Here is a 144,179-nt window from a genome sequence, read left to right as displayed (position 1 = left end):
AAAGCATGTAAACCTAGGAAACCCTAATTTAACTAGTCTAACCTCTACAACGCAAGAAATGTGAATGAAACTTCTACCAATGCTGCTGTTACCTCTAATAAGTGCAAATGCATGGATCTAAACTACTTGCATCATGAAAGATATGTTTTTGTGTTTTTCCCTTAAGTGTGTGGAATGATTGTGATTTTGTGCTAACTAGGGTTTGATTGTGCAGATGGGATGGAGAAGGAAGGAAAGCGTGGGACAGGTTGGGGAGGCTAGGAGAGGTTCCTAGGGATCCTTAGCATCCATCCACAGAGGTTCCTCGCATTCAGATGCTCAGCAACCGAGAGAGTGGCCTCCTACAGGATGGCTGCAGGGGATCCTACAGGATACTCTGGTTTCTACAGGATGTCTACAAATGGCTACAGGATGACCTACCGTGAGTGTTTGGAGTGATGGAGGAGTAATGGAATGGTAGGAGGAGATGTGTAAGGTAGGAATAAGGCTGGTGATGGCTTCAGAAGTGGAAGAATAGGATAGGGAGTGAATGTAGGGGGTAGGTTGGTAGATAGAGGGCTAGGTCAATGAAAGGGCTAGAGAATGGAAGTACGTGAGGAGTGAAAGACTTTGGGAGATAACAGAGCGGAGCAGGGGTCGAAGATGTGTGTGCATGCGGGATCAAGATGGAGAATGAAGTAATGGAACGAGAGAGAGCAGTGTAAGTGAAACAAATGCTTATGACTGTCACCAAACCGAAAATGCATCAACCTAACTATCTGTGCTTATAAATTCAATGAACAGCAATCTAAACGCGAAGGAGAATGTGCATGAAGTTGTGGTAAAGGAGTGTGGTGCAGGTGTGAATCATGTGGAAGCATCTAACATAACGTGACTGTATTTGCAGCAATCATGGAACAAAGAAATGCGTATTTTTGGTGGCTAGTCATGGACTGCACTCCAATCCCAGATGAGACGGCAGTGAGCCTTAACAACCTTTTTGTTGGAGCTCCAATCGATTATATCTATCCTCTGCTACACTAGGCAAGTGAAAACAAATTCATCATAAGCAACTCCTATCTAACTCATGAAAAAGACCAACTTAACAACCTGTAATTCGAATTGCATGTACAAATGAAAAGCTCAAAGTGCTGAAATGAAATGGAAACAACACTACAGCAGAGGGGATCTATGGCTCTCAGGTTGGGCCCTAACCTGAGAGCTATAGTCTCCTTAAGAAAACTCAGAACTAGATCAGAATCTGCCTTCTTTATTCATAATCTGATATCATGCCAAATTGGCTTACAAAAAGGAACAAAAACTGAGCTGTGCTCGAAAATTACAATAGCAATACGAGAGTTTCAACAACCTATCCAAGGCTAAGGCCTCTACACTTATACAAAAACGATGATCCAACAAGTGTCCTTGATTTTAGGAGCTCGGCTGTCCAACTAGAGTTTAACTGCTGATCCTGTAGGACGGTCATAACTGTTGTTCCTGTAGAGCAGTTTATAACTGCTGTTCCTGTAGAACAGCTGGCCGCTTCTAAGCTCGGAGGGGAGATGGATTGGAGCTCGGAGTTCTTGGTGGGAATCACGAGGAATGTCCCCAAGACCGTGGACATCCTCTCCTAAAAGTCAGCAGTGCCACCTCATTGTCTCCTTGTCTCCTTTTTCGTTGTCTTTTGCTCCCTTTTAATGCCAAAACCTGGGATCACAATGCATTAGTCACGTAGATAGAGTGCCTACCCTTCTTCCTACAAACAACATGAATAAACTAAGAAATGCATGCATAAGCAATAAAAAATGAATGGTTTGAGCAAGTAGAATAGGCCAAAATGAGCCCAAATTGTACCAAAATTGGGGCTCATCACCCACTCCAAGCCTGGGAACTCCTGTTGGGCAGAGTTTGCATCTAAGGTGTAGGCGAACATGTAAATATCTACATGCATACCTCCGAGTGACTGTCAATCCTTCGTTACTTGTTCCTTCAGCTAATGAGCCAACATGCCTGACTAGTTACATGGTTTTCCTTCTCTGTCTAGTTGGTCCAGCATGACCACCCAACTCTATGGGAAGGTTTTCGTGCTTTCTTGGCCATACAATCGACATGAAAATATGACAAAGTATTGATATGCCTTCCACAGTATCCTTGTCTTGTAGATCCGGTTGGGTGTCAACCTAAATCAAGTTAGCTCCTTTACCTAGTTCTTTAGAATGTCTCTAGAGTTAGCACTGTTGTTGGGTAAGCTAAAGGGAGTCTTCATGATAGTCGTGGGATCTAACATCTTATACATCTCATCATAATCTCATGCCCAGAAGGTTGCAAGCTTTTTCCCACTAACACTGGTCAAGGTCATCGTCTCGGGATTAGTGTGAGAGATGATCCAGTGTATCATGTCCACGCATGGGAACGCAGGGTATCTGCATAGAATCTGGTACAAGTCGGACTTGTGAATGTTCACATACACCTGACCATCTTTGAGGTCTTCCTCAAAAGTGCCTTCAAATGCTTCATTGACCTCTTTCAATTTCAGCTTTATGTCTTGTCTAGAAACAACTTTGTATATTCATAGATCGGTATACATGTGGACACACGTTCAACTGCTGCTCCAGTTTCACTTCCGTCAGTGTCTTTCGATTCCACTCTCTTGGAATCTATTGACCCTATACTGCTAAGAGGCGAGTGAACACCTGAAAGATTTGGAGACAAAGAAACATGCATGGCAAGAAATCTATCAGCGAAAACCAAAGCAAATTTGGGGAATGACATAGCACATATCGGGGGAACTAATAGGAAAGATTACGTAATATTTTCTAGGAGGCTGGGTGAATGGCTGCCACAACTACGCAAAAGGCATTCTAGGATGTCTAGGAGGCAAGACTGGCTACTGAATTTGCGCAATGCACAATTCAGGCTATCTGCTGGCTGCTGGGATTGTGCAATGTACAATTCCAGCTGGGAGTGACTATAGGCTTAGGGACTGCATTGCGCAATTTTTGGGCCAACAGTCACTGTCCCTTAGGAATGTGTAAAACAGTCTTGGAGGATAGTGCTTGGGAAGAATTGTGAATTTCTGGAGAGGAAGGCAGAGCCTTCCTTCCCCAAATTGCGCAATGTTGTCTCAGTGAAGGCAAAGTTCGGGCCAAGGTTGGCCAGAATCGTCGACGGGCAACTAAAAGCGAATATGAAAGTGAATTCATGGCGACACTAAGTGAAAGAAGAAGTGGTTGATAGTGCATGCAAACATGAATGAAAGATTCAGTAAATGGATCAACATGCATGTGGGTGAAGCAAGTCACAGAATCAGCAACTGTTTGTGCAAAACAGTTTCTTGCATGTGACAGTAGTGGGATAGCAACGAAACCTGAAACAGTGCTAGGAAAAGCTAGTTTGCATGTAAACGATAGCAAGAATTCAAAAAAATCAACCAAACAACACTCACACAAGCGAAAACAAAAAAAAAGCGACATAAATGATGAAAAAGAAAAGTTGAGGCCACTTACCCATGAATATTTGAGCTGGATGTGTCGAAGAGTCTTGGATGTGTTGCGGGATGTCAGAGCTCCAATATCAATGTGAAATATTGAGCTCTAATGTGTCGAATAAATAAGTTTTGAGCTCATGACGTGCATGCCACAAATCTAGGAAAAAGCGACACTTGGAGGAAAGTCTCTGAAACAACTTTGCATGTAACCTCCAACTGCTAAAAATAGCTCCCTTAATCATGGGATGCCCTTTGCATGTTGCCTTTTTCTATTCCAAGAAAAAGCAATCCATGCATGCAAGTCAAGTTTCCTTGGTCTCGAGTGGAACTGGTAAACCCAATTGCTCATGCATGAAGCTGCTCAATTGTTGGAAGGAAATGCACATTTATGGCTGGGAGCTGGGCTGGTTTCCCAAGAGATCTGCACAATTTATGGGCAAAGCAGCTCACTACTGCTCAGATTTGCGCAAATTCTAGGCTTAGCAGCCCTCCTGGGGAAAATTGTGAAATTTTCACTTTGAGGCTTGAATGGAAGAATTGCGCAATTCTGGAGCCCAACAGACTGCCAAACAAGATTGCACAATTTATGGAGGGAAAAATGGTTTCCCTCTAGAATTGTGCAATTTCTTGGGGAATCTACTCAACTTGTAGCTGGACCAAGTCCGAATGAAGAACTTGTGAGGGGAATTCATCAAGTTGTGATTGAAAAGCCACCTTTATGCAGGAAAAACATTGAATATTGTGTACTTGACAAAGCAAGACAAGGTGAAGTGGAAGGTTGGTAGGGAGGCTCCAAAACAAAACTAAGGAAAAATTTTGGAGGATGGTTGTAGCCGCTACAATAGAATCATAATCATTAATTATTATGTGCCATATTATGGTTGTAAGAGTTATGGGGATGGTGTGGTTAATTTAGGAATTTTATGCCTTAGTTCATTGATTATGGGGGGGGGCTCAATTTTACATTGAGTTCTATTGAAATCTAGGGTGATAAGGTGAGGGAAGATACTCTTACTATTTTTTTCAAAGGAATATTAGATGCACATGCATTAGTAGATGTAGCACCGGACATTCTGACTCCAGCATGGAAGAATGGAAGGAATGGAGGTGAGAGAATCTCAAAGCATTTAAATAGGTTCCTTATAAGTCAAACATTGTTAACATTTTGGTGGAGGAAGAATCTTGTGTTATCCCATGCTATATATCAGATCATTTGCTGATAAATCTATCATGGAATGGGATGGGCGTGAGGAGCACATACCTTTTTAAATTCAATCCTCAATGGCTGAAGATGGAAAATTACAAAGAAATGGTTAATAAAGCATGGAAACATCCTATGTTTTCACATACTCATTCCCCAATGGCATCAATACATCATCGTTTAAAACTAATGAAATCAGAGAGACATACTTAGATTGGCCGTAAAAAAATGGAAGAGTTGAAATCCTTGTTTGAGATTGAGAATAGTTTGGAGAAAATCAGTGACAATAATGATCCTCAATACTTTTCTATTGGATATAGAGATAAAATTATCGCTTTGGAGGGACAAAGGAGGGACATTTTGAAAGCTCAAGAAGAGGATATCAAACAGAAAAGTAGGGCCATCTAGATAGAGGCAGGAGATAAAAATACCAAATATTTTCATAGACAGTTCAACCTTAGGAAACAACATAACTCTATTTGGCAGATAAGGGATGAAGATGGGAATTTATATAAGACTCAAGACTCTATAGAATAGGCTACTATTACTCATTTTAAAGGGAAATTTTCACCAAATTGTCATGAATATGAGGATCAAGTGTCCTTTATAGGTTTGGTTCCTAATATGTTTTCATAGGAGGATATTGATAAAATAAGTCAATCGATTATTAGTGAGGAACTCTTGGCTACATTCCTAGATTGAGCAATAGAGAAAAGCCCAGACCCTGATGGCTAGGGGGTCAAATTATTTGGTTCTTTTAAGGATGTGATGCTCCCATATTTGTTGGAGGTTTCAGAGGAAATCAGTCACAAGGGATATATCACGGTGGCTATCAATGGCACTTTTGTTGTGTTGATACCAAAAAATAAAATCCTAATGTCTTTTGCATATTATTGACCAATACACTACATAATTCAGTGTATAAGGTTATATCTAAATCGGTTTCAAGAAGTCTTAAGCCGTTTATGTAAAAAAAAATTACTCAGGAACAATTTGGATTTATGGAAGGGAGGAAGATACAATATGCCATCGGAATTGCGCAGGAGCTGATCCATTCCATTAAAGCTAGTGGTCAGAATTCCTGTCTCCTTAAGGTGGATTTGATTAAAGCTTATGATTGTATAGACTGGGAATTATTATTATTGATTATGATAAAAATGGGTAAGAGTCCACAGAACTATAGATGGATAATGGGGTGTATCAGGACCACAAATTTTATAGTGATAATCAATGGATTTCCTTCTAAGTTTTTTTCTTCATATTAGGGGTTGAGACAGGGTTGTGTGTTTTCACCCTTACTCTTTCTTATGGTGATAGATACGATGAGAAGGAAACTTATGGATTCCCGAGACAAAGGACTGATCTATGGGGTTTGAGTATCAAAGCAATAAAGGGTTACTCATGTCATGTCTATTGACAATCTGTTATTTGGAGGATAGATTACTTTGGCTGAGTGGTCCATTTTACATAAAATTATTAAGTCTTTCAGGGATACTACAAGTCTGTTAATGAATGAAGCCAAGTCAAAGTTATTACACAATGAATGTGAAGCAATAGTGTTGAAGGAAATTAAAGAGCTACTAGGGGTGTCATCTAGTCTGTTGACCGATGGATAAACTTATTTGGGCTTGAAATTGAAACCATGTGGCTACAGAATTAAGGATTAGGATTGGCTAATATAGAATTTCAATGATAAACTAGATGTTTGGACACATAAATGGATGTCATTAGGAAGGAGACATATTGTGTTGAAAACAATTTTACAAAACCTTTCAGTTTATTGGATGCATCTTTTTCTTTTGCCAAAGGAAATTATTAGAAGGATAAGATCTATAATGGGACGATTTTTATGGTCAGGTGCTCACATAGGAGAGAATAGGAAATATACATTTAGCTCGATGGTCACTCATAGCAAGAGCTATTGAAAACGAAGGTTGGGGGATTATTGATCTTGATAATTTCAACAAGGCTCTCTTAATTAAAAATACATCGAGAGCATTAGTGAGAGAAGGTATTTGGCTAAGTATTATAAAGGACAAATATATGTATGGTCATACTTTCTCATCATGGATTTGCAATGGGGCCAGGAAGAAAACTCAAACATCATATATTTGGAGAGGTATGCTACATGTTATGCATTTTTTATTGGGATAAGTGTGATGGTCTGTGGGAGACAAATCTAGGATTATGATTGGGTTAGATTCCATCATAGGTATGCATGGAAGTCACACCTTATCAACTCAGATACTCAATCATATTCATAGAGTAGGGATTTTCCATCTTAATCATATTTGTGATCACGATTTTCATCATTTCGACAACTAGGTGTGGTTTAAAGCAAAGGATCTGGGCTTACCTGATGAATGTTATGAGGAGTGGGAGGCATACATCATTGTTCTTAGGAACGCATGGATATCATTACTTAATGATGTGGATCAAATGTCATGGGCAGGTACATTTAAAAAGGGGTCTCTGATGGTAAAAGATATATATTTGAGCCTACCAAAAGAGGATACAGGTAATAACTGTAATCTACAATTTCAGATCATATGGAAATGGAAAGCACCAAATAAAATCAAGTGTTTTAGTTGGTTATCCATACAGAATTAGATACTGACATGGTAGAATATACAAAGGAGAGGTATACATGGACCAATAATTTTCATATTATGTAGGAAGGGGGAGGAAGAGATTAACCATCTATTTATGGAATGTATTTATGCAAAGGCAATTTGGGAAGGGGTGTTGGAGCATCTTAATATTGCAGATAAGGGACCTTTCAACAAGTTGACAACATGCTTCAGAACATGGATTAAAGATGAACATATAGGACACTACCTTTTTACATCGTATGGATTATATGGAGGTAGAGAAATTCTATTATTGTTTACTAGAAAGGACTGGAATAACATGAATATATTATTAAGAAGGTGGATTTCTACAATGAAATTGAGCCGATACATGTTACTAAAGGTCACAAGAAATTTAAAATTACTAAGATATGGAAATCATATCTTGTGGGGTTCTTTGATGGTGCTTGTTCAAGGAGAGTATGTGGTTGTGGAGTAGTGATCTATTTAGAGTTAGAGAAGTTCCATCACTTCTGGTGGGAAGGTGGGAGAGGTACTAATAGCAGAGCTTAAATCATTTCCCTGTGGGGAGTGTTGATAACAACCAAATGGCTTGGCATTGAAAAAATTCATATATATGTGGATGCCAAAGGTATATTTGATTGGTTTCCACATATATTAATCAATTGGATGAATCTTATCAAAACACTGATAAGGACCTTTCATAAAGTGAATTTTGATCACATATATAGAGAACAAAATTGGACAACTGACTTACTTTCAAAAAGAGGCATATCAAGGGATATAGGTAAGTTTTATTTTTCTTCTTTTGATCATAGTGTTATGACCAATGCAGGTACTATTAATTATTCATAAACAAAGACAGGAGATGAAAGGGATTAGTGTTAAATATAATGTCAAAGGAAATCAAAGAAAGAAGGTTTATTGATACAAAATGTAATAAAAGATGAATACTTTTTGGATAGGAAGAAAAAAAAATTGTACTAAGTAATAGTAGTGTATATTTGGTGTTAGAGTCGGTCTTGTCAGTCCTCCATCTGAGATCAAAACTCATTCTACATTTCATTTTTAGGTGTCTCGCTCCATTCACTCAGCTGCATTCCGCTAGGGGCATGCCATAAATCGGATGGAAGGGTCTTTCCAGTCATCACCCTCATGCTTTGTACCTGCTGGCTCAACTCTGTTCATCAAAGTTCATTAAATGACAGTCAATATTGGGTATTTTAATGGGAAAAAAATCATATCAATCATAGGTCTAGGGTTTCATAAGTCGTGTTTTCAGAGTACCCAAACATGCCAGCAGGCTAGAGGGAGGTTCAACAAGTTTCATCTCTAGATTTTCATCATCCACGATGCTCAAGGGTGATTCCTCTTCAAAACTCTGTTTTGAAGAGGAAATCGTCAAATTAATGTTTATGATAAATATGTAAAGTTCTCCAACATGAATCACTTGAAAAGCTGGTTCTGGTCATCCTTAGCTAAATTCCATGTCAGCTACCCCTGCAAAAAATTGCCAAAAATTTCATCATTTTAGTCAAAGAAATCAAAAGGAAGTGTGAAAAGCAGAGTTGTATTAATTATGAAAAAGTGCCAAAATGAAAAACATTACAAAATGGGTTTTGGAGGAAGAAAAAATCAAATACAACTCTTGCAAGATATTTCTCCAAGTTATATAAATCATTTGTGTCAAGTTACATTCATGAAATCTTATAGCAAAGCCGAATTTGGAGGTTGAAGAACAAACCGCAGTTTGAAAGGCCGTGATTGTGTTAAAAGTTGGAGCGCAGCGCACAGGTGGAGTGGAGTGGCGCACTGGGCGTGACCACACAGTGTTAAATAACACGGGCACGACGCACTCAAACAGCGCAGCGCACTGGGTATGCTCCACGACGCATACACATTAAAGCCCGATTTTGCTCAGAATTGCAACAAATTTCCTTTCAATCCCTTGAATTTGCCAGGTGGGGTCGATCTCTCAGTGTTTCATCAATTTTTATGTTAGTATGATGATGGTTTATGGCTGCTTATGGTTGAAACAAAAACTCTTAAACCCTACCACTTAAAGTCATCAAAACAATTGCTGTTAGGGTTGCAAATTCATTGTGTTAGCGCCAAGGTTCCTCCTCCATTTCATTTTTCCCTTCTTTCCATCATTCCCTTCTTCCCTATTCCATTTTTCCCATTTTTCCCTATCCTAAAACATTACTAAACTCCTATTCCCTATCCCCTCCGCTCATTTTTCATATGTAAAACCCCAAACCCTACCCTATATAAAATTTCCTAAACCCCCCTACATGTCCCTAAATAAAATTCCTCCTCATAGTCCCTAATCGCTTCATATTATTCCCCTTCCTAACAGTCCCTTGTTTCTTTTTTCCCCTTGGTGGCAGATTTCAACACATCACAAAAGCAGTCCAAACATAGTTTTATCGCCAGCATCGTTTTCTCTAAGGCAGTGGAAAAACATCAGTCATGGCATTTGAGCAAGTATCGAACTATGAAATGGAAACCCAAAGTGACTCATCCTTGGAAGAACAGGCCCCCCAGAGGCCTCACAAAAGTGGCAGACATGTTAAAGAAGAACCGACCACCCTTACAGAATTGCAAGCCTACCCTCTTGCTATGTTGTGTTTCCAGCGTCAGTCATGCTTTGAGTTCTGTCAAAAGGTGGCTAGTGTTCAATTTCATCATGAGCTGGCTCGTCTATTCGTGCTACACATACATGGAGATCAGGCTACTTTAGCTGGTGTCACCTTCACACTTACACTAGAATCTGTCTCATTAGCAACCAGCATACCGAACATTGGAGAACCATGGAACAAGAAGCAGAAGATTGATCGGCATCATTATGAGCCATATATTAAAACCACTTTCTTGAGGCAGCTCAAAAGAGTCTTTCCATTTCGATATCCGAAAGATGAATATGCTCCACTAATGAGATTGATTATGAAATATTTCAGCTGTGAGGGACAATTCTCTCGTCTTTATGCTTATCACATCAAGTTTCTCATGCATTTCACTAGGGTACGGATGATGAACATCCCGTATTTCATTTGCCAGAACATAGAGAGGATGACCACCTTTATACAACATAAAACCCCTCAGCAGCAACTTAACAGTGTTTATCATTTTTCTCTCATCAAGATTTTGGTGGTGCATCAGCTTGATCTATAGGGTATCACTTGGGATGATTTCATCTCTCGTGACTTCTTCCGAGCTTCACAGGGACCTCCAGAGACTAAATTTGAGACAGGGGAACCTTCTCATCAGTACGAGCACCATGAAACCGCTAGTGTGCCGGTATTCGTCACATATCAGAGGGGTGCTAGACATTTGTTTGCAGCAGCAAAGCGAGTGTTATCTCCACTCGGGGTGGAAGGGGCCTCGCTTCTGACATCAGCACTACAGGCTTAGGACAGAGGTAAGGAGCCAATGCATGATGAGGGGCCATCAGGTGAACGAGAGACCGAATTCTTTCTCCTTCATGATGATGATACAGACACAGATCTGCAAAGTGCACAGCTTAAAGAGATCATCCAGGAGCAGCAAATAGAGATTCAAGCCTTGTCCCTTGACTTGGAAAGAGCGAAATGGAACATGAAATATCTGGAGAAGAGGAACAAACAACTTGAGGATCAGCAAGCTGAGATTGAGTTGCAACTGATCAAGGAAAATTGACAACACATCATGGCAGCACAAGGTAGACCTATGGAGCAAAGAGATGAGGACCGGGAGTATGTTTTAGAGAAAGTGAATGTTCACTTGGAGCAGCTAGTAGAGAAGGCTAATAGGGAAAAAGCGATGCTGAGGCGTATGACTCACCATTACATGGCCCGAAACATGAGCTCCAAAGCAAGAATCAGGAGCCTAAAGGCGAAATTGAGGAAGGTAACAAAAAGACAAAAGAGGAAAAAAGAGCAAGATCGGCTCTGAATCTTGGCCGAGGCTTCGTTGGTCCAACATGACATGAGATAGAGAAGGTACAACCCAAATTTCAAGAAATTTGGGGCACATTTTTGCATTTTGAAATTTTGTGCACAATACACAGGTTTTTTCTCCATGTGCATCGCGCCACCTGGCACGTGCTTTCGCTAGGGAGCTCCAAATGACAAAAAGTTTATATTTTTGGATTTTCCATGGAAAATCATGACTGTTGGTGCATGGCCAAGAATTTTGGGCCAGTTTTGAGTCCTCAGGAGGTCAAAAACACCCAAAAAGTGACCTCTTTGCCCCTATTTTGACACACAGGAAGCAGTCTTGGGAGATTGCAGTTTTGGAGGGGAAAATGGGCACCAAATTCAGAAATTTCACTTGGGTTGGAAAGTAGACAGGCAGGGCTTTCCAACAAGTACACTTGGGCTCAATTTGGCCTTCAGAAAGTGCCTCAAAACCAGCTCCAAAGTGGCACAACTCATACAGTTTTGGGCGCGGCGCACAGAGACCCAAAGGCCAAAATCACTCCCGCTCCGCGAAATTTTGATTCGCAATTTTCTCCAAGTGGACCCACTCATTTAAAATACATTTTTCTTGACATCAAAGGAAAAGTTTAAAAAACATTTTTGGCTTCTATCCAAGTGGCAAAATGAAGGCAAACAGCCACCCAAAAAATCTACGCTCATGTTTGTTTTTTTCTAACTGGTCCTCATAGAAAATTAAATGTAACTGCTGATGGTTGGCTCTTCATTTCCTGGGTTGATCGAATTTCTCATGGAAAAGCTTATTTATTGTATTGAGAGTCATTTTGTAAAGGGTTGGAATTTCTGGGAAACTGTGGGAGAGAAACCCAGTCACTCACTGTACATTTTGACAGAGAATTAATGAAAGATTGCAGCTCTGGTTCATGAGATTCCTGTGGCGTGAGTTTAGCAAATGTATTTTCTTTTTGTTTAATATGCATTTCTTTATGTTTCATAGTCCATTCATATTCATTTCCAGTGAAATCTTCTAAGTAAGAAAAGGTAGAATTCAGTTTTACTGCTCTGCCTTGGGAAAGTTTTCACGTTCTATGTTTTCTTCTGTTGAAAAGGATTCATGTATTTATGCCCTTTTCACCCTCTTAAACAGTCTCTCCATTTCATGTTATTTCAAATTTAATTGCTAGACTTTTGACCTGTCTTGCCTCACGAAGTAATCTGCGTCTTTGAGTTAAATTCTCTGCTCATGCTGTTCCTTGGTCCCATACATCCCAGAAAACTCAGTCATTCATCAAAATACTCCTTTCATATTTATTTACCTAGCCTAAAATCAGTATCCATTTTAAGTCACTCTCAGACCCTGTTCGTCCATTTTTCACTGAGCGTGACCCGGAGAGAGCCCTCTCCCGTCCTCGTAGGGCTAGCTACGAGGCTGAGCGTGGTTTGTGGTTACCCTGAATTTTGCCTTCCTTCAGCCTAAGGCAGATTTAGGTGCTAACATAGTGGCAACTCCACTGGGGACAAAATTCTTTGTTCGTTAGTCTTCTTCGTTGCATAAACGACAAGCTTAACCTACAAACACCCCGTGCTTCTGATAATTCTAAGCTTCCGGATGATAAGTTTAGGATTTGATAGGCTGAGTAAGTTGTTCATGTCCTGTTGATTTTTTGAAAATAGCACGCTAGCTTCAAGAAGATATACCAGAGCCAATCCAGATCCAGATCCTCCTCATATCTACGAAAACCCCAATTTGATTCCAAGACTCCTTCATCAAGAGAGATCTATAACTCCCGTGTTCAAATCCCATTCATGTCCTGACATTTTTGAGTATCTTGAAGAGCTTGAGTTTGATGAGTGGTTTGAAATATCATTGTTCGAGACCAAATCTGAAAGGGTTGTTGACTCTACTATCCCCAATCCACATTTTCTTGTAGACCTAGAAACTGAAAGGGCTAACCAGTCAATTGATAATTATATTGCAACATAGCTTCAAACTCAAATTGTTAATTCCCTACAAACTGCACACACCCATCCAACACCTCCAAGACCAAACCCACCAAGAGTGATGGCTACTCGTTTTGCACCTCTTGTGCTGCCTCAAGTTCTAGATGATATGCCCACAGATTATCAAAGAAAAATCCCTTTGTTTGATGGTGCTACTCACAGCGTTACTGCTCAGCAACATGTGGACAGAATGGCAGATTTCTATGACCTTCATGAGATCGATGAATAAAATGTAGCAATGAGACTCTTTGTACAGACATTTGTAGGTGAAGTTAGGAAATGGTTCAGAGCTTTGTCAGATGCACGTATCGCTACCTTGGCCGACCTGCAAAGGAAATTTTTAGACCACTAGGAACTGAAAAAGAATCCTCTTCAAATTCTTGCTGAGTATGAGCAGATCAAACCAAATGCTGGTGAGTCAGTCCAAGACTACTGCATTAGATTCAATTCCGTTTACAATGAAATTCCTGATCATCTAAGGCCACCTGTGGGACTAGCCATGATGAAATTTCCGGATGGTTTTGACACTGATATGGCTTATCAACTAAGAGAAAGAGAGCCGACCACAATGGAAGACATACAGAAAATCACGGTCAGCGTTGAAGCAAACCTGCTGACCAAGAGGGCTAGAGCAAAAGCGGAAAAGAAGGTCACAGTAAAGGAAGAGTCTTCCTCGATGGATCAATTACTGAAGAAGGTAGAGTAGATGCTTGAAAGGGTGAAATTCGACAAACCGGAGCCACAAGTTAGAAATCCTAACTTCCATGGCCAGCAACAGCCATAATATAGGATAAGGCAGAGAGATCAGCGAGCCCAAGATCAGACAACACAGCAGCTAGTACAGCCACCTCTGCAGCAAAATTTTGTGAATGGACCGGAGTCTGATGAGGAAGGGAAGGTAATAGGGGAAGAGAACCACTTATTTACTCCTGATGATTTGCCTATTTACATTACTGAAGAGGAGGAGTATGCAGAAAGTTCAGCTGCACACAAAGACGCAGATTTCATTCTAGCAAGTGACACAGTTTTGGAAGAAGAATCATATGAGTATCAAAGAGGCTATATGAATGCTCTGTCCGCTCAGCAGCAGCAATATTTACTTAGAAACAGAAATGTGCCAGTTAACCCAATTCAAAAGAGGAAGGAAGTTTCAGCATCAAAGAATGATTCATCAGTTACACAAAAGAAAGGCAAAGAGGCACTCGATCCTGATAGCAGCAAATCACCATCAGCAGAAAAATCAAATCAGCAAATTGTATCGAGAGAAAAGGAAAAGAAAGAAGTCCCAGTCAAAGAGGTAGAAAAGACTTCTGCTTTTAGTTTAGAGAATGAAATCTCTAAATTGAAGGTATCCATTCCTTTGACTGAAATAATGAAGAACAATAGTTATAAAGGGCAAGTTTCTAAAATTTTGAATTGTGATCCAATGTCTGATATGGTGAATGTCGAAGATGATCAACCCGAAATGATTTTTGGGCCAGCATTGAATGGTGAGTCTCCAGATAATGATGTGCCACCTTTCTATATCAGTTTAAGATTGCATGATTTTGTGTTACATAATGCCATGTTTGATTCCGGAGCTTCTCACAATCTCATGCCCAAGGCTATCATGGATAAGTTGGGTTTGGACGTCACCCAGAAATACCATGATCTCTATTTGTTTGATTCCAACAGAGTAAGATGTATTGGGCTCATCAAAGACTTGGTTGTGAGTCTGAATCAAATCCCAGTGAAGAATGTTTTGATGGATATTGTTGTAGCGGATATCCCTCCCAGGTTCGACATGCTTCTTTCCAGGTCTTGGGCAGAAAAATTGAAAGGGACACTACAACTAGATTTCTCCTATGCAACAATTCCGGTGTTTGGCCAGATGAGAAAACTGTATTGGGAACAAAAAATGAAATACATGATTACAAGCAAGGAGAAACCCATTAATCATCCAATTAATTATGTACATACAAATCTAGAATCTTTTGTTTTGTATTCATATAGTTTTAATTATGTTGATAGTCAGTTAGTAGAAGCAGAAAGTATTCCAGAAATAGTAGAAAATTTCAAAGAAGTTTTGAAGAAAGGAGGACGAGAACAGAAAAACACCATTGAGAAATCAGCTGAAGGTAACAGACAGCAAGCAGGAAAAACAGAGCCAGCAAAATTTCAGCACTTGGAAGAAGAAGAAGAAGGTTTGTGGACCATGGATTTCAACGGTGTAGTGGGAAATGATGGTGCTGGAATTGGTATTTGGGTACGCAATCCTTTCTCCGCCCCGAACAAGGTGCCTAGTAATGTGCGGGTATGCTCCTACAAATTAGCTTTTGATTGTTCGAACAATGAGGCTGAGTATGAAGATCTAATTGTTGGCCTAAAAATTCTAAGAAAGCTTAATGCTAAGAGGATTGCAATATATGGCGACTCTGAATTGGTGATTAAGTAGGTCAGAGGCGAATATCAAGCAAAGCATCCTTGGATGCGGGCTTACCAGAATGCAGTCCTATACATCCTGAAATTATTTTCAGAATATACCTTGACATGTGTGCCTCGTGTTCAAAACAGCATTGTTGATGCTCTTGCTAAGGCAGCCAATAGTTTGAAGATTCCAATGAACTCCAGTAATAAATTCGAAATCCATGTCAAGCATCATCCAACTGTCCCTGACAATCAGAGATATTGGCGAGTTTTCTAAGATGATGAGGAGATTGATGTTTTCTGCAAAACAAAGGTAAGTTCAAAGAGACCTCAATTGATGTAGAAAATGATGATGGTAAAGATGAGGTGCAGATCAATCAAATGGAAGTGTTGCAGCTAAAGGATAACATTATTCCCAAAGGCTTGATACCTTTGGAAGAACTCTTTGATCAAGATGACGTGGCCCGTAAACCAACATTGCAGCCAACAGGGGTGTTGAAGGGGTCAATATTGGAACAGCCGCTAATCCTAAAATGGTAAAACTGTCTAAAGCATTGCCACAAAAGATGAAAGCCAAATACATCAGTTTGTTGTCTTCATTTTCTGATGTGTTTGCTTGGGACTATTCTAATTTGAAGACATACGATACCAATATAATTTAGCACACCATACCCATTAAGCCTAATCAGAAACCTTTTAGACAAAAGTTGAGAAGGCTAAATCCAAAACTACTGCCATCAATTGAAAAGGAGATAAACAGGTTGTACAAATCAGGAATCATCGTTCCCATCAGATTTTCGGACTGGATCTCCAATTTGGTGCCCGTGCGGAAGAAGACAGGTGAGATTCACTTGTGCATTGATTTTAAGAATCTCAATAAAGTTTCATTGAAAGATAACTATCCACTGCCCAAAATGGATCATATACTTTAGCGAGTAGTTGGAGCATCTCGTATGTCACTACTTGATGGTTATTCTAGATATAACCAAATTACTGTCCATGAAGATGACTGAGACAAGACAGAGTTCACCACTCCATGGGGAACTTTTCATTACGCTAAAATTCCTTTTGGTTTGAAGAACGCGGGTGCCACCTTTCAGCAGGCAATGGACTTGGCTTTCGCAAATGAGAAGGATGTCTTTTTGGTTGTATACCTTGATGATCTGACGGTGTTTTCCAAATCTGATGAAGAACACATGTATCATCTGAAAACTGTCTTTCAAAAGTGCAGAAAATATGGTCTATCGCTGAATCCGAAAAAGAGCTTGTTTGCCATGGAGGAGGGCAAACTACTTGGGCACATTATCTCAAAAGATGGCATTCGTATCGATCCAGCACGTGTACAAGCTATTCAGCAAATCGATCTTCCTCGGAATAAGAAGGAGATTCAGTCTTTCAATGGTAAAATGAATTTTTTACGCCGCTTTGTACCTAATCTTGCTAGACACCTAAGAGAGATCACGAACATTGTTGAAAAGGACAGCCAAGTGAAGTGGACGGAAGAGGTTGTAAAATCTTTCAATTTAGTCAAATTGGCTCTTTCTTCAACTCTAGTTCTAATCAGCCCGGAATACACTCATGATTTTATATTGTTTTCATTCGCTTCAGAGCATACTATGGCAGCGGTGTTGATGCAGAAAAGAGATGATCACGAAAGACCAATTGATTTCTTCAGCCGAACTATAAGAGATGCAACCTTAAAGTACAACATCATTGAGAAGCAAGCCCTCACACTTGTGAAAGCATTGAAAGATTTTCGGGTATACATTCTGCATTCTCATATTTTGGCTTATGTTCCTAACGTTGTTGTCAAAGATGTTTTAGTGCAGACCGATCTGGAAGGAAGACGAGGAAAGTGGATTGCAGCTTTGTTGGAATATGATGTGGAAATAAAGCCCACAAAGCTTGTTAAAGGACAGGGATTGGCAAAGTTAATGGCCGAATCAAACTTGCACGCCTTAGACATAAATCTGATCACTGCTATGTCTGATGAGAATGAGGAAGGTTTGTCAATTCAGGTATCTGAAATGTTTGCTCTTTGTCCGTGGTATTCAGACATCATATATGTGCTTCAATATTTGTCACCACCACCCGGCATGACTAGAAACAAAGCTAGAACTCTCAAATTAAAGGCTGCCAAGTTTTGCATTCTAAATTCTTCACTTTATTGGAAAGATCCCGGTGGCGTTCTTTTGAATTTTTTGGTGGAAGAAGAAGAAAAGCAGGTCATGGAGGATTTCCACGAAGGAGATTGTGGTCACCTTTTTTGGAAAACAACAGCAAATAAAGTTCTGAAAGTGGGATACTATTGGCCGACATTGTTTGCTGATGTATATAAGGTTGTCAAGAGCTGTCATAAATGCCAGATTTTTGAATGAAGGTAGAAATTACAGCCTTTGCTGCTTAAGCCCATTGAGGTGAGGGCCCCTTTTCAGTAATGGGGGTTGGATTTCATTGGTGAAATTCATCCCGCTTCTTCTGGTCAGCATCAATGGATTCTCATGGAAACAGATTACTTCACGAAATGGATCGAAGAAATTCCCACCAGACAAGATACAGATGCGGTAATTATTTCATTCCTTGAAAATAACATCTTGTCTCATTTTGGTTGCCCAAATAAGTTAATCACTGATAACGCAACAGCTTTCAAATAAAAAAGGATGGTAGATTTATGTCATAAATATCACATCATTTTGGGTCACTCAACTGCCTATCATCCGCAAGGAAATGGATTGGCGGAGTCCTCTAACAAATCTTTGGTCAACATCATTAAGAAGCTGCTAGAAATCAACAAGAAGAGCTCGCATAAGAAGTTGGTCAATGCACTTTGGGCAGATTGGGTCAGTCATAAGAAATCCATTGGTATGTCCCCCTTTGAGCTTGTGTATGGAGTTGATGCCTTGTTTCCTACCTCTCTCGTAGCCCCGGTAGTCAAACTTCTTCAGGAAGCTGGCAATGAAGACGATCCTATGTAGAGAAGATTGAATCAAATGATCCATTTGCAGCAGACCACAGAAGAAGTTTTCCAAAAAACATCCAAGTTGCAGGAGAATATTAAAAAAAATTATGACAGAAAATCGAAGGCGGACAAATTTCAGCTGGACGATGTGGTGCTGAAGTGGGATGCAAGGAATGAGGAAAAGGGTAAGCACGGTAAATTCAAGAATCTCTGGAAAGGTCCCTTCAAGATCGCAGCATATCGGGGTCAGAATGCCTTTCTTCTGAAGGAAATGAATGGAGAAGATTGCCCAGGAGGGCTGATCAATGGTCGGCTGCTCAAGCGGTACCATTTCTGAAAAGTTTTCTGCTGTTTCCATTGTCACTGTAAGTACCATTTTATTTCAGTTTTGGTTTGAGTTTGTCTAGTCAGTCTTTGAGTCATTGTAATTCCAAATTTTAGTCAGTTCGAGACAAGTTTCAGTCAATAAATGAGTCAAGAGTTACGTGTCATTTGTCGAAATATTGACTCCATAGCCCAATGGACGAAGTCACTGTCTGCTCTCCCAAAGATCTATTGTTCTTGGCACCTCCAAGGAGCTATCATCCCCATTGGAGCCAATGTTAGATTCGGTCTTGTCAGTCCCTCATCCGAGATCAAAACTCATTCTGCATTTCATTTTTAGGTGTCTCACTCCATTCACTCAGCTGCATTTCGCTAGGGGCATGCCATAAATCAGATGGAAGGGTCTTGCCAGTCATCACCCCTCATGCTTTGCACCTGCTGGCTCAGCTCTGTTCATTAAATGACAGTCAATATTGGGTATTTTAATGGGCAAAAAATCATATCGGTCATAGGTCTAGGGTTTCATAAGTCATGTTTTCAGAGTACCCAAACATTCCAGCAGGCCAGAAGGAGGTTCAACAAGTTTCATCTCCAGATTTTCATCATCCACGATGCTCAAGGGTGATTCCTCTTCAAAACTCTGTTTTGAAGAGGAAATCGTCAAATTAATGTTTATGATAAATATGTAAAGTTCTCCAACATGAAGCACTTGAAAAGCTGGTTTTGGTCATCCTTAGCTAAATTCCATGTCGGCTATCCCTGCAAAAAATTGCCAAAAATTTCATCATTTTAGTCAAAGAAATCAAAAGGAAGTGTGAAAAGCAGAGTTTTATTAATTATGAAAAAGTGCCAAAATGGAAAACACTAAAAAATGGGTTTTGGAGGAAGAAAAAATCAAATCCAACTCTTGCAAGATATTTCTCCAAGTTCTATAAATCATTTGTGTCAAGTTACATTCATGAAATCTTATAGCAAAGTCGAATTTGGAGGTTGAAGAACAAACCACAATTTGAAAGGCCGTGACTGTGTTAAAAGTTGGAGCGCGGCGCACAAGTGGAGTGGCGCGGCGCACTGAGGGAGCACGGCGCACTAGGTGCGACCACACAGTGTTAAATAACACGGACGCAGCGCACTAGGTATGCTACGCGGCACATACACATAAAAGCCTGATTTTGCTCAGAATTGCAACAAATTGCCTTTCAATCCCTTGAATTTTCCAGGTGGGGTCGATCTCTCAGTGTTTCATCTATTTTTATGTTAGTATGATGATGGTTTATGACTACTTATGGTTGAAACAAAAACTCTTAAACCCTACCACTTAAAGTCATCAAAACAATTGATGTTAGGGTTGCAAATTCATTGTGTTGGCGCCAAGGTTCCTCCTCCGTTTCATTTTTCCCTTCTTTCCATCATTCCCTTCTTCCCTATTCCATTTTTCCCATTTTTCCCTATCCTAAAACGTTACTAAAGTCCTATTCCCTATCCCCTTCGCTCATTTGTCATATGTAAAACCCCAAACCCTACCCTATATAAAATTTCCTAAACCCCCCTACATGTCCCTAAATAAAATTCCTCCTCATAGTCCCTAATCCCTTCATATTATTCCCCTTCCTAACAGTCCCTTGTTTCTTTTTTCCCCTTGGTGGCAGATTTCAACACATCACAAAAGCAATCCAAACACAGTTTTATCACCAGCATCTTTTTCTCTAAGGCAGTGGAAAAACAACAGTCATGGCATCTGAGCATGCATCGGACTATGAAATGGAAACCCAAAGCGACTCATCCTCGGAAGAACAGGCTCCCCGGAGGCCTCACAAAAGTGGCAGACATATTAGAGAAGAACCGACCACCCTTAAAGAATTACAAGCATGCCCTCTTTCTATGTCGTGTTTCCAGCGTCAGTCATGCTTCGAGTTCTGTCAAAAGGTGGCTAGTGTTCAATTTCATCATGAGCTGGCTCGTCTATTCATGCTGCACTTACATGGAGATCAGGCTACTTTAGCTAGTGTCACCTTCACACTTACACCAGAATCTGTCTCATTAGCAACTGGCATACCGAACATTGGAACAAGAAGCAGAAGATTGATCGACATCATTATGAGCCATATATTAAAACCACTTTCTTGAGGCAGCTCAAAAGAGTCTTTCCATTCCGATATCTGAAAGATGAATATGCTCCACTAATGAGATTGATTATGAAATATTTCAGCTGTGAGGGACAATTCTCTCATCTTTATGCTTATCACAACAGGTTACTCATTCATTTCACCAAGTTACGGATGATGAACATCCCGTATTTCATTTGCCGGAACATAGAGAGGATGACCACCTTTATACAGTATAAAACCCCTTAGCAGCAACTTAACAATGTTTATCATTTTGCTCTCATCAAGATTTTGGTGGTGCATCAACTTGATCTACAGGGTATTACTTAGGATGATTTCATCTCCCGTGACTTCTTCCGAGCTTCACAGGGACCTCCAGAGACTAAATTTGAGACAGGGGAACCTTCTCATCAGTACGAGCACCATGAGACCGCCAGTGTGCTGGTATTCATCACATATCAGAGGGGTGCTAGACATTTGTTTGCAGCAGCAAAGCGAGTGTTATCTCCACCCAGGGTGGAAGGGGCCTCGCTTCCGACATCAGCAATACAGGCACAGGACATAGGTAAGGATCCAATGCATGATGAGGGGCCATCAGGTGAACGAGAGACTGAATTCGTTCTCCTTCATGATGATGATACAGACACAGATCCGCAAAGTGCACAGCTTAAAGAGATCATCCAGGAGCAACAAACAGAGATTCAAGCCTTGTCTCTTGACTTGGAAAGAGCCAAATGGAACATGAAATATCTGGAGCAGAGGAACAAACAACTTGAGGATCAACAAGTTGAGATTGAGTTGCAACTGATCAAGGAAAACTGGCAACACATCATGGCAGTACAAGGTAGACCTATGGAGCAAAGAGATGAGGATCGGGAGTATGTTTTAGAGAAAGTGAATGTTCACTTGGAGCAGCTGGTGAAGAAGGATAATAGGGAAAAATCGATGCTGAGGCATATGACTCACCATTACATGGCCCGAAACATGAGCTCCAAAGCAAGAATCAGGAGCCTGAAGGCGAAATTGAGGAAGGTAACAAAAAGACAAAAGAGGAAAAAAGAGCAAGATCAGCTCCGAATCTTGGCTGAGGCTTCATTGGTCTAGCATGACATGTGATAGAGAAGGTACAGCCCAAATTTCAAGAAATTTGGGGCACAATTTTGCATTTTGAAATTTTGTGCACAATACACAGGTTTTTTCTCCATGTGCGCCGCGCCACCTGGCGCGCGCTTTCTCTTGGGAGCTCCAAATGACAAAAATTTTACATTTTTGGATTTTCCATGGAAAATCATGACTATTTGTGCATTTCCAAGAAGTTTGGGCCAGCTTTGAGTCCTCAGGAGGTCAAAAACACCCAAAAAGTGACCTCTCTGCCCCTATTTTGACACACAGGAAGCAATCTTGGGAGATTGCAGTTTTGGAGGGGCAAATGGGTACCAAATTTAGAAATTTCACTTGGGTTGGAAAGTAGACAGGGAGGGCTTTCCAACAAGTACACTTGGGCTCAATTTGGCCTTCAGAAAGTGCCTCAAAACCAGCTCCAAAGTGGCATGACGCATACAGTTTTGGGTGCGGCACACAGAGACCCAAAGGCCAAAATCACTCCCGCTCCGCGAAATTTCGATTCGCAATTTTCTCCAAGTGGGCCCGCTCATTTACAATACATTTTTCTTGACATCAAAGGAAAAGTTTAAAAAACATTTTTGGCTTCTATCCAAGTGGCAAAATCAAGGCGAACAACCACCCAAAAAATCTACGCTCATTTTGTAAAGGGTTGGAATTTTTGGGAAACTGTGGGAGAGAAACCCAGTCACTCACTGTATATTTTGACAGAGAATTAATGAAATATTGCAGCTCTGGTTCATGAGATTCCTGTGGCATGAGTTTAGCAAATGTATTTTCTTTTTGTTTCATATGTATTTCGTTATGTTTCATAGTCCATTCATATTCATTTCCAGTGAAAGCTTCTAAGTAAGAAAAGGTAGAATTCAGTTTTACTACTCTACCTTGGGAAAGTTTTCACGTTCTATGTTTTCTTCTGTTGAAAAGGATTCTTGTATTTATGCCCTTTTCACCCTCTTAAACAGTCTCTCCATTTCATGTTATTTCAAATTTAATTGCTAGACTTTCGACCTATCTTGCCTCACAAAGTAATCTACCTCTTTGAGTTAAATTATCTGCTCATGCTATTCCTTGGTCCCATACATCCCAGAAAACTCAGTCATTCATCAAAATACTCCTTTCATATTTATTTACCTAGCCTAAAATCAGTATCCATTTTATGTCACTCTCAGACCCTATTCTTCCATTTTTCACTGAGCGTGACTTGGAGAGAGCCCTCTCCCATCCTCGTAGGGCTAGCTATGAGGCTGAGCGTGGTTTGTGGTTACCCTGAATTTTTCCTTCCTTCAGCCTAAGGCAAATTTAGGTTCTAACATTTGGGACAAAAAAATTCTATGCAGTTAAGCAGTGTTCAAAAGATACTTGATGTTTTTATTTTTAAGTTTTATGTTATGGATAGATTCTGATGAAATTTGTAAGTCAAAAAAGAAAGAAATTTACAGGAGATATGTATTGATTTTTATATTAATATAAATAGTAGTGTTTTTGTCCATGAAAAAAAAAGGAACTTTGATTTGGTTAAGAAAGTAGATAGACATTCATCCCAACAATCTCGTAGCAAAAAAAGTAATAATTTTCTATTATTTTTAGCACGTGCTAACGAGGGTATTTTGAGTTCATTCCTCTTCTATTGAGTCCTAAAAAAATTATATTTAACAAAAAAAGTTACCCCATATCATTTTCACTTGATCATGTTAGGAATTTGGTAGGTTAACTAGCTCGCTAGTTCTAGAATTTCTGGTTTTTAGAGTAGTAATTTTATGTTATTTTTTATCACATCTTAACAAAGGTATTTTTGAATGACTCGACCTGGATTGGTTTCCTAGGAAATCCTAATTAATAAAAAAAATTATTCCATCTCTTTTTCATTTGATTTTCTTGGGCATTTGGCAAGTTAACATGAGCAACAGATGCCCTGTAACAATTCTATAGAAATCCTGTAGCAGTTTGTTTTCGAGATTTTCCTTGCCTAGATTCACTCCGAATTCATGGTAGAAGTAGATGTATAACCTATGAATGCTCTGAGACCACTTTGGTTGAGTTGAGGCGTAGTTAGGTCGTCATTTATCTCTTACATTTCTTGTTTCTGGATTGTTGATTTCTGCAACTAGTCTAGATTTCCTTTTAGTAATTTTCTTTATGAAAAGTGTGATTTCCTTCTTGCAAGAGTAATATAGGACATTTCCTTTCCTACAAAATAGAATAGTTTTCATTTGATGCAATTTCCTTTATAGAAAAATAGATTAGATTTTCTTAGTTGTCATTATGCTTTACATTTTTGCAAAGACAATATATTTTCTTTCCTTTCTAGAAAAAGTACAATAGGTGTGCTTATTGTTATTAGTGGCTTACGTAGATATTTAATCATTTGAAGTTGTTTCATTTCCTTCTTTCACTTGCATCAAAGGGAGTCTGATTGAGAAGAGGAAGGTGTCTCCTTCAAATACAGTGTTGGCCCCTCTGAAGTTTGTACAAACCTTGGGTTGATAATTTAAGTCGATAGCCTTAGGAGTTGTAACATTATTGTTCCAATATTGCAGCCCATCAATGTCAACCATGGGGGATGATTCACCATTTTTGGAGTAAGGGGTAAAAATAATTTAAAAAAATACTTTTTCAACTTATCTCCCTAAGATTTTGCTTAATCTTGATCGATAGCACTTGTTGGATGCATAATTTAATTCCTCATCCGATGAGTACCCATGTTGCATACTTTTGATGGACCTTGCTACACAAAAAATGATAAATACATGAAAAAATGTGATTGCAATCACATTTGTTCATGTATTTCTCATTTTTCATGTAGCAGGGTCCATAAAAAGTATGCAATCTGGGTAATCATTGGATGTGGAAATAAATTTTACATATAAGGATTCCTTTCGATCGAAATTTGAGTAAAATTGTAGGGAGATAAGTTGAAAATATGAGTTTAAAAAAGTAGTTTTTTCTTTTTTCCCTCTAAAATTTGATGATGTAATCTAATTTTATTTTATTATTTCCAATGTTATTTTATAATATTCCTTAGGAGACCCATTTTAGACTTCAAAATTTCTCTATTGATTACACTATCGACATTAAAACTATCCACATATATAGTCTTTTTGGTAAGTTGGTGGGATTCTTGTTGTATTGTTGGGCAGAATTTCCATTGAACATAACCACCTGTATTATATGCCTCCAACCATATCTTATATTTGTGGAAAATGGTGCCAATGACCCACCAAAATTTATCCATGTGATCATTGTCAGTTTTTATTATAACCAAAATATTTAATATATAATACATGGCATCTTATTTCATAGCAAATTTCACAGTTTCACAACATCTGATTTCATAAAAAATTTCACAATTTCGCAACATCTGCCTAGTTGCCTACCCTATGCCACATGTCAATGCCATATGTTTCCATGTCATTACCACATCAATGGTCATATTTTTTCCACGTTATCTGCCATGTGTCATGTTTCCATGTTGACTTTGACTTTTTGTTGAATAGTCAAAATTCTTCAAATTGTTATATCTTCCTCATACGGACTCAATTTGACGCGATTCAAATTGCATTGGAATCATCTCATTGAGCTATTTTACTTGACACTACTTCCATCGAACTTTGGGGACTTTGAATTTTAGGCCATCTTGGATCCTCCTAGATCAATCCTCCCCACTAAGAAGCTTTTGGACCACTAAAAGGTAAACTACTCAAAAAATAGGTGAGGATATTGCTCCCTCACTTTCTGGATCTCATTCCATTGTGCCTTGCTCAGATTCATTCCCTTAAGACATGAAGTCCTCGTCTTCCTGTCTAGAATGACATCTTCTTGCAACTTATCCAGATATTCAGGAGAAAAATCATCAATGGAAGGAACTTGAACACTCTCATCCTGATCTATGATCATCAGTGGCTCATACAATTTCAAATTATCCACATTCACAACTGAATAAATCTGCATATATGATGGTAGATCTAACTGGAAAGCATTACTGCCAATCTTCTCCAAAATAGAAAATGGGCCATACTGGATTTTCTTGAGCTTCTTACATTTCCATGTTAAACTATCCTTACTTATGTGTAGCAAAACTCAATCACCAACTTGGAAATGATCATCCATCCTATGTTTATCATGCCTCACCTTATACTAGACTTATCTCTTCTCCAACTATTCCTGCACTACTTTATGTACTATATGGATCTTTTGTGTGAATTTTAGAACCTTATATTCATCTCTTTGTTCATCATAATCAATGTTTTTCCCAGAAACAAAATACAATGGAGACTTTTGGAAGGTAACCAAAACAAACTTCAAATGGAGACCTTTGAATCGACAAATGCAATTCTCAATTATAGGCATGTTGCACATTTGTCTCTATCTCAAATCGTTGTTCCAAGTTTGGCAATTCTAACACCGATGTAGTACTAATACTTTATTTCAATGTATCAAAGGCTTCATATTGCTTGCCTCCCCACTGAAAGACTTGTTTCACACTAGTCAACGCGTGTAAAGGAGATGTAATAAATGAAAATTTAGCAATAAATTTCCTTCAATACTGGACTTCTCCTAGGAAATTTCTAACTTTCTTTGTTTTCATAGGCTTGGAGAAATTCAAAATCACTTCAAACTTTGAGGGATGAATTTTCAATTCACCACACCCTAAGACAAAACCCAAGTACAGTAATGATGTCTTGCCAAAATCACACTTCGACAATTTCACATACTTCTCCCTTTTCAAGGCATCAAGTAATTTCTTGACATGCTTGACATGTTCATCCCAATTTTTGCTAAACACCAAAATATCATCTATATAGACAATCACAAAGCTGTAAATGAATGGCTAAAAAAGATCATTCATCAAATGCATAAAAAATTTCGGGCGTTGCAAAGCCCAAAAGGCATCACTAAACATTCAAACAAACCTATTTTATTTTTAAAAGTGGTTTTATAAACATCACCTTTTGCAATATAAATATGATGATAACCACTTCACAAGTCTATCTTAGTAAAGTACATTTCATCTTTAAACTGATCTAACAAATCATCGAAATGAGGAAGAGGGTATCAATTCTTTACTGTGATCTTATTTAACACTTGAAAGTCAACACACATTCTCCACGTACCATCCTTCTTTGGTACCTTCACAATAGGTGATCCACATGGAGAGGTACTTGGTTTGATAACAAGCTTCTCACAAACTCTTGAACTTGCTTTTTAATCTCTACAATTTCAATCATGGAAATCCTGTACATTCCAATATTAGGAAGAGGGGCACCTTCTTGTAACTGAATTTCATGTTGTATCTCCTTCTTAGGAGGCAATCCTTCAGGATCCTGAAAAATATCATCATAGTCGGAAATAAGCTTAATCAATTCATCCTTATGAGACAGATCATAACCCTTAAAAGCATCAGATTAACCAATATCATTTTATTCACAACTGGAAGTACTAAATTCTTACTAACATTAATGAGTCGCTTCATCAACCCTGTACTAACAAGTGATAAATTAGTCTTCATGTTGTGTGCTCTTACAATATACTTAACCCAATCCTTAGTGAGGTGATATTTCTTCTCCTGCCTAAAAAATGCAGCTTTCTTGTCATACAAATATCAAGAGGAACCACATCTAACTCAACCTCATCAACGAATTTCGAAGTGATGGAAAATCTCAATTTACACTATTTCATGACTTGCAACTTTGCATTATCACAAACCCAACCAAGAGGATAAGGTTTCTCATGAGGTGTTGTTTATAATCCCAACTTCTTGAGAATTGGCTTAGAAATCAAATTAAATTGGGAACCAAAATAAAAAAGAGTAACTACTTTTGTATTCTTAACAATCACCCTTGCATGAAAAAACTCTATTTTTTTACTTTCATCACTGGGAGATGGAATAGAAGAACTAGAACTAGCATAAGCAAGTCCTTTACCTTGTACTCCAAAAATTGTGACTTGAATTTCATCTATTAAATTGTAGCAAGAAAGCACTTCATTTGACTTGTGCCTTATTCAAATGGAGAAATTTGAATTTCCACGTCAGCAAGATGACTTGAGTTGCAATTAGCAGGAGTGAAATGGCCAAGTCACTTAGTTAAGTTAGTCAATTCAATTTTTTGCGAAGGAATTAGAGTTGTGCATGAATTTATTGCTAATATCTAACAATCTAGTGGAGTTATAGTTAGTGAAACTCGTTTATCTAAGCTCTAGTCACGAATAAAGTCAGTATGAGTTCATTTGAGTAGTTGTAATTATTGTTAACTCATTGATCTCTCAGTTGTAACCACCCCCCTCCCACATTTACCAAATTTAACTGATCTTCTAGGGTAAACATGTGATGAGAGGCTACTATGATGTAATTCAACTCCTAATGCACAGCTAAGGAAGTGGAACCGACAAAACAAAACCAATTTGACCTTCCACACATGCTACAGAACCTCAAGGAGCCCACCAACCTTTCCAAGTGATCAACCTTTGAGAAAACTTGACATTTCATTGATCTGGACCCCCAACCACTCCCATGACAATCCATGCATGTGACTGAGGCCTTCTAATCACTCCCACAACAAGGCATGCCAACGACTATGGACTTTTTCACCTAGTTCTAAACTAGTGACCCCATATTATGTGCCACTTTTTCAAGTCTAGGACTTAGGCCACTGCCCAGAACTTCATAAAAATTTCAGAAATGATAAATAACAATGGAATAAGGCTAGTAATGAAAACATTTTATCAATGAATTGACTATACCTCTACTATCCATGGCAGGCATTTCGTCAAACATGTCACAATTATGCAATCTACGGTCATAACAAAATATTTGAGCATAGGGGTCTCATACTTATCTCATATTCATAAGGAAGCATTGATGCCTTATCACAATAGATGAATTATCATCTATTAGGTAATATATTCATTTTTCATTCATTTTCTAATCAATGCATGATGAGATCCATATAACCAACATATATTTCAACAAAAATAGCAAGGATATAGCAGCCATAATAACCACATATGAACAATTATATTTACCCATAAAATACAAGAGGAAATAATATCTTATTAACATATGAAAAATGAAACCAAGTTTGGGACTTCCACTTACCACTCGACCATAGATTGGTTGAACCAAATATTTCTTTCATCCAATCACCCCTACGCAATATTCGAAGCATGAATGTGGGATCTCATGAAACAACCCAATCAAAACCAAACTAGGGCTTCCATAGGCCAAACCACCTCAACCCTCAACCAATAATTCCACCTCATGGTCAAACATCACTAACCACCACCATATTGATCTCTACCCAAGTTTTCCAAGGCTCTAGAGTGTTTGTTCCAACCAGGGCTTCTAGGACTAGTAACTCAAACCACAACTATTGTCGGGTTTCCAGAGAAATTGTCCAACTGAGGATTCCAAAACTAGTAATTAACCCACCAAGGGCTTCAAGATCATTTTTGCAGCCAGGGCTTCCAGGACTAGTAACTCAACCCAGGTTGTTATAGGGCTTTCAGAGTGTTTTTCCAACCAAGGCTTCCAGCAACTAGTAACTCAACCCACAGCCATAAGGAACATGAGAATCAACCAAAAAGCAAAAGGAAGACACCCACAACACCATGGATATATAGGAAATGGAAAGGCTAGTCAAATCCACCATCAATCTAGGCATTCCTCCATGCCAATGACAGATCATAACCAAGAAACCATTTCCATGTGCCATGCATGCCAAAAGTAGCAAGGAAATCATACATGTAAGTTAGTACTTGCAAGAAAAAGCCATTGTAGTTGTTGATCTTGATGTCCTCTTTCTCTTTCCCACTCTTGGTTTTCCTTCTTGCTCCAAATCCAAATTATGCCACGCTCCTCCAAGAGTGCTCCAAGAAAACTCTAAGTGTCCAAGAGTATGAGAGAGAGAATAGAAAATCAGAGCTCCAAAACTAAACTAACTAAAAGCTACAAACTGATCCTCAGAAGCCTTTTTATTGATGAGGCCTCTATTTTCTTAATTTTCCATTATTTTACTTCATTTTCCTCGTCACATGCAACATATGACCTTTCACCTTCCTTTTCTGTTAATTTCCATTATTTTCATAAATAAAATGCAAATAAATTCCTCATGCCTTTCCAAAGCCTTTTCCATTTCCTTTTCCAATTTCCATAGCCATTAATTAATCAAACGTGACCCCCATTAGTATTTTTTTACCCAACATTCATCTTGGAATAGGTGTCCCATGACCATGGTTATTATTTTTCCTTTATTAACTTTATTACATGGATTTTTAATTTTTTACCAGTTTTGCTACATCGATTAACTAGTCAATTTACTAAAAATAGCCCTAGTCATTCATGCAATTCAAATTTCCTAGTTGATTTGGGGAAAATGGAATCAATGTAATTATTATTGTATAATAGTGAGTGTACAGATTTTTCATGTAGCAGGTGAGCTAATTTCCTCAGGAATTGTGCAAGAAATAGGAGCCTCATATTCTTTAGGAGCAAGAATTGTGCAAGGAAATAGGAGAAAGTTGGAGGCCTATTTTTGCTAAGTGTTGGTCAGAGTAGGCAGAGCAGGAGATCAATATTGCAGTGTAGGTTGATCTTCAATGATTGAAGTCATCGTTGTAATTGATCATTGTCTCATCTGATATAATACAAACATAGGAGTGATTTTTCCCAGTTGGGTTTCCTAGTAAAAATATTGTGTTTATTGTGATTGAATGATCACGTGTTTCTAATGTATGTTTTCCTTCGCATATTAAGTAGAATAAATTTTTGTCTATTTATTTCATTCTAACTTAAATAGTATCTACAAATTTTGAGTTATTTCTACATGGGATTAGATAAATTGGAAACTAAATATAAACCAAGTTCCTAATCAATCTCTCAAGAAATTTCAAATAACAGATTTTTGGTTCAAGTATTCTTTAGTGCACGAAGAATCTCACTCAATGGATTGAAGCTTGAGTGTGCATTATATGGCATATCAAATTTATATGCTTGGAAAGACAGGATGGAAGTTCTGTTAGATGACAATGTAATATGTGAGTACACAAAAAATAATATTCCAAAACCAACAGCATCAATTACACAACAATTGGCTCAGTGGAAGAAAGACATAAAAAAGATAAGAGGATTATCTTAGAGTGAGTCATAGATCACATGGTTTCAAATTTTCATGGCAAGGAGACTCCATTTGTAATGTGGAAAACTCTCACAGATTTATTCAAAAGCAACAGTGATTCCAAGAAGATGGCATTGAAATATAATCTTAGAAACATTCGAATAGGAAAAAATGAAACTATTGTTCAATACCTATGTTGATTCACTCAGGTGAGATATGAACTTGGAGGATTTGCAAAGAATGTGCCATCATCTAAACTTGTGAGCTTAGCACTTCTTGGTCTACCAAAGTCCTGGCACAACTATCAAGATTCGGTTAATGGAAGGGACAAGCTCCCGGATTAGGAGAGACTTTGGTATGACTTGGTGCAGGAGGATATTAGAAGAAACACTAGAGATGGTTTCACATTTAGAGCCGACGAGGAAGGAAAAAAATTTGGTAGGCAAAGGAAATAAATCCAAGGGAAACATGGACCAAGGAAATGCAGAATCCATCCAGAACCATGGAAAGAAGAAATACCTCATTAAAATTAAATGATTTCACTACCATGAGTGTGGACACTAAGAAACCAAGTGTCCACACAAGAAATCTAGTAAGAATCTGCACGAGGAGGAGCAGGAGATGCTCTCACATCACAATTCGAGTTGGATTTCACCTTCATTGGATGCATGGAAAGTACTATATGAGGTAGTGTATTGTACTTAGATTCTGGTGCTTCATTTCATATGACATGAAATAAGGAGTTCTTCAATAGCTTAGAGGAGAAGGATCTACAATTACACATAGAAATTGGAGATGATGGGAGGTATAGTACCAAAGGGATTGGCATTGTCCCCTTTAAGAGGGCGTCTTACTCCAATATTCACCCAAAAATGTAATGCATGTTCATGGTCTAAATAAAAAATTAATCTTTGCAGTTTTACATGAAGATAGATGTGGTGTTCAGTGGGTAGAAGCCATATTTGAAGCATGTTGCTACTAGACAAGTAAAATAAATTGGTGTTTGGGTTAAAAATCCCTATAAGATAGAGGTGGATGCATGCACCACAATGAGTAGCAAGGTAGAAGATGTTAAAGTTTGAGATGTCGGAGAGCTTTAGCATATGTGCATCAGACACCTACAACATGGAGCTTTGAAAATAATGTAGCATATCACCATTGGACTTCCCAAATGCACCCTTGACCAACATGATGTTTGAAATGGATGCACTCTTCGAAAATATGTCAAATCATCCTTCCATTGCAGAGATAGCAGAGTTGGAGCCATCTTGGAGCGAGTTCACTTGAGTGTGTATGAACCATTTTCTATAGTCTCAACTACAAAGCAAGGGTATTATATGATCTTCATTGATGATTTTTCTCGCAAGTGTTGGATCTATTTCATGAAGAAGAAATATGAGGTTTATTCAAAGTTTGTTGAATTTAAAGGCTTAGTTTAAAATGAGACTAGAAATAAAATTAAATCCCTAAGAAGTGATAATGGAGGAGATTATGTGTCTAATGCCTTCAAATAATTATGTGTCGAGGAGGGTATTAGAAGGGAGTTGACTGCACCCCACAACCCACAACAAAATGTGGTTTTAGAGAGGAAAAATAGAATTATTGTAGGAGTTTCTATAGAAATGTTTCATGAAAAGGGATGGCCACTATCCTTGTGGGTAGGAGCTTGCAATACAATTGTTTAATTGCATAACAAGAGCTTTCATAAAATTCTTGGAATGAATAGACCTGAAGAGGCTTTCACAAGGAGGAAGTTATATGTCTCCCACTTTCGCATTTTTGGATCCATAGTGTATTATCATGTCTCCAAAGATAACGGGACAAAGTTGGAGCCCACTGTAGAGATGGGGATATTTGTATGCTATACTATGCCACCTCATATTTATTGAGTTTACACGCCCTCAGTAAGGATGACTATTATGAGGAGGGATGTGAGATTTGATAAGGAGAAATCCATGAGGAGTTTTACAAAGGAAGAGATGAGCATACCATCATAGGAGTAGCTACTAGCTCAAAAGGAGGAGCCTGAGTTAGATCCACAATATGTTGTGGAGTAGAAAAAAGTGGAGGAGCAAAGAGCAGGCTGAGTGGAGGCACCCACCCACATAGAGCCTTCCAAAAAATGAAGGAAGAGAACCAGGGAGGTAGACAGGTTGGTGCAGGAAGTTCAAGAGTAGGTTCAAGCTCTTAGCTCCCTATGTAGGCAGGGGAGATCACTGGATAGATATACAAGATATATGGAGCTCATGTCATATTTTATTGATTATGATCCATCTTCTTTTTAAGAGGAAATTTCCCAGCAAATGTGGGTAGATGCCATGGTGGAGGAGTATGACTCCATCATTAATAATGATGCTTGGAAGGTTGTGCCTAGACCTAAGGACAGATCTATTATTGGCTCCAGGTGGGTCTATAAGGTGAAACATGTAGTTGATGGCAGTGTGAAGTAGAAGGTCATATGTATGCCAAAGGCTTCCCACATGTGGAGGGGATTGATTATGAGGAGACATTTTCTCGTGTGGCAAGATACTCACCTATTAGGACCATACTTACATTTCCAGCACAAATGGGGTGGAGTAACCACCAAATGGATGTTAACATTTCCTTCCTCAATGGGGTGGTTGAGGAAGAGATCTACATTGATTAGCCTGAGGGGTTCAAAACCTTTAGCAATGATACACTTGTGTGTAGGCTCAAGAGAGCCCTCTATGATCTCAAGTAGGCACCTTGTTCTTGGTACACTCACATAGATTCCTATCTCAGTGTATTGGGCTCCAAAAAGAGTGAAGTAGATGCGAATATCTACTCTTTTATGGTAGATGGCTATTTTCTCATATTATTTCTTTATTTGGAAGATTTAATACTGACAAGAGGTGAGATGTTTATCTAGTCTTGCAAGGAGGTCTTTGCAAGAGAGTTCAAGAGGAAGGATATGGATTTGATGCACTACTTCCATGGCTTGGAGGTGTGGCAGGGAGATGGAGATATATTTGTTGGATAGGGGAAGTACACCTCTGAAATCCTTTAGAGATTCCACATGCAGGATTGCAAACCCATGTATACTCCTCTAGGTACTAACTGGAAGAAAGAGGATGCTTCTATAGGAGAGGAAGTATATGCCATTGTCAATAGACAATTGGTAGGGTCATTTATGTACTTGATGAAAACAAGGCTTAGTATTTTTTTTGTAGTTAATTAGCTTAGTTTGTTCATGGTGGACCATTCCAAGCTTCATTAGAAAGCATCAAAACATGTCATTAGATACCTCAGAGACACAACAGGTTTTGGTTTATGGTACAAGAAAACTGATGGACTAAAGCTCCAAGGCTTCACAGATGCAGATTGGGCAGGGAGCCCCTCAAATAGGAAGAGGACATCAGGAGCAATCTTCAGTGTTAGGTCAAAAAACGTTTCTTAGTACAACAAGAAAAATATATCTGTAGCACTCAACTCAGCAGTGGTCAAGTGTATAGCTACTAATCAAGAAATATGCGAGGCTATTTGGATGAGGAAAATCCTTGTTTGTCTATTCAGTCAGGGGATGGAGCCTACATTAACCCACTATGAAAATCATAGTTATATAAAACTTTAAGAAAATCCATTGTTTCATGATAGGTCCAAGCATATAGACATCATGTACCATCACCCAAGAGATTGTGTGCAAAGGAGGATTGTTATGTTACAATACATTCCTACAGAGGAGAAGGATGTAGACATCTTGACAAAGGCTTTGTCAAGAGGCAAGTTCAAGTTCGAAAGAAGTAGGATTGGGGTTGTTCAGAACCCTTTTCTTGCTAAGAGGGAGTGTTAAATTGTCTCAAGAAAAGGCTTCATTTGACTTGTTCCTTTGTCAAATGGATAAATTTAAATTTCCACATCGACAGGATGACTTGAGTTGCATTTAGTAGGAGTGATATGGCCAAGTCACTTAGTTAAGTTAGTTAATTTGAGTTTATGGGAAAGAAGTAGAGTTGTGCATGAGTTTATTGTTATGATTTAGCAATATAATGGAGTTATAGTTAGTGAACTTCAGTTATCTGAGCTCTAGTCATTAAAAGATTCATTATGAGTTTATTTGAGTAGTTGTAACTATTGTTAACTCACTAATCTCTCAGTTAACTAGTAAATTTACTAAAAATTGCCCTAGTCATGCATGCAATTCAATTTCCTAGTTGAGTGGAGGTACAAGGCATCAATGAAATTAGTATTGTATATTAGTGAGTGTACAAGTTAGGATGTAGAAGGTGAGCTAATTTCATTAGGAATTGTGTAAGGAGATAGGAGCATCTTATTCTTTAGGAGTAGTAATTGCGCAAGGAAATAGGAGGAGGTTGGAGGCCTATCTTGGCCAAGTGTTAGTTAGAGAAAGAGATCAACATTGCAGTACAGGTTGAGCTTCAAGGAGTGAAGTTGTCATTGTAATTGATCATTTTCTCATCTGATATAATACAAAAAGAGGAGAGGTTTTTCCCAGTTGGGTTCTCTAGTAAAAATACTACATTCATTATGATTGAATGATTGCATGTATTTCTATTGTATGTTTTTCTTCTCATAGACTGAGTATAAGAAATTATGTCTTTTGATTTCAGTCTAATTCCATTATCAGCTGCTATGTTTGAGTTATTTCTACATCATCACTTGATTTTGATCCCAAATCTTGTTTTATTATCACAATAGTCTTTTGTTTCCCTTTACATATAAATATCTTAGACCTTTGATCAAGATGCAGCTTCCAATAGTGAGCATCATCATGCCCTTCCTTCTTACAATGTGAGCATGTTGGCTTTGCCTCTTCTTTCTTCATTATCATGGTTTTCTTACTTTTCTTATTTTCTTTAGACTTTCCTTCAACAAACTTGGATGGTTGCTTCTTCACGAAATCATTCTACATACCCTTTCCCCTGGACTGAAGATGATTATCTTGGACACATACTTCATCCAAATTAGTGGGATTAAACATCAAAAGTGTATGGAAAAGATAACTATGCTGTGCAACAACATATTTCAAGAGCATCTATGGAGAATATAATGGAATCTTCAAGGCCAATTATTTCTTCCTAAATTCTTCAGTGAAACTTTACATGCTTTGTATTTTTCCTTGTTGCAATTTTTTCCATTCCATAATTTTTTTATGAGTATAAGATAACAAATAAAATTTCTTCTTTAATGCATTAGTGAATTCTATCCATAAAGAAAGGAGCTTTGCATTCTTTTTGTTTCCTTCTTGAAGTTTAGTCTCCCACCATACCAATGTTGGGCCTTCAATCCAAAGAGAGGCCAATGATATCTTTATCTCTTCTTCATCAATCTGCTAAATATGACAGTAAAATTCTATTTGTTGAATCCAATTATCCAATACCACTGCATTAAGCTCTCCATTATACAGTGGCAAGTCAAACTTAACATCCAACTTCAACAACAGTTTCTTTGAAGCAATCTTCTTATGAGGAGATGATGGTGGCAACAAAGAAGAAGGAGGTGACCAATGAGGAGGAGATAAAGGTCTTTAAGGAGGAGGAGAAGAAGGAGGGAGAGAGACTTGATCACCCTCTTTCTTTACTTAACTAGTACCTTCTCCTTTCTGAAGCTCTTTCTCTTTATATAGGTCTTCCACCTTTGACTGCAACATAGCAAACACCTCAAGAAAATCCACCTTTAAATTCAATATAGAAAACACATCAAGAAAATCCAACTTAGACTTAAAATAAGTCTCTCGTCTTGGTGAATACATCTCTCCTCTTTGAGTGAATCTCCTTGAATCAATTTCAGGATTGTAAGCTTCAAGTTCATGTTCTCCCCTTTTAAGCGTAAATCTAGCACTACAAGGAAAAAGGAAATTGGTGAGGATCAAAAAATGTCACCATGAGCTCATTGGTGATGGTCAAAATATCCTCTATCACCAATAACTGAACATCACCAAAGGTGGCATTGCCAAAAGTATAGGTGTTGTGGTTACATTCAAGTTACATCACCAATAATGATTTATAATTATGGATAGTGACCATCACCATTTGATATGAGAAATGGTGGCAGACCTTAGCATATGTCACCAAAACATTGAACGTCACCGAAGGTGGCGCCACCAAAAGCACAGGTATTATGGTGACATTCAAGGTCCTTCATGGATAATGATTATAATGACGGATAGTGATCATCACCATTTCATATGAAAAAAATTAATTTATCGTGATGGACCATTCATGGCTTTCACTATTGATGCATATATATATATATATATATATATATATATATATATGGTGACGTTCATTAACCATAACCCTTCCATATTTTGGCGATGGTCGAAAAATGTCACCATCAGCTCATTGGTGATAGTTAAAAGAGTCTTCGTCATAAAAAATTGAATGTCAGCAAAGGATGCATCACCAAAAGTAAAAGTGTTGTGGTGACATTCAAGGTCCATCATGAATAATGATTATAAAAAGATATAATGACCGTCACCATTTTGATATGAAAACAATGATTTATGGTAATGGACCTTTCATGGTCATCACTATTGATGCATATATATGGTGGTGTTCATTGAATGTCACCATTTCATATTTTGCTAGGGGTTGAAAATGTCACCATAAGCTCATTGGTGATGGTCAAACAAGCCTTTATCACTAAAAATTGATCGTCGTCATTCCATATGAATATCAGGGCACAAAGGAATCAAACCACCAACCTCCTTCTTGTAAAGAAAGTTCTCTTCCATTTAGATAACACCCTTTAAAGAATTTTACTTAAAAATTAGAACTTGAAACTTTATAAATTCTAAACTCTACAACATTCAATAAATCATAAAACTTTTTAAAGTCTTGGAAAATCTTTTACTAAACAAGAAAAATAGCATCAAAGTTGCAGGACCCTACCTAACAGTTATGGAAGTCATGAAAGGTGGATGGAGGGAAAAATAGTTATGTATAAGATATTCAATATGTGCAGGTTAATACTCAATTAAAAGTGAAACTTTGAAGAAATTTATAGCCTATAAATGACCTATAATTATCAATCCTAAAACCTAAAATTACACCAAATATTGATTTCTCACCTTGTGAATCATGTAAATTCTTGTGACAACATAAATATCTACCAGTAAAAGACTAAGTTGCATGTCAAAAAGTAAAAAACGGTGAGCATATATGATGCAATTGTGAATAATGAGCTACATGTTTTAATTCTACTAGTGATGGGGTCTAGAAAACTAATTCTGAGTGCTTCTCATTATCAATTAATTCAAGATGTCAAAATACAACGACCAATCACAATGATCCTAAAATGTAACTGCTAAACAACATATGTTAAAATTGTAAGCACAAAGTTTGGCTAATATCCACTACACCAACAAAATATCCAAGGGGCATTCAAAAACTCCCAAATCCACATCAAGTGCGAGTATCCAAAGATGCAATTTCATGGATACAAGGAAAGAACTCTCTACCTCTCAATGATAATTATGTCCTCCCACAAGTACTTCAACTAGCAAAGGTGTGTGAAGGCAAGAACCTCAAAGCAAAAAGAATTACATTGTACAAAACTACACTTCGTCCTCCCTTTACCTATATATAATAAATCTAGGGGAATAACAAAAAGATCCATAGAGAATAGGAATAGAGTGGGAAAAATAAAGATGACAAGCAAAAAATAACAAGCAACGAAATCTACTAATTTGAACCACATGTACTGAAAGATTAGCGGAAACAAAAGAACCAAGCATGATTGATTATTCACTTGATAAAATGGCATTTACTTCTTTAGTAAAAAGGAAGAAAATCCCAACCTCTTTTTTATTGTCCTCTGGAATAAATCCTCTATGTATGGCATTGGGGTTTTGTGCTACACTCTATGCTTACTCTCCAACATTAAAATAAGAGTTTCCAAAGTTGTTTCTAAATGTTTGATTTGTTTTAGTTTGGGCCAAACCTAGTCAAATCTTGTCAAGTTTGTCCAAGATGCAATGAGATTAATTATGTTCACCTAAGTTAGCCAACAAGATTGACCCAATATTTCCAAAAGCAATTTTGATAGAGATGACTACCTAACATATTTTGACAAATTTTCCCATTTTTTATGCCTCGAAGGGAGAATATGAACTATTCTCCCCTTACCACAATGTGGCTAGATAAGTGAGATAAATCAGAACCAATAATATCCACTAAGAGATTACAATTGACGGGCATTTTTGATGCCAAGATATGCTCAAAAATCACATCTAAATCCAACCATTGTTTTTTGTGTTGTTGCATCCATAAGCACAAACACAATTTTTTCATCAAAGAGGCTTGAACACTGATATTGGAAACTTCAATGCCTCACTTTTACTAACTAGGCAAGCCAATATTTTGGAATTTATTTTAATTGTGGAGTTTTATGCCAATTTTCTATTGGGGAATCCAAATTAGTCTTGTTTTTTAGAATTTGTCCAATGTTTACTGGGTCCATAACTTGTGACTGTGCTCTCCACTGGGATATAAAATTTTGAAAATTCATCTCTTTGAATCAAAAGCTTACACCATAATATAAAGAGGCAACTCATGTCTTCCAATTTAGAGGTTACCCTAATTGAATATTCCTCTCCACATGCTGGCCCGGATATGAATTCATACATGTTAACTAGGATTGGACGTAGAGTTTACAACAACTAAGAAACATTTTAAAGGGTGGTCCCATTTTGAATCCATAGGAAAGAAATTTCCATTCATTCAACACTGAAAGATAATGTTTCTAGCATGTAAATCAAGCAATGCTAAATAAATTTTTAAAATTTGGCATATGTTCAAGAAAGTAGTAACTTATGTAAATACCAAATAGCAAATAAAGTATTGTATTCTATCAAGGTTCATTTATGTTGCATCAAGCAATTAAATTATAGGAACTGTACTCAAGAATTCTAATTTAGCATAAGGGTGAGCAAATATGTACCATGGAAAATTTGGTGGTTGCTTTACAAATTCAAATGGGCTTCTTTGTCTATATTCAAGGTGTTTTTGTAGTTAGAGAACACAAGAGAACATGATTTGGTCCTGCATCACATTTTGGGAGGCACTATAATTTTTTTTGGTGGGATTCTTTCTTCTTCATTGAAGACTATGTCATGACAATACTAAGTTGACATGGATGTTAAAGTGATTTGACTAGAGGTTGGGAAGGTATGGGAGACTATGGAAGTGAAAATACACTTTTGATTGATACCTCAAATTTGACCAATTTTAAAAATAAAGATGGTTTTGGTGCAGAAGGAAAAAGAAACAACAACAAAAGAAGCAACAACAAAACTTTGAGACCTCGTGCACATCTATTGTAGCTGCAAAACTCTCATATATGCTTGAACATGGGAGGAACGTGATCACAACATTATTTTATTTATTCTCTTCCCCTATGAATTTCATGACAAGTAAATTTATCACTTTATTCTTTTATTTGAGCATTTTATGGAAGGCTTCATGTAGTTGTTTCACAAGGTGCCATAATTTCTTTTCAAGAGACAATTCTTCAACAAACCCTGATTAGTGAGTCCTACTAGATCCTGTTACAAATAATACTTGAATATATCATTCCAAAGATTCTCCTCCTTCCATATTGTAAATTCATCATATCTTTTCCTAGGACAAGAACCAGTGAGTGATTCCGTAAGAAAGGTATTTGAGATGCTAGATGGAGTTTCTAGAAATTGTCAAGTATTGGAAAGGTGCTTCCACAATTGAAACACGGTGGAAAAGGATGCTTGATATACTGGAAGAATACTTGAACTTCTTAGAATTTACGTATCGTTGAATGGATGGGAGCACTTCACCCTTAGAAAAGAAACATTGGATAAAGAAATTCAATAGCCCAGATAACGAAATCTTTATTTTTATTATATCATTTCAGGCGGGGCAGTTTGGAATCAATTTTTCAAGTGAAGATATAATTATTATATATGATCTATATTTCAATCCTTTTTTTATTTATGAGCTCAATCATGATCTAACGAGATAGGCCAAGATAAGCTAGTGATTGTATATTAGTTGATAATAAAGTGTTATGTTGAGGAGAGAATATTGTAGCGGTAAGGAACAAAGTTGGATTGGAGAATCTGGTGATAAATGGTTGTAAAAATTAAAGTTTAAACAGTTATCTAGATCACAAAGAGCCTTTTTGTTTGTGGATACTAACACAATACCACCAATTTCATCTCCATAATTCTCAAGTGAAAATTTATTGTGAGGGATTATGTCCTTGTGCAATTACTAATAATGGTAGACCATGTAGAAATGTTTATGTTGTGAGTAGAGGTCATTATACAAAGATCAATGGTTCAATATTTTTGGTAATACAAAACCCTAACTAGGTTTCATTAGTTTACTCCATTAACCAAACCATGTTTCATCACTCTATGAAGTACATATGACATTCTAATAGCTCACTATGGGTGTTTGTACTACCTATTTCTTCTACTCAGGGAAAAATGTCTAGCAAATATAAATATGATAATAGATCAACGAAGTAGGTGGAGGTCCCTTTATAAGTGGGGATACTTTGGGAATAGACACTCATTTACAATAGAAAAGCTCCAAGAGTCCATTTCCAAAAATGGGAAATAATTCTATGGCAGGTGCATTGGTCAAAATGTTTGTAAGTATTCCTACATCATTTATTTATACTCCTGATGAGTGTGTTAAATAACATATGCAAATTGGTTTATAGTATTGCAAAAAATGGCATGTTTATTGGAATTATAGTTTCCATTGCCAAAAATATATCTCCAACAACAAGAAAGTAACACCAAGACAACATATACCACCTGAGTAGACTATGTTGGACCAGAAATGAATAAATTTCAATGCTAAGTTCTAGAAATTGTTAAGTGGTAAGAAATAGAATATGAAGGAATGCTTTTATCTACTTGAAATCATCATGTTGTGTTAGATTATGACTTCCATTACATGATCAACTGAGAAAGAGTTGGCATAGGTATCAAATTTTGTTAGAAGGATATTGTTGAGAGGCTGACCTATTGGAAAACTGTCAAAAAGTTACAATGCTTGAACTTAGTAATCATAGAGGTGCCAAAATTGTGGACTCCAATCAATTTGTATCAATGAATTGTCCTAGTTGGCCAACCATTCAAATAAAATATGTTATTGGCTCTATTGACAGTTTTTCTCAGATGTACATGTACAGGAGAAAAATTCTATTTTTCATAATATAGATTTTGTTCATCTAGCCATAAATGAATAATGTTGGAATTGAACTAACCTTATGTGGATGTACATGGTGAGTGTCATTAAAAGATGTATGTGGATGGTGCTGAATAATTAATAAATTTCATATGGATACATAGGAAGTATGGAATGTATAGTCTCATAGCATTCTACTGCTACTCAACAAAAGTTTTACCTCGCCACTAGTGTTTCCTAAAGGTAGGATGAAGGTAGCAATGATTTTGAAGAGGCTACATATGAATTTGACCTAGTTGAATGCATATGAATAGGCTCAACATAGATCAAATAGTTGTGGTTAAATACAATCTTGACATTGATGGACATACTTCTATGCTTGAAAGTCATGAATGTTAACAAGGGTGTTCTACCCTGAGTGTTGTTTAGGGGTTGTTAGTTTTAAAATTCAGAATGCACATCAACCTCTCAATGTGCAAAAATCACAGTCAATACTTATTTTTACCAGTCTACCTAAAGGGTGGCCACAAATGAATATAGAACTTACTAACTTGTTTCATCTACCTGAGATGCCAAGTGTTATTACATCTTATAATTTGTTGAAATGATCAACCACCCACAACAACTTGTACCATGAATAGTGGTTCATCAAACAGGTTACACATAAGGCACATTCATGGAAGGGGTTATGCCTTGGTGTGAAGCTTGTTGAATATTTTGAAGAGGTGGGTAATAACACCACTAACAACAAAAATTTTGAGCATAAGAAATAACATATACAAACAAAAAAAAAATGAAAACTATTCCTACTTAACAACTGCATTCATATACTTTGGCTCTCTCTAAGACGTCGCGGAAATCAACACACCCTCAGGCTTATAATCTAAGAAGGTTATATATATGCCAAGGAATGGTAGTAGAAATATATGGTGCAGGTGACTAGTAAGGAAGAATTTCTCAAGACCATCAACCTCATAGATAACATGGGACGAAAGAAGGCAATATTAATCGCCCGAGGTCCTCGAAGGTGGCATCTCATAGATAACATGGGACGAAAGAAGGCAATATTAATCGCCCGAGGTCCTCGAAGGTACCTGGACGCCCCGGAAGAGAAGCAAGAACTCCTCAAGCCATAGACCCTGGGAATGTCCCTGTTTGGTAATAAGTTGTCCTCGATGTGGTGGCACAAGGCCCAAGGGATTGTTGAGTGCAAATAAGGGGTGAACCATATGGACATAGGCTAATGGGGGGTGTGAGTCTGTAGGTTAGAGGCTATTAGGGTTGGTGCCTTGGTCGATTGAGGGTACTAGGAAAAAGAAGAATACTTATACAGACAAGTATTTGGTTTCCTTCTCTTGTGTTATGAATATATGTGCTTCAATTATGAATTGAAATTTTTATGGATACAATACTTGTTGTATATACATGAATATAATATACATGTTTATTTGTTGAATGTTGTAGGTGTATGCTGAACAACTAAAACCTTGGATGAAGCTCAAGGCAGTTGAAGGAAAATTATGGAACATGAAGAGAATTAAACTATGGACACAGTGAAGACTAGTGACCTGCTAGTATGTGCATATTTCTAAAGATAAAGGAACACAGGGGATAATGTTATTCTAAGGGGGAGGGAAATGTAACACTCCTAGTTCCACCCCTGAATGACTAATGTAATGACCATGTATAATATGTGTTATCTACTGAGCCCAAGACTTATTGAGGCTTGTATGTCTCTATATGTATATACATGTTACGTCAGTGGGGCCAAGTTATGAATATGTTTAAGGTCGTTGTGCCTATGTAATGGGTTTGAGGACCCTGATTTTTAGGTTGGTGAGCTCAAATTTTATTCTGGGTCAATATACCCATGTGTATGTGTGCCTATGTGTTAGGGTCATGTGCCCATGTGGTTAGATCTTATATGTTATTAGATCGGGAGGTCTAGTGTGGTAAATATGTTTAATCCATATATATTAATAAAAACATAATGGATGTTGGCAGACTAAGACAAAACGAGTACGAGGGGTCCATGACTCCACAGCTGGAAAATGCGTCTTGATGGAAAGGTAACATCATGATATTATAATATAATACTATAATATTAAACAAAAGGATAAATATATTTATAGAAGGGGGAAGTTGGTTACTTGAGAGGGAATTCAGATTTTGTGACTGAGGAGTCAGTGAGTCCTAGGTGTTGGACTCTAAAACTGAATAGTTGGGAGGCATCTAAATTTTTGTGGGCCTTGGTGGCCCCAGGAGCTTGGTGGATTTGTTTATGGCTTGGTGGCCATGAAGTTATGGGAACTTGGTTTTGTGATAGTGTTTGGTAAATTAATTTTGCTATAATTTACTTCATTAATTGTCAACCAGGATTCGTGTTCTTGTGAAGTGTATGTGCACTATATATGCTAGGATTTATTTTGAAAATTAAGTGATCTAAAAATGAAACTAATTTTATGGCCTTATTTAGGCTTGAAAGGCTTTCACTGGGTTGGTCCTAAAGGTAAACCCTCCCTTTTCAAGTAAGGTCCTCTCCCTCTCCCTCTCCTTAACAGCCGAGCACCTAAAGGTCCTCTCCTTAACAATCGAGCCTGCTTACGCATCCTTATGGTCGAGCCTAGATGAATGAAATGATTTTTATACAAATTGGAGAGAGTCAATGCACATGTTCTTCCTATATAGAATCCTATCTAAGCTGATCTTTTTGAAAATAAAGAATCTTGTATATATTAAAGAAATCCACAATTAATTCTAGCTATAAAAAAGGAAATTCTTGAAGATTAAACATGAAAGAAAATGATCTAACTTTACTACTACGGAATTGAACTCATTCTACACTAATTTCTAAAAAGAAATCTTTATGCTAATTGACAAATATGAAAGATCTGATAACGAAATTTAAATTGTAAAAAGATAAAGTTTTCTTCAAAAATGGAATGATAATGAAATCCAAAATGTGAAACTTTAACTCAAGACTGATTACTAATGTGCACATCCACCCCTAAAATCTGTTATGTTCAACATATCATAAGTTAAGTGTAAATGAAGAAATAACTCAGAGAAACTGAAATTGAATGCTGAAACAACTAAGTAACGATGTCAAAAATGCATAGCATAAATAAACTCTTTTTGGTATTTTTAATTTTATGAGTACTCTGTAAAAATGACTGAAACAAAATAATTGTAATGAAAAGCGTTAATGCAAAACTAAAACAAAACCTCACATCTCACAGGGGGCCCTCCCGGAGTGCAGGGTTAATTTAATAATCAACGATTCTTCACGCACACATTTGGAGAATAACAAGAACTTGTATTAAGAAAACATAGTATCAATTTTTCCACAAAAGGATTATAAACTTAATAACAATGATCTCCACTACTACCGTGTTCTTTACCTCACTTATTGCTATTTATACAAATGATAAAAACAACTTGGAAAAGTTTTAAGCCGATAATCTATAAGCAAATCTGACACTTATGAGATCGATATCTAAGAGTCCCATCTCTTTATGACTTGCTATTTAAAAATCAAGTCATAGGATATTTTTTGTTTTAACAACTAAGTGCCTCTCTTACTTGATTATCTTCTTCCTGTGTTTATCTGCAATACGCAGTTTCCAAGTTTGACTCAACCTTTGAATTCAAGATCTCTGATTTTTCTTAGCTTACCAAGCAATGTCAGTAGGTGGTTATCCATTTGGGAGCCAAATGTCATCTTTTGACAGTATTATTTCTTCTTCTGGAATGCTACAACCTATCTAACCATGGATTCTACTACAAAAATGGATATTAGTTGCAGAATATACACAATTTTATAATTGCAAGATACTTTTGTCATAATTTCACTAAAAACATAGAATTTAAATATGGATGATTATTATCTTGTAGGTATTGATATTGACCTTAATATGTTGAGGAATTTGTAGAAAAATAACAAAAAGGTGAAATGTGATGGCAAAAAGGGTAGTTAAAAAGAGACATTTCTAGACTTCAACAAATAGTCATTGAGTCTTATGCTTGGACTCTGCAACTAATTGACCAGTCGGTGAGCCCTATGCCTGGACTCTGTTACCAATTGAGGCATGGTTATTCAGGTAACCATTCCATAGAGTATTCATTCTGATGTGAGAGCCTTGGTGGTTCTATTAAAATTCTGGTGTTCTATGCTGAAACAATTACTTATTCCAAAAACTTCTTTCTCACACAATATTAGTTAAGATATCATAGATAGAACAGAAAACAAATGAACAATAGAAGATAGCCAAGAACAAAATTAGACGCAAAGAGTTTAGGTCCAATGACTAGGGAAAAACCCAACTAGATTCTTATTTTGTTAGATATCAATTGTTCAACAAAGATACAAAGTACAATGAGATATCAAGAGAATGAGTAAGTTCACCCCAATATGAACAAGTTATAGCATAAATATCGTTGGTAGCAACAAAAAATGAAAAAACTCAATCAAAATTCCCTTCAACTAAATCAACCTTGGCTCACCAATTTCTGCTCTTACTCTCCAAGTCTCTCTCTCTCACACACCATCTGCGTTAAGTCTCTCCAACTCTCTCTCTCTCTCTATCAAGTTTGAATTCTTCTTTCACAATGCATAAGTAGTAGTACTTAGGTGAGAAGACATGAAACACATATATAGGAGGAGCAGTGAATTCTTGTCATGAAGGAGGAGAAATACACATGCCTTGAGGAAGGGTAACATATATCATTTAGGAGAGTGTAACTCATGCCATTAAGGAGAGAAACACATGCCTTAGTAACTTATTCCTTTAAGAGAGGTATGCATGCCTTAGTTAAGGAGAGTGTAACATATGCATTAAAGAGAGTGTAAGAGGAATATTTTATGACATGCCTTTAATAAGTGTAAGAGGAATATGCCATGTCTTTAATGAGAGCATAAGAGAGAGTGTAATGTATCATTAAGAGAGAGATAGAGTTAGGTAGTGCCATGAGAGTCATCAAGGAGAGAGGTGATTGAGGTGATGAAGGTAAGGAGACTTGTAATTCCTTTTAATAATAATATCGTAGTATCATAAGGATAATAATAATATTAATATTAATATTAATATTAATAGCATTGATGATTAAGTCATGATTGAACTATTACGAATGATTAATGATAAGTTAAGTGATTTTCTTTCAACTATACTTGATTACCAATAGACGTGAGGTGATTTACTATTTTCGGAAAGTCATACTTGAGATGCTAGACATGACTTTATAAATTTAGAAAGTCACTCCAGAATTGTCAGAAATGATATTTTATTTAAGGTAATTCATCCATGAGTTGTCAATTTTCAATAGGTTCTGGTTATGTCCAAGTAGCCATGGAGTCGAGACCCTAACTTGGGGGTGACTGATTGTTGAAAGATAATGAATAGTGTGGTCTATCACTGGCTGGAATGGCAGAGGTCCATATAATCCAGTCGACAATATTCACAAATAAGTATTTCATAGCTTGTTGTTGTTCATTTCGCTACATTTACATATGGTTTTGCAATCTTTTGGTTGGATGTGCTCAATATCATATATTATGGTTAAGCTAAGAATACATTTCTGGTTATACTTAGGAACAATGTAATCAGTTAAATGAATCTAGTCAATTCACATAAATGTATATTTCCAGTTTAATTTTCCCTACTTGTTAATTTTAGATAACAATGGTATGTTCTATGGTTTAACACAATTTACTTCAATGTTCCTTTAGCAACCCAATGAAATTTTCCAATTATTTCTAGTAGAAATCACATTAACTTAATCACATTGACAGACAATGTGGATATAACATAAAAAACATGTATAGAAGACAAGCCAAGACAAGAGGACACAAGATTTGGTGGATGCCAAGGAAAAACCCCAATGTGGGGAAAACCCCTTGATAAAATCTTCTTATTATTATTCAATAGTTTATCAAAGAGAGAGAGTACATAGATCAAATTCACTTTCCCAATACATAGTCAAAACAACCCTTTCAAAATCAGCAGTCATCTGCAACCCTAACTAGAAATTCAACGTTAGTCAAAACATCACCAAAAAATCCTCCAAGCAACTCAATCAACAACAGTCCAATTCGGCTTCAAGGAGAGTCAAATTCAACTCAAAATAGTTCAGTTAAAGGATAGGGAAACATTGTTTTAATTCCTACGGTCAAATATGAAGTCACCATTGAGGTAAACATTGGTCAACCTACCTAAAACACCTATGTTTCTATGCTCAACAACTTGGCCTAGGAAAATCAAAATTTTTCCCTGAAAATCAAAGTCAAACTTGGTCAAATCAACCTTGGTCAATGCAGGTCTAATTCTCTAAAATTTCAGCATGTTCTGTCCCTAAAATTTTTGACCTCCTGCTACATATGCGAAGAAGAGAGAGAGGTTAACCAAGCTGTACGAACCAATCAAGAGAAGAGAGAGAGGTTGCCAAAGATGTACAAACCAATCAAGAGAAGAGAGAGAGATGAATGATGTGATTTGTGATTATCAAATTAGGGGAGAGGTCACTCCTATTTATGAAATTTGTTGAGAGTGAGGAGACACATCCATTGGGCTTCTTAAGCCTACATTTAACTGAGGCTGACCTTGACAATTTGTGCATGAGAGAGAATAAATTCAAAATTCCACTTCTGCTTGTCAGAATGAGATGATATTTATATCAAAATTGGACCTCTTGAAAAAAGGAATCCAATGCAATAATCATCTCCATAATATGAGTTGTCCCAAGGTGGAATTTGAACCTAGTTTCCAATTTTAACACTCCCTCTCAACAAGGGAGAATTCCACCTGCCTATCCATTTGTCATCATCATGCCATCGTGTCATTATGTACCATATATGTCATCACTACTCTGTTGAACCATGAAGTAATAATGAAGAAGAAGTGAACAAGAGTCATAAGACTTTACCATTCTCCACTGAAAAAGTCAGTCTTTGATCCCAGATCAAGTTGTTTAACACCATGCATCTTATCCATAGGGAGCACAACAATATACTATGCGTCCATTGATAGTGCTATGGTTCCTAACCACTTTTCCCAACTCATTGGCCAGATGAGAGGTACTTCCCACGAGTCCTAGAATCCATGGGTAAGATGTGTGTTGGGGCATCGACGGGAGAAGGTGAAACACTCATCCTACTCATATGCCATTGGAGAAGGTGAATCACTCATCCTATGCATATGACAATCATAGAGGAAGGTGAACCACTCACACTACATACATGTGTCTGCAATTGTAGGGGAAGGTGAACCACTCACCCTACACACATGTCAACCATCATGGGGTATCCTAGGGGAAGGTGAACCACTCACCCTATATCTAGCGCACCACTAGGGGAAGGTGAAACACTCACCCTATGGTCATTCATAGTGCCAATAAGTACCCCAAGTCCCTAGGAGGTCCTAAAGTGTAGTGTCCAACTCATACAGGACCCTCATAGGAGGGTATTTCCACGACTCCAAGTCTCTCTTAGAAGATTAAGAATTTGACCTTCACCAAAGGCTTCATGAGAATGTTTGCGACCTACTCATCCATCATGATGTGATGGAACCATATTGCTCCCTGTTGTACCATATCCTAGATAAACTGGTATGTGGTATTGATGTGCTTGGAGTGGTTGTGGAGCACAAGATTCTTTGAAAGGATAATCCCACTCTGGTTGTCGCAGAAGATCACGGTGGTATCTAGCATGTGCTCACATAGCTCACTGAAGAGATTTCTCAACCAAACAGCTTCACAATAGGCCATACTCACAACAATGTATTCAACCTTGTTGAAGCTCAAAGAAACTGATTCCTGCTTCCTTCTCATCCAAGATATTGAAGCAGACTCTAAAGAGAAGAAACACCTAGATGTGCTCTTTTGATCCACCACACTTCCAGCCCAATCAACATCTGAATATCCATGTATCCTCAAGTTCCTGATAGTGTATCTCATTCCATAATGGATTGTGCCCTGGAGATATCTCAAGATATTCTTAGCAGCAATCCAATGAATGTGATGAGGCTCGACCATAAATTGACTCAATGTTTTCACAACAAAGCATATGTCAAGACAGAGTTGACCAAGAACATTGTTTGGTAAATTAATTGTCTTTAATTTACTTCATTAAATGTCAACGAGGGTTCATACTGTTATGAAGTGTATGTGCACTATATATGCTAGGATTTATTTTGTGAATTAAGTGATCTAAAAATAAAACTAATTTTAAAGATGAATGAAATGCTTTTTCATACAAATTGGAGAGAGTTAATGAATCCTATATAAGATGATCTTTTTGAAAATAAAAAATCTTATCTAGATTGCAGATATCCAAAATCAGATCTAGTTTATCAAAAAGGAAATGCTTGAAGATTAAACATGAAAGAAAATTATCTAACTTACTGCTACGGAATTGAACTCATTCTGCACTAATTTCTAAAAAGAAATCTTTATACTAATTGACAAATATGAAAGGTCTGATAACGAAATGTAAATTGCAAAAAGATAAAGTGGCTTCAAAAAGGGAATGATAATGAAATCCAAAAAATGTGAAAATTTAAACCCAATACTAATTACTAATTTGTGTGTCCACCTCTAAACTTTATTATGTTAATCATATAAGAAGTTAGGTGCGAATGAAGAAATAACTCAAAGAAACTGAAATTGAATGCTAAAACAACTAAGTAACGATGTAAAAAATGCATAGCATAAATAAACTATTTTTGGTATTTTTGGTTTATGATTACTCTGTAAAAATGATTGAAATGAAATAACTATAATGAAAAGTGTTAATGCAAAACTAAAATGAAACCTTACAACTCACAAGGGGGCCTCCTAGAGTGCAGGGTTGATTTAATACTCAATGATTCTTCACGCACACATTTGGAGAATAACAGGAACTTGTATTAAGAAAACATGGTATCAATTTGTTCACAAAAGGATTATAAACTTAATAACAATAAATTCCACTTCTACTTTTTTTCTTAGTCTCTCTTATTGCTATTTATAAAAATAACAGAAATAACTTGGAATAGTTTTAAGCTGAGAATCTATAAGTAAATCAGACACCTATGAGATCGATATTTAAGGGTCCAATCTCTTTATGATTTTCTATTGAAAAAGCAAGTCATAGGAGATTTCATATTTTAACAGCTAAGTGCCTCGCTCGCTTGATTATCTGCTTAAATTCCTCGCTCACTTGATTATCTACTTCCTATGTTTATCTTCAATACACAACTTCCAAGTTTGACTGAACCTTTGACTTCAAGATATCTAATTTCACTTAGCTTTCCAAATAATGTCAATAGGTCATTGTCCATCTCGGAGCTAAATGTCATTTTTTAATAGTCTTCTTTCTTATTTTAGAGCATTGCAACCTATCTAACAATGGATTCTATTGTAGAAACATATATCAATTGCAGAATATACAAAATTTGGTAATTGCAAGATACTTTTGTCATAATTTCACTAAAAACATAGAATTTAAATATGGATGATTATTACCTTGTAGGTATTGATCTTGACCTTAATATGCTAAGGCTTTTGTAAAAAAATAACAGAAAGGTAAAATGTGATGGAAAAAGTGGTAAAAAAGAGTCATTTCTAGACTTCAACATTCCCCTACACCAAAGGTTTTGCATGTCCTCATGCACCAAAATTTCAAAAATGGGTTCTTCTTTCCTCTATTAGTGGATAATATCTGAGGCTTGTACAAGTACATCCAAGATAATATTCTTCGTCTTCCTTTTTAATTCCAAACATGGTCGTTGGTTTCTTCATTAAAATTCTTCTTTGCAATCCTTTGACCCTATTTTTAAGAAACTTATTTTGAACTTCAAGTTTCCTATTTTTTTTGTACAAGTGATAGAGGTGTAGAATTATGTTGTCATTATGAGTTCTAAATATGTCATTCTGAACCTTAGATTCTTCCCTTTCCTGAATTATATTGTTTATTAAGAACCTTCAATTCATAAATATCTTGCTTCAAATTCACTTCAATGTTATATCCTTGTTTTTCTCTTGGTTTTGTTGCTAAAGTCTCAACTATTTCAAATTGAGACAACTTTTCTTTTTTTCTATGCCTTTTGCTCTAGATATTCTACATAATCATAGATCCTTGTCGAAATGGATCACCTTTTGGGGTATGCCTTATTATGCTTCCTGTTGGACTCACTATTGGACTCACTATTGGACTAACTATATGAGGAGGTGTGTGAAATTCTTCATATTCAAGATTTTTTTTCTAGTGATTGAGTGTTTGACAATTTCGAAATTCTCTTATTCCTTCTGAAACTTATTCTTGAGCTTCCAATGTTCTTATTTTCTATTCCGTTGTCCTCTATTTTCTTCTTTTTTTCAAGTACTATCTGACTTGGGCTAGCTTTCTTCCTTCTAAGGTCTTGATTGCTACTTTTTTCTTTATACTTTTCAAGGTACTGACACAGTATTGTCTTCAATTGGGTCCTCTGGAATTGCAGTCATATTTGGCTCTTGGATTTATTCTTCAATTCATTTATTTTCAGGGTTAGGGTTTCTTCTATTTTGTTTTACCCTATTGTTTGGTTCTTTTTCTAGAGCTTATATGAAATGATTTCTTACTAATAAATCCTGCCAATTATCCCTGTTTTCTTGTAAATGTGTTTCAATCATAATTTTAACAAATCCATGATGATACAAAGAGTTATCTATGGACCTAGATTCTCTTTGGATACTAAGGGCCATTTTATTTAAACTCTGAAGAATAAAGTAAGGAAAATTTATTTCAAACACATCAACAAAGTACAACATAAGGCTAGCATGATAGAAAAACATCGTTCTGAATCTTCCTTCACATGTTATAAATTTTTGAATGACAAGAAAAAAATTTCGCCATTTTCCTTTTAATGTTGTCACTAGGATACCTTTCTTGAAAATAGACAAGTCCATACCTGGTTCTCTTAAGAAGTGAACCCACTCATTTTATTTAATTCTTCTATTTTTAGACCATCTTTCCCCATTCCTCGGTAAACATGTTGCTTCAGCTACAATTGACTCTGTAAGGATGAGTTTAACATCTCCTATTTCAGCCTCCACTCCATCAAATGCTCAGGTGAAGGATTTAGTAATATTTATTTCATGCCCATCAAATTTTTCAAAAAACTGAAACCAACCCACCTATTGTAGTTGCTCCTTAACCCTTGGATAAGCCTGGAGGAATTTCACACCATTGAGTTCATAACACACAAGCGTACCCATAGCATGTGGAGAAGTCTTCGGTCTTAGAATGCTCTTTTCGACTGAGAAATAGAAGGGAATGGAGAGAATGAACAGATTTGGAATGATTACAATGAATATAGAGTGGGGTTGAAATGTTAACAAGGGTAAAATACTAATGAAGGAATTCTTGTTGCATCTGAATTGTACTTGCACAACTTCCTAGATCTGATTTCAAAGGACTAGTGTTATATGCTTGATCTTATTAATCTGACTTTGATGTGACAAGTGGTGCAATGATGAGGGGTTAAGGTTATAACGATTAACACATTTTATAAGATTCTCGATCTTTTGATGTTTCATCCATAATTAAAATCTAAGTTCTTACATGAAAATATAACTCAAATATTCTTGCATACCTTAATGTTTCTTTTGATATCCTCCTTGTTGTTGAAATTGATATCCTTCTTGCTGTCGAATTTGATTTTGATTGCAGAACTGTAAATTGGCTACAAAATGATAAAAATTTTGTCTCTGATCTTTATTCTTGGACTTCCTTCATTGATTAGAAGAAGTATTCCTTATGGTTGTTGCTATTGATAATGATCAATAAAAATGCTTGATCATAAATGCAGTTTTGGCACCTAAAAAGAAAGAGAAGGACAAAATAAATAAGGACAAGAAAAAGGGTTTTTGAAAATCTAAACTACCAAGAAATATTGGTTTTCAGTTAAGACTTTCTTCATAAATATGCCAACATAGTTGGTTTCATATTTAAACTTTTATTTTTATTTTTTTATTTTTTTATTTTTTTTAATTATTATTTTTTATTGTTTTATTGTTTTTTTTATTCTTTTTTTTTTCAAAAATTACAATGAAGTTGGAAGGCAAGGAGAAGAATCCTCTTCCTTAACCAAATTAAATTCAGAATTATCTTGCAAATATTTGGTAAATTCTTCCCTTGTTAGTGGTTTATGATACAATTTTAATCTATGACCATTAATAAGGAAAGTAATTTGTTCATCATCAATAGTTTTGATCTTGACTACTCCATTATCAAAAATAGTGTCAATCTCATAAGGACCAAGCCAATGAGTTTGAAATTTTCCTTGAAAATATTTAAACTTGGAATCAAAGAGAAGAGCCCAATCACCTTGCTTGAACTTTTTAGCTTTTATAAACTTGTCATGCCACTTAAATCTTTGTTGTTGAACTATGCTAGTTCTTTGAATAGCCTCTTGTCGGATTTCATCCATCTCATTCAATTCAGCCTACCTTTGTTTTGAGCTTCTGAGATATCAATGCCCAATTTGACTATTGTTCTTGATGTCTCCACTTGGAATTCAATTTGAATCAATACATGCTTCCCATAGACAAGTTCATAAGGAGTATTCCCAGTTATGTTTCTCCATGTGGTTCGATATGCCCATAATGCTCTAGGAAGCTTTTCTACCCAATCCTTTCTATGCAAATGAACAGTTTTGATAAGAATTTATTCAAGAACTTTGTTGGTATATTCCACTTTCCCACTGACTTGTGGATTATATGGGGTAGATTTATGATGCTTGATTTTGTATTTTTCCATGATCTTTTGCACCAACATTGATGTGAATTGAGTACCTTCATCTGTTACAATTTCTCTTGGAACAACAAAATGAGTGAAGATACCCTCAAAAATAAATGTAACTACAACATTTTCAATTGCAAATAAAAGAGGTTTAGCTTCTACCCATTTTGTAACATAATACGTGCAAAAAATTATATACCTTTTCTATTTAGATGGAGGATTTATTGGTCCAACAAAATCTAGAGCCTATTTTTCAAAGGGTTCTATAAGTACCTGAGTTTGTAGAGGTATATCATCCAATGGAATGGGTTTCCCCATTCTTTGACAACTATAACATCTTTTAACATATTATTTGGCATTCTTAAAAATAGATGGCCAATAATATCCCGAAAGAAGGATTGTGTAAGTAGGTCTTTTACCAGAAAAATGTCCTCCACATTGTTAATCATGACAAGCTTTTAGGATTTTAGGTACTTCATCTTCTCAAACACATCTTCAAATAATCAAATCAGGGCTAGTTTTGTACAAGTCCCCATCTATCCAGGAATAAGGTGCATTGTTTTTTATCACCTTTTTCTTTTCTCTAGATGATAGTTGTGGAGGTAACTTTCCTATAGCCAAATAATTAGCAATATCTGCAAACCAAAGTGTTTTAATAGATACTGCAAAAAGATATTCACCAGGAAAGGTATCTTTTACATGAACACCCTCATTATTATTCTACAATCTAGAAAGAAAATCAACAACTGTATTTTCTTTTCCTGGTCTATCAAGAATAGTAATGTTGAATTCTTGTAGTAATAACAACCATATTGTAACTCTACCATTAGTAATTGGTTTGTTAATTAGATATCTAATGGCAAAATGATCTGTATGAATAAAATTTTCATAACCAATAATGTAATGACAAAATTTATTAATGGCATGAACAACAACTAAAAACTCCTTTTCTGTTACAGTGTAATTTAACTCTACAAGAGTCAAATTTTTACTTGTATAGTAAATGGCATAAGGAATTAAATCTTTTTGTCCCAATATAGCTCCTAGAGTTGTATCTAAACCATCAATAGAAATATGAAAAGGGAGAGCCCAATCAGGTCCGCTTAAAATTGCTACCTCGGTAATCTTTTGTTTCAATGTCTCAAATGCTTTCCGACAGCTAGGATTCCAAACAAATTCACAATATTTTGTAAGAAGTTTGAAACGTGGAGAGGCTATTTTTGTGAAATTTTCTATCAATCGCCTATAATATCCAGTAAATCCTAGAAAAAACATTACATCTCTTTGGAAAAGAACCATTGAAATTTTATAAATTACTTCTACCTTAGATGTGTCCACTTTAATTCCATCACTTGAAATATGGTGGCCTAAAACAATCCCTTCATTGAACATCATAAAACATTTCTCATGGCTTAATGAAATGTTTGCTTCTTTACATATAATAAGAACTTTTTCCTAATTTTCCATTTCTTTTTCAAAAGTATCACTATATACAGTAAAATCATCCATGTAAAATGGATTTCTTAGCAAAATTGAACTCTGCAAGAGTGTGTTCTCCAAGCCCCATCAAGTTTCTTCTTATAATCTCTCATTGAGACATCAACAACTACGATTAAAACTTAATCAGTGGCTAAGATTAACTAGAACTTGATCCAAGTCTTTTTCTAGAAGATTATCACCATGACTTAATTAATACCCTTTAATTAATCATATTCCCTAAGTTTAGACTTAGGAAAAATTAAAAATTTATTAATTATTTTAATTAAGTCATTTCTAGGTGGAATTTCCAGAAATGATTTATCAGTTTTGGAGAATACTTGTATTCTAGCCTCTTCACCAATATTGTGTCTAGAACACATCTGATGCCTAAAATGTACGTAAAATTTCTCTTTGAAATGTGGTAGGTGCATTACATAATCTGAAGGGAAGCACCCTATAGGCATATGTTCCCCATGGACATGTAAAAGTAGTTTTATCTTGATCTTCTAGTGCTAGTTGGATTTGATTATATCTGTTAAAACTATCTAAGAATGAAAAATATGTTTTCCCTGCCAAGGTATCTAATACTTGATCTATAAAAGGTAGTGGAAAATGATCTTTTAAGGTAGCTTTATTTAATTATCTATAATCAATGCACACTCTCCATTTTCCATTTTTCTTAGGAACAATCACTAAAGGTGACACCCATTGACTACCTGAAATTGGATAATGAAATTCACATTAAGTGATTTTTTTTAATTCCTCCCTAACAATTACTCTTAGATTAGGATCCATCCTTCTTTGAGGTTGTCTAACTGGTTTGGTATTTTCTTCAATTTAAATATGATGCATACAATTTTTAGGATCAATCCCTTTCATGTCGGTATATTCCCATGCATAAACAAAATGTCTTTGTACCATTTGAATAAATTTTCTCTTTTGAAATTCTTCCAAATTATTTTTAATACTCATTGTTTTATAAAGAAAAATTTCTACTTGAGAATTGCCAAATTTATCCATAGAATGTAAATCCATTTGGTGAGATGATAAATATTCAATATTGCACTGTTCATGAGAACTTTGATCTTTCTCACGTCATGAAGAAGGATCATTATTATTCATTAAATTTATCAATTTATATTCCTCATGTAATTGTGAAAAAAGTATAAACTCATTTAAAATCATTAAAGTCTTCATTATCATTTTCTAACCAAATTTCACTTTCTATTTCAGTTATTGTTTTTGCAGGAGGATACAAAGTAAACTTCTTAGCGGAATTTCCATCAGGGATATACATATCACCATATATACAACTTATAAATACATCAACTATACCTAGCCAAGTCTACCAAGGATCAATGGATGGTCTCCTAAATTATTCTTGGGAGTCAAAATAATGAAATCTATAGGATATTCCCAAGAATATAGATAAACAAGCACATCTTATAATACTCCATCCGGTTTGATAACAGATCGATCTACTAATTTTAATAATGTAGGATTATATTGAAGATTAGGAAGCTTCAATTGTTCCATTATTTGTTTACTCATGATATGATCTAGGTGGATCCAAAGACACACAGGGCTTATGAATGCGTGAAAATCAAAGTGTTCATAATGATGTCGACCTAGGACCAGAGCGTAGATCTCGTTGTCTTGATTGCAGTGGTGTGAACGGTTCGTCAATCCGAGTACGGATGAAGGAGATAGAGGCAGTCAAAGTTGGGTTGACTTTTTGCTGACTAGGCAGGCTTAAGGAGGCAGCAATTTTGACCTTTTCCAGCAGACGGAATTTGGCCAACTCTAGCCAGATTCAGAGCGAAATCTTTGCCTATTTAAAATGACTCCTTCGGCCAAATTTCAAAATTTTCAAAATTTGCCTTATTACATTAAACAATTAAATATATATATATATATATATATAAGAAAAGGGGAGGTGGTGAGCCACCACCCCCACCACCCCATGCCTCTCCATAACACTATACACATAATAGTTGAAGGTGAGGCTGGCAGGGATTGAACCCACCCAGCCCACGTGGGTTGGCCCCCACTGGGCAGCCCCATGTGATACAGTCCAACAAACCAAACAACGTACCAAACTTTAATGCCATTAACCATACAACATGCGCCAAGTTTGAAGTTGCGAGAGTTATGGGGTGGGCCGCCCGATGCAGACCCGATCCCCAATAAAGCATACATATAGTTTGTTTAAAAAAAACAACGTGTATTTTTACTGAGGTCAGGATTTGATCCCCTATCCTCTATGTTACCAATTTGAATTCCTAACCAACGTGCCACAATGAACTTGTTGGTTAATCTGCCCTCCAAACCTTAAATGAAACCTCATTTTCACATAGTTTGGGGATAGATGGAGGAACCAAGAGTGGGCACGAATTTCGAGACAAGAGGAGGTTGTGCACGCAGTTCGAGGTAGCATTTCGCAGGAGGGTTGAGTTTTCACTTTGTCAGATTTTGACAAATTTTATATGGTTTCAGCACTTCTTGACACCACGAACACAACGGCGTTATCTATGTCTCCAATAGAGTTTTGCATTTTTCAGCCATTTTTCAATATGCGGGTGGAACCATGATTGTTGCAGAAGCAGGGAGTGGAACCATGATCCTTGAAATTTTCCCGAGGAGGTAATTTTTCTCCATGTCGAAATATAGTCAAGTTTATAGTCATTTTTCAAGGTTTTTCATAGGGATTGCAATGGAAAGGTCAGATTCGACTTTGGAGTTGCAGATTTCTAGTCCACCTGTGGAGCAAAATCTTTGAGGAATCTAGGGAGAATCTAAAGATTCCTTGAGCCCCAAATTCTCAATTTCTCAGAATTCAGAAATTGAACAGTCGATTTTGCACTATTCGACGCCAAAAATTTGATGACGCGTTCAGATTTCTCATTTTCTCATTCTATTATTCAACCACTTTTCTAAGTGGAATGCAAGTGCCAGCGTTCATGTGCGAGCAGACGTTTCCATGCAATTGAGGCTATGAGATCGATGGCACGAAAAGCTTCAGTAGTTTGACATCCGCTTCTTCAGATGGCCCTTGGTTGTGAGGTATATGCAGATTATTGATGTACTTCTTTTGATATGCATCATGCTGCACAGATCCATATTTGATGTTTGATGTGGGATATTGTTTTCTTCCTTGCTTCATGATTCCTGCTTGATGTGATGTTGAATCGTCTATGTGATGTAATTGTTGCCATGATTTGTCATGTTGTGTTTTGAGATCCCTTTTTTGTATGTTGATGAGATCCTCATATCATTGTCATGCATGTTTGCATTGAGATCCTTGTTATGCCATGTTGGTAGGATGCTCATCATGCATGAGTTCGTGCCATACTGATAGGAGCCATTTTTTATTGAGAGTTCATGCAATGGAACATCTCTTGGAGCCACTCATATGTGATGGAATTTTCCTTATATGATAGCGACATCATCTTTTATGTACATCATCACTATTGACAGCACTTAATGCAGCGGTCTACACCATCTTGACACCGGGGCACGGAGACGTAGTCCCTCCTGGATGAACTCCGTTATCAACAGCTTATGTTTTCATGTTGCTGATGATTGCCTTGTTCCTCTTCTTTACAGCATGCAGATGTATTAATTTATGTTCTCGTAAAAAGTGCAATTTAACACATCATGAAAGTAAAAGGTCTTGGAAGGGTCCTTCGTCATACCCGAACCTAGATTAAGTGGTATCGGAGCGATCTTTGCATGGATGTGAATTGCAGTGTGAACAATGGAACATGCAGTGATAGAGGATGAAAAAGCGATGTATGAGACCATGCTCGACATTTCCAAAATGGTAGAGATAATGTATGAAACTCTACAGAAAGAGATAGAGGAAAAGGAGCGATTGTAGCTTCAGTTGCAAGCCACAGAAGAGGCCATGGAAGAACTAAAGCATAACAAACATAATCTTCAAACAGAGAACGTTGAATTGAAGATGCGTCTACATGAAGAGAAAGAGGAAAAACAAAGTTTGCTACGATATTTGCAAGCAAAGGACAAGGGCTTGGAAAAGCTGCAGCATTACCCATGTGAGGTAAAATGTAATTATCTAAATTCATGTATGTTTCCTGATGATGATTTTGTTGTTTTTGAAAATCATACCTTAGGAATTGGCTCCAAACTGTTGAAGGGAAAGGGGTATGAAGGGAAAGGCTTGGGTGTCAATGGCCAAGGCATTTTCAACCCCATCAAGGTAGAGGAATTACCATGTCAAATAGGACTTGGGTATGTTAGAAAGGAAGTTGGGGAATGCGGTGAGACAACTAGTGAACCACCAACAACAGATGATGGGAAGCCCTCATTAGTTCTTTCCAAATTGATAGAAGAGGTAAAGGATGTTGATTTCCTTTCGGTTTCATCTTCACATAGTATGATTTCTATTGGAGATGTGGAGACCCCAATTACAGGGACAAACATGAGGCTCCTTACTAGGATGAAGCACGAGAAGGAAGAAGAACTTGGTGTTAAAAACCAAGGCATAACTCAACCATTGGAGGTTGTGCAGAGACCTCAATTTACAAGCTCAAGATACACTAAAGGAGAATGCTCGAAGGTGTCAGATTCTTCCGAGACATCGTCGAAATCGTCAAGGAAAAAGAATGATGGGAACACATCCCCATCATCCCATGGTAGCACCCATTGTAGGGAAAGAGCTGAGGCGAGATCTCATCGCCATACTTACACCAGAGATAGCAAGGAAAGGTATAACCAGTTTCGATCTTCGAATGTTCATTTCGATTATAATCATGTTGTTAAATATGAACGTAAAACATGGCATTGAAAAACATGTACCTTTTGTGGATTACATAGCCATACATTTTCTAAGTGTTGGAAAAGAATGGCAACACACAAAAGGATGAGGCATGAAAGACCCTGTCAACAACAGGTAAAGAAGATCTGGAGGAAGAATATCTATTGCAGTCATTGCAACAGAAATGTCTATCAAAGAGCCACTTGTTGGAGGCTCCATCCAAAGCAATGCCTTAAAGACAAAGCGTTGGTGCATGAACCAAGTGAAGCAGTTGTTCAACAAGCAAAATCAACACAAGGAGGTGACCCATTCACCTTGATAAGTGAAAAATGGTTTCTAGATATGTTGTCTTGGCATGGTTGTGCTTTTGTAAATCATTTGTTTCATTTTAAATGTAAAAGTGATGATGTGTTTCCATCAGCAACAATGATCTCTAGTCTTATTTTGAGTTGCATGTTGAACTGTGAAAGTGATGTCATGTTTCCATCACTTGTCGAAACAAAATAGTGTTTGGTCTGATCTTTGTAAATCATGTGTTGCAGTGATGATGTGTTTTTCCATCACTTGTTGAAGCAATAATGATATGTTGGTCTTTATTTCATAGCTGGGGTATAGCGTCCATCTTGTTGTAAACTTGACCACCGAGTATGTGTTATAAACTCGTGGCAAGTGTGGGACACTTGGGTCATTAGTTAGTCATGAAATTCAAACATGTAATTTACAAAACAATGTACTATAGTTGCAAAGGTTGCAGGTGTTGGCTCACCGCTAAAGGCTCTGAAGAACAAAGGTGAAGGAGATGGAAGCGAGGCCCTTTTAGGAAACTTGTGATGCAGACAAGGTATAAAGAAGTTGAAAATTATTTTTCATGCTTGTGGAGGACCAAAAGCTCCTCAGTGGGGAGGATTAATCCAAGTGGCTCTAGAGACACACAAGGCTTATGAATGCTCAAAAATCAAAGTGTTTAGAATGATGTTGACTGAGGACCAAAGTGTAGATCTCGTCATCTTGATCGCGACAGTGCGAATGGTTCGTCAATCCGAGTCTGGATGAAAGAGATAGAGGCAGTCAAAATTGGGTTGACTTTTTGCCGACTAGGCAGACTTAAGGAGGTCGCAATTTTGAACTTTTCCAACGAATGGAATCCAGCCGACTCCGTTCAGATTCTGAGAAAAATTGTTGCCTATTTCAAATGACTCCTTGGACCAAATTTCAAAATTTTCAAAATTTTCCTTATTACATTAAAAAATTAAAAAAATATATAAGAAAAGGGGAGGTGGTGGGCCACCACCCCCACCACCCCATGCCTCTCCATAACACTATACACATAATCGTTGAAGGTGAAGCCAGCGAGGATTGAACCCACCCAGCCCACGTGGGTCGGCCCCCACCAGACAACCCCATCTGATATGGTCCAGCAAACCAAACAAGTACCAAACTTTAATGCCATTAACCATACAACATGCACCAAGTTTGAAGTTGTGGGAGTTATGGGGCAGGTCGCCCAATGCGGACCCGACCCCCAACAAAGCATACATATAGTTTGTTAAGAAAAAAAAACAACATGTATTTTTAGTGAGGTCGAGATTTGATCCCCCAACCTCCGCGTTACCAATTTGAATTCCTAACCAACGTGCCATAATGACCTTGTTGGTTAATCTACCCTCCAAACCCTAAATGAAACCTCATTTGCATGTAGTTCAGGGACAGATGGAGGAACCAGGAGCAGGCATGAATTTCGAGACAGGATGAGGCTATGAACGCAGTTCGAGGCAACATTTTGCAGGATGGCTGAATTTTCACTTTGTAGATTTTGACAAATTTTATATGGTTTCAGCACTTCTCGACGCCACGAATGCAATGGAGTTGTCCATGTCTCCATCAAATTTCTACATTTTTGGCCATTTTTGAGTATGTAGGTGGAACCATGACTGCTGCAGAAACAGTGAGGGGAACCATGATCCTTGAAATTTCCCGAAGAGGTAGTTTTTCTCCATGTCAGAATATAGTCAAGTTTATAGTTGTTTTTCATGGTTTTTCGCAAGGATTGGGATGGCGAGGTTAGATTTGCCTTTGGAGTTGCAGATTTCTAGTCCACCTATGGAGCAAAATCTTTGAGGAATCTAAGGGGAATCTAAAATATTCCTTGAGCCCCAGATTCTCAATTTCTCAGAATTCAAAAATTGAACAGTCGATTTTGCACTATTCGACACCACAAATCTGATGGTACGTTCAGATTTCTCATTTCCTCATTCTATTCTTCAACCACTTTTATAAGTGGAATGCAGGTGTTAGCATTCATGTGCGAGCAGACATTTCCATGCGATTAATGCTGTGAGATCGATGGCACGAAAAGATTCAGTAATTTGACATTTGCTTCTTTAGATGGCCCTTGGTTGTGAGGTATATCCAGTTTATTCATGTACTTCTTTTGCTATGCATCGTGTTGCACAGATCCCTGTTTGATGTTTGATGTGGGATCTTGTTTTCTTCCTTTATTCATGATTCCTACTCGATGTGATGCAGAATCGTCTATGTGATGTACTTGTTGCCATGATTTGTCATGTTGTGTTTTGAGATCCCTTTGTTGTATGTTGATGGGATCCTCATATTGTCATCATGCATGTTTGCATTGAGATCCCTGTTATGCCATGTTGGCAGGATGCTCATCATGCATGAGTTTGTGTCATACTGATAGGAGTCCTTTTTGATTGAGAGTTCCTGCAGTGGAACATCTCCTGGAGCCACTCCTACATGAGGGAATTTTCCTTGTATGATAGAGACATAAACTTTTATGTACATCATCACTATTGACAGCACTTAATGCAGCGTCCTACACCATCTTGACACCAGGGCCCGTAGACGTAGTCCCTCTTGGACGAACTCTGTTATCAATGGATTATGTTTTTATGTTGCTGATGATTTTCTTGTTCCTCTTCTTTACAACATGCAGATGTATTCATTTATGTTCTCTTAAAAATGCAATTTAACACATCACGAATGTAAAAGGTCTTAGAAGGGTCCTTCATCATACCCGGACTTGGATCATGATATTAATGGTTGCTCCTAGATCAATTAAAGTATTTGTAATCTCAACGCCATTGATATGAATTTTCACAATAGGACTACCTGGATCTAGATACTTTTTAACAATAAGTTTTCACATCATGATGTCGGAAATTTTTCCCACCAATTGGATATTTTTGATATCTTTTCTTTGTCTTCCTGATTTTCTAAGGATTAACTCCTTGATAGTTTTTGCAAATATGGTATTTCTTTTATAGCTTGTAATAAATGAATTTTAATGCAAATATTCTTAAGTTCATCTATCATATCATAATCTGGTAAAATAATTTCCTCTCTATTCCTTTATCAATCTTAGGTATTTCAAGAAAAAGTGGATCTTGCAAAGAAACAAAAGGTTTTTCTACTAGAGGAATTGTTGGAGCTTTCTTCATTTGGTCATCCTCTGATAAGATAGGAACATATTCCTTTAGAGGAATGTTTTCTTGATCAAGATTTGAATCTTTCTCCAGAACTTCATTCTTTTTAGATTTTTTTATGACAATTATTGTGACTTCTTTGGTAAAACCCTACCAAATCTAAGTTGAACACAATTTAGACCTAATGGGGTAATCATACAAGCTTGAAAATTTTGTCCTTCTACATTATAAATAGTTTGTTGATTTTTATTGTTTGGATTCCGAAGTGGTTGGGCGGGTAGTTGATTGGGTTTTTGAGGAAATGGTAATGAAAGTTGTTGATTTGAATTTTGGAATTGAGGAAGTTGATTTGATTGAGGAGGATAAAATAGTGGTGGAAAAGAAGGACATGGTTGCTATAACTAAGGAAATTGAGGATATTTTCCCTAAGCATTTTACTAACCTTGAGCCCAAGATGGATTTTGAGATTGTGGGGGAAAAGGTTGCCATGGCATGGGGGTAGTCCAATTATTCCGTGATTATGCATATGATTGAGTATTGAATCCAACATTGCGCAGTTCATTAAGTGAGCTGCGAAACCAACATTACTTGAAAATTGCAAAGAGGCGATCGATGTGGAAAAAGACCTGTGTGCAATTGGAGTCATCAAGGATGATGAACCAAAAAAAGAATCCAAAGAAGTGAGAAAGAGGCCCCAAGCTACCGTAAGTAAGTTGAAAGACAAGGAAGCAACTGACATTGAAACCCTTACTCGTTTCATCAAGACCTTGACAATAGAAGTGTTTGAACTAAAGCAATGAATAGTCAAGACATCTGCCAGCAGTCGGCCTCCCAGAAACCTGAACAGGAGTCTGTCATCAGGCAACAACATCTACACGGCTAAAACTGGACAGAGCTCCAACTCAGTGTTCCATACGGAAATGTGCATGAACACTGATTTTTTCTCATTACATAATGACAAGCGCTCAGAAAGGAATTTTACGGATTGGAACTGAGTTGCGAACTCGATATGTGACGAAGTGAACAACATGGGAAACACTGCGCAGTGTTAGTCAGAAGATGAGGATGATGAAGAATATGTTGCATATGATGACGCACCAAGTGTTCATTAGGTGATCAACATGTATCAATGCTTGCACGTGCAACACAGAAAAAAAAAACATCGAGAAGCAACCCCAAAGCAATATAATCGATACAATCTCAAAATTCAAGGGGCTCCACTTACTGTTGGGTAGATGAAAGAAAATCTTAAACTGATGTGGAAGGTTGATCCACTAGCCATCCCAAAGTAGAAAACACAAAGCAAGCCCGGGAAGATAGCTGCAAACAAGAGTATATCCATGAGCTGTAAACTTCAGAACACTCTGTCGAACAGTATAGACATAAGTCTAACCCGAGAAACCTCAGTGAGTTTACCTGCTCTTGACTACAATATTGTTGAAGATATGAAGAAAACTCATGCAAACATTTCTTTGTCTGAGTTACCTAATATCAAGGGTCAACAGGATATTCTACTACGTGCATTGGGGAAAACCTCCACAAACAGCACAGCCTCTACCAGCATGGGAGAAAACACATCTCCTGATCTACATACAATTGTTCTCAACGCACTCTGATGGAAGAAGCAAACTCTCTTTGCCCTCCATTCTTTCTCTAATTTGAAATATTTAACTACCATGTTCACAACTTCTTGGCTGAATCTGGCACATCAACTAACATCCGGCGCATCAACTAACGTCATGCCACTCTCCATTGCCAAGAGGATCAATGAGAAATGGAGAAAGACATCTGCGCAGATCCTCCAACTAAATCAAACATGCATACCAGCCAATGGTGAACCGTGGGGTGTGATCAACTGATTATCTCATGACATCAGAGTTCACTAGTGCATCAACATTGTCATTGTGGACATACTAGAAGAATACAACTTACTACTTAGCAGGGACTGGTCTAGAAAGTTGAATGGATACTTTGCCATGGACTAGTCACACTTATGGCTTCGGTACAAGGGAAAAAGAAATTATATCTAGGTGTTATCTAAGAGATACATGAAACATAATTTCACTCCCATAAATGGTGAGAATGAACCGTTGGCTTTTGTGGAACTCATGTTCGGCAACTACCTCCTGGAAACACAATTGGGGTTATATCTCACACAACCAGCCCCAACCCCATCAGACGCACAGTTGGTTCTCCTTCTTTTCCTAACCGGTGGAAATGGAACATGTACAACACAATGTAACACTAGTAGCATTAGCAGTAGTAGTACTAGCATAACAAGTGGTCCGTGTACAGTTGAGTTTTGGACCATGTATTTTGACGAATCAAAGACACAAAGATGGCTCTAGAGCTAGGTGTGTCTTGATAGACCCAATGCACAGAAAACACTTTATCTCAATATGCTTGGAGTTCGAGTGCATGAAAAACATTGTTGAATATGAAGCACTGGTATTGGGCTTGCAAAAATCCAATAGCCTCAATGTTTCTGCGCTCAAAGTGGTAGGTGATTCAAAAATCATGGTATAGCAAGTATGTAACACCATACATTGTTTTTCTACTCATCTCAAAAGTTATCAACAAGAGGTATGGCGACCGATCTCTAACTTCCAAGCTTTCAATATCATTGTTGTGCCAAGAATGTGTAATCCATTTGTCAATGCCTTAGCTAATGCACCTACTAGGATGACACCCCTTAGGGATAGGTTTACTGTTGAAATTTTTTATAATCCTTCTATCCCTGAAAACATAACTAACTTACGCATTTTTTACGATGATCAACAAATACTGATCTTCATGGCCAACATTGATGTATTCAATGACACAATGATTGATGAATATGAGCACGAGCAGTCTTTGCAGGACAAAGCTGATGAAAAGAAAGGCAGCCTCATCCCCAAGGGTGTGGTATCTCTCGAAAATATCTACGACTTACAAAACCATTTCCAAGGGCCAAGGAACAAAAAAACCCACAGTTCCACGATGATGCACGAACATATCAACTTAGGAACAAAACAAAATCTGAATTTTGTCAATCTCGGTACGTGTTACACACCGCAGCAGTGGCAAGCCTTTGTCCACTTGTTCAAATAATATCAGGATATGTTTGCGTGGACATATGATGATTTGAAAACATATGACACATGAATAATCCAACATGTTATCCCGATCAAAGAAGGGATCAAACCATTTTAGCAGAAGCTGAGAAAAGTATATCCGTTACTTGAAACCCTCATACAGAAAGAACTCACGAAGTTGTTGGATGCTCAGATCATTTACAAAGTTCATAATTCTACATGGGTTTCTAAGTTAGTTCCTCTACGCAAGAAGTCCGAGGAGATTTTCTTATGCATTCATTTCTAAAATCTGAACCATGCCTCGGACAAAGACAACTACCCTGTGTCGTCAATGGAACATATTCTACAGATAGCATCGAGAGTAGAAATGTTTTATCTGCTCGATGGCTTTTCAGGATACAACTAGGTTTTGGTAGCGGAACTTGATAGACTGAAAACTACCTTCCATACCAAGGTGGGTACATTCTCTTACAGAAGAATGCCATTTGGACTTGTGAACGTAGGCGCAACCTTTCAACGTACCATGGACATCGCCTTTCATGGACTTATTGGACAGAGCATAGTGTTTTGCCTTGACAACATGACAGTATTTTCCAGAATCATACCACATCATTTGAAGAAGATATTCAAGCAATGCCAAAAATATGGGATATCCTTGAATCCCAAGAAGATCGTATTTGCAGTGTCTGAGGGGAACCTCCTTGGGAACATCATCACCAGGAGTGGGATCAAAGTTGATCCAAACTAACTTCGAACAGGAAAGCCATGCAGTCCTTCTTGGGGAAGATCAACTTCCTCCGAAATTTCTTCTCGAATGATGCGCAAATGGTGAAACCAATGCAAGACATGATCAAGAAGGATGCAGTCTACAGTTGGGGTAAGAAGGAAAAGAATGCATTCACCCATATCAAGCAGGTTATAATAGATGCACTTGCACTTTACAGCCCAGACTTTAATAAGGGTTTCTTGCTATACACCTTCGCCTCCGACACTTCGCTTATTGCAGTACCCACTCAGAAGGATAAGCTGAAAAATAAATGTCCCATCTCCTTCATGAGTGCAAGCATGCAGGGACCTAAACTCAACCAACCCTCCATCGATAAAGAAGCATATGTAGTATACAAGGTAGTGAAACACTTCAAACCCTACCATTGCATAGTCTTTGTGCCACACCCAGTAGTCAGATCACTGCTTGTTCAACAAGAGTTGCGTGAAAGACATGTGAACTGGATGATATGTCTGTAGGAGTATGATATTGACATCAAGCCAGTTCACACTATCAAGGGTCATGGTCTCTGCAAACTTGTAGCCAAAGCATTCCATACATTAGAGGAAGAACAAGAGCTCGTGGGTTCGGAACAAGAAATCGAGATGTATGATGTAGAGGGAGCACCACCCACTTCACACGAAGACTCTTGGTACAAAGATGTGTGCTAGTACCTTAATCATGGAACCATGCCCTATCACTTCTCCATGTGATATAAGAGGGCACTCTACCTCAAAGCTTTAGCTTACCAGTTGGTGCATGAAGTGCTTTACAGAAAGCACAACAACGAAATATTTCTTAGGTGCCTGGAGGCACATGATTCAGAGAAGGTCTTGCATGATCTACACTACGAACCAGACGGGGGTCACTTCATGGGAAACACCATTGTGCACAAAGACATGTGAGCCAATTTCTAATGGCCCACGTTATTCAAAGATGCACATGCTTATGCCCACAAGTGTCTAGTATTTCAACGATCCGTCGGCAGAACACGAAGGTCAACAGCCCCATTGCACCCTGTTGTAGTGAGTGAACCATTTCAACAGTGGGGCCTAAACATCATTGGGGAAATATTCCCACACTCATCGAAGTAGCACGATTACATCTTGACAGCTACAAATTACTTCACAAAATGGACAGAAGCAGTTCTGCTTAAGCAAGTGAATGACCAGGAAGTCATTAGCTTCCTTCAACAGAACATAATATCACGATTTGGCATTCTAGTATCACTTTTTTTTTACAATCCAACTTACTTTTTGTCTCTAAAGCTTTATTATTTTTCATTGCAATATGGTATCATGCTTAAACACTTAGCTAACTACTACCCGTAGGGAAATGGTCTCGTAAAATCTATGAATAAAAACCTCATCTGAATTATCAAGAAGACCTTTTACTTAGAACAACGAAACTGGTACTCTACTTTGATGAATGCCTTGTGGGTTGACTGTGTAACACCAAAACCCTCTCTGAACACTTCATGATACTTCCTAGTTTATGGGAAATAAGTCATCCTCCCACTGAACATCTACTTGCCTACTCTCCAATTGTCCCAAGAATCCCAAGGCAAGCCATGTCTATTAGCTCAGTGAAGAATGGATACACTTCACAAGCTGTAGGAAGAGCATATGAAAGAAAAAGAACAATTCATACTCCACCATAACTATATCAAGAGATGGTTTGACAAGAAGTCTGTAGGGAACACTAACATCGATGTGGGTGACTTAGCCTTGAAATGGGACAAACCCCATGAAGACAAAGGCAAACATACAAAGTTCTAGTCCCTGTGGATTGGTCGATACACTGTTCAGGAAAATCTTGGCCCACGCACGTATCGTCTGCAAGCACTTGACGAGAGGATTAACAACCTTCTTGTCAATGGTCAAGACTTAAAGAACTATTTTTAGTAACCTGGGGTTGTGCTCCGTGCTATGTACATAGTTTTTTATTTCTTGTCTTTTCAATTTGCTTTTCTATTTTTTCTTCACTTTGTTTTGTTTGCTTAATATCATGCTATTTTTTTTTTCCCAATAAGTGCTTCCCTCTACTATGTTCTGGCTTTTGAATGAGTATGTGGCTGAGATTCAAAGAGTCTTGTGACACTGCACACTTGGCTATTCATGTGTCTATCTTCTTTGTGCTTGGTTATAACCTTCGTCTGATGAAATCTTGACAGAAAATATGAGATGTCTGTAAGGGAAGCTCTGGTCCAACCATGAACCTGTGTCCATGCTAGAAAACCCCATGCCTGTACTCAGTCTTTTGCTCTATGTGTTCAAGCTCATCCAACTAGTAGAAATAGAGAAGGGGAAATCTAAATGATCAAACCTAAATCAAAGGTCTTACATACTTCTCTAAAGTCAAAACCTATTCTGCTCTCAATAAGTCGGGATCCCTCTTCCACCTCAAAAATAAATAAGTGCCTATGCACAGTTCTCTTTCAAAAAATATAAAAGGCAAAAGAAGAGAAAGGCTTCCTGCGGTTAGAGGTGAAGCATGAAAATCCACCGGAGTACTAACCAGGCTCACTGGTAGTGGAGAAATGCATGTTCTATTATGTGACTCCTTCGGGGTACTGTCAAGGCCTACTAGTAGCAGAGCAACACCAGAGATGAAAAATTATACTCTAAAAATGTTAAACTTGTGAGCTAAACTACCCTTCCTAATTTTGAAACACTATGATCAAGCTGAAACTTGTTGTTGTGTTTGAATGAGTTGGAAAAAGGTGAACCATGTCTATCCATGGGGTAAGTGGGGAAACTGAAGTAACCCGAACAACGATTCAATACTCCCTGAGAGACCAAGGCCCTATGTTGTCAATGAACTGAAACAGAGAAACTGGTATTCAACTAGTGTGTCATCAATTGTTGTTGCGCCTGCAATGCCCTTCAAAATTTTGGCTTGCATTATATTTCGAAGCCTTCCTTGGTTTTTTCCTTGATAATTTAAAACACTTGGGCTCATCCCATGTGCTCTTTCTGAGTCTTTACACCCTATTTGCTAGACTGATCACCAGTCATATTTTAGCATGTTGGTTGAAATGTCATGCTTGCGGTCTTTGTGTGTATGAAATGTGTTTGCTATGTAAACATTTGTCACAGTCACACATGAATTTTTAAACAATTTCACGCTATTGTCGTAACAGTCGTTCAATGATCTATTTCAAGTTCCACACTTGTCGCTCTCACCCTTTATTCCCTCACACTACGCATATGTTTTCTTGTGGTTTGAGGTGTCTTATCGTTGGTTCATGTTGAATGTGTGTTTGCAAGGTCATTTATACACGAGTTCACTCACTCACACACTTATCCATTTTTTCGAAGATCTATTGACTGGACCACCCTCCATCAGCCAGACCTCCACTGAGCTACAATATGTAGTTTCAACCCTCAGTGACCAAGCACTGTTGCCTAGAACTAAGCAAAGCTTGAGGATTCCCTCTAGGTAGTATGCACTACGCAATTCTGGAATCATCTTGACTGACTGTCACACAGAAAATCACAAAATTTTCCCAAGAAGCCATCTCAATCTACGCTTCCCATAAGCCTATCCCTCAAACCTCCTGCTCGTCAACCAAAGAATTTGTCTTGAGCAGTGACCCATGGCTGCACCCATCTCCAAAACTATGCATTAGATGTCCAGCCTACCTTCTTGCACTGCCTAAAGAAACTTCACAAACATGAGGGACAACACCCACTTCCTGTCACTACACTGTCCCTGGAAATTGCACAATTTTGTCAGGCAGTCCCCCTACTAGCCTACTCTGTACTCCACCTAAAAACTATGTAGTTTTTATTGACAATCCACCTATTTCTCGACACCCCGCTCGGCCCGGAAAATAAGCAGTCATGTCCTACTTGACTACCTCCCAGAACTGCGCAATTCTGACTAGCAAGCTCCCGCAACCTGATCCCGACTTCCTTTAGCAAATAGCGCAGTTTTCACTGCCAGTGCCTCCTACTTCCCACATTGCATTCCCCGGAAAAACTATGGAATTCTGCCTCCCAGTTGAGACATATCCCACAAATGTCACTATTGTCCCAGAATGCTCAACCCAACCTCTTAGTGACCTCTGCACAATTTTCCCGACAGTGCCTCGAAGCCTCGCATCCTGGCCAAAAATGTGCTTTGTGCAGTTTCAAATCCTTGTCCTCTATCCTGGTCACTTACACCCGAAAATGAAAGATGATGCATGATGGTAGAATATGAGATTTATAGATTTTGATGTCATTTTTCCATGAGTGATTGCATAAAGAGGTACATGAATGAGACATGGCACGACGATGAACATGATGAACAAGGAGCGCATGCTAGGAGACTTGTTCGAGGACGAATGAACACGTGAAGCATACCAAGTACCCAACAAAGGGGACATGTGCACATGCAACATCAAGTGAACGCCAAGACCATTGAAGACTCTGCACACCTTGTCATGTGGAGGTGAAGCTATGATACACCAAGAGCACACTCACTACTCAGCATCACAAGAGATCGACATGGACACCACCATCAGCATGTACATACCAATAGTTTCATGTCAAGTCATGACATGAGTCATCTTGGCCACATCACTACTATGGGCCAAACGTGTTGTAATCAATGTAATGTAACGTGGAAGCCCAAGAGTCCCACATATGAAGTTGAAGTGTCATGGTAGTTGAAGAGTCATGTATGTCAAATAGTCATGAGGGAAGTCGAAGAGTCACATGGGTCAAGTTCACCCTTGGCTATATATACCCCTCATTTGTACCTGAAAAAGACTTTTCACCTTGGCTCCTCCCACATAGCCTTGAGAGTGGCTCCAATGCCCCACTACTGGGGTTAGTGATGTATGATGTATAGCTGTGTCTTCAAACTTTCACTTAATTGAGAAGCTTGTTAACATACCAGATCATTTTCACACATGTATTATATTCGGTTGTAAGACTATTCTTTGGGTGCTTATAATGCATGTTTCTTTAACTTGTACTAAGATAGTTGAACTATTTCGATTGTTTTAGTGCATACACTATCGGAAATGTGTTGTATCAATTGTTATTTATATCTCTACTATGTGGACTACTCCATTGGACACTAGACAAAATCATTCTTATAAACTTGTTATAACGTTTGTCGCACTCGTGTGGACTACTCAGCCGGGTGTTTTACGTATTATCTATTCATTTTGTGTTTGTGACTATCGCATCCATGTGGACTACTCCATTGGAAGCTGTACAGATCATGATGTGTTGTGTGTCTCTACCTGAGTTGGGAATACTCCCTCTCGACTTGAGACTCACTCTCACCCTCTCCCTCTGTAATGAAATAACATAGACACAAGTTAAACTAAACACTCACCAGGCACACGAACCTCATTTTCTGAAGACTAAGTGAACCACTCTCATTTGTTGACAAGAAAGAGCTAAGGTATATCTTTAAGATAATGGAAACTGGGCCATCATACCGGATGGGACTCCTACACCAAACAGTGTGAGTTCTAGTTGGGACTTCATACCGGGGAGATTCCCTGAATGTTGGTGGGTCCAGTGCCGTCAACACCTTCCTAGGAATAGGAAGATCTTCATTGAAAGTGACATCATGAATTATTTCCACTTCCCTTTGACCAAGAACATAGATTCTATATGCCTTTCAATTTTCACTGTAGCGCACAAACATTCCTTTCTTCCCATATGCATCTAGCTTGTTTATTTTCTCTTTTGGCACATGAAAATATATGGGACAACCAAAAATTATTAAATGAAAAAAATCAGGTTTCTTACTGGTGAAAACTTCTTCGGGTGTCTTGAAGTCCAATTCTTGATGCAAGCATCTATTTTGAACATACACAATGATGTTGGCAGCTTCTCCCCATAAGAATTTTGGTAGACCTTGGTCATGAAGCATGGCACGAGTGGCTTCTATGATAGTTCAATTCTTCCTTTCAACAACTCCATTTTTCTCAGGAGTATATGTAGTAGTGGTCTCCCTCTTAGTCCCAGCTTCTCTACCATAGTCAATGAATTCATTTGACTCATGTTCTGTCCCATTATCAGTCCTCAATATTTTGATCTTCTTCCTTGTTTGGTTCTAGACCAAGGATTTGAAAGAGAATAACCATTTAAACACTTCATCCATCTTCTTTAAGAAATAGATCCATGTTTTGTGAGAGAATTGATCCACAAAAAATGTGTAGTACAAATATCCACCCAAACATGTCATAGGAAACATACCTTATAGATAAGAATGGACCAATTGAAGAATATTGATAGTTTGACTTTGACTTGAGGAGAATGGTCCCCTTGTATGTTTTCGAGTTGCACAACCCTCACACACTCCTTCATGATATAAGTTGAATTCGGGCATACCTGTGACCATCTTCCTTACATCATGTAAGGCTTTGTAATGAAGGTGAGAAAATCTTTTGTGACATAATTCGAATTGAAGAGAAGTATTACAAGTCATGGCTCCCAATAGACTTCCTCCAACCTAATAGAGGCCTTCAACCTTGAATCTAAGAGTGAATGCATCTCTTGGTTTGCTTTTCCAAACATGAACCTTCCCATCAATGAGTGTCACCTTGAAACCTTTATCTTCCATCACATAAATAGAGATCGGGTTATTTTTCGTATAAAGTACATAGAAAACTTCTTGTAAATGAAGGGTTTGACCTTGATTTAAGTGAAGAGTAACAATCCCAATTCCTTTCATGGGATAAGTGGTAGTATCCCCAAGTATAATCACCATATTTTTCTTCTTTTCAATCATGTTTGAGAGAGGCTCTTTGTACCCAGTGAAGTTCCTTGAGGCACCATTATCAATCAACCAATGATCCAATGTATCTGAAGGAGAGGTAGTGGTGAGGGAAGAAATAAGATAAAATATTTTTTTCTTTACAACATTAACTTCTTCATACCTAGATATTCTCGACTTCTTGGGAGGACGACCATTTCCATTTTAAGCAACAGGATAATTCCTCTTCCCTTATTGTTGAACCTATTGTTTCTTTGATTTCCATTTCCTTTGAAGTTGTTGTTATTGTTGTCATCATCTCTTGAAGTATCCTTCTTGTGAGGACACTCTCTAGCAATGTGGTCAAACCTATTACAATTGAAGCATCTTCCTCTTCTTCCTTCTTTGAATCTTGACTTGAACCCTTAGCTTTGTTCTTCTTCTTAGCATGAGTGGAGAAGGAATTAGGATTGTTTCCATTTTAGGGCTTGTCTCTTTCCATCATCCTTATTTCTTCTTGAGTGCATCTAGCTAATAATTCATCAAATATCATAATCATGTCATTGTTGAGGATGGTAGTATTAAACACATCACATTCTCTTACAAGGAATCCAAGTGAAATGAGAGTGAGCTCCCTATCACCAATGACTTCTCCAATAGATAGGAGATCATTCCTGATATTGGTAATCCTCATGAGGTAGGATTGAATGGATTCTCCTCTATCTGTCTTGATGTATTTCAATTTGTTTTTGAGAAAGAGAACTTGATTTTCATTATTTACTTTGAACATCCCAACCAGCTTGTCATACATCTCCCTAAATGTTTCCAAATCAGAAATATAGGAAACCAAAGGCTTGTGAATAGAATCAACAATAATTTTCTTAGCTTTAACCTCACCTTTCTTGTACTTTGTTTGTGTAGCAACAGATGCATTTGAAGGGGGCTCCACTACTCTTCCTTTGACATAGTCCATGACATCATTTTCTTCCAAAGTCAAATCTAAAGACATATTAGTCAAATTTGTCCTTAAGCCTATCCTCAGATTTGAAGTAAGATGTAGTCGTCATTGGGATTGGATCCAATTCCTTGTCCAACAACTTCCCTTTGTGATTTCTTTTCCTCACTCTTGCTTGGGATTTTTCTTCACCTGAGCTCTGAATCCATGTTAATTTTAGATAATAATGGTATCTTCTATGCTTTAGCACAATTTACTTCAATGTTCCTTTAGCAACCTAATGAAAATTTCCAATTATTTCCAATAGCAATCACATTGACAGTAAATGCAGATAGAACATAAAAACATGTAAAGAAGACAAGCCCAGACAAGAGGAAACAAGATTTAGTGGATGCATAGAAAAACCCCAATGTGAGGAAAAACCTTTGATCAAATCCTCTTATTATTATTCAATAGTTCATCAAATAGAGAGACTTCATAGATCAAATTCACTTGGCCAATACATAGTCAAAACTTCCCTATCAAAATCAGTACTCAACCATAGTCAACTACAACCCTAACAAAAAATTCAAGGCTGGTTAAATCAGCACCAAAACATCCTCCAAGTAGTTTAGTCAACAACAGTTCAATTTGGCCTTTAAGGCGAGTCAAAGTAAACCCAAAACAATTCATCAAAGGAGAGAGAAACATTGTTGTAATTCTTGTGGTCAAATATGAAGTCAACGCTGGTTAACCTGCCCAAAACACCTCGGCTTCTATGACCAACACTCGACTTAGGAAAATCAGAATTCTACCCTGAAAACCAAAGTCAAACTTGGTCAAGCCAGCCTTGGTCAATGCTAGTCAATGCAGGTCTCATTCTTTGATATTGCAGCTTGTTATGACCCTGAAATTTTCAACCTCCTGCCACACTTGTGAAGAAGAGAGAGAGAGATGAATGATGTGATGTGTGATGATCAAATGAGGAGAGAGGTCACTCCTGTTTATACAATTCTTTTAGGGTGAGGATACACATCCATTGGGCTTCTTGAGCGTACATTTGACTAAGGGCAACCTTGACAATTTGTGCACGAGGGAGAATAAATTCAAAATTCCACATCTGCTTATCAGAATGAGATGATATTTATATCAAAATTGGACCTCTCGAAAAGAGGAACCCGATGCAATAATCATCTCCATCATATGAGTTGTCCCAAGGTGGAACTTGGCCCTAGTTTCCAATTTTAACAGGTTGTATATTTATTATCTACATGTGTGTGGAACTACTGTTATGGTTATTTTGTGTATGTATATGTGTTCTTGGTTATGTTTGAAATGTATGTGTATTCTATGAATTTGGGTAATGGCAGTGTGTGAATTATATGCTATAGTTATATTAAGCTTCTGCTTTTGGTAAACTGTGGAGAAATTTTGGGGTTTGTGTGACTAGCGTTGCCAATAGGTGGCTAAGGATGTTACAATGGTATCAGAGCAACCAGGTTGCAATATTGGGCCTACATGGGTTGCAAACTTATAACACAATAAAAATTACCGAGTATGGTTCAATTCATTTGAAAAAATGCCAAAGTTGGATTATAGAAGAGTTATAAATACCAACACATAAAAGGATTATCTTTAGAAAGTTCTTTTGAGGGTACTCTTGAATGGAAAGTGCCAGAACTTAGAGTTTTTATACCTATTGTTTGACATAATTCTTGTACAAAATGAATGACATCTTGGATGGTTGTGTTTAGAGGTATTGATGGTGGCCTCACTGTGCATTGTATATGTTTGTTTATTGGATTCAAACACCAAACCATAACACCATTCCCTATAGAAACAACTACAATGATGAATACAACCATGACTACAAGGATGCCTTCTTCTAATAGAAAGGAAAACTTTCAGGGTGTTAATGAAACATACACCATTGACTCAAATTCCTATTACTTCTTGTTACATGAATGTATCAACATGAAAACCCCATCAGAAGACCATAAATTCCATAGCTAGATGCTCGCCATGGGAGTATTAACCCAAAGTGTTTTCTTGGTAACTAAGCTTATCAACATGTATGCTTATTGTGGAAGTATCAAGAGCACACGCTAGGTGTTTGAAAAAAATCCAAAGTGAAATGTGTCTGCATGGAATGTTATTTTTAGATGTTATGTTAGGATGGACACTTCCAAGAATCCCTCAAGTTGTATTACCAACCACAACAAGGAGGACTAAGTGGAGACACACCTTTCCGATTTTTCTCAAGGTGTGCATTGAGATTGTGACCCTGTAACTGGGCAGGAAATCCATAGTTACATGGAACACCATGAATATAGGATATTTCAAAATTAGAAATTGTGAAGAGGCAAGAAAGCTACTGATGAAATGGAGCTGGGAAGGTTGAAACCCAATGTGATAATTTGGAGCATAATGATATCCAAATATGAGTAGAATGGTCACGGAAATAGTGCAGTGATATCTTTTCTAAAATGCACTTCGCTAGAGCGAAAGCCAATTCAGTCACTATTGCCAGTTCTCTCACTTCCTATGTATAATTAGCAGTGTTACAAAAAAATGGATGATGCATATGAAGTGCTGGTCAATATGCCAAAGAGGGATCCGATCTCATGGAATGAAATAATTTATTTTTATGCATTGAATGGATATTGCGATGAGGTGTTGGGACTCTTTTATCAACTTCAAAATGACAGGAATCAACCCAAATGTAATTAGTGTGGTCATTACGAGGTATACTTAATTTGGTCATAGTGTTGAATCCTTGAAACTCTTCAGTTTAATGCAAGTCGTAGAGGTGAAGCCTAACTCTATTACCATAGCAATTATTTTTCCTTCATGTGCTGACTTAGTGGTTTTACAGTGTGGGATTTGAATGCATGCGCATGAAGAATATTCCCTACCACTTTTATGAAATAAAAGAAGTAGGCATTAAGGTAGTCCATATCAACTTCATTGCTATTTTATCTGCTTACAATCATGCAGGACTAGTAGATGAAGTCTAGAATCATTTCGATTGAATTACATAAAGTTTGAGGTGAAGGCTAGAGTGGAGCACCATAAGTGCATGGTTGTTACAAAATATTTTGTCACATTCCCAACTCCATACCTAAAGTTTCATCCTTTGTGCCACTGTTGTCAAAAATGTTGTAAAGCGACAAAAGCTATGTAAATTCATTCACCGTGAATTATATTCTTAACACATCTCTAAAGAGATGGAGAACTAATGTCTTGAACAAATTCTGGAAAAACTTGTGAAAAACCCTAATTTGCAAGACTATCATACATTTAGTAGGAAAATCCGTGTTGGTAACCTTTTTTCTAACTAGTGGCTAGCACTGGCAACGTGAATTTTGATAGGAAAATCCACACTAGTCCTCTTCAGGGAGTTTCTCCAAAAATGTAGCAGAAGCTTCTCTTACTAGAAGACTCGAGAACGACGAGCTGGTAGTTTTTGGATGAAGATATGGTCGAGTACTCCCATTTAGAGCCCTTGATCCTACCATTAGGGATCTTACCTTTGGTATAAGTACCTTCTTCCCCCTTTGGTGGATCTCTAACCTCCTCTCCATTACTATAAATCCATTCTTCACTTTCCTCAATGGGTTGGTCATTGTTGGTTGTTATTCTTCTTCTTGATTGTGCTTAGATGTTGCCAATTTGGTAAGAGAGGAAAGGAGAGCTTGTTAGGTTTTCGTGGACTTGGAACCATCCTGAAGGAGACCTTCAACATTAAGGCACCGGTTGTATGCTTCCCTCTTTTATTTAAGCATTAATACAAAGCATGTTTTAATTTCCATAAGATTTTCTATGATGGTTTCCTTAGTAAAATACTCCTTTATCTATTATATAAATTATATTGGAATGCATATGTTATGGTCATTCTTGTTGTTATCTTTTGATCTCTCTTGCAAGTATTCAGACACAAGGAATAGAAAGGAACGAGCCTGGGAGCTAAGGGATTAGGATAATCATCAAAAGTCAAGCGCATAAGAGAGAGGTAGGCCATCTCCCTTTCTCATTTATCATTCTAATTTAGCTTAGGGAATTTTTCTTGTTTTTTCACAATTGTTACTAGACCCACACATTGGGCTAGAGGGATCGCTTCTGTCCGTAGAAGGGATTGCCTCTATAACAATGGTTGACCCCCTCAACCACTCGAGACACTTGAATGGAGCATATGTCATGTTGTCAAACATTTATGCTACTTCCATGGGATGATGTAGTCATGTGAGAAAGCTAATGTTAGCTAATGGAATTAAAAAAAAGGAACCAACATCTCATTTTCACAGACAGTTCTAGTTGCTGCTAACTTAGGATGTTTTGTAATATATCATGGAAACTCTTCAAAAAATTTCTTGAGATTCAATAATAATACACCCTCTATTGGAAAATCAAGGATATTATATTAGGGTTTGATTCTCCTTTCTTGATAATTACTTGTGAATGTGTTGCCTTCTTTTACTTCTTTATTATTTTATCTTTCATCAAGAAATTATACATACATGAAGATCACAAAACAAGAGACACAAGATATAGGCACGGGCTAGGGAAAAACCCCCTTTTGAGGGGAAAACCCTGTCAAAGTGATTATTCCTTTCAATAGTATTCTTTGAGACTCTTCACCCTAAACCAAGACTAGACTTTCCCTCCACACCATTTCAACCTCCAAGATCATCGACCCCTTCCAGCAACTTCAACTAGACAGGAGTTTCCTGTAACATGCAACTTCTGTCAAAAATAGAACCCTAGGGGACTTTGATCTCCCAAACCAGACCAAAAAACAGAGAGAGATAGACACCAAAAGCTCGATTTTCTTCTTCTCTAGTGTTGGGATGGGGTCCCCTAGGTCAGTTTTGGGTTAAAAACACAAGTTTAGATGTAAATTTTGACAAAAAGATGTAAAGTCTCCGTGAATTGTGGATGTGGAGCATTTAGGTAGATAGGAGTCAAAAAGATTTTTTACCCTTGTTATGTAAAGATTGAGTTGGTTTTGAGATCTACCCTTGGTCCACGGACCATGGGATTGTATAAATAGGTGTGTCTTAGAGAGTCTAAGGTAGATCTATGCTTTTTCCTATGGGTACGATGAATGGAGTCCTAGGGATTTAGCATAGAGAAGTAAGTTTTAGAGGAGGAAAAGGCTCTACACCTGAGTGCGTAAACGCCTAAAGTAGTGTCTGTAGCTGAGTGCGTGGACCCCTGCAACTGAGTGTGCATGGAATTTTTGTATCTATAACCTTGTACTGAAGATCAATAAAGAAGACTGTTCAAGAAATTGATATGTTTTATCTGTTTCCTTTTATTGTTTATGTTGCGATATATGTTGTGATGAAATAATATCTTTATGAAATAATGATGTATTGATGCGTGAATCTACTGGATAAGTCTTATTAATAGAATGCACTACATGTTAAGTATTTACGTGAAGGTTATAATACTTTCTGATAAGTTTATTATGCACTTAAGAAAATCGGTGTGGATTCTGATCTAATGCTAGCCTATGATGCACTTGATTAAACAAACTATCTATTAAAGGTCTGCAGACATTGATCATAGACCTCCATGGAGGTCTAGAGGCCATTTGAAGGAAACTATAGCTCCAAGCCCTAAGGGCTTAGAGATCTATGTGAAGGCAGGTATAGGAATTAAAAGGGACATCATGCTTGTTAGCACCTAAATCTGCCTTAGGCTGAAGGAAGGCAAAAATTAAGGTAACCACAAACCACGCTCAGTCTGGTAGCTAGCCCTACCAGAGCAGGAGAGGGCTCTCTCCGAGTCACACTCAGTGAATAGATAATCAAAAATGGTCTGAGATGACTTAAAATGAAGTATTTACCTTAGGCTAGTAAGTGAATAGGGATTCGGGAAACAATTTTCATGAATGACCGAGCTTCTGGGATGGTATGGGACCAACGCTCAGCAAAGAACAGAGAATTTAATACAAAGGCACAGATTATTCCGTGAGGCAAGGTAGGCAGAAAATGTAACAATTTAGTTTGAGGTACCGCGGCATGAATAGATTGTTGAAGAAAGTGAAAAGGGCATAGTGACATGAATCCTTTATAGAAGAAAAACACTGAACATGAAATTTTCCCACAGGCAGAGCAATAAAATTGAATTCTACCTAATCTCACTCAGAAAATTTCACTGGAAATGAACATGAATTGAATTATGAAACATAACGAAATACATATGAAAACATAAGAGACACATTTGCTACACTCACAACCACAAGAATCTCATGAAACAGAGTCGCTGCCTTTCATTAATTCTCTGTCAAAAATACACAGTGAAGAAACAAAGTTTCTTTCCCACAGTCTCCCAGAAGTTACAAGCCAACCAACCCTTTGCAAATAGCTTGCATACAATATATAGAATGTGTAAGGAAGAGATAGAATGCCCAAGGGTTGGGGAGTTACTCGAATCATTACAAAATGGAGATGGAGAGCCAACCATCAGCTACAGGTGCAGCGCTACAAACATGACATTTGGCTTGGGGTGACCGTTTGCCTTCCTTCGCCACTTGGATAGAATCCAATCTGGAGAAAAAACACTTTAAATGCCACCTTTGGTGCCAAAAAACTGAAGTGTAGATGAGCGGGCCCACTTGGAGAAGTTGCGAGCCGAAATTTCGCAAAACGGAAGCAAATTGCCAATTTTTCCTCTGTGCGTCGCGCCATTTTCTCTGTGCGTCGCGCTACTTTGAGGCATGTTTTGGGGCACTTGCAGGTGTCCAAAATGTGCCCAAGTGGGCTTGTTGGAAAGCCTGTCCTATCTACTTTCTAAACCCACTGGAATTTTTGAATTTGGTGCTCATTTTTCCCTCCAAATCTTCATTCTCCCAAGACTGCTTCTTGTGTGTCAAAAAAGTGGTAGAGAGGCCATTTTTGGGTGTTTTTTGACCTTTTGGAGACTCATACCTTGCCCAAATTTCTTTCCCAGACACCAGTAGTCGTACTTTTCCATGCTGAATCCAAAACTGCAAGCCATTACTCATTTGGAGCTCTAGAATTTTAGCGTCGCGCCCGTGGCGTAGTGCACAGGGAGAAAATCCCTATTTTTTGCCCAAAAAATTACCATGTAACCAAAAATTCCCCAAATTTCTTGAAATTTGGGCTGGAGGTTCCCTATGGGGTGTTATGATGGGCCAAGGAAGCCTCAACCAAGATTTGAAGCTGATCTTTCTCTTTTGCCTGTTTTGCTTTTCTTGTTGCTTTCCTCAATTTCGCTTTCAAACTCCTTATTCGGGCTTGTGCGCTCATGTTTCGCACCCTGTAATGGAAAGCCATGTGTCTCAGTAGAGCAAGGTCCTAGTCGGCTTTGTCCAGCAGCTTCTCAAAATGCATGTTGATCGGCTCTATCCAGGACTCACGGTCATTGTGGATTTCTTGCTCCAAGGTAGTGAGCTCGATCCTCCTTTGTTGGGCAGCTTGTCGATTCTCACGGATGTTTTGCAGCTCCATGATCTCATGCTGGTCCTCAAGCTGCTTGTTTCTCTGCTCCAAATACTTGATGATCCATTTGGCCCTCTCCACATTGAGTGACAAGTCTTGGATCTCCGTGTTATGCTCCTGAATAGTCATCCTAAGTCGGGTGCTCTATCTGCATCATCATCCTGGATGAGGATGAATCGGCCTCCTATTTCACCTGATGGCCTCTCGTCATACATAGGCTTTCTTGTCCTTGTTTTGTATTGCTCTGAGGGAAGCATCAGCAAGCAAATCCAACTTAACCTTCTCTTTTTTCCTGATTAGGGTTTCCTGGAGTATTTTCTTCAACTGCTTGATTTTGACTTTGGAGACCTGATTCCTTGTGTAGCAATGAGTAGCCATGTGTCTTTGAAATTTGTTGTCTCTTTTGGCCCTCTTAAGAAGATTGTTTAAATGGAAATTTACTTTGTCAAGCCAAAACTCCCTATTTTCATTGATTTCTCCTGCAATTAGGTCAACTGAAGACATCTGCTCCCTTTGTTGCTGAAGTTCCCTTTTGAGTCCTCTAGTCTTTGGACTCTTCCTTGTCACTTGCTCTTGATGCTCATCTGAATCATCTGTGTCAACTAATTATTTTCCCTTTACATCTTCTTTGCTAACATCAACCTTATGCTTATTCAAGAGTAGTTGATTTACCTTCAATTTCTCATTATCCTGCTCTAGGAATCAAATCATGAAATTGGTCTTAGAAAAATTGTCCCTAAGCTCTTTGATCTTATCATCTTTCTCCATGATGACCTAATATACTATCTTATGATATTCATTAACATTCAAGTTTACTATATCAGTGTAAAGATGGAATTGCTCCTCATCTTGCAAAGGTGCCTTATGTTGTGATGGTGATCCCTATTCTGTTGATGTAGGCTTGGACCCTTCCACAATGTTTGGAGAAAACAATGAGTTTTTAAACCCTGGCAGCAAATTTGTTTGTGTTGGGTATGAATCTTTGTTTCAACCTTTATCACCATTACACCACCGTCACTGAGCACAAAAATGGATGAAACACTGAGAGATTGACCCCACCTGGAAAATTCAAGGGATTGAAGGCAATTGGTTGCAAATTCTGAGAAAAATCAGCCTTGGCAGCTCTGTGCGCCGCGCCTTCCATGTGCGTCACGCCAGTGTAAATTTACACTGGAAATTTTCTCCCAGTGCGCCGCGCTCTCTATGTGCATCGCGCTCTTTTCCAGGTGATGTTTGGAGGCCTTCCCGGTGTCAAAATTGGGCACAGGATAGCTTGTTGGAAAGGTATTTGAGTATAATTTCCAACCCAACCAGAATTTTTCAATTTGGAGTTCATTTTTCATGTCAAAAATCAAATCTCCCAAGACTGGTAAAAATGTGCCAAATGAGGCTGCCTAAAGGCAGAGTGCTATTACAATCAACTTTTGAATGTCTTCCTCAACTCCAAATTGAGCTAATGATAGCTCATTGGAAATGTATTTGTGTCTAGTTATTATTTGACTCATCAAGCAAGTCATTTGACCAACTGAGCTAGGAGAAAATTTGATTTTTCGAAGGCCACTTCAGAGGTGCGTCAATTCTCCCGAGGCAATTTTATTCTTGACATTTCTCTAAAATCATGACACCAGTGTAAAAAGTGAAGGAGGTTTTTCTTCCTTGGCCTATTTTGGATAAAAAACTCTCTCAATTTCCCAAAATTCATCTTTCCTTGCTCAGAAACATCATTTGAGTGAAACCTACCCCGATGTGTGGAACAAGAGATTTGTCGAAATGAAGCGAAATGAAGGGGGTAGGGAGCTTCTAAATTCTTGAGGAAATTTTGGGAAGTAGGGAGGGATGTTAGGAAGTAGGGGAAAGTGGAATATTAGAAATTGACTGAGGGTAAGGGGTCCAGAAAGGAAAAACACAGGTCCAACCTAGAAAATTGCCAGGTTGTAGCAAGAAACTAGGGTTTGTGCGAAAATGATGAATTTTTGGGATCTCAGTGATGGGAAGTGTTTGATAAGGTACGTTAAGGATAGGGGAAGGTGTATGAACATCAGGATACAAGATTTTCCAATGATTTGACCGTCCAAGAGAAATTTCCTTCAAAACCCTAGGAGAGGGAAATGACCTTACCTAGGCGCAGCTGAAGCATGAAAAAGGTGTAAAATGACCCAATGGAACTTGACATGATAATGAAAACCTTCTAAATGATGGTGCACTCAGCTGAATAGTGACATAGACCGACATTTGGGTGACTTTGGAAGGAGTGAAAGCAAACCCTAGACGTAATGCCTGGTGATCAAATTTTACTTGAAGACCCACTGAAATGACAAAATTTGACCTTGACACCTTAAAATCACTTTGTAAGAGCATGTTTGATCACTGGAGGAAGGCTGGAAAGACTGACACTAACAATGTCGATCTCTAGATGCGGAAAGTTGGTTCCAGCATCCCCCCATACTGCTTCGGGTGAGACTTCATTCCGTGCTACGTGGTTGATGCCAAAAGGGATAGTAGTGTAGGGTTTTGTTTGGCCCAACTAACTTTGAACCTGGGTCAGGACCCACTAAGACAACGTCTAGAGAATCCCCCAAACTCACACTTATTTTCTCCTTCCAGTAGTATACGTCGCACTTCCTAGCTCTTCTAGAGATATTGAATTAGTTGAGAGAGTGAGTGCTCCAAATGACTTCAACATCCTTCAATATATAGGCTTCTTATGGGTTGAATGGGGTCTTTAGGCCGAATTGATATTTCTTAGGCAACATGATGTGGAGAACACATAATTCATATTTGAATTGATACAAAACCTATTTACATGATCCAGATGCCCAAGAAGGGTATAAACTCAATATTAATCCTAGGAGTCCACAATGGGGACTTTGACTGATATAATGATGACCCAAGTATGAAACCCGTGCTTTAATAAGTCATTATTACAATAATAAAAATTCTTTTTTTATTCTTTTGACAAGTACATTACATAATGACTCAAGTACATTATTCAAGGCTAAACATAGTTACTTTTTCCAACACGCCCTCTTAACTAGGGAAGTATTCATAATGTATAAATACAATGAAAGATATCAAACTATATGAAAACATGAATAACCTTTAGGGACCACAATGCCATGGAATAGATTCCTGACCAAGGAAATATATCCAACCAGTCACTCAAACATTTAGGCACTGCAATGCCATGGACTAGATTCCTGACCAGGGCAATTTATCCAATCAATCACTCAACAATTTAGGCACCACAATGCAATGGACTAGATTCCTGAGCAGGGAAATCTATCCAGGTGGGACTAAGGTGGACTCAAGCTTTCATCCCCTCTAGGTACCATCAGGCTTACATGCTAACCATCAATCCAAACATATAGGTGTGTATCGAAAACCGAGCTCAATAAACAAGTGACCACTTTTTCAATTTTAGGATTCCTGACATGAACACATTATGTCGGCCTGACATCTCCCCGGATAATGCTTCACTCGCAAAGCCTCTACAAATCTCTTCCATTTCTTTATCATCAATACAATCACCAATATCTACCAAACCCACCAGGTTCCTTAGATATTCAAACTTCTTATTAGGAAGATCCTTTGTCAGAATGTCTACTACCTAGTCATCTGTTGGAACATAGTCTAGCTTCACGATCCCATCCTGCATCAAGTTCCTAATAAAGTGGAACTTCTTATTGATATGTTTCATCCTCACATGAAACACGGGATCTTCAGACATCTTAAAACAACTTTTATTATCATAGTTAATCACAGTAGGACCCAGATACTTTTAGAACAAGTCTGTCATAAGCTTCCTTAACCAATAATCCTCTTTTCTTACTTCATATGCAATGACATTTCTGCCTCAGCATTACTTAATGCAATAGGATATTTCTTCCTACTCACCCATGAGGTCATAGCAGCTCCTAGAATAAAGAATCCTCTCGTAGTGCTCCTTCCATCGGTCTCACTACCACCCCAATCAAATTTTGTGAAGCCAATTAGCTTGAATTCCATACCATCATAGTTTAGGCAATGATATATGGTTCCACGAAGATACATAAATATATGTTTGGAAACTATCCAGTGATCATGACGAGGCTCCAACTTAAGCTAACTAGGAGTTTTTACTACAAAATATATATCTATCCTAATATTTACCAGATACATCGGGGAACCCACCAACTAACGATATGCGGTATGATCCATGAGACTTGAGTTGGAGCTCCTCAACTTCTTGAGTTTGGTGATTATAGGAGTAACCATCAGCTTGGAGTTCATCACCCCAAATTTTTGCAATAACTTGATGATGTACTTTCCTTGCCCCAAATATATCTCCCTGAGTCTCTGCCATACTTCTAGACCTAGGTAGGAATGCATCAGTCCTATATCCTTCATCTCAAATTCAACTGCCAACATCTTCTTTCATTCTTTAATTCTTCGTTTTACACCAGTGATGAATAGATCATCCACATATAGTATAATAATGACTAGCTCATTATTCATGACCCTGATATATAGGTTTAGATCATCAGTACTCTTCACGAACCAAATCCTGAGAAAATATTCATCCATTCTTGCATACCATGCCCTTGGTTCTTGCTTTAAGCCATATAGAGCCTTCTTGAGTATGAAAATATGAGAGTCCCTTCTATTCACTTCAAATCCTTTAGGTTGTTCTATGTACACTTCCTCATCAATGGTCCCATTTAGAAATGTGGTCTTAACATCCATTGATGGATATTCCACCCCATTGTAGAAGCCAGTGAAACCAATGATCTAATGGTAGTATGGTAGTACCTTGCAGAAGGTGCAAATGTTTCTTCATAGTCAATGCCTTCCTTTTGAGAGAAACCCCTTGCAATGAACCTTGCTTTGTACTTGACTATACTTCCATCAACAACATGTTTGATCTTATAGATCCACTTCGATGTGACAACTGATTTGTCACTAGGTCTAGAATGATTTCCCAAACCCTCTTCTATAGAAATTTCACATGTAGAACAAACTAATATATGTAATGTCCTAAAGCATAATACTTGTTATACTTCTACAAAACATTAAGCGGAAGCATAATCAAATTCATGAGCAACATCAAGTAGAAACATGCATAACTAATCAAGAGAAATAATCACACATAACACAAGATATATCCAGGGGAAAGCACCAACATAAAACCCCAACCATGTATTATCAATCAAGTGGAAATCCTCTTCACAATACAAAAAGAATTTGCTCTCAAGCTATTCAGTTCTCAATGAACTATGAAGATAAGAAGATATGTCTCATGAACCAACCAAGCCCTGTATATAAAGGCTTTACCTATGGTCCAATCCCTATTTCCTTGTGTAGTTTGCTTAAGAAATAATAGCAAAAGCATATGCAATTAATTCCAAACATACCAAGTCAACCTATGGTCCAACTACGCAATCCTTGAGGATACTAGTTCCTCAATCATGCAAAAACTACTTACTAGAAATAGTCAATCATCTGATAGTACACTGTCCCACATCTGATCTCACTCTAACAGAACTGACATGCAACAGTTATCCATGAGTGAATCCTCAGTTATCTAAAATAATAGTTGTCACATGCATGCAAGCATTAACGAACTATATTTTATTATTTTAACAACTTGTTAAAATAATCTAACTGGACTTGACTAGTTAGAACTAAGTCAACTGATTCTCTCATTATAGAACTCATACTTATTCCCTCAAGTGGAGGAAATTAAGGATAAATTCCTCAACCAGTGGGACAACTCATGTGCATGCTCACAAAGACTTCAAATTCAAATTTCCTTAACTAATTAACTCAACTGAATTAATTAATTAATATTTCCAACTGTTGTTAAGACCAAAATTAATTTTACTTCCTATAGAGAGACCAGGGACTGCTATAAATAGGAAGGGACCCAGAAATGCTATTTTTAGAACTTTCTATTTTTAGCAGTTTCACCTCTCACCCAATGTGGCCAATGACCTCACTGGCCAAACTACTATTTTTAGACATGCTATTTTTAACAGGTCTATTTATAGCACATTCTAAATTTAACATTTCTTGTTGCACATTTTTCAACACTCCCTCTCAACAAGAAAGGCTTTCTCTCGAACCCAATCCCGTAACTCTAGAATGTTCTGCATGCAACACATCTACCCAGTCCACTTGCTCCAACAACACTTGGAACAAAAACACTCCCAACTGACCACTCTGTTGGGCTCAGAACATACTCTGATGCTGAAGCTCTACCTGATGCTGACAAGTGCTCCCTCTCTGACATCTACGCTACTGCAACATCTCCATGCATCTCACACCATTTCACACCTCTCTATGCCACCTAGCACTGTGCAAAACACTTATGCCTCTCGCATTGTTGTAGCCTGCTAGCTATGCGTTGTCCTAGGATTCCCTGCACTGTCGCTCTCTCTACCACTCCATCCGCATCTATCTCTACCCAATCAGTCACTTCCTGCTACTCCACATCAGGGCTTCTGTAGCAAGGTCTCATCCAAGAGATTGGGCACCTCAAGGATCCCGCCCCTCCTCCTTGGGACGATCACTCTATATCGCCCCACCTCCTACTTGGAGGTATGGCTGCATGTGATCCCTCAGCTCACCTGGCTCAAAGTTTCCCCCTACTGGAGGTCTCTGCATGAGTAGATGTCTCTACTCGATCTCCACTCAGCTTCCCTTGTTGTGGCTGCTCTACAACCTCCTGAAGCTGCTACACCAATCGTGGATCCTCCACAATCGTTTGAGACTTCTTCTGGCTCTGCATGTTGAGAGGTAATATACCCTCCCTCACAACCACCAAGTCTCCATCAGTTGCCTTGCTACTCAAGGATTTGCATGCATCTTGAACCACAAGAGCATACAGGTTCTTGTCCCATGAACCAATCTGCTTCACCTATCTAGTGATGATGTGTCTAAGGAAAACCTTTCCCTTACTGAAGACTACATCATAGCCTCTGTCCTCCAGCATCGCGATCGAAACTAAGTTTCTCTTTGGTCCTAGTACATACTTGACATCAGTTAAGGTAAGGTGAGATCCATGCTCCCTCTGAAAAATAACTGTGGCTACACCTAAGACTCTATACTTCTCATCATTACCCATCGCTATGAGTATCTGGAGATCTTTCTCCTCCAAAGTACTAAACAAACTCTTGTCGTCGGTCATGTGGAAAGAAGCTTCACTATCAAGAAACCAACCACTTCCCACCATGGATGAAACCGTGCATGCGAAGAGTGTGAAATCCAACTCAAACTGTGAAGCAAGTGCCTCACCTTCAGATCCTTCCCCAGATCCCTTCTTGGATTTCCTCCGTGGACAATTTGCAACATAATGGCCCACCCCATGACAATGAAAGCATCGCACTTTCGATTTGTCAATCTTCTTCCCATCATTGGAAGAACTGGATTCAGAAAGAGAAACCTTCTCCTTCCCCTTCTTCGCCTTACTCGCTAAGGCACAGTTCTCCTCATCATGCATGGATGAATAACTATCTCTGGTGCTCCGTCTGATCTCCTCCTGCATCAAATCCGACCATAGTCGTTCCCAATCTGGCAGTTTCTCCCTTCCATTCACCGAGTCCTGGTAGCTATGCCAGCTCTTAGGAAGGCCAAGGAGTTCTAGACTCACCATATCCTCTTCCGATGTCATGACCCCTACACTTGCAAGCTCATCCTTGCATGTGATGAGCTTAGTCAAATACATAGAGATCGTCTCATCCCTTTCAAACTTGATCTTTCGAAGTTTGTCCTTCAGTGCCAGCTTCCTCTAATCACTGCTATTCTGATATAAATCTTTCAATGTTTTCCACATTGCATGTGGAGTCTCCTTCCCATGGAGGCTCAAGACAATGTGATATCGCACTCCCTCCAAGAGAATTCTCCTAAATCTAGCCACACACTTCTTCCATTCCACCTACTTAGTCTTGTCAATAGGCATGGGAATTTCTTGATCAATGAGATCCTTAAGGCCATTATCTTCCAAAACTGCCTCCATGCGATCCTTCCAAGCTATATAGTTTGAGCTGCCATCAAGGGCATGCTCAAGCCTCAAACCATAGAATGCCATCGATGAAATAGATGTGATAAGAACTTGAGATCTATATCTCGAATAATAAACTTCGAATTTCTCCTCCTAGTATATTGTTTTTGCTTGATCACCTGTGCTTTGATACCATGTAGAAATTTCACCTGTAGAACAAACCAATATATGCAATGTCCTAAAGCATAATACTTGTTCTACTTCTACAAAAAATTAAGCGAAAGCATAATCGAATTCATGAGCAACATCAAGTAGAAACATGCATAACTGATCAAGAGAAATAATCACACATAACACAAGATATATCCAGGGCAAAGCACCAGCATAAAACCCCAACCATGTATTATCAATCAAGTGGAAATCCTCCTCACAATACAAAAATAATTTTCTCTCAAGCTATTCAGTTCTCAATGAACTATGAAGATATGAAGATATGTCTCATGAACCAACCAAGCACTATATATAAAGGCTTTACCTATGGTCCAATCCCTATTTCCTTGTGCATTTTTCTTAGGAAATAATAGCAAAAGCATATGCAATTAATTCCAAACATACCAAGTCAACCTATGGTCCAACTACGCAATCCTTGAGGACACAAGTTCCTCAATCATGCAAAAATAGTCAAGCATCTGATAGTACATTGTCCCACATCTAATCTCAACTGGGTCTCTGACAGAACCGACATGCAATAGTTATCCATGAGTGAATCCTCAGTTATCTAAAATAATAGTTGTCACATGCATGCAAGCATTAACAAACTATATTTTATTATTTTAACAACTTGTTAAAATAATCTAACTGGACTTGACTAGTTAGAACTAAGTCAATTGATTCCCTCATTATGGAACTCATACTTATTCCCTCAAGTGGAAGAAATTAAGGATAAATTCCTCAATCAGTGGGACAACTCATGTGCATGCTCGTAAAGACTTCAAATTCAAATTTCCTTAACTAATTAACTCAACTGAATTAATTAATTAATATTTCGAGCTGCTGTTAAGACCAAAATTAATTTTACTTCCTATAGATAGACTAGGGACTACTATAAATAGGAAGGGACCCAGAAATTCTATTTTAGAACTTTCTCTTTTTAGCAGTTTCACCTCTCACCCAATGTGGCCAATGACCTCACTGGCCAAACTACTATTTTTAGACATGCTATTTTTAGCAAGTCTATTTTTAGCACATTCTAAATTTAACATTTATTGTTGCACATTTTTCAACATATTCTTCATGATGGATTGATATTATTATTGTACAAATTTCTTCCAAACCTCTTCATGCTCAACTTCCTTGAATGTAGATGGTTCGAATTCAATCAACTTTTTCATATATGCATCATAACTAGAATACCTTTTTGGTTTCTTACTTTCCTTGGAGGATTCTTTCGCAGTTCCATGTCCTTCATCATTTTCTAATGTAGCTCTGAACCAATTTTTCCTCTTCCTTGTGGTTGGGAAAACCACCGATTGAGTAGGCTCACTTGGTCCTTCTTCTTCATCATTTGTAGTAAATTTCTCATGAAATTTATCTTCTTCAAATATGGGAACTTATTCGTCATCAGAATCAATAGGAATATCCTTTGATTTCTTGTAAGCTTGATTCTCATAAAATATAACATCCCTTATTACTTCAATGTATCTTCCCTCCTTTATGTAGATTCTATATGCCTTTGAGGAAAGACTATAACCAACGAATATTCCCTTAATTCTTGTCGAGTCCAAATTCTTTAGCTTGTCCTTCGGAACATGGGCATATGTTGGACTTCCAAATATGCATAAATGATCCACACTTAGCTTCTTTCCTGCGAATACTTCTTCCAGTGTAGTATTATCAAGACTCTTATGAAGACTTTAATTTGAACGTACATGACAATCGTTGCTTCACCCATAAGAAATTTGGTAGATCTTGATCAAGGAGCATAGTTCTAATTCCTTTTTCAATTGACCTATTCTTTCTTTCAGCCAATCCATTTTGTTCAAGATAGTAGAGAACAATGAGCTCCCTCTTAATGCCTGCATCCTTACAATATGAAATTAACTCTTTAGAGGTGTATTCCCCACCATGGTCATACCTTAAATTCTTAATCTTATTTTCAGTTAGGGTTTCCACCTCAGCCCTAAATTCCTTGAACTTATCAAATACTTCATATTTAGTTTTGAGTAGGTAGTACCATTTCTTTCTTGAATGGTCATCACTGAATGTTACATAGTAGAGATGACCTCCAAGTGTCTTGTTAGACATGAGCTTGAATACATAGGAATGGATGAGATGTAATATTTCTTTAGATATGGATTCACTATGATGAAATGGATTTCTAGTATGCTTCCCCAAAGAACATTCCTTGCACACACTTCATGGTCTAACTTCATATCAAGAATACCATGAACCAATTGACTAAGAGTAGGCATGGCCATATAATGAAGGTGGTCATACCTTAAATGTCACAGTTCAATGGGATTGATTTCCATATGAACGAGATCTTGAGGAGATGGAGTGATAACCCAGTAAAGACTTCCTTCACGAACTCCAATAAACCTAGCTTTGTTAATACTAGAGTTATTTCCCAAAACCAATACTTTTCCATCAACAAAAGCAATCATTTCCCCTTTATCTTCTAAACAAGACATAGAAAGTAAATCCTTTTTCAAACCTAGAACATAGAGAATGTTGTTGAGATGTGGCTTTGATCCATTGTCCAACTTTAATGATGTAGATCTCAAGCCTCTAACAACATAGCTTTTTTTGTCACCCAATTCCACTGCATGAGAGGATGACTCCTTTGATAGTGTGTGTAGTTTCCTACTTTCAATAGTAATATATCTTGATGCTCCATTATCAATGATCCTTTCATTTTCATCAGTAAGAGATCCTATAACGGAAACCATGAATCCATGACACTTGACATTGTTGAATAGGTAGTAGATGATCTTCTTGATCCATCTTCTAGCAAAGTTGAAACCAAATCTTATGTAGTTCACCATAGAGGTAGAATCCATGCCAACAAAGTGATCTTCAACTTCTCTTGACCTTAGCTCCGATACCATGTTAGAAAATCAAGGATATTATATTAGGGTTTGATTCTCCTTCCTTGATAATTACTTGTGAGTGTGTTGCCTTCTTTTACTTCTTTATTATTGTATATTTCATCAAGCAATTATACATACATGAATATCACAAAATAGAGACACAAGATATAGGCACATGCCAAGGAAAACCCCCCTCAAGGGGAAAACCTAGTCAAAGTAATTCTTCATTTCAATAGTATTCTTTGAGACTCTTAACCCTAGACCAAGACCAGACTTTCCCTCCACACCATGTCAGCCTCCAAGATCTTCGACCCCTTCCAGTAACTTCGACTAGGAAATAGTTTCTAGCAGTAGAAAAATACTAGGAGACTTTGATCTCCCAAACCAAACCACAAAACAAAGAGAGAGAGACACCAAAAGCTTGATTTTCTTCTTCTCTAGAGACTCCCCCAAACTCGCACTTATTTTCTCCTTTCTGCAGTATACTTTGCACTTCCCAACTCTTCTAGAGATATCAAATTTCTTGAGAGAGTGAGTGCTCCAAATGACTTCGACCTCCTTCAATATATAGGCTTCTTGTGGGTCAAATGGGGGTATTTAGGCCGACATGATGTGGAGGACACATAATTCATATTTGACTTGATACAAAACCTTTTTACATGATCTAAAATCCTAAGAATGGTCTCTTCGAATGTAAAATGACTCTATAGACTCAATATTAATCCTAGGAGTCCACAATGCAGACTTTGACTAATATAATGATTACCCAAGCGTGAAACCCATGCTTTAATATGTCGTTGTTACAATAATAAAAATAATTTTCTTTATTCTTTTGACAGGTACATTACATGATGACTCAAGTACATTATTGAAGACCGAACATAGTTACATTTTCCAACACCCTCTTCATATGAATGTTGCCTCTCTGAAACCATGGAGTGGAGAGACCTGGAGGATTTAAAACTGTGCATACTTCCTCAACAACCCTTAAGTTGGCTGGAAATATATAATCATGATAAGCTCCAAGCATTGGAGAATTCTTGGTTGAAGCCTTATGTTGTAAAAGAGGAATCCATTAGGCAAGTCCTGGGACAAGTTTGGAACTTCGTTGAGGAGCTTTGGCGAATTTACAAAATTCACTCAAGTTTTTCTACAACATTTGGTTATAGACAATCAGTGGAGAAAAAAAGGCATTTTTGGGGAAACATGCCAGCCTAACGGAAGCCAAAAGTTGGGTTTCTAGTTTGAAAACAAGAATTTCATTGTCAAGCAAATTGGATGGAGGAGTGGCCAGCAAGGGAACATGACAAGTTGTTTCCTTGGACTTGCATGTTTTTGTGGGCTTGTTTGTCTGTATTCAAGGTGGTTTCGTGGTTACAGAACCCTAGAGGAGTGTGTGATTTGGTCCTACAATATATTTTTGGAGGAACTGTAATTGTTTTTGGTGGGATTCTTTCTTATTCAATTGAGGACTATGTCATGACAAGACTCAGCTGAGAAGGCAATGAATTCCATGGATGTTATAGGGATTTGAATAGAGGCTGCAAGGTCTGGGAGACTATGGAAGTGAAAATATTCTTTTAATTGATACTTAAAATGTGGCCGAGCTTAAAAATCAAGATGGTTCTGGTGTAGAAGGACAAGAAAAAGAAACAACAAAAACAACAAAAAGAAATGGAGACCTTGTGCACCTCTAGAAAGTAGTTCTACGTTGCCTCACATCTATTGTAGCTATTGAAAAACTCTCTTGTATGCTTGAAAATGGGAGGAACATGATCAAACAATTATTTTCTTTCCCTTTCTTCTCTTCATCTATGAATTTCATGGAAAGTAAAATCATCACCTTCTTCTTTTATTTGAGCATTATAGGGAAGGCTTCATGTAGTTGTTTCATAAGGTGCCATAATTTATTAACAAGGGACGGTTGTTCAACAAGCCTAATTAATGAGTCCTACAAGATCCTATTACAACTAATACTTGAATATACCATTCCAAAAATTATCCTCCTTCCAAATTGTAAATCATCATACCTTTTCCCAGGGCAAGAATCGGTGAGTGATTTTGTAAGAAAGGTACTTGAGATGCTAGTTAGAGTGTATAAAAAGCTTCAGGTATTAGAAAGGTGCTTCCATAATTGAAAGAAGGTGACAGGGATTCTTGATATACTTGAAGACTTATTTAACTTCTTAGAATGTGTATATTTTCAAATGGATGGGAGCACCTCAACATTAGATAAGCAGCATTGAATAAATAACTGCAGTGACCCAGATAATGATTTTTTTTCTTATTTCAAATCAGACTGAGGGGGTTGGAATCAATTTTCCAAGTGTAGATACAATTATTATATGATCTACATTTCAGTAATTTTAGTTATTTATGAGCTCAGTCATGATCTTAGAGGATAGTCCAAGACAAACCGGTGATTGTATATTAGTTGATAAGAAAGTGTTATGTTGAGGAGAGAATATTGCAGTGATCAGGAAAAAAGATGGATTTGGAGAATCTGGTGATGAATCTTTGCAGAAATGAAATTTTAAAGAATTATCTAGATCACAAAGAACCTTTTTGTTTGTGGAGACTGCCACAATACCACCAAGTTCATCTCCAAAATTTCCAAGTGAAAAATTATTGTGAGGGATTATGTTCTTGTGCAATTACTAATAATGGCAGACAATATAGAAATGTTGTGAGCATAGTTCATTGTAAAAATATCAATGCTTCATTATTTTTGGTAATACGAGACCCCAACTAGATTTCATTAGTTTACTATGTTAACCAACTAGGTTTCATCAGTATATGAAGTACATAGTCTATGACATTCTAATAGCTCACTATGGGTGTTTGTAACTTTGTATTACCTATTTATTCTACTCAAGAAAAAAGGTCTAGCAAATATTAATTTGATAATAGATCAATGAAGTTGGTGGTGGGCCCTCTTAGAAGTGAGGAGTCTTTTGGAATAGAAACTCATTTACAATAAACAAGATCCAGGAGTCCATTTCCGAAAATGGGAAATAATGCTCTGGCAGGTGCATTGGCCAGAATGTTTGTAAGTATTGCTACATCATGTATTTATACTCTTGAGTGTGTTAAATAACAAATGAAAATTGGTTTACATTATTGTAACAATTGGTATGTCTATTGGAAGTGGAGTTTCAATTTCCAGATATATATCTCCAACAAAGAAAGTAACATCAAGACAACATATACCACTTGGGTAGACTAGACTGGACAAAAATGAATAAAATTCAATGCCAAGTTCCAAAAATTGTTAAGTGGTAAGAAATATAACGGGAAGGAATGGTTTTAGCTACATGAAATCGATATCATCATGTTTTATTAGATGAAGACTTCCATTACATGATCAATTGGGAAAGGGTTGGCACAGGTATCAATTTTTGTAGAAGTAGATCGTTGAGAGGCTAACCTATTAGAAACTATCAAAAAGTTACAATGCTTGAACCTGGTAATTATAGAGGTGCCAAAATTGTGGACTCAAATAGCTCATTGAATTGTTCTAGTTGGATAGCCATTCAAATACAATATGTTATTGGCTCTACTAAAAATTTTCTTAGATGCACATGTACAGGAGCAAAATGCTACTTTTCCTAGCATACATTTTTTTCATCTAGCCATAAGTGAATAATGTTTGAATTAAACTAACCTTATTTGGATGTACATGGTGAGTTTCATTAAAGATGTTTGTGGATGGTACTCAATAAGTAATAAGTTTCAGATGGATACATATGGAGTATGGAAAGTACAGTCTCATAACATTTTACTACTACTTAAAAACATTTGTACCTTGCCACCAGTGTTTCTTGAAGGTAGGATGAAGGTAGCATTGATTTTGGAAAGGTTGCATATGAATTTGATCTGGTCGAATGCAAATGAATATGCTCAGTACATATCAAATAGTTGTATTTAAATTGTTGGTTATGTGTTATATTCCTTCCACAACTAAGCCCACGCGTGGGGGATTAGAGGGGGGTGGCGAGCACCCCCTTCGTTGCACTGGGAATAGCAGGGGGGTCATAGGGGGGTGGTAGCCCCCCCTCTATTGCCCCAAGAAAAAAAAATGGACCCTATATTATGTGGGGAAACCTACCTATGGTTTTTTGCATGGGTTTTTCACATGGCTTTGGGCATGTTGATTTTCTACCCATGGTATCTTGTAGATCAGATCAAGGGAGCTATGGTTATGCTCTAATCCAAGGTTAATGGATTAGGGTTTATGGATACTTCTGCATGTATATATATGTATTGTAACATTGAAAGGAATCTAATGAAAAATTAATATGGTAGTCTCGGTTTTGGGATCCAAGGGGAAATCTCTGTATATATCTATCTTATGTTTTATTCTCTCGACATTGTATATTTTCTATTTTTAAGAATTCTTTTGTAGGTAATTTCTATGTAGGGTTAAAACCTACATAAATGCAATCTCGACATTGATGGACAGACTTATATTTTTGAAAGACATAAATTTAGACAAGGGTGTTCAAGCGTGAGTGTTTTTTAGGGGTTGTTAGATTTAAAATTTCAGATGCATGTCAATATATCAATGTGAAACCATCATGGTCAACAATTATTTTGACTAATCTACCTGAACGATGGCCAAAAATGCATACAAAAGTTCCTAACTTATTTCATCTACCTGAGATGCCAAGTGGTATTACATCTTAAATTTTGTTGAAAGGAACAAGCACCCAAAAAAACTTCTACCATGAATAGTGATTCATCAATCTACTGGTTGCACACAAGGCACATTCATAGAAGGTGCTACGACCTGGTTGGAATCATGTTGAATCTTTTGAATAGGTGGGTAATATCACCACTAATGATAGGAACATAACAAATAACATATACAAACGGCAAAAAAATGAAATTTATTCCTACGTAACAGCTGCATTCATATACTCTCACTCTCTCCAAGACAACCTAGCAATCAACACACCCTTGAGCTTATAATCAAAAAAATCTATAGATATGCCACGGAATGGTATCATCAATATAGGGTGTAGGTGGCTAGTAAGGAAGAACTACTCAAGACCACTAAGCTCAAAGAGAATAGGGGAAGAAAGAAGGCAAGATGAATCACTCGAGGGCCTGGAGGGTACCTAGAGGCCTCAGAAGAGCAGTAGGAACTCATGGAGCCATAGAATCTAGGAATGTCCATTTCTGGAAATAAGCCATCCTTGATGTGATGTCATGAGAAACGAGGGGCTTTTGGGTGCAGAGAAGGTGTGTTGTTGGGCGTGGGATCCCCCAAGGAAATTTTTGGGACTTAGAGCCCAAGTTTTGACTAACTCCGATGTAAATACTCCACGATTTGTGGGCACGGAGTGCAAAGTTGTAGATGAGTTAGAGGGTTGCCCACCCTCATTTTTATTATGTAATTTTGGCTTGAGAGATCTACCCATGGTTCGCAAACCATGGGATTGTATAAATAGAGTGAGGCTCTAAGTTGTAAAGAGACTTCTAATCTAATGGAAGAATTGATGAGAAGATGAAAAATTGAGTCTTAGTAGAAGTGTAAAGTCGTGTCTTGGGTCATAGAGTAGGAGAAGGCTTTGCAACTGAGTGCGCAGAGGCCTAGTAGACTGCACTTGAGTGCATGGACCCCTGCAGCTGAGTGCGTAGGGTGAGTCGAGTCTATAACTGTTGGAGAAATTAATAAAGAGAAGTTTCTTATCATTCTGTGTATATTTTTCCTATTTTATGCATTAAAGTATATTGGGTATGAATTGCAAGTTTATTGTTTATTTTTTGTGTGAACTTATATGAATGTGTTGAATAAGCGAATATAAGATAAGCATCTATTAACATGAAGTTAACTAACAATTATAAGAAGATAAGTAAGATCTGCAGTGTAACTTAGGAAAGGAGCACAGATCGCTACCTTAGCAGCGCGAAATCACCTCAGCCCTTGATTAGGGCTGCGCGAAGGCGATCATAACAGAGCACAAAGGCCTCGCAGGATAGGGAATTCCACGAAATGACCTGCATGAAGTTATTCCTAGTTGGACTAAGTTGACCCCTCAAACATCTCAAGGGTACGGAAACTTGGTTCCAACATCCCCCCATACTGCTTCGGGTGAGACCTTAGTCCGCACTCCGTGGGCTGTTGCTGAAAGGGCAATAGTACAGGGATTTGTTTAGCTAATTAACTCTGAACCTGGGTCAGACCCCATCAAGCCAACAAATGGTTTCGCTGCTGGGACCAAAATCTGAATAGAGATGTCTGATGTCACATCACTGGAATTTGACTAGGAAGGATATTGAAGAGTGGTTGGACAGGAAAATTCACGAATTAGTGGCACAGGAGAATAGGAATCCGCAAATATCGAAGGAAGAGTGGTTAGACTACTACCTGCACATAGAGATCCATGAAATTTTCTTCACGTCTTTCCCTACTGAGCTGTACAAGTGGATCACGAAGCTAGCAGACAACTAAGGAAGGTGGAAGCTTGACGGTCCTATTGTGTGGACCCCAGAGTTGGTGCATATATTGGAAGCATCGGAAGATAAGATTGTGCACGTTTTTTATCACTGGCTTGATCGGATTATAGGAGGATTCATTACTGAGTTCGCGTAAGATACTTCGGTTAGCTATAGCGAGGCAGAGTGACACTTTCTCAATGGACCGCGAGGTAATTACGTAAAGTCCCTGAACACTTGGATTAAAATGCTATTGTGTGAAAAGAGGATTATGCAGCTACATTGATGTTTGGGGCCACACTAAGTGGGAGAATTTACAGAAATGAAGGAAGTGTAGGATTAGAAACTAGCCCCTTGATTTCACCTCCATGAGGGGACGAGGAAGAGCTCACGAAGGTCTCTTCATGAAGTGTGATCCATTTCATAAGGCAGAAGATTCCGTGCATACCACCTCCACCCACACCACCACCAATTTCACTGTCATCACCCCCATCTTCGCCCGTACCAACTCCGCCACCACCGCGTTTTAATATGGCGAGCTCGATGAAGTTGCATGTGTTCAAGGGAGTGGAAAATGAAGATCCAGACCAGTTTTGGTTTGTTTTAAAAGTCATATGGGAAGCGCGGGGAGTTACTAATGATAATATCAAGAAAGTGACATTGGTTAGTGCTTTGTAGGATTACGTGCTAACCTAGTACATCAAGCACTCAAGTGATAATCTGAATGCAGGAATCACAGTTATCCAAGCTACGTTAACTAGGGAGTTTAGCAGGTCGAAGTCATAAGCGCAATCGATCATTAGATTCCAAGAGATCACGATGCCACCAAGTGAGACCCCTTGGGAGATGGATAAGAGGCTGAAGTGCATGATTCGCGAAGCTAACATGACTCTAATGGACGGACAACATTGCGAATGTTTTCTAGCATCACTATTGCCGCATTTGAGGAACAAGATGTCACAACAGAGGTTGAAAACTCAAGAAGAAGCTTTAGAGATCGTGATGAGGCTGCATGAGACCCCCATACAGGATCCTAACTTGGGAGTTTAGCAGATCCACGTGTAGTTGAAAAACCTGTGCCTTGAGATGCAGAGTCTAAAACAAGACAGAATAGTCTGACCAGAAGCACGCGAAGAGGTGTGGTGTCTGAAATACAAAGGTCAGGGTCATGATAAAGACCACCGCCTGGTATTGAATTACCTCGTGGGGGGGGACCAATGTCGTTAAGACCAGAATTGCAAGCAGGAGCGAGTGCGGCGCATGCTCTATGGTGTGCAATTTGTCAAATAGGAGGAAAGCATGCTACAGACAACTGCCATTTACTGCAAAAGTACACGCAGAACTTGCAACAATTTTTCTATAATTTATGTAGATCGGTGGGACACGATGAGCGCACATGTAGAAGTTATGAGCTAATGATGGATAGAAATCCCACCTATAGGTTTCAGGCCAAGACATGGGCCCTAGACTAGAGTGCAAGGATGGTGCAAACCGGATTTCAAGGGCATGGACGAGGCCGAGGTGGAGGAGGACATGGAAGAGGTCACAGAAAATTCATATGTTATAATTACAGAGGGCCAGGACATTATGCCCATGATTGTACAAATCCAATGCGTCCATCATGTCTATATTGTACCTTCTTTGATCATGATACGGAGGATTTTCCTACACTGATAGCTAGGCTACATGACAAGGGAGTGCTACCACCTCCCCCGACTCAGAACCTGCAGATCATGAGGTCTAAGCCACACGAGGATGATCCAAATGTGAATATTGTGCTCCGAAGTGGAATTACGAGGGGATGATAAAGGCAAACAACCCAAATAAAGTACTTGGGTCCGCAAAGCTCCGGTGAGGGAAGCAGATTTTGATTTGGATCATACTCGAGAAACTTTTATGGAAGCTAAGAAGAGATTCGTTGATGCCTCCACTTCAAGAAGCAAAGATAGACCAGAGCCAGAAATGTACCCATCGATGCTCACAATGTTCCTGGAAATGTGTATGAAGTTACTGCACGACAGTAAGGTGGTAAAGGGATTATAGGAACTCATTAACAAATGCGCTGGGACCACGCCAGGAGAACCGCATGCAGTCCAAAAGATTGGAAAGCATAAGACTAGAACAGGAAGAGAAATGAGTTTAACCATGCAGATTGGAGAATATGAGATGGACCAAGTAATTCTAGATCTAGGATCGAATGCAAACGTTCTGCCAAAGCAAACATGGGAGCACATGGGGAGACCAATGCTGCAGTGGTATCCTATCTAGATGCACATGGTGAACCAACAGAAGATAATACCCGTGGGGTGATTGCATGGAATCATAGTGGATATTGAAGGAGCAATCACGCTAGCCGACTTTGAGGTGATAAAGATTGTTGATGATAGAAATCCCTACCCCACGCTCGTAGGAATCGATTGGGCCACTGACATGAATGGGATGATTAGCCTGAAGAAGCATAAGATGATTTTTGAGAAGAAGTCTCTTCGCGTAGTGATACCTTTGGACCCTGCTGAGGGATCACACTACACTGAGCCAGTTCATAACTACGAAAGTGACGACGAATTAGACTGCATCTACAAGATAACTACGTGAGAACAAGACTGGGTAAATCCCACTACAGATGGATGAATTTCATGGGAATGAGAAATCTCTTGTACTTCAGATTCGGATGAGGAGATAGAGCGATGGAAGAACAGGTTACATGAGGTAACCACACCTAACTGTAATATGATGACTAAATCACTACGATGCATATCAACACAAGTGCGAGATCTGCCTACTTATGATGGGTTAGGTGAGGTAGATGTTTTCTTGGACAGATTTGAAAGGGAGGTGTCGGAGAAACCATGTTTCAAAGCCTTGAATTGGGCACTGTGCACTACACCCGCGAGGTCGTGGGGTATGCACAAAGGGAACATTGATGACTAGCACGCATGTAGAAGGATGATGCACACATAGTTTGGGAAGCATATAGGGCAATCGGTAGCTAGATACAATGGTCAGAATGGTCCGCGTGCACATCTATCCAGATGGGTACAGACCTAGGGTAAAAAACTTGCGCAGATACACATGAACTTTATGATGGGAAATATGGACAATAAGCATGTGTTGGGGGGGGGGGGGGGGAATGCGTGAACGAATCCTCAAGTTGGAACAACATAGTGTGGAAAGAATGAGCATGCAAACGGTTGTCCACACGGAAGCCTATAATGAAGTATGCGAAGCATAAAACAAGGTATGTAATGCGCAGCGAAGTGATCGGGACCTGCGCGTACCAGCAATCCTATGGGCTTATAGGATGATGTGTAAGAAACTAACAGGACAACCGCTTTCTAGGCCGGTTTGTGGAGTGAACGTTGTACTTCTGATGGAGTATCGAAGTCCTAGTCTACGCATAGCAGTGCCTATGGATAGGAAGGGTCATGGAGCCCTGGAAGAAGGGATCACGCAGCTTGAAGAGATTGCAGAAGAGCGTTTGGGAACTGATGACGAGATTCAACAAGGTGATCTTAGGCACCAAGAACTCATGAATGAAAAAGTTCGGTTGAGGGAGAAAAGTGCCAAGGTGGAAGAAGAAGTCAAGAAGCTTGAGGAAGGAATAGAGAAGGACTGTCTTGTTAAAAAGACTGTGGTGATAAAAAGAGATGCACATGATTACATTGATAAATTTAGAGACTACCACTGAGAGTTGATCATTTTGATGCCTTGGATTGGACCACATATCACTAAAAGGATCACAGATGGTGGCGCAATGCAGACAGCAAAGTGCATGATGTAGGTAGTAAAGTTAAAAGCCGAAATTTTTCCAAGGAAAAGTAAATGATGATCAAGTAAAGTCGTATACAGATGGCATGACCACCTGACTAACTGTGGGAAGCACAGTATTAATGCTCCAGGCTATTGAAAGGAGGTGCGAGACTATAAATTACCCTACCCGAGAGCTGCATGATGATAGTACTACGCACAGAAGCGAAGTATCATGAGGTCCGTGATAGCACAAGGGTAGCTACGCTGTCGAGCGGGTTGGCTGGAAAGTGACCATTATAGTCACTATTCATGATGTGATGCTTGGTTCAAGACCAAATGGAGTGGGCGGTAGGAATTTAAAGCAACCTTTATGGGAAATGTTATAGACATTTTTGGGCACTGCAACCCCAGTCATAAATGTCCATAAACCAAGGGTTCTTAAGTCCCTAAAAGTGTTTTTCCAACCCCTAAAAGAACAAGGTCAGTTGATTACATGATCTCCCAAAAGTTCTCCATGAAAAACTACTCAGAGCTGGGAAAAACTGGAACATCTCACCTACTCCATGGTCAAAGTGCGCTGCATCCCACCTAAATGCACACAGGAGGTGTGATGCATACTGAAAAGCCCTTCTATGGGGTGCGATGGGTGAGAGTGGACAAATGGCAGGGTCAATCTGCAAGGTGGAGGATCATGGAATCTTCCAGAAACTTCTCCTGTGACACTTGCCTCTCTGCATTCACCCAGGGATGAGTAAGAGATCATCAATCTTCAAGTGGAATCAAGAACTATCAGAGAGAGGACACTAATCAAATCTCAAAAGCTAACTCACCCCCCTTGTAAACATCTATATATGGATCCCTCATCCTAGAGATCCAAGGGCTGGAATTTTGTATCTTGCAAGGAAGTGCTGCTGGTTTCTTGGTGTAACATCATAGTGTTGGGTGATCTAAGCTTTTCATGAGGTGAAGAAGGGCTTTCTTGCTGAGAGGATGACGCTAGGTCAGAACAATTGGTTGTAATACTCTTTGCTATTCTTGATTATTAATAAAGCTATTCAATTTTTCCTCCACATTCTTGTATGATTGATGATATATTCATTTGTGTGGTCAATATATATCTGGTCCTATATTGTTTATGATAGTAGATCTCTATTCTTGGATAGAGTTATGCTGCTTTGATTCTACAGGTACTCTTTGAAGCTGGGTAAATGAGGAAGCAAGTGGTAAAGATCTACCAGAAGGGAGAGGAATCAAGCAAGGAACCGAGCGCAAGACAAAGGTTGGTCTCCTTCATTCCCCTCTTATTTACTTCTCATAAAGGAAAACGAAAGTGGTTTTAGTTTGTTTATTTCTAAGGTAGCTACCAGCCTTAGTGGGACTAGCAACTCTGCATAGACACTAGATTTCCGATAACAAAATGGCGACTCCACTGGGGAGCGAATAGATTGTTTGTTTGTCTATATTTGTTTGCTTTATAAACTTACGTATGGAGCCTAAAATCAAGCCAACTAGCCTTCGAACTGCATTTGCTATGCAAGTGCAAAGTAGATCAATGTTGCTTCAATCTATCTCCGGGTTTTGTTTATGAACTAAAAAATTGATTTACAAACTCTATAATTGCCCTTGTGGTGGCTCTAGTAACCTCCTTAGATCCACCCGTGTGATTTATTTACTGATTACCACTTACTCGGCCTAAATCCCTAAACTGAGCTGCAAACTGTGACCCGGAACCCAGTTGAAGTCTCATGCATGGACCATCGCACTGTCTCTTCTTTGGAATCTGGATGCATCGCACTTCCTGTGTGTAGTAGGTGCGCTGCATCTCACTTTCCCTGTGTTACAAGTGCGCTGATCAGACAAGACCTCTTCTGCTCTTAGATTTTGGTTTCTCTGTTCACTCTTTTCGGCTCTATTCAGGAGTTTTTCTGTCTATAGTCAGTATACCTCTATTGGAACCCCCTTCCTTACCATTATTCCGCCTCCATTTTGCAAAGAACTGTAAATTTTTTTATGTATTGTGATCCATTTTCAGTTCTCTTTTACAAGAAGTAGCGTAATTGAACTGTCGTTTCTTGATTTGAAAGTGTCGCAAGTGTCGTTTTCAGTCATAGAAGAGAATCCGATTGTTCTTGATAGTCGATTACACTATTACTCTTGTACTTGATTTGAATTAGTAATTTTTCAAGTGTTGAAAGCAAGTTTTCAATTCCAAATCGCAAAGTGTCGTCATTGTCTTCATTTTGTCTTGAAAAGAAACTTGTTAGTAATGTCGCTTTGAAAAATAATTCAGATTTGCACTTAGCTTTCGTTTTATCATTCACACATTAAGAAGGTTGAAAACAAATACATGCATGTGCATTTCATTTAGACTATTTGTTGGTTTGATTTAGGACAGTGCATATAGTGTGTGCTCTCTGCTCTATGTTGAAAGAATATCATCTCTCTTTCCTTAGTAGCTAGGATTTTCATTGCAAAAATAAGATTAAACGATTGTTTACCATCTTAGATTGCATTTTAGGAATTGTACATCTACATCACGCGATGAACCTGAAAGGAAAATTTCTTAAGCAAGATCAACTGTAAAATAAATTTTATGAATCTAAAAACGCTTTGGAACCTAACGCACAACATTTAGAAGTCTAGGCTAGAGACGTATTCCAGCGTCGTAAAGCCTGGTAACTGTTGTTTTCATCTCTGGTTGGGTGATTCCTCCACTTTGAGATGATAAGTGCCAGTACGGACTTGTGCTCCCACGTACCGTCGAGTATATATTGGGAGACCACAATAGGCTTTATCCTTTATCCATAGGAAGCCGTGTCTGCCGCCCTATCAATCGCAATGCACTGAACACAGCATTCGGGAAGATTGACTGCCGTACCATAAAAAGTATTCTGCAGTTTTGCGATTGGTTTGGTAATCCCTCTGTCTAGATTTCTAGAGCAGTCTCTTTCGTTCCTTTTCAGACTTCTTAAAGGAAAAGGTCCATCTGAGCACTTTTCACTTCAAGCTCATTAAAAATCGAAGGCGACTAGAGTCATCTTTTGTTTTTTCTCGACTCTTAAAAATTGAAAAACAAAGTTGTGTTAAAGCGTCTAAAATTTATTTTAATCGGAATAACATCACCTTTCCTACGTTGGTCTTAGGTTGAGAAAAATGGAGTCCACCAACCAAGGATTTCCCCTTGGAGGAAATCCTAGTCCTTTCTCCTCTTGGGGAGATGTTGGTGCACCCCATATGGCCACATTGTCTCTTCCAGGATTGACAATTGGCTTGCCCGTATGGCTCTTCTCAACCTCCATTGTTCAGAATACCGTGATTCCTGAACAATCAAGTCAGCGACTAAACGATACCAAAGTTACCCCCCAACCTTCTACTTCGTCCAGTTCTCCCTCTCCTCCTTCCTCTTCGCTTGATCAAGCTGGTAAAGCCAAAAATCAAGTAACTGAGAAGAAGAAAGAGAAGAAGAAGAAGGAGCCAAAGGCGAAAAGGGGCGACCAGGCATCATCTAGCGAAAATCCACACATTGCACCGTCCAGGCCTAAATCACCATGTGCCATTTGCAAAGGCAACCACTATCATCGAGATTGTCCTTGCATCCCTCGGATCTTAAGGGACTGGTCTCCTCGTTTGCACAATCTGGTGTCGTCAACCTCTGATGATCATGTTGAAAATACACCGTCAACTAGTGAAAGTGAAGCCCCTGGACAAAAAGGAAAATGTAAATTTCCTTGTAAATTGTGTGAAGGCAATCACGCCATCCACCATTGTCCCTTCTTAGACGAGGCTAAAAGAGTTTTGGACGACCGTCCGGTTTCACCATTACGACTTCCTCCTGGATATAAGAAACTCTTGCCGAGTCCGTCACTAGTTGAAAATCTGGCTGACACGCCATTGTGGTCGGCCGAAGCATCTATCATTGAAGATAAACCATCTGAATCCACACCAGACGAAATTCAAAAGGTCAAGGAGGCAGTTGACCCAGTCTTGCCTTCAGAAGGTCCATCTTCGGATGATACAGTCACCGGAGAGAACAAGAACAACACCGTCCAAATTCTCTTCATAAGCACAGACTCCGATGAACATGGGGGTAGTCTACCTGTTCCTTTACTGCAGGAAGGAAGTTTGTCAAAGTCATATCCGGTCGTCTATTCGGTCCCACCTCCAAGCAACCTAGTTGTTTCCTTCGATTGGAATCTACTAGGTAGACCCCGCTTACCGGCTAGTGTACCGTTTCAAATCATTGCTCAAATATATAGAATGGTCATGGCCGGTACCATCATAGATGAAGGGGCTTCTGTGAGTATCCTTTCCTCAACTGCTTGGAAAGCGCTTGGTTCGCCACTGCTTTTGCCTGAAATGAGAAATCTAACAGGCTTTGACAAAGGAGCCAGTCGACCGTTAGGGATCCTTCCCAATGTGTCGATAACATTGAGAAGGAAAACCGTTCACATGAATGTAATGGTAGTCCAAGGACCCCTGGATTATAATCTACTTCTTGGACATGACTATATTTATTGCATGGGAGCCATTGTCTCCTCACTCTTTAGAGTAATGTGTTTTCTGCATGAAGGAAGAGTGATCAAGCTCATAGACCAGCTTTCATTCCCTGGTTCACACATCGCAAATAGTCAAATACCATCCCTGAAAGGTCTTTTCGCGCAAGGAATGTCTCATCAATCCCCAGTCCGTCCACCTAATGAGCGCGAGTGATTCGGAGGACATGGCTGAAACCCAGGGGGCATGCACCCTGGCCTGTTTCGACAGGAAAACCTTGGGTATAGGGTAGGTTTCCGCAAAGTATATATGACTAGTTTATGAAATTAGACTGGAATAAGATTCCTTCGTCAAAGTTATGTGGGTGGAACCAGTTGCGCCACTCACCTTTGTTTATTTCGTTAGACATCGCTGAGGAAGTGTTTTGCCTGAAGTATGGATAGAACAATCTTTGGTAACCTGGAAATTTTTCGCTATACCTGGGGGCATGCAAACCTTTTGGCGTGCAAGCGAAGAGCGACCATTTATTTTTTTAAATTTGTAGGTCCTCTAACCCTCTAAACTCATAGGATTGGTCGTTTCCTAACTTGCATAAAGAAAGGATGTGGGGCAAAGCTTTGAAAAAATGCCATTTTAAATGAGACATCCTTATTATACGACTGGATCGAGCAGTTTTAACGCGGAATTCAAGCTCGTTAAAAAATAAACATAAGCAATGAGAAAATGTTCCCCAAGAGTTTAAGCTCACTAAAAAATGAACCAATTTCCGGTAAATAACCATCGTGAATGTATTATCATCAGCCTTTGAAGCCTTGGCCGTGTTCTCATCATCACCTCCACTCTGTATTGGCCAATCATTCACCTCCATTTGATTGTTTACCCTTTTTGAGGAACAGCTGCGAAGAGTGATCCTGTTAGCCATCCTTGTGACACTGCCGTGATTGGAAAATTCCAAACCTTACCTGGAATTAGCTGCTACCCGAATTTATCACTCGTTCCTCAAAAAACGAGTCTCCTTTAAGCTCTTTTCAACTGACTCGTAAAATATGAAAAGATTGCCGAGCAATTGACCTCTCCAGCTCGTTAAAGTGACCAGAAGTGTTATCCCTCCTTTAGATTTTAATCTTTTTGGACTTGAGGGATTATTACACAAAAAGATCGAGCACTTGTTTTGTTCGGCTCGTTAAAAGTACCGAAAATTCATCCCTTTTGTATTGTTTTATACTTTTTCGGACTCAAGGGATTATATGACGAAAAAGGATTATTGGAGTTTTCTTTACGTCCCTTTTCAGACTCTCTAAAATTGAAAAGGACCGAGTTATCTTTGTCGTTAAACTCGTTAAAACCGAATAGTGACAAACTTGTCCATACAGACAAGAACGAGTTTCACTATCGCTAGGCTCGTTAAAACATAGCGATGGGTTTGCCCGAAGGGAAAATTATAGAACAAGAATATGTTATCCTCCTCAAGCTTGACAAAAATAAAGAGGTACTGGTCAGCAATGACTGGGGAAAAATTGGGAAGAAAACTTGAAGAAACTTTATTGGTAGCAAGTCGCTCTTGAACATGACACTTTCACTCCGCATCCGAGTCGGGTTGGGTTGTTCCGTTCACTGGTCATATCACCATGGTTCCGTCACACCATCCATATTTGGGGTTAATGCTACCAATCCATCATGTAAGTGTTGCCGGTATGTTCAAGAGAAGTCGCTCAGAGAATTCACTTGTGTCTCATCCACTGCAATACATTTATGCTCCATTCTTTCATGACCTCCACCCTGAACCTTATGTCATCAAATCATTTTCACCTCCATTAAAATCATTTGCTCCATTCCATGTCATTGATGTGGGATTCACTAAGGCCCTCCTATGATGGATCGCTTCTTGTCGACATCAGCTCATTATCCAAGAATTCGATCTAGGAACACCCCATTCAGTACTTTGAAGCTTGCATGCCTCAATGGCAAGTTTCTCACTTCCAGCGACAGGTTTACATCAATGGCCTTAGACCGAAAGATTTTGCGTGGTATTCAACGCCAAGTCCCTTATTCACACCACGTGAATTGTACTGTAGTACCTTGATGGTCATCATCATTATTGGTGATTCCTCTCGCGCCTGTTAATAGCTTACATCATTGGTTGGTAATCAGGCGATGTCTTTCCATGTTTGACTCCAAAACATCTCTCACATGGATCGACTTGTACTTTGAGTGAAGATCGAACGAGATTGAAGACCCCGGATCTAGTTTCATCCATCCAGACTGCGATATATATTCAGGAAAATAAAGACATCAATTGTACATCATTACTGCATAGATAATCATCCAATCCAAGGGATGATGTCTCTACCAGAATCATTAGTCTGCACCCAGACGATTGTCTATCTTATGTACATGAAAATGAATTTATAAAGCTGAGCATGGGAATTCCCACCTCAGCTAGATCATGAAAATATTATGAAGATAATGTATTGTATTGTATCTTATTACAAGTCGCCTTCCAGCTTGAAAAAATTTCGGATCCTCATGATAAAGCATTTCACCCGACATCAAAAGATTAACGACCTCATGCTTTAGGGGGCAACTGTTATAGACATTTTTGGGCACTGCAACCCCAATTATAAATGTCCATAAACCAAGAGCTCTTAAGTCCCTAAAAGTGTTGTTCCAACCCCTAAAAGAACAAGGTCAGCTAATTACATCATCTCCCAGAAGTTCTCCATGAAAAACTACTCAGAACTGGGCAAAACTGGACCATCTCACCTATGCCATGGTCAAAGTGCGCTGCATCCCACATAAATGCACACGGGAGGTGCAGTTCATACTGAAAATCCCTTCTATGGGGTGCGATGGGTGAGAGTGGACAAATGGCAGGGTCAATCTGCAAGGTGGAAGATCATGGAATCTTCCACAAACTTCTCCTGTGACACTTGCCTCTCTGCATTCGCCCAGGGATGAGTAAGAGATCATCAATCTCCAAGTGGAATCAAGAACTATCAGAGAGAGGACACTAATCAAATCTAAAAAGTTGACTCACCCCCCTTGCAAACATCTATATATGGATCCCTCATCCCAGAGATCCAAGGGCTGGAATTTTGTATCTTGTAAGGAAGTGCTGCTGGTTTCTTGGTGTAACATCATAGTGTTGGGTGATCTAAGCTTTTCATGAGGTGAAGAAGGGCTTTCTTGCTGAGAGGATGACGTTGGGTCAGAACAATTGGTTGTAATCCTCTTTGCTATTCTTGATCATTAATAAAGATATTCAAGGTTTCCTCCACATTCTTGTATGATTGATGATATATGCATTTGTGTGGTCAATATATATCTGGTCCTATATTGTTTATGATAGTAGATCTCTGTTCATGGATAGAGTTATGTTGTTTTGATTCTATAGGTACTCTTTGAAGCTGGGTAAATGAGGAAGCAAGTGGTAAAGATCTATCAGAAGGGAGAGGAATCAAGCAAGGAACCAAGTGCAAGACAGAGGTTGGTCTCCTTCTTTCCCCTCTTATTTACTTCTCATAAAGGAAAACGAAAGTGTTTTAGTTTGTTTGTTTCTAAGGTAGCTACTAGCCTTAGTGGGACTAGCAGCTCTGCATAGACACTAGATCTCCCGATAACAGGCAACATTTGGGAAAATTTGCTGCCAAGGAAGCATTAATGGACCAGATTTTGGGGCAACAGTTGAATTCGAATTCAAAAGGCGCTATAAATTACAAAGGGCTGCCCCGCAAACAACACTTGGTCATTTGAGAGTTGAGTTGTTCTGCGCCTAGAGTATTCTTAACCAAGACCTATTTAACCTAATGAGAGTGTTGTTTAAGAACCTGGTTGAGCACTTGAGAGATTTTTGAAAGAACAAAATGGTAGCATCTAAAGAAGCCAGGGAAATCGGAGAAATGACCACCGAAGAGGCTGCAGAGGCCATAACAGTAGAAGATGCCCCTAAGAGTGTTGGGATAGTTGCAGAAATACCTAAATCACCACGCACGCCGAGACTTAAGAAATATAAGCAACCCATGATTCTATTGGGCTTGTCCCCTCAAAACCCGCTGCGAACAAAGTTGACCATGGAAGAAAAGGGGACAGCGGTTAACTTGGAAACCGATGAGGAGGAGGAAGACCTTGAGGACATCCTGATAGAGGAGGATGAGGATGAAGACATGGAGGAGGAAACTAATGTCGCGGACCCTCTAACCAGGCTGCCTGTGTATGTTCCCCTATAGAAAGGGAAGGAAAAGGTGCCCAAGGACTTGGATGACAGTAAAAGCCCTCTGCAGACTTCGCTACTACCCGATGATATCATTTTCGAAGGAGCACACCTGGGACGGGTGCCAAGTCTGAAGTTTGAATATTGGGATCTCACCGACCATGAGAAATTCCCTCACTTATCGATTGTGCAACTCATGAAGCTGAAGAAACACACCATGGCAAGATTCATAGAGTTGGAGCCACACAAGTGGTTGCGTGGAGTCAAAACGGCAGGGTTTTTGAACCTGCTCTGGGTTCTTGTTACACTAAAAAATGTCACCAAACCACTTTGAAAGTCTTTAACAGGGTTCCGGGGATTAACTTTGAGTTATTCGTCACCAAGCCATCTGTCGTGTCGTTATGTGTTCAAGAGGTCTGCAAGCAAAACTTTCATCTGCAAAATACTTGTCATCCATTTGACCATCCCTGAGTCAGTCCTTACAGCAAAAAATGACTCCCTTGATTCTACTTGGAACCCTTGATTACCACTCTTGAACACGACACTTTTCATTCACCTGGGTTGGGAAATCTTTTACCTCACAGTTGATCAAACCACTTTGAAAGTCTTTAATCGGGTTCCGGGGATTAACTTTGAGTTATTCGTCACCAAGCCATCTGTCGTGTCGTTATGTGTTCAAGAGGTCTGCAAGCAAAACTTTCATCTGCAAAATACTTGTCATCCATTTGACCATCCCTGAGTCAGTCCTTACAGCAAAAATGACTCCCTTGATTCTTATTCCAAAACGCTGTTGTTGTAGTCCGTCCTTGCCGATCCGGATGAGCTCCTCCTTCACATCAATTCCTGCAACCACAAACAATCAAACTTTATTACCACTCTTGAACACGACACTTTTCATTCACCTGGGTTGGGAAATCTTTTACCTCACAGTTGATCAAACCACTTTGAAAGTCTTTAACCGGGTTACGGGGATTAACTTTGAGTTATTCGTCACCAAGCCATCTGTCGTGTCGTTATGTGTTCAAGAGGTCTGCAAGCAAAACTTTCATCTGCAAAATACTTGTCATCCATTTGACCATCCCTGAGTCAGTCCTTACAGCAAAAAATGACTCCCTTGATTCTTATTCCAAAACGCTGTTGTTGTAGTCCGTCCTTGCCGATCCAGATGAGCTCCTCCTTCACATCAATTCCTGCAACCACAAACAATCAAACTTTATTACCACTCTTGAACACGACACTTTTCATTCACTTGGGTTGGGAAATATTTTACCTCACAGTTGATCAAACCACTTTGAAAGTCTTTAACCGGGTTCCGGGGATTAACTTTGAGTTATTCGTCACCAAGCCATCTGTCGTGTCGTTATGTGTTCAAGAGGTCTGCAAGCAAAACTTTCATCTGCAAAATACTTGTCATCCATTTGACCATCCCTGAGTCAGTCCTTACAGCAAAAAATGACTCCCTTAATTCTACTTGGAACCCTTGATTACCACTCTTGAACACGACACTTTTCATTCACCTGGGTTGGGAAATCTTTTACCTCACAGTTGATCAAACCACTTGCCAATTTGTCGTGGCGGAAAAAGTCGTTTGTGCGGACACAACTGACCTCCCTAGGAGTCTAAACTCTCTAGCGACAAACAAGACAAAATGGAGCGATCTTTCTCTAAATACACCTTTTAAAACATGAAAACTACAAGTGTTTAGGCTTACCTTATTCCAAAACGCTGTTGTTGTAGTCCGTCCTTGCCGATCCGGATGAGCTCCTCCTTCACATCAATTCCTGCAACCACAAACAATCAAACAATTACCAAGCACTTGCATCTCATATAATAAAACACATATTCAACATGCAGACCAAGGAACACATGCAATAACTCATTAACACAAGCTATTGAGAAAAATGAACCAGTTTGTATTAATAACGAAACAAAGAAACTCTTACAACCTGGCCTTGGTGTTGTGCAAGTTCCTCCCAGGGTCCATCAAGGGTTTTCCTCTACTTTGACAAAGCTCACCCACTTCCAAGTAGAATCAAGCAAAGACAATCTCTCCTCACAAGGTTCTAAATGGGAGTCCTAATTCCTGCAGCATTTACCCAAAGAAAATGTATAGCTTCAACCTCCCCTCCCTCTGGCTCAATGCCTTTATTTATAGTGTTGTAAAGAGGTTATTCAGGTCCACCATCAATGGGATAATCCCCCTCTTTGGGTGGGATAGCTCCCTTATTGATGGGATAAGTTCCTCCTTAATAGGGATACATGAACCAACTGGAGGCGCATCCATTTCATCAAACCGACCTCTAGAAAGTTCTAGAAGTAACCACAAGTAACTTTTTTAAGATGAAACTTGCGCATTTTGCCTTTTACAGAAGGATGCACCTGTCCCTTAACATACAGAGCGCCCAAGGACGCAGCTTTTGTGAACATTGTGAGCGTCCCCGCAGGTAAGGCTTGAGAGAACATGCGTCCCCAGAGATAAACACATTTTTACAAGACTTTCTCTCTTCTTTGAGTTTGAGATGGATAGCAGAGGCATAAGACTTGCCTAAGAGGGTAGCATGACTGTTGATTTGAGCCATACTAACTGTAAGTAGTCATGGTGACATTTTTTAGTGTAACAGATTGCCCCCTAAAGTGCGAAGCCTGGAATAGATTAGGGTTTTGTAATTCCAGGAAGGGTGAAGCGCTTTATCATTTCAAGGATTGTCTTGTGGACGACCTGGTTGGAACCTGCAATTTTCAACACAAAATACATGTATAAGATTATATCATCACTGAGGTAGGCATTCCCATACTCAGATTCAAAACTTTAACTAATGGACTAACTACTCTGATACAGGAATGATCTTGCAGTACATCATTTTTATAGACTTTTGTAGACACAGTATGGACGTAGCCATCTGTTTATGATTAGTCTACATAGATAATGAATACAAAACTCCTCGCAGCCTGGATGGTAGAAACTAGATCCAGGGTCTTCACTTCTACTTCCCGAATTGGTACGATTCTAGCCATGTGATTAAATGATTTGATGTCGAACATGTTAGAAACCACTTGATTACCAGTCGATGATGTAAACTGTTAACAAGCGTGAGAGAGACCACCAGTAATGTCAATGGTTCTCAAAGTACCAAGCACAACCCGTGAAATGTGAATAGATGTTTTGATGTCGAACACTTCACGGAATCCTTTGATCGAAAGTCAATGATGTAAACTGACGTCAAAGGCGAGAAACCTGCCATTGATGCATGCAGACTTCAAGGTACTGTCGATTCCTAAGTCATCTTTCTAGATAATGTGTCGATGTCGATAGAAAGCGACCCGTTGCAGGCAAGCCCGCAACACGAAATCATTGTTCAAGTTGAAGAAATGTTGCTGTAAGGACTGACTCAGGGATGGTCAAATGGATGACAAGTATTTTGCAGATGAAAGTTTTGCTTGCAGACCTCTTGAACACAAAACGACACGACAGATGGCTTTGGTGACGAATAACTCAAAGTTAATCCCCAGAACCCGGTTAAAGACTTTCAAAGTGGTTTGATCAACTGTGAGGTAAAAGATTTCCCAACCCAGGTGAATGAAAAGTGTCGTGTTCAAGAGTGGTAATAAAGTTTCTTTTGAGATAAAAGGTAACAAACAGGTTCATTCTTCTCTCTTTTCCCCCACCATTTCTGGCAAGTACCTCTTTATTTTTAACAAGCTTGAGGAGGATAACATATGCTTGATTATAAGCTCATCCTTCGGACGAGTCCAACCTAGTTTAAATTCGAACCCTAGGAAGGAGTGGTTCGTTCCTGTTTGTAATTGAACAGGTCCTCTACTGTAAAAGTTTAACGAACCCAGTATAGGAGAAACTCGGCGTTTTTCAATTTTAGAGAGTCTGAAAAAACTAAAGGAGACTCCACGTTGAACTTTTTCGTACATTTGTGTCCCTCAAGCTCGAAAAAGTATAAAATAATACCTGGGGGAACCGCTTGATCTTGCGACCAAGGAGTACTTTCATAATTAGTGCCACTGACCTGAAAAGTAAAAAGCGATCAAGGACACGTCGTTTTATTTCCTTATCGAATTTGAAACGACAAAAACCCGGCAATCTTTTCCTGATTTTACGGTCAGAAAAGAGCTATAAGGGGACCGTCTTTTAATTCCGTGTTAACGAGTGTAAAAGAAACGCTCGGCAATCTTTTCATATTTTAGGAGTCAGAAAAGGGCTTAAAAGATGACTCTGAGGTTTCACTTTTTCGTAAGTTTTAACGAGTTCGAAAAAGGGATAAAAATGTACTCATGGTTTTCACTTTTTCGTAAGTTTTAATGAGTTCGAAAAAGGGATAAAAATGTACTCATATGGCCGACTTTCAATTTAATTTACGAGCAAGAAAAGACGGAAAGAACTCGGCATTTTCATTTTTTTTACGAGAATGAAAGATAGCAAAATAATCTCGGGATTTTCATGAGTTTAACGAGTCTTGAAAATAACTGAAATTGACTCGAGATAGGTTTCATTTTTACAAAAGCTTGAAACAGAGAAAAACTATGCTTGATGCCCCCTCAGCGTAACTGCTAGAGCGCATGCCCCCCTAGCTTCATTGCATTCAACTAAGTACAAGCTGGATGGAATGAATATTCATGAATGAGATCGTTTGAAAGACTCGACCTAAAACTGAAAAAACTAACCTAAATATACAACTTAACATCTATGAGATCTAGTCAATCTCTCGACTCAAGTAGAGGAGGATTTGTTTCATTTTTTAACGAGCTTGACACAGGAAAAGAACTATGCTCGGATTCGGTTTCATGTTTACGCAAGCTTGAAACGAAAAACTATGCTTGTTATAAGTTCACATGCCCCCAGCATAATGACGCAAATCAAGGTGCATGCCCCCCCAAGCTTCATTGCATTCAATGAGGTGGATGGAATGAAGCTTTTCTTTCAAGATCTTGGAAAGACTTGTGGGAGTTGTTTCATTTTTTAGTGAGCTTGACACAAGACAAGGAACTATGCTCATAACTACTTTCTATAATCTACCTAACAAAAACTCTACTCTAAAAACCTTGATTCATTTTTGAACGAGCTTGACACAAGACAAGGAACTGTGCTCATAAAATCCTTGATTCATTTTTTAATGAGCTTGACACAAGACAAGGAACTATGCTCATCCTTGATTCATTTTTTAATGAGCTTGACACAAGACAAGGAACTATGCTCATGACTACTTTCTACACTCTACCTACTTAACCTATCCTTGTTTCATTTTTTAACGAGCTTGACACAAGACAAGGAACTATGCTCAAAAAATTCGCATGCCCCCAGCATAATGATGCAAAGCGAGGTACATGCCCCCCAGGCTTCATTGCATTCAACCGGCTGGATGAAATGAAGGTTTACTTTCAATATTTAACTTGAAAAGGGAGTTGTTTCATTTTTAAGGAGGTTGACACAAGAAAAGAACTATCCTCATACCTGATTCATTTTTTAACGAGGTTGACTCAGTAACAGGAACTGTCCTCATACCTGATTCATTTTTTAACGAGGTTGACTCAGTAACAGGAACCGTCCTCATAATCCTACTTTCTACAATCTACCTACATATCCTAAAATCTACCTGATTCATTTTTTAATGAGGTTGACTCAGTAAAAGAACTATCCTCATGCACACTGTTTCATTTTTTAACGAGGTCGACACAGTAAAAGGAACTTTCCTCGTTACAGCCTATTTCATTTTTTAACGAGGTTGATACAGGAAAAAACTATCCTCGTACCTGATTCATTTTTTAACGAGGTTGACTCAGTAAAAGAACTGTCCTCATGCTAGCCTATTTCATTTTTTAACGAGGTTGATACAGGAAAAAACTATCCTCGTAACATTGATCATGGCTTCCAACTGGAGGAAAGACATGTCAATGGACACACCTTGATCATGGCTTCCAAGAGGTCTTCATCCGAAGGAAGAATACTTCTTGGGAAGGAACACATGTCAAGGGACTCAAAAGGGATAAGAACATCGTGTTCAAGTAATCCCATAGAGTTTTCCATGTCAATTACCGGAGCTAAATCAAAGGAAGATGAGCAAACAGTGAGAGGCTCACTTACATCGGTAACTGAAATCATGGGACCGGTTGCCACATAATTAACCCGTGGCAGGGTAGATACCACTTTAGAATCAGGAACATTTAGGGGTGTCATATTATTGGTAGTTGAAAAAAGACTAGGGAACGAAAGCTGATCTACAGTCACAATACTGCCATTGTGAGGGAAAGACATCACGCGAAAGAGTGTCGATACGACAGCTTTCATTGCATAAACATAGTCTCGCCCAAGGAGTAAATTGAAATCCAAGGGACCTCGAACTACCATAAGATCAATACTGACAATTTTACCTTCCAAGGTAATAGAAAACTTAGGAAGGATCCCTAAAGGTTCACTAATGGTTCTGTTAAAAGCTTTCAGATTCTGCGTAATAGGCGCAAGCTGAGGGGAACCCAAAGCTTTCCAAACAGTTGAGGATAAAATACTAACAGAAGCACCCTCATCTACCTGAGTACGATGTATGTCCCTACTACCAGCCTTGACAATGATTTGGAAAGGGATAGAGGAAGGAAGACGAGGTTCTGTCAGTCTATTCCAATCAAAGGAAAAGACCTCAGTACTTGGAGGGGGTTCTGTAGAAACAGGTGAAATGCCCCCTGGCATAGAAGAATCTGATGTAACAAGAAGAACTTGAGCAGTATGAAGTTCACTCTCTAAAGAGAAAGTGGGATCGACCGAATGTGAAATTGAATCGACCACTTGATCAACTAATGGATCATCAACCTGAGTGACATGAGTTTCACTCTCCAATGGGAGAGTGTGATCGACTGTTCTTGAATTTAGATCAATCACTCCGTCAGTTGACGGTAGGTTGGGAGAAATTTTACGGTAACCAGTTGGAAATTCTTGCTGTGGAACAGTAAGGTTTTCCAACAATGTTGAGGCTTCATCCATGTGAGGGCAAATGTGAGTTTGATGACTCCCTTTGCATAACTTACAAGGAAACCTAACTTTACCCTTTTTCCCAGGAACCTGACTATCACTGGTTGATGGATCAACGGAAAGTTGATGAGATTTTTTCGACCATACTTCCAAGACCTTTGGAATACCAGGACAATTGACAAGGAAGTGGTCACCCTTACAAAGCCTGCAAGGGTATTTGGGTTGACGATGCATGTCGGAATTTTCCTCAACACAACTAACACTGACAGCCATGGTTGGTTGGTTGACTTCTTTCTTATCTTGCTTCTTCTTCTTCTTCTTCTTCTTCTTCCCTTTCTTCTTCTTCTTAACCTCCTGGTTACTAGCATCAAGGCTTTTACCAGGCGAAGAGGAAGAAATGGAGGAAGAAAAATTAGGTGAAGAAGGTAAAGGGTCAACAAAAGGTTGGTGATGTTGAGATGGTGAACTCTGTTGAGGTGAAGCATCCGGTTGAGGTGGAACAATTGGAGTATTTTGGGCCAACGAAGTTGAAAATAACCATATCGGTAAACCTATTGTAAATCCAGGTAATGACAAAGTAGCCATATAAGTAGGACCAACATTTCCAAAGTAAGGAAAAGTACTAGGATTCTCGTTAGGAGGGGTTCCTAGGTTGATAAATTCCGGAACATTTGCCATTATATTCAACTTCAGTGAATTTTATTAACAATTTAAAACTAAAATTAACAATTCACAATTCACACTTAACAACTAAAATTCACAATTCACACCTATGGTCTCTAAAAGTAAAAACAAACAAATTAACATGCGCTATCAAATCTAGGAGACAAACCACACACAAACAGTAAGCTCTCCGGACCGAAAACACTAGTTGGTGATGAAGCCCAACCTCGCAGAATTCAGTACAGAAATGGCGGGTGGAACAGTTACCCCGGCAACCTGCTTAATGAATAGACCGGCACAAGTTCCTCCACTTTAACCGTCTCGAAGTGAAGTGAACCCCCCGGAAAATCCAAGTGAGTATAACCGACGTCTGCTCCAGGTACAGTGGGACCTTCCCTCCACCATCACCTCGGTAGAACCCTAAAGATTATGGTCACTAAGGTCACCAACAGTAACAAATACACCTGGGGGAACAGTCTAAACTCCGACAGCACGCAAGGGCAGAGTAGCAAGCTCAATCCCCTTACCGGCTCCTTGACAACAATCCAAGGTTTACCGATAAGTGACCCCTGGCTCCTCAACAATGGTTAATCCGAGGTTTACCGTTTGTAATACGTACTGTCTGGCGTCGTTCCCAACGAGGGGGGAATGATCCCCTCACTGGTTCGGACACGAGCTCGTGCTTCTCCTTTAAGAGGAGCTTTCCCAAAGTGCAATTGAAACAATTGGATTTATTCTACTCAAGATAAACTATCTGTTTGGTTTTGTAGTCTTGGAGAGTTAAGTACTCACCTACTCCAAGACCCTAGCCTAAGCTATGTTGGTGTTTCAGAGCCCTAGAAATGTAAAAATTACTAGATGAATTTTAATTAAGCGCTGTGTTATTAAGGCTGTTATTACTCAAATGGGTAAATGGAGATGAAACCAATGGTGTTATGACCCGACTCAACTGAATGCAATCGAATATGATAATGCAATCCTTTCAATTCGATGAATCCTAACTAGAGTAAGGAGAGAGTTTCCATTCACTTCCAACAATGCAAAAAATTGATCATTAAGAGAAAATTTAACAAATTCTCTAATGCACTAATTTCATCAAGAAAAACTAATGCAAATCAATTCCAAACCAAGTTTTATTTTTATTTTTGTGTAAATTCAAATCAAAGAAAGCTGATCTAAATCTACGATTGATTTTTCAGAATGTAAACTATGCAATTGTAATCTATGCACAATTCACATGAAAAGTATGCAAATGTAATCTATGCACATTTTTCATTCATATTCTGAAACTGAGAACTCTAATTATGCAAATGTGATCTATGCAAGAGAATTCTCAAACACAAGATGATTCTAATGTAATCTAAGAACCAATCAAGTGCAAGTCGAGAAAATTGGGTGAGAGTTCCAAAGATCAAAACATAAAAACACTCAAAGGCGATTAACACTCATACACAATTTAGCAAAAACAAAAGCAAAAAGATGCAAAATTGTGAAAAGACTGAGAGAAACCTCCAAGTAATGACCAAAGGAAATCAAATTAAGAATTTCTCAAAAAAGAGACTCAAAACACCCAATTGATGAAAGCTAAAAGCAGGAATGCTAATGAAACAAGTTCAGGTGAAAAATTTTGACAGGGTACTAAAGGATCTGGGCAGAAAACACTAAGAAAAAACAAAATCTAAAAGAAATTAAAGCAAAAATGGAGTTTTCCTAAATTTTTACAGGAAGACGCAGGCAACCCGTTAGAACAGGCGCGGGCCCGCTCTGTGCAAACGGCAACAGCGCGTCCAAAGATGCATTGTGCAGTACTCAGAGGGTGCGTCCTTCTGGAAAAGTTAAGAAAAACCAAATCTAACTAAATCTAAAGCTAAGCCACCCAAATACTAATTCTCACAGTCAAAAACCAGAAAATAAAAATGATTTTCTCAGAGCAAAGTTCACACAAAGGAAAAGACTTTCACATTAATGGCTTCCCCAGTGGAGTCGCCAATTTGTCGTGGCGGAAAAAGTCGTTTGTGCGGACACAACTGACCTCCCTAGGAGTCTAAACTCTCTAGCGACAAACAAGACAAAATGGAGCGATCTTTCTCTAAATACACCTTTTAAAACATGAAAACTACAAGTGTTTAGGCTTACCTTATTCCAAAACGCTGTTGTTGTAGTCCGTCCTTGCCGATCCGGATGAGCTCCTCCTTCACATTAATTCCTGCAACCACAAACAATCAAACAATTACCAAGCACTTGCATCTCATATAATAAAACATATATTCAACATGCAGACCAAGGAACACATGCAATAACTCATTAACACAAGCTATTGAGAAAAATGAACCAGTTTGTATTAATAACGAAACAAAGAAACTCTTACAACCTGGCCTTGGTGTTGTGCAAGTTCCTCCCAGGGTCCATCAAGGGTTTTCCTCTACTTTGACAAAGCTCACCCACTTCCAAGTAGAATCAAGCAAAGACAATCTCTCCTCACAAGGTTCTAAATGGGAGTCCTAATTCCTGCAGCATTTACCCAAAGAAAATGTATAGCTTCAACCTCCCCTCCCTCTGGCTCAATGCCTTTATTTATAGTGTTGTAAAGAGGTTATTCAGGTCCACCATCAATGGGATAATCCCCCTCTTTGGGTGGGATAGCTCCCTTATTGATGGGATAAGTTCCTCCTTAATAGGGATACATGAACCAACTGGAGGCGCATCCATTTCATCAAACCGACCTCTAGAAAGTTCTAGAAGTAACCACAAGTAACTTTTTTAAGATGAAACTTGCGCATTTTGCCTTTTACAGAAGGACGCACCTGTCCCTTAACATACAGAGCGCCCAAGGACGCAGCTTTTGTGAACATTGTGAGCGTCCCCACAGGTAAGGCTTGAGAGAACCTGCGTCCCCAGAGATAAACACATTTTTACAAGACTTTCTCTCTTCTTTGAGTTTGAGATGGATAGCAGAGGCATAAGACTTGCCTAAGAGGGTAGCATGACTGTTGATTTGAGCCATACTAACTGTAAGTAGTCATGGTGACATTTTTTAGTGTAACAGATCTTATGCCTCTGCTATCCATCTCAAACTCAAAGAAGAGAGAAAGTCTTGTAAAAAATGTGTTTATCTCTGGGGTCGCAGGTTCTCTCTAGCCTTACCTGCGGGGACGCTCACAATGTTCACAAAAGCTGCGTCCTTGGGTGCTCTGTATGTTAAGGGACAGGTGCGTCCTTCTGTAAAAGGCAAAATGCGCGAGTTTCATCTTAAAAAAGTTACTTGTGGTTACTTCTAGAACTTTCTAGAGGTCGGTTTGATGAAATGGATGCGCCTCCAGTTGGTTCATGTATCCCTATTAAGGAGGAACTTATCCCATCAATAAGGGAGCTATCCCACCCAAAGAGGGGGATTATCCCATTGATGGTGGACCTGAATAACCTCTTTACAGCACTATAAATAAAGGCATTGAGCCAGAGGGAGAGGAGGTTGAAGCTATACATTTTCTTTGGGTAAATGTTGCAGGAATTAGGACTCCCATTTAGAACCTTGTGAGGAGAGATTGTCTTTGCTTGATTCTACTTGGAAGTGGGTGAGCTTTGTCAAAGTAGAGGAAAACCCTTGATGGACCCTGGGAGGAACTTGCACAACACCAAGGCCAGGTTGTAAGAGTTTCTTTGTTTCGTTATTAATACAAACTGGTTCATTTTTCTCAATAGCTTGTGTTAATGAGTTATTTCATGTGTTCCTTGGTCTGCATGTTGAATATATGTTTTATTATATGAGATGCAAGTGCTTGGTAATTGTTTGATTGTTTGTGGTTGCAGGAATTGATGTGAAGGAGGAGCTCATCCGGATCGGCAAGGACGGACTACAACAACAGCGTTTTGGAATAAGGTAAGCCTAAACACTTGTAGTTTTCATGTTTTAAAAGGTGTATTTAGAGAAAGATCGCTCCATTTTGTCTTGTTTGTCGCTAGAGAGTTTAGACTCCTAGGGAGGTCAGTTGTGTCCGCACAAACGACTTTTTCTGCCACGACATACCCTCATCACATACATGGTTTCATCAATGGTGGGTTGTGTTTGGTACCTGGACAATGGAGCCTCATTCCACATGACCGGCGCTAAGAGTTTATTCAGTACCTTGGAGGAGAAAGACCTCCAGATGCGCATAGAGATGGGCGATGATGGAAAGTACCATGTTTTAGGTGAAGGTATGGTTGTGTTTTAGAGAGAGCATGGAGCTCCTCTCACCCTGGCTGATGTAAAGTATGTGTTTGGACTGAAGAAAAACTTGGTATCAGTCATGATGTTGGAAGATAAAGGTTATGATTTAGTCTTTAGTAAAGGAAAGGCATTACAGAGACACATAGCCACGGGTCAGACCAAGAGGATTGGCATTCGAGTGAAGAATCTCTACAAGATGGAGGTAGATGACTGTGCTACATTGAGTTCCAAAGTAGAATTGGTGCAAAGCCAAGATATTTGTGAGTTATGGCATAGAAGGTTGGGCCACTTGCATCATGGGGCCTTGAAGATAATGCAGCAGATTTCTACTGGACTTCCCAAAGGTAAACTTCAGCAAGTGGACACATGCAAAGGTTGTACCTTGGGTAAGTATGCGAAATCTTCCTTTCAGGGTCGAGACAGTTGAGCTAAAGCAATCTTGGAGCGAGTTCATTCATATGTGTGTGGACCATTCTCGATAGCCTCCACCATTGAGCAAAGGTACTATGATATTTTCATTGATGATTTTTCTTGTAGATGTTGGATCTATTTCATGCAGAATAAGGATCAAACCTTCTCAAGTTTTTGTGAGTTCAAAGCCTTGGTGAGAAAGAATCAAGAAAGAAGATAAGGGCCTTGCAAAGCGACAATGAGGGAGAGTATGTCTCTCAAGATTTCAAGGACTTCTGTGTAGCAGAAGGAATTAAATGGGAGTTGACAGCACCCCATAACCCACAGCAGAATGGGGTGGCCGAAAGGAAGAAAAGAACGATTGTGGGAGAAGCTCAGACGATGTTGCATGACCAAGGCCTACCACTTCATTTGTGGGCTGAGGCATGCAACACATCGGTTTACTTGCAGAATAGAATCCTACATTGCATACTTGGGATGAAGACACTAGAGGAAGCTTTCTCCGGGAAGAGACCAGATGTGAGTCACTTCAGGATCTTTGGCTCATCTGTTTATTTCCATGTGACCAAGGATGCCTGGAAGAATAACAGAGTTGGGGATACTTGTGGGGTACACTGATACTCCCCACAACTATCAGGTGTATTTGCCTACCAATCAGAGGACAGTGGTTCACAGAGATCTTAAGTTCGATGAGATGAAGGCCATGCGAGTTTCCCTTGAGAGGGAGATCAAGATGCAGGCAGACGAGGAACTTTTGGTTCTTAAGGAGGAGGAGCCTCATACTGATGTGGAGCAGCTACATGCAGATGTTTCAGGAGTGGAGACATCCACTCATGCAGATTCTTCCAGAGATGGGCGGAAGCGCACAAGAGAAGCTAACATATTATTGTCGGATGCGAGAGAGAATGTGGGAGAACCATCTTCTCAGTGAAAACAAAGGAGGTCACCTGAGCGGTACACTGGTTACATGGCCCTTGTTGGGGAATATGTAGAGACCGAACCATCTTCCTTTGAGGAAGCAGTGCAGCAACTAGTTTAAGTTGATGCTATGGTGGAGGAGTATGACTCCATAGTTTGGAACAGTGTTTGGGATGTTGTTCCAAGACTAGAGAACAAGTCAGTCGTGAGTTCCTGTTGACTTTACAAGGCAAAGCAAGCTATTGATGGTAGTGTGGAGAAACATAAGGCAAGGTTGTTGCCCGTGGTTTCTCACAGGTCGAGAGGATTGACTATGATGAGACTTTTTCTCCTGTAGAAAGTTACTCATCTATAAGATCGATGTTGGCACTATCAGCATAGATGGGTCAGAAGATCCATCAGATGGATGTGAAGACTGCATTCCTCAATGGCAAGATTGAGGAAGAGGTGTACATAGAGTAGCCGAAAGGATTTGAGAACTTCGATCGTGAGTTGCATGTGTGCCGACTCAAGAGAGCTTTGTAGGAGATGAAGCAAGCACCTCGTGCTTGGTACACCAGGATTAACAACTACTTCACCGGGTTGGGCTTCACAAAGAGTGAAGTGGATAAGAACTTGCACCACATCATGGTAGAAGGTAAGCAATTGATCATTGTTCTTTATGTTGATGATCTGATATTGACAGGTGATGATCTGTTGATCATGTCTTGCAAGGAGTACCTTGCAAGAGAGTTCGAGATGAAAGACATGGGTCTCATGCACTACTTTCTAGGCATGGAAGTGTGGCAGAAGGATGGGGAAGTGTTTGTGTCTCAAGGCAAGTATGCCAATGAGATACTCAAGAGATTCCACATCGAGAAGTGCAAGCCCATGCAGACTCCTATAGCAGGTAATTGGAGGAAGGAGGATGCACCTTCAGGTGAGGTAGTAGAGGCTACTGTGTATCGGCAACTTGTGGGTTCATGTTATAGACATATTTGGGCACTGCAACCCCAATCACATATATCCATAAACCAAGGGCTTCTAAGTCCCTAAAAGTGTTGTTTCATACCCTAAAGGAGCAAGTTCAGTTGATTACATCATCTCCCAGAAGTTCTCCATGAAAATCTACTCAGAACTGGTCAAAGTAGGACCATACAGACTGCCCAATGCTAAAGGTGCGATGCATCTCACCTGCCACATGAAAAAAGTGTGATGCATACTGGAAAACCCTTCTATAGGGTGCGATGAGCGAGAGCAGACAAATGGCACAAGCAGTTTGCTAGGTGGAGACCCAGAGAATCTTCTAGCAACTGCTCAGTTCACACTTGCCTCTCTGAGTTCGCCCAGGGATGAGTAAGAGATCTAAAATCTCCATGTGGAACTAAGAACTATCAGAGAGATGACACTAATCAAAATCCCAGAAGCTGACTCACGCCCCTGCAAATATCTATAAATGGATCCCTCATCCAAGAGATCCAAAGGTTGGAATTGGGTAATTTGCAAAGAGGTGCTGTTGGTTTCTCTTTGAAGACATTGTTGGGTGATCTTGCTTTCTGTGAGGTGAAGAGGGCTTTCAAGCTGGGAGGATGGCGCTGGGTCAGACCAAGTGGTTGTAATCCTCTCTTCTACGAATTTTATTAATAAAGCTATTTGAGTTTTCCTCCATATTCTTGTGTATCTCTGAACATTGTGCTGCTACATGCATTTATATGGTCAATATATATCTGATCCTATATTGTTTACAGTGAAAGATCTCTATGCTTTGATGGTATTATGCCTCTGTAAATCTACAGGTGCTCTTTGAAGCTAGACAAGTAAGGAAGCAGTAGTGAGATTCTGTCAAAGGGGAAAGGAAACAAGCAAGGAGCCAAGCGGAAGACTGAGGTTGGTATTCTTTGCTTTTTTCTCATCTCTCTCTCGTAAAGGAAAAACAAGTGACTTTAATCTGTTTGTTTCTAGGATAGCTACCTGTCTTAGTGGGACTAGTAGCTCTGAATAGACACTATATTTCCAGATAAAAAAATGGTGACTCCGCTGGGGAATGATTAGTTTTATTGCTTGTCTCTATTTGTTTGATCCATAAACCACAGACAGAGCCTGAAGTCAAGCGAGCTAGCCTTCGAACTGCATTTGCTATGCAAGTGCAAAGTAGATCAACGCTGCTTCAGTCAATCTTTGGGTTTGTTTATGAACTGAACAATTGACTTGCAAACATCCTAAGTGCCATAGAGGTACCTTGAGTAACCTCATTAGATCATCCCCTATACTTTGTAGTTACGGACTATCATTTGCTTGGCCTAAATCCCTGAACTAAACTGCAAACTGTGACCAAAAACAAAGTTAAAGTCTCGTTCCTTGACCATCGCACCCTCTCCTTTAGGCAATTTCGATGCATCTCACCTCCCGTGCGCAGCAGGTGGGATGCATCCCTGTTTCCCTGTGTTATAGGTGCGATGATCAAACAATACTAGATCTGCCTCCAGAATTTGGTCTTTTCTTCACTGTCTTTAGTTTTTTCAGGAGTTTTATTGTCTGTGATCAGTAGAACACTGTTGAAACCCCCTTCTTTGCAGCATCCAACCTTTATTGTACAAAGAATTGTGAATGTTTTTATGTATTGTGCGCCATTTACAGTTCTCTTTTACAAAATAGTAGCTTAATCGAACTGTCGTCCTTTGATTTGGAAGTGTCGCAAGTGTCGTTTTCAGTCAAAGAAAAGAATACTTCTCTTTTTGATAGTCGATTACACTATTACTCTTGTATTTGATCTAAATTTATAAGTATTTCAAAGTGTCGAAAGAAGTTTTCAATTCAAAATCGTAAAAGTGTCGCCTTGTCTCCTTTTCGTTTTTTGAAAAATCGTTAGTACTGTCGCTTTGAAAGAAGGAATAGTTCAAATTTGTGCTTAGCATTATTTTTGTCATTCACACATTAAGAAAGTGGAAAAAAAATAAATGCACGTGCATTTTCATTTAGACTGCTTGTTGATTTTGATTTAGGACAGTGCATCTAGTGTGTGCTCTCTGCTCTATGTTGAAAGGATTTCATTTCTCTTTCCTTAGTAGCTAAGATTTTCATTGCAAAAAGAAGATTAAATGACTATTTATCATCTTAGATTGCATTTTAGGAATTGTATATCTACATCACGCGGTGAACCTGAAAGGAAAATTTCTTAAGAAAGATCAACTGTAAAATAAATTTAATGAACATAAAAATGCTTTGGAACCTAACGCACAACATCTAGAAGTCTAGGCTAGAGACGTATTCCGGCGTCGTAAAGCCTGGTAACTGTTGCTTTCATCGTAGGTTGGGTGATTCCTCCTCTTTGAGATGATAAGTGCCAATACAGACTTGTGCTCCCATGTACCGTTGAGTATATATTGGGAGACCACAATAGGCTATATCCTCTATCCTTAGGAATCCGTGTCTACCACCCTATCGATCGCAATGCACTGAACACAGCATTAGGGAAGATTGACTGTCGTATCGTAAAAAGTATTCTGTAGTTTTTCGATTGGTTTGGTAATCCCTCTATCGAGATTTCCAGAGCAGACTCTTTCGTTCCTTTTTCAAACTCCTTAAAGGAAAAGGTCCATCCGAGCACTTGTCACTTCAAGCTCATTAAAAATTGAAGGCAACTAGAGTCATCTTTAGCTTTTTCTCGACTCTTAAAAATTGAAAAAGCAAATTGTGTCAAAGAGTCTCAAATTTATTTTAATCAGAATAACGTCACTGTTCCCTCATTGGTCTTAGCTTGAGAAAATGGAGTCCACCAACCAAGGATTTCCCCTTAGGGGAAGTCCTAGTCCTTTCTCCTCTTGGGGAGATGTTGGTGCACCTCATATGGCCACATTGTCCTTTCCAGGACTGACAATTGGCTTGTTGTTATGGCTTTTCTCGACCTCTATCATTCAAAGAACCATAATTCCTGAACAATCGAATCAACAACTAGATGATACCAGAGTTTCCCCCCAACCCTCTACTTAATTTGTCTCTCCCTCTCCTTCTTCCTCTTCGCTTGGTAAAGATAGTAAAACCAAAAACCAAGTAACTGAGAAGAAGAAGAAGGGGAAGGAGAAGAAGAAGAAGGAGCCAATGGAAAAAATGGGCAACCGTGCATCGTCTAGCGAAAATCCACACACTGTACCGTCCAAACCTAAATCTCCATTGGTCATCTGCAAAGGAGACCACTATCACCAAGATTGTCCTTGCATCCCATGGATCCTAAGGGACTGGTCTCCCTGCTTGCAGAATCTGGTGTCGTCAACCTCTGATGATCATGTTGAAAGTACACTGTCAACTAGTGAAAGTGAAGTCACCGGACAGAAAGGGAAATCTAAATTTCCTTGCAGACTGTGTGAAGGCAATCATGCCCTCCACCGTTGTCCCTTCCTGGACGAAGCTAAAAGAGTCTTGGATAATCGTCCTATATCACCACAGTGACTCCCTCCTGGGTACAAGAAACTCTTGCCGAATCCATTGCTAGTTGAAAATCCGACTAACCCACCTTTGGAGTCGGTCGAAGCACTATCATTGAAGATAAACCCTCTGAATCCACATTAGACCAAAGTCAACAGGCCGAGACAGTAGTCAACCCCATCTTGAATTCAGAAGATTTACCTTCAGATGACACAGTCACCAAAGAGAATGAGAATGACACCATTCAAATTCTTTTCGTAAAGATAGACTCTGATGAACATGGGGGCAATCTGCCCATTCCTTTACCGCAGGAAGGAAATTCGTCAGAGTTGTATCCAGCCGCTTATTAGATACCACCTCCAAGCAACCTAGTCATTTCCTTCGATGGGAATCTACTAGGCAGACCCCGTTTACCATCTAATGTACCATTTTGAATTATAGTGCAAACTACAAAATGGTCATGGGTGGTACCATCATAAATGAAGGGGCTTCTGTGAGGATCCTTTCCTCAATTGCTTGGAAAGTGCTTGGTTCACCATTGCTTTTGCCTAAGATGTGAAATCTGACAGGCTTTGATAAAGGAACCAGTCGGCCGTTAGGGATCCTTTCGAGTTTTCCTATAACTCTGAGAAGGAAAACCGTTTATCTGAACGTAATGGTAGTCCAAGGACCTTTAGATTACAATCTACTCCTTGGGCGTGACTACATTTATAGCATGGGAGACATCGTCTCCTCACTCTTTCGAGTAATGTGTTTTCCGCATGAAGGCAAAGTGGTCCAGCTCGTAGACCAGCTTTCATTCCCCGGTTCACACATAGCTAATAGTCAAATGCCATCCCTAACAGGTCTTTTTGCACAAGGAATGTCTCATCAATCTCCAGTTCGTCCACCTGATGAACGCAAGTGATTTGATGGTTGTGACTAAAACCCAGGGGGCATGCACCCTGGTCTACTTCAGCAGGGAAACTTCAGGTATAGGGTAGGTTTTCCCAGAGGATATATGACTGGTCTGACACACCCGTCCGTTTAGGAAAATGGGGTTAGACCAGAATAAGATGCCTCTGTTAGAAGGTAAGCCTTTTCTGATAGAACAAATGCTTTGTCTGCAAATTGAAGGGTAACCTGGAAAGGTAGGCCTTTTCAGATAGAACAAGTGTTTTGTCTGCAAATTGAGGGGTAAGCTGGGAAACTCTACTTCGCTATACCTGGGGGCATGCAAACTTTTTGCATCAAAGTGAAAAGCGACCATTTATTTTCTTAGTTTGTAGGTTCTTAACCCTTTAAACTCGTAGGATTGGTCATTCCTAACTTACACAATGAAAGGACTCGGAGCATAATTCTGAATGGTGCAAGCTCCCTAGAAAATGAACCTATTGATGAGACATCCTTATTATACGACTGACACGAGCAGTTTTATGCGAAGTTCAATCTCGTTAAAAATTAAAGCTAGCATTGAGCATATGTTCCACCAAAGTTTAAGCTCATTAAAAAAATGAACCCATCTCTGGTAAATAACCATTGTGAATGCATTATCATCAGCCTTCGAGCCTTTGTCGTGTTCTTACCATCACCTCCACTCCGTTGTTCCCTATCATTCACCTCCATTTGATTGTTTACCCCTTTTGAGGAACAGCTGCGACGAGTGATCCTATTAGCCACCTTTTTACACTATTATGATTGGAAAGTTCCAAATCTTACCTGGAACCAACTGCTATCTGAAAACATCACTCGTTCCTCAAAAAACGATTCTTCTTTAAGCTCTTTTCATCTGACTCATAAAATATGAAAAGATTGCCAAGCGATTGGCCTCTCCAACTCATTAAAGTGATTGGAAGTGTTATCCCTCCTCTAGATTTTAATCTTTTTGGACCTGAGGGATTATTACACAAAAAGATCGAGCGTTTGTCTTGTTTGGCTTGTTAAAACTATTGAAAAGTCATCCCTTTTGCATTGTTTTATAGTTTTTCGGACTTAAGGGATTATGTTACGAAAAAGAAATATTGTCGTCTTCTTTCCGTCTCTCTTCAGACTCTCTAAAATTGAAAAGGACCGAGTTATCCTTGTCGTTAAACTCGTTAAAACAATAGCGACAAACTTGTCCATTCAGACAAGAACGAGTTTCACTGTCGCTAGGCTCGTTAAAACATAGCGACGGGTTTGCCCAAAGGGAAAATTATAGAACAAGCATATGTTATCCTCCTCAAGCTTGACAAAAATAAAGAGGTACTGGTCAAAAATCACTCGGGAAAATTGGGAAGAAAACTTGAAGAAATGTTATTGATAGCAGGTCACTCTTGAACATGACACTTTCACTCCATCACCATGATTGAGTCGGGTTGGGTTATTCCGTTCACGGTCATATCACCATTGGTCCACCGTACCATCCACTTTTGGGGTTAATGCTACCATTCCATTTCAGTGTCACTGATATGTTCAAGAGAAGTCGCTCAGAGAATTCACCTACCCAGCTTGTGTCTCATCTACTACAATACCTTCACGCTTCATCCTTTCATGACCGCCACCCTGAGCCTTATATCATCAGATAGTTTTCACCTCTACAAAATCATTTGCTCCATTCTGTGTCATAGATGTGGGATCCATTAATGCCTTCCTATGACAGGTCACTTCTTGTCGATATCAGCTCATTAACCAAGAAGCTGACCTAGGGACAACCCTTCCAGTACTTTGAAGCTTGCATGCCTCAACGGCAAGTTTCTCACTTCCGACGACAAGTTTACACTAATGGCCTTTGACCGAAAGATTTTGCGTGGTGTTCGACATCAACTCATGTATTCACACCACATGAATTGTACTGCAGTACCTTGAGGGTCATCATCATCATCGGTGATTCCTCTCACGTCTGTTAACAACTTACATCATTGGCTGGTAATCAAGCGATGTCCTTCCATGTTCGACATCAGAACATCTTTTCACATGGATCGACTTGTACTTTTGGGCGAAGATTGAATGAGTTTTGAAGATCCCAGATCTGGTTTCATCCATCCAGGCTATGATATAATCAAGAAAATAAAGACATCAAGTGTACATCATTGCTGCACAGATAATCATCCAAACTAAGGGATGATGGCTCTACCAGAATCATCAGTCTGCACACAGACGGTTGTTTGTCCTATGTACATGAAAATGAATTTATCAAGTTGAGCATGGGAATGCCCGCCTCAGCTAGATCATGAAAATATTATGAAGATAATGTATTGTATTTTATCTTATTACTGGTCACCTTCCAGTGCGAAAAACATCGGATCCTCATTATAAAGCATTTCACCCGACATCAGAAGATTTACAACCTCATGCTTTAGGGGGAAACTGTTATAGACATATTTGGGCACTGCAACCCCAATCACATATGTCCATAAACCAAGGGCTTCTAAGTCCCTAAAAGTGTTGTTTCATACCCTAAAGGAGCAAGGTCAGCTAATTAGATCATCTCCCAGAAGTTCTCCATGAAAAGCTACTCAGAACTGGTCAAAGCAGGACCATACAGACTGCCCAGTGCTAAAGGTGCGATGCATCTCACCTGCCACATGCAAAAAGTGCGATGCATACTAGAAAGCCCTTCTATAGGGTGCGATGAGCGAGAGCAGACAAATGGCACAAGCAATTTGCTAGGTGGAAACCCAGAGAATCTTCTAGAAACTACTCAGTTGACACTTTCCTCTCTAAGTTCGCCCAGGGATGAGTAAGAGATCTAAAATCTCCATGTGGAACTAAGAACTATCAGGGAGATGACACTAATCAAAATCCCAGAAGCTGACTCACACCCCTGCAAATATCTATAAATGGATCCCTCATCCAAGAGATCCAAAGGTTGGAATTGGGTAATTTGCAAAGAGGTGCTATTGGTTTCTCTTTGAAGACATTGTTGGGTGATCTTGCTTTGTGTGAGGTGAAGAGGGCTTTCAAGCTGGGAGGATGGCGCTGGGTCAGACCAAGTGGTTGTAATCCTCTCTTCTATGACTTTTACTAATAAAGCTATTTGAGTTTTCCTCTATATTCTTGTGTATCTCTGAACATTGTGTTGTTATATGCATTTATATGGTCAATATATATCTGATCCTATATTTTTTACAGTGAAAGATCTCTATGCTTTGATGGTATTATGTCGCTGTGAATCTATAGGTGTTCTTTGAAGCTGGACAATTAAGGAAGCAGTGGCAAGATTCTGTCAAAGGGGGAAGGAAACAAGCAAGGAGCCAAGCGAAAGACTGAGGTTGGTATTCTCTGCTTCTTTCTCATCTCTCTCTCATAAAGGAAAAACAAGTGACTTTAATCTATTTGTTTCTAAGATAGCTACCCGTCTTAGTGGGACCAACAGCTCTGAATAGACACTATATTTCCCGATAACAGTTCATTGATGTATTTAGTGGACACATGACCAGATTTGTGCTTTGCGGTGAACCAACTGAGTCAAGCTATGGTTCAGCCTACCAAGTTGTTTGGAAGGTAGCGAAGCATGTTTTGAGATACCTCAGAGGCACATCTCAATATGGATTATGGTACAGACGGTCAAAGGGAGTGAAGCTACAGGGCTTCACAGATGCAGATTGGGTAGGAAGTCCATTAGATCAGAAGAGCACATAAAGAGGAATTTTCAACCTTGGTTCAGCTGCAGTTTCTTGGTACAGCAGGAAACAGAGGTTGAATACATGGCTGCAAGTCAGGCAGCAAGTGAGACCATTTGGGTGTGGAAAATTTTAGTTGGTTTGTTTAATCAGAGGATGGATCCAACTGTGATCTATTGTGATAATCAGAGTTGTATCAAACTCTTTGAGAATCCAGTATTTCATGATAGGTCCAAGCATATCGACATTTGGTACCATCATCTCAGAGACTGTGTGGCGATGAGTATCATGTTGTTGCAGTATATTTTGACCAAGGAGCAAGATGCTGAAATTTTGACTAAGGCATTTTCAAAGTGTAAATTCGAGTTCCATAGAGACAGGATCGGGGTGACAGACTATCCCTTTCTTATTGAGAGGGAGTGTTGAAAATAGCAACAAGAAATGATAAAAATAGAAATGATATAAATAGCATTGCTATATATAGAATTTCAGGATATATTCCAATTTTAATTTGTCCTTGAATTAAAATTCGAATTTAGTCTCACCAACTGTTTGAAAAATAATTAATTAATTCATCTTGAGTAATTAGTTGGTGAAAATCAAACATGAAGTCTTTGTGAAGACATGCAATAGTTATCCCTTTGATTGAGGAATTTATCCCTTAATTAAGGAGATAAGGATGAGTTGTATTTGAGTTGTAATTAGTTAGCTTAGTTAACTGAGTTAATTCCAGTTAAATTAGTTCCAAACAGTTTGTGGAACTAATTGTGAGTTCAATCAATTAATGCATGCATACATGCAACTAGTGTTCTCTAGATATCTGAATATTCTCTCATAAATAATGCATGCATGTCAGTTCAGAAAAAGACCCAGTTTAGATTAAAGGTATGGATGGTGTACTATCAGTTGCTAGAATATTCCCATGTGAATATCTCTTGCATGCAGAAGGAATTCATTCCTTGAGGATTGCATAGTTACTACAGAGGTCAGAGCAGTGTGTGAGGTGAGAATCACACAGGTGGCAGCTGGAGGACCCAAGAGAAACTACGCAAGGAAATAGGAGGCTTGGAGGACTGAAGGAAGGCATATGTGTTGCCTATTCTGTCTATGAGCAGTAGTGAGGGATTGTATTGAGAGCTGGATAGCTTGTGAGCTAAAGCTTTGTGTAATCCTGAGATATTTCCACTTGTATGATAGTACAGATAGCGAGGTTTTTAGCTGAGGCTTTCCCCAGAGTATTGTTCTGTGTTTCATGTGTGATTGAATATTCTTCTCTGTTATATGTGTTCTGGTTGATCTTGCTCAAAATCGATTACGCTTCCACAAGTTTGATGTAGAAGTAGATTAAGTATTTTTCTTTAGTGCATTGCATAATCAATTTAATCTACAGTGAGAATTTCTATAGCTCGCTCAAGATATTGAGGAGTTGATTGTGATTCAAGATATGGAGGTGGAGCTAGAGCTGTGGAATCAAGTTGTTGACCTAATGTCGAGCACTCAACAAGTCACCATTTAGTCCCCCCCTCCTCCGGCAGTAGAGCAAGCTCCAAGCAAGGAATAGGAAATTGTTCCTCTTGATGAGGGTCTAGTTATGGACACGTAGAATCTGACTTACGATGAGCTTCAGAAGAAGATTGTAAAAGAAAGGAAGAAACTTTTCTGGAAGACCTCAAAGACAACAAAAGGAATCTGAATGCCATTTCTGCAACCAACTTAGCCTTCGCAGGTGCTATAAATTCAAACACTAATTATCTGATGGCCAGGAAAAAACAGTTGGAAAAGAACTTATAGGTTGTGAGGCAATAGGTTGAACAAATCTTAGCAGAGGTCCAGAATACAACTCCCATGCAAGTTTATTTGGAATGACTTAAGGCAGAAATACTTGGTGAAGTATCGGCATTGTTAGAAATCATGTGGAGCTTGTATGAAGAGCTTGTCACCGTGCATAAAGCAGTTGTCTTCTTTCACGACATGAAACAAAAGAGTAAGGATAATTATAAAGCTCTCATGGTTGTCCATATAGCCATCAATTCCATGCATGTGTGGTTAATGCAATACAAAGTGGCACCACCCAAATTGGCGAAGAAAACAAGGCAATAGGGAAAGTTGGAGAAATCACAAGTGAAGACGATCATTCAAAGCAATAAACAACTCGCCTCATTCATCGCCAATATTCAGGCCTCATATGCATGATTTTATAATAGCGTAGATTTCATGCTGAAATCACATAAGATCCCATCATTTGTCTCACTCATTGAAGCCAAACCTAGGAATCAAGTCAAGAAGGAGGTTGAAGAATACTTGTAATAGTTCGTAAAGGTCACTTCCAAGGAATATCTTGAAGTGAACATAAAGAAGATGCAGAAATACATTGGTGGGCCTCTCCAAATCAATAGAGTGTTTCTCTTGCTAAAGAAGGAAGCTTAGACCAGTTCCAAATCAATGTACCCGAATGCCATGGAGGCGAGGGTCTACTTTCAATCTGATCCCATCACACAGTTTAGGGAAGTAATCGCGTAGTACAAAGCTTCGCACTGTAATATGACTGAGAACCTACAAGTCAAAGTTGTTGAGCTAGAGATTCCCCAAACTCAAGCTTAACTTATTTGTCTTATTAGTTTGTCTAGTTGGCTCTACCCGTTTTTTCCTATATGGGTACGAGTAGATTGTAATATTATTTTGTATTTAATTTGTAAGGGGAATTCCACGAGTCAATTGTTAAATGTGCAGAGTCATTTTGTAAAGAAGTTGAAGAGTCGTGAGAGAAGTCCAAGAGTCACAAAAGGGAGATGAATAGTCACACCCTTTTGTTATAAATATATCCTCATAACTCATGTAAATAGATTTTGGGGAGCCAAGTTTATGGCTAGGATTTTAGCTTAGAATAAGAAACTTAGGATTTTGTTGAGAGCCTTGGCTTCTCCGTAGGATAGAGGGAGTATCTTTCTTTAGAGGATAAGGTGTAGAATTCATGTTCCACTATTGAGACTAGTGGTTCATCAATGGTATATGTAGGCTTGGAACTTTCACTTTAATAAAATATCAGAGCCGACACGTTTTCATGCATATGTTGTGAATATAGTAGGACTGTTCTTGTTATGTTTTCAATATATGTTATTCCACTTACGCTAATGCTTATGAACTATTTCATTTTCATTAGTATGAATCTTGTTGAATGAATGTTCTTGTTTATTTCCATCACGGTTAATTTGTGAACTATTTTGCAGGCTAACTCGTGATGTCTTTAAGCTCATGTGTTCCTTTTAAGTTGCGTACAATTATAGGCTTCTAAGGGGCTTACTCATTTCCCCTCGTTGTGTTAGAACCTTTCATACATTGCACTTGACCTTCCATGGATTCACACACTTGTTTCCCAAAGTCATGAATACACCACTCTATGCGTTATTGCAGCCAAGGCACATCATTAAAACCCACTTCTTCGGCAACTTGGCCATATTTCGGATGGGTCTCTTACACCAAATGGTGTGAGATATAGTTGGGATTTCATATCGAGGATAACCCCTGAATTTTGGCAGGTCAAAAACCATCAACATTTATGGCACTAGAAGGAGGGCCAGATGACAAGCTGAGCCTATTAAGTTTGTTTGACCTTTCATTATCTTTGATGGCTTCTTCCCATATCTTAACCCGAGCATGTTTTTCTAGAACTACAAATCTGAAAGTTCCCATGGGGATAATAAATGACTTGTCGAATATGAAATTTAATGACAAGGGTGGAACAACCATTCCCAAGCACACCGCTCGCTTTCTTGAAATTTTCCCCAAACATAATATTCACTATGATGATGTTGCTTGTAGGTTGTTCATCCTCACATTCAAATCATACGTTAAGGATTGGAGTTACATATTACCAAATGTTTCTATACACTCTTTCGTACATCTTGTCAAAGATCTTTTCCACGCATTTGGTAGGTATGATTATAAATATGTTTTCAAGAAAATCACGCCTTTAAGAAAAACACATGATGAATCTCTTAAAAAATTTCAAGATCGCTTCATTAATTTATGTTTTGAATTTTCTAAGATGACAATTATTGGAAGTTAATGGAAGAGAAGTTCGAATTTCTTTTTCATATTTTGGTGAAGCCAAAAGAATATGAATCTTTTGAAAGTGTCCCAACATATATTGGTTATGGAGCTCCCAAATTTACAATGATGGAAGTTTTCGTTTTGAGTGACTCTTCGTCTTCCCTCATCAAGAAGCTCCATTACACAAGTTGAGGTTGGAGAACTTGAGATTCCATCCGTTGATCTCCCACCATCTTATCCCACCTCACATATTCAGAATTCAAACGTAAATTTAGACTATGAATCTGATTTTCCTGGTGATGTTCTTTCTCCCTGGCATCCATCCAATGGTTCTTTTGGTCCTCCCGATTGTGTGTTGTTGGGTTCACCAGTTTTAATCGTGTCTTCTAATATTATTCATGAGGATCAAACTTAGGATGGAGTTAGGATTCACCAACCAACTTGCAATATCAGTTACGATGATTATGTGTGGGATTCTATTTCTGAATAAGAATTTTCAATGCAAGATGATTTTACTCCTTGTTCACCTCTTCTTCATTATCCTAACATCTTCCACAATTTTGTCATACCTATTGAATCTTTCGAAGAATCAATTTCTAATGATGTTAATCATGATCATACTTAGAACTCATGGGATGTCAGTTTTACATATGAATATGGAGAGGGAGAATCTTCTCTTCTTGATCCCTCCAATACATCATCTAATCATTCTGAAGAACAAAGGCTGAAATTTCTTGTTTTCAATCTTCTCCTCTCTACGATTCATCATATCAAGAGGATGCCTTTATTTTCAATGATGAATTTTTTTATCATGGTTGTCGTGATCTTATTCATTTGGTCATGACTCTGTACCTTCTGTTATTGATCTTTCTAAGACACTAGATTTTGATGAAATATTATCTGATGTCTTGGAACTTCTGCAAGCTACCAAGGAACTTCATCTCATGCTGATGGTTATGTTCGGTTCTCGCATTCTTAAGGAAAGTTCCAATCAGGATCAAGATAGTGTTTTATCTTTCAAGGATCCTAACCATTGCATCATGCAAATTAAAAATCAATACTTTCCACAATATTTTCACCCTCCATCCACTCTGAATGATGTTATCACTCAATCATTGGAGGAGTCATACCCGGAAAGCTTTTTCATGAAATTTAAGCTTTTAACTTTTTGTATGTTTTCCAAATTAAAAAGTTCAAGAGAATGATATTGCATGCTACCGTGTTTTGATGTGTACAAACACCATAATGCATTTGCAAAAAAAAAAAAAAAACTTGTTCTTTTCTATTGTACTTTTATGCATGCTACTCTTCGAATGTTGCAGCATGTATCAATTTATCTTTCTGGTCCATTTTTATTCTTGAATATATTTCTTAATATGGACTCCCTTGCCTATATAAGTCAACCTATGTTCTGGTGGTTACACTAGAAGTTTCATTTTACATAACCATGGTCTATTCTCAGTCAGTTTAGGAGTGGGAATAGTTTGTTTGTTTTCTTTGTCTTGTTTTGTTTTCATTTACTTTCTTCCCTCCTCTTTTATTTCGTTTTTATTATAGGATATATTTCGCATGAGATCATGTTCAGTTTCCAAAGCAAGTTTGGTGAAGTTTGGGAGGAAGTTGTGCTACTATCAATGCTTGATTATCTATTTATTATATCTCTTTGTGTGGATCTTGCACCTTTAGTCGATGATAACCTGATGGGAAATACGTTCTTTTTAGAGAAAACCATGGTGGAATCATGATGCTTAATATTTAACTAGTACACCTACTCTAATTAGTCTTCTAATTGTTAGGTTTTGTCTTGTCAACTAAGGGTAGTACAATAGAGAGGGGAGGAAACTTTAACAAGTGAACTATTTTTCAGAGGTGTATAAATATCCTTCTCTAAAGGGAAAACCCATACTGGTCTCAATAAGTTGGGATCCTTCTTCTGCCTCATCAAATAAATAAGTTCCTATGCACAGATCTTTGAACAAAAATAGAAAATAATAATAAAAGGTGAAAGAAGAGAAAGTCTTTCTGTGCATAGAGGTGATGCAAGAAACTCTATCGGGTACTATCCAGGCTCGCTGGTAGTGGAGCAATATTTTTGTCCCTGAAGTGACTCCCCTAGGGTACTATCTAGGCCTACTAGCAGTGAATCAACACCAAAGATGAAAACCAAGACTCAGTAATCCAGGTTCACTTGTGTATCTATACACTTTCTATCCCCAATTGAAACAATTGACCTTGACTTTCCCTTGTAGTGTGTCACCAATTAAGAGAATGATAGGGACTATATCTTTAACTTAAGAAAAGTAAAGAAGTTATGGTGATAAATGAGCTAAAAAAATACTTATGGAAGAGTTATACCTATTTTACATGAGTTAAGACCCATACATAGAGTTGGAGTTCTACCAGTGTGTCACTAAGTGTTGTTTTTGCTACAACCAATCTCCAAAAAATTTCCCATGCTTTGGTTTTTGAGCCTCCCTTCTATCCACAAGACCTTATGTTTTACCATCATGAAGTATTCATGATATGATCAAGACTTATCTTTCATGTTTTTCTTGTGTTGAGTTGATCCAGGTCTGATATCTTCCTAGCACGAGCTGACTCTTGACTTGACTTTGCATAATTGTCAGTCTTCCCTCTAGAAATTGCGTAATCTTGGAAGGCATGTCAGCCTTGAGGATTTGAACTGCACAATCTAGAGAGGCAGGCCAACTTGAGCTTAGAAACTATGCAATTTTGCGAGATAGATAGCCGACCTTGTGCTCAGAAAATGTGCAAAGATTCCCTTGAGATTATAAATTTTGCAATTCAGTGAGTCAAGGAGTTTCTTGGTGGTTGGGAACTAGGCAATCCTTCTTGGAAATGTGAATGGTCAATTTTCCAAAAAATAAAAAAGGAAAAAAGAAATAAATAGAGAAAAGAAATCCCTAGAAATAGGGAGTGGATAATTATTTTCCCAAAGGATGACACACGTTGCTATTTTCAAACATTCCACCAAGTGTCACTTTTTCCTTGATTTTAAGCATGCGCACCATAAACTATAATCAGTCTAAATATATATAATTAATGCCCCTATATATCATTTACACATTTGATATTGGATTTATATCCTTCTTAAGGAGATCAAAGATCCTTCGGTGGAGTTTGCGACGGTTTTCTAGGTGAGTTTTTATTTTGTCACCTTTTGTCGCTTTTTCTGTCACTTTTTATCATTTCTCTTATGTGAGTGTTGTTTTGGTTGTTTCTTTTCATGTTTGTTGTAATTTTAAGTTACATTAGCTTGTACAAGTGTTAGTTCAGTCCGTCATTTTTCTTTTACAAGTGTCGCATCAACTTTATTGTTTTTGCATATTTGGTTTTCCCCTTGCATGTTGATCTTCTACAATTCATCTTCACTTATTTACCTTTCCTTCGTAAGATATACACTAAAAATTTCACCATCACTCAAATCTATCACTTTCCCATCCTCTTTCTAGGTAGATCTGCCCCTCACTTGGTCAACAGTTTCCTCACTTAGCTAGGCATTGTAGAAGACCAAGGCTCAAGCTTCATGCTTTTCCTCTAAGACTACGCAATGCGTAGTACCTGGCTTTCCCAAGTGTGCATTGTGAATTTCTAGGGCTCAAGCCTCACCCTTGACTACTGAGACTACGCAATGTGTAATCTCTCCCTCAGTCTGCCTAGGCTAATATTGCGCAATGAACAATTCTTGGAGCCAGACTCTACCCTCAGCTTAGGATTTGGAAAATTTTCCCCTTTAGTCATGTGGTTGTAGCTATGATCTTTTCTTGAGAGTCAATTTTCTAAATCTAATTCATGTTTTCCATGAGTGCTTTATCTCCTATAGGTATTGTATTCGTTGAGCACTTCTCTTCATCAGTTACTGTTAGCATGGCACCAAAGAGATATGCTTCAAGGGACACCCCTGAAAGCAGCACCAGGGAGGCAGTTGAAATTACTCCAACGAACTTTCCAGTTTTCAGAGATACTCAATTGTTCATATAAAAGGAGTCAAATATCACATGGCACAAAGTAAATGAAGCTTTCTAAGCAAGAATCTTCAAAGCGGATATTGAAGACCGACAAGTGGATATCAATGTCCAAAAGTTAGGGTTACACAAGGTTGCATGCAAGTATTCGACTTTCCCATGTGCAGACATTGTCAGCTAGATAGTTTCACATATATATCCCAAGACTATGACTCTTAATAGTGTAAATGGAAAAAGGTTTTCCTATTTTGTGGCAATGTATT

The sequence above is a fragment of the Pinus tabuliformis genome, chromosome 4_2, assembly GCF_031772625.1.
Source record: "Pinus tabuliformis cultivar Carrire ecotype Pingquan chromosome 4_2, CPIR1, whole genome shotgun sequence".
NCBI lineage: Eukaryota > Viridiplantae > Streptophyta > Pinopsida > Pinales > Pinaceae > Pinus > Pinus tabuliformis.
This window is presented reverse-complemented; position numbering follows the sequence as displayed.